At 38.0% G+C, this 144,179-nt stretch overlaps 4 protein-coding genes and 1 pseudogene across 5 annotated transcripts; 2 read left to right on the top strand and 3 right to left on the bottom strand.

Moving 5' to 3' along the window:
• The first annotated feature begins 3,539 nt into the window (after positions 1–3,539).
• On the top strand, positions 3,540–40,537 carry NPHP3 (nephrocystin 3). Its single transcript, XM_054595260.1, has 27 exons — positions 3,540–3,948; positions 5,618–5,743; positions 6,303–6,453; positions 8,310–8,462; positions 9,506–9,639; positions 11,058–11,218; positions 11,612–11,768; positions 13,726–13,800; positions 15,111–15,284; positions 17,831–17,934; positions 18,896–19,010; positions 19,257–19,400; positions 19,876–19,973; positions 21,028–21,130; positions 21,549–21,631; positions 22,986–23,124; positions 26,151–26,315; positions 27,366–27,460; positions 28,021–28,143; positions 32,000–32,189; positions 32,342–32,583; positions 33,847–33,922; positions 35,079–35,206; positions 36,352–36,592; positions 37,947–38,072; positions 38,645–38,760; positions 39,379–40,537. Exons 1-27 carry the CDS (start codon positions 3,553–3,555, stop codon positions 39,557–39,559), a joined length of 3,996 nt encoding a protein of 1,331 aa, XP_054451235.1. The 5' UTR covers positions 3,540–3,552; the 3' UTR covers positions 39,560–40,537.
• A 1,565-nt stretch (positions 40,538–42,102) lies between these two features.
• UBA5 (ubiquitin like modifier activating enzyme 5) lies at positions 42,103–55,582 on the bottom strand. 2 transcript variants are annotated; one of them, XM_054595262.1, is made up of 12 exons: positions 55,255–55,582; positions 53,611–53,656; positions 53,420–53,509; positions 50,825–50,934; positions 49,681–49,767; positions 48,954–49,038; positions 48,063–48,167; positions 47,763–47,890; positions 44,992–45,127; positions 44,653–44,728; positions 44,396–44,502; positions 42,103–43,885 (listed from the first exon to the last, which is right to left on the bottom strand). In XM_054595262.1, the coding sequence occupies exons 1-12, from the start codon at positions 55,413–55,415 to the stop codon at positions 43,802–43,804; spliced, it is 1,215 nt and encodes a 404-aa protein (XP_054451237.1). In that variant the 5' UTR covers positions 55,416–55,582; the 3' UTR covers positions 42,103–43,801. The 2 variants fall into 2 exon arrangements, with proteins under 2 accessions (XP_054451237.1, XP_054451238.1); XM_054595263.1 differs by lacking the exons at positions 53,611–53,656; positions 55,255–55,582 and having other exon boundaries at positions 53,425–53,501.
• Positions 55,583–56,122: 540 nt separating this feature from the next.
• Positions 56,123–132,442, top strand: ACAD11 (acyl-CoA dehydrogenase family member 11). Its single transcript, XM_054595261.1, has 20 exons — positions 56,123–56,363; positions 63,599–63,698; positions 66,256–66,381; positions 66,904–67,065; positions 68,643–68,807; positions 77,335–77,476; positions 77,838–77,959; positions 80,993–81,099; positions 82,221–82,347; positions 95,299–95,376; positions 96,035–96,173; positions 102,361–102,468; positions 104,087–104,185; positions 123,093–123,159; positions 123,769–123,854; positions 125,654–125,725; positions 126,590–126,744; positions 129,514–129,630; positions 130,485–130,594; positions 131,497–132,442. The coding sequence occupies exons 1-20, from the start codon at positions 56,209–56,211 to the stop codon at positions 131,609–131,611; spliced, it is 2,352 nt and encodes a 783-aa protein (XP_054451236.1). The 5' UTR covers positions 56,123–56,208; the 3' UTR covers positions 131,612–132,442.
• Positions 105,314–108,808, bottom strand: ACKR4 (atypical chemokine receptor 4). The gene is made up of 2 exons (XM_054595264.1): positions 108,760–108,808; positions 105,314–106,372 (listed from the first exon to the last, which is right to left on the bottom strand). Exon 2 carries the CDS (start codon positions 106,361–106,363, stop codon positions 105,314–105,316), a length of 1,050 nt encoding a protein of 349 aa, XP_054451239.1. The 5' UTR covers positions 106,364–106,372; positions 108,760–108,808.
• A 1,847-nt stretch (positions 132,443–134,289) lies between the features above and the next one.
• LOC129088016 (eukaryotic translation initiation factor 2 subunit 1-like) lies at positions 134,290–135,235 on the bottom strand (annotated as a pseudogene).
• Between the last annotated feature and the right edge of the window lie 8,944 nt (positions 135,236–144,179).

The following is a 144,179-nucleotide window of genomic DNA, read 5'->3' as shown; positions in this document are numbered from 1 at the left end:
TAGACCACAAAGAGTAAAATATTTACGATCTGCTCCTTTATAGAAAAAAGTTTGCAGGCTCCTGCTCTTCTCTGTTTCATGACTAATTTCAGATCCATGTTATTACTCAAAATGAGAACTAAGTAAGGCAATGTAGATCGTCACCACTAAAAACACCTGACCTGAATTCTTTACAGATTGTCTTCATCTTCATATGAGAAATATGATTCTTTTATATGCAAGGGTGGGCAAAAGTAGATTTAAAGTTGTAATACAAGTGAATAAATAAGTAATAGAAGTAATAGAAGAATAAATTGTGTTCCGCATACTCACAACTGTACACCTACTTTTGCCCACTCTGTGTATAGACATAGTATCAGCCAAATTAATTTTTTCCTGAGCTATACTGCCACCTAGTGGTATAAATGCTAAATCACAGATGTTTGATCAGATTAGATGTTACCCATCGTTAATTACATAACTCCTGAAATCAGTCATACTTATAGACTTTGTAGCAAGGGACTTTTGGAATGAGAGTTCACTTGGTAGAACTGAGCAGGACTAAACAGCCTAGGAGAAGGTTGGCAACATTAATGAGCATTAGAACCCCTTCCTTTTATAAAATTCCTTTCTCTACAAAGACTATTTCCCCATATAGCATTACCAATTAGATAGGTCATTTATCACAAGGTGATAAATTTTCTCAGGGATATTTTGCCTATTTGTGATGCTATGTCTGTTTCTAAAATTTAAGCACAAACTACCAAAGTGGTCAAAATCACTGGTGCATTCTCTATGATGAAATGTGATGAAAGGAACGGATTTTTAAATAGGAATCTGCGTGCATGCAAACATATGTTAAGATTACGTTAACAAAGGGGATTGAACACGTGTTGGCATTAATGGGACAGTAGTGGATTTTCCCCCTCAACTATCAATTAAAATCCTCTGAGGAGCTTTTAAAAACGATAGCCCAATCTCCACCACTAGAGATTCTGGTCTAATTGGTCTGAGGAAAAGCTTTGACAACAGTATTTCTTTTAAGTTCTCCAAGTGATTGTGACATGCAACCAAGGTGATTCAGTAGATCTGTGATGGCACCTGAGAATCTGATTCCTAACAAGCTTCTCAGTGATGCTGACGCTGCTATCTGAGGGTCAGATTTTGAGTAGCAACAAATTAGATCATCCCTAGCCACAGTCTTTATGCAAGTTCAATGGTTCTGAGATCTTAAGTTACGTAAGTACCATATGGGAGTTAACTAAACATGCAAATTTGCAAGCTCCTGTCTCAGAAATAAAAATGCAGTGGATCTCAGTTTTTAACAACTGTCCCAAGTGATTCGAAGATTCATAGTCTGAGAACCACACACACGCTAACCTACACAAGTAAAATTTGTTTTACAACTTACATTTTTTTAAAAGGTGGCAACAGTATTTATTAATTTTACAAGCTACTTTGACCAAATGTGGAAAATGTCTCTCTTGTTTCAGCTGTGAGAAAAAATTACCCCCAAAGTCAGTGGCTTAAACCAACAACAATTTTATTATATCTCATGATTTCATGTGTCAGTAGGTGTTGGCTGGGTGATTCTTCTGCTCTGAAGTCACTTAGTTGAAAAGAACTAGCAAATAGGCTGGTCTGAAGAGTCCAAGATAACTTCACTTCATGTACCTGATTCCCTCCTGAAGAAAAAGCTAAAGGGTAAGAGAAAGGGAGACTAGCTCCTTTGATGGAGGGAGTTAGAACTGGCCTGCATCCCCAGAGTTCTTTGGGGAGAAGACTGTTTCCTGTTGTGGTAGATGTCATGATATCTAAAAGGCTTTCTCTAGATACTGAAAGTGATACCTGCAGACAACCCTCAACAGTCCATCCCCGCAGGAATCGTTTTGGTCAAAGAAAGCTGATAACTGACTGGTGTGGGGATATAAAGTCCCCCCCCCCACACACACACACACCCAATTTAGGACAACTCTACAGGGGATTCTCAGCTTCTGAACTCCCAGATTGGCTGAGGTCTCCATTAAGAATGCAGCAAAGCTCAACTTCTCCTGCTACCCAGTTTTGCTTCTTTCCCCTTCTTTTCATCGTGCCTGGTTATGTCCATCTTAGTGTCTGCTTCCAGGGAAATCTGACCTGTAACACTTGTAGATCAGACGCGGACCCCTGGGGAAATGAACCAAGTTGGATGATCTTGGGTCTGTCCAATGTACACCCTGGAGGGATGAACAAACATCAGCACAGAGGATGCTTAAAGCTCACTCCTTCCCGGTGACAGCCAGGGAAGCAGTGAGCGACAGCTGGAATAGAGCTACACTACTCTGGGTCAAGAGAATTGAAGATTAAAGGATTCCAGTTATGAGGAGGAGAGAGGTCTTTGAAGACTTACAAAACCATCTAATAGAAAAAGGGCCAGCTTTAACCATTTACCTAGAGTCCGAAAAGCACCGACGTGCATCCCACAGCAGTGTCAATCAAAAAGGAGCATTTCCTGCCCTCTCTTCCGTCCTCTCTCCCAGGACTCCAAACCTGGGGAAGTTACAAGACGGAGTTGGTAGGTGGAGGGGCAAGAACAGGAGACACGGTGAGAGGGAACATGCCACTCCTACCCTTTCTCCGACTTTAAAGTCTAAAACAGTTCCCCTCTCTTTTTTTAATTACCTAAACCCTATCCTCCCCCCCGCAATATTGTCAATACTCTATCTTTCCCTTTATTTGGTGAGATGCACCGGTTTCTCTGAAGTGCAATCTCCATCAAGTACCAGTTGTTGCAAAACGTCAAAAACTTTCACCTCGTGTAAGGGCTGTTCTGTTGGTCTCAGGCTGTAAAGCCTAAAAGCTTTTCCTTGGCTGGTACTCTTGTCTTTCTGGTCATTCCAACTGCTTGATACCGAGAGACACTTAGTGAGAGGCACAGAGCCGGCGCTCAATGAATTCCTCAGATTTCCCAATTGCCTTCAGAGCGCTTTTAACAGGGGCGGCCGCGGGACAGAAACAGCAGCCCCGGAGGGGGAGAGCTGGAACCCCAAGGCCATTACTCACTGTGGGGTACGCGCCAGTCAGGGAGCCTCGAGCCGGGAGAAGCAGCTCAGAAAAACAGTGCGTGTGCGTTCGCCCGCAAACCGCGACCAACGACAGCGCAGGTTCCCGCGGGCGCCGCTCGTCCCGCCCTGCCCCTTTCAGTACTACAACTGTGCCCGCCCCGTCCTGATGCCCCGCCCCATCCCGCCTGTTTCACCTTCCTAGCCCCGCCCCGTCCCTTCCTGAGGCCCCGCCCGTTCCCATTCCCCTGTCCCTCCCCGCTCGCCCCGTCCCGTTCCTTTCCATACTTCTGCTGTGCCCCCGGCAAGCGTCCTGATGCCCCGCCCCGTCCTGCTGCCTCTCCCTGTACTACTGCTCCGCCCATCCCTAAGCCCCGCCCCGTCGCGAAGCCCCGCCCCATCCCGCTCGTCCCGCCCCTCTCCCCACCCTGTACCTTCCAGCAGCCCAGCCGCCTTGCGGTCGCTGGGTCCCGCCCCGCTTGCTCTGTCCCGCCCCCTCCTGGTACCCTAGGTAGAGGCGGCCGTGGGCGCCATGGGGACTGCTTCGTCGCTCGTGAGCCCCGCGGGCGGGGAAGTGATCGAGGACACGTACGGTGCGGGCGGCGGAGAGGCCTGCGAGATCCCAGTGGAGGTGAAACCCAAGGCCCGCCTGCTGCGCAGCTCGTTCCGCCGGGGCGCGGGAGCGGCGACAGCGGGGGCCGGGCCCGGGTCGCTGAACCGCGGGGCGGGCGGAGGCGGGCTGCTGGGGGCCAGCTTCAAGTCCACTGGCTCGTCGGTGCCCGAGCTAGAGTACGCGGTAGCTGAGTACGAGCGGCTGAAGAAGGAGTACGAGATCTTCCGGGTCAGCAAGAACCAGGAGTTGTTGTCCATGGGCCGCCGTGAGGCCAAGCTGGACACCGAAAACAAGCGGCTGCGGGCCGAGCTCCAGGTAACGCCGGGCCTGGGCTCTCAAAGAGGGAGGCCGCGACACCCGAGGAAATGAAGTCCGGGCGGCTTGCCCATGGCCGCGTAGCCGTCTGGGGACCTGGCCAGGCTGGACTCTGGACGCCTGACCCCGTTCCTTGTCCATCCTGCCTCCTTTCCAAACCAGCTAGTTTGAAAGTTGAGCAGAAACTGCTGTGCATTTTAATTTGAAAGGACGTATTCTCTTGGGGTCCAAACTGATTCCTTAACTAACACCACCCCTTTTCTATTTCTGGTTCATTCATTTCAGTCGCCTTAAAGCAATTAGTCTGGAAGTGTTCCGAAGCAGCAAATGCCAGTCTCCATGGGGCTCTAGAGAAGTGAGTTCACCCAGGGCACACACTCAAAAAATACTTGATAACATCTGTTGAAACAGCTCATCAAAAGCTTCCCAGGAGTTTTTAACTCCCCATCCCTCCCTAAAATTTTACATACCTGCAAGGTGGGATGTATATCTCGGTTTCTTTGTGTAGTTCCATTGTTCTTGGGTTTAATGACCCTGAAGTGAATTTTCCTGGAAGCCCTTGATTTTCACCATCATAACTGCTGTGGTCGACGTATAGTCAAATTCCCTTAATCCATTTAATTTACTAAAAAAAGAACAAAATAAAATTGACCTCCCTGTAGCAGATCTATTTTAACTCATTAAAATAGTATATAAAGCAAAAGATTGCTTTTATGTGATCAGAGTTGTGAGACTTTGTGCCATTGGTTTGGGGGCCCTTTGAGAGCTGTGTTTTGTTTACAGTCCAAGTGTTCTTGGGTGCATCACAGTGAAATTGAATAAATACCTCAGACTGAGTTTTCTAAAAGGAAAAAGCCTCCTTTCTTATACTCTAGGCATGCCAGTCGCCCCACCCACCCCACATTAGCTGTTGTATCATCAACACTGTTATTTGGGAAGACATACTTATGAGCAGTCTATCTGTTGTCTTACCAGTTTTCCTACTGGGCAGTCTTAATGCGCTCGCCTGTATAAAATGGATGTATGCATTTCAGATATCTGATTTCATGGGTCCAAACCACTGTCCAATAAACACTGCACATTGGAAGTAACTGTGAGATGGAGGCAGAAAAGAAGTCTGGACCAACCGGGGTCAAGTGCAGTAAGGGTGGGCAAATGCCACAGTCTCAGGTTCCTCCTGTTACCAGTCCTGATTCCTTATGTAATCTTTTTTATTACTTTCTCACATATCTAGGCATAAAAAAATTCTTCTGTATTTATTTAATACGTTTAATCAGATATTAAGTGGAGGAGCTCTGTGGATAAGATAGCACATGGAGGCAAAGAACACATGTTCTCACAGAATTATCTTTCAAGTTAAGCTTAGAAATTATACTCTTTGTTCTCATAAAGATGGGGAAAGTGAGGTGTAAGATTAAGAACTTGTACAGTAAAGAAAAAGTATTTTCCATTTTGAAAGCTTAATGTTGAAGTATCTTCATTTACTATATAGTTCAAGCACGTTTCCATTTTTTTATTATGCATTTGAATAAAATGGCAACATATAATTCTTGATGACTGGTAAAATAATAATTGTTAAAATTCTAAGTTATGTAGTATGTATGTACAATAATGTAAAATTTGGGAGAAATACCACTTTTGTTAGAAATAACAAAGTAAATTATTTCAGGCACTTCAAAAAACTTACCAGAAGATACTTCGGGAAAAGGAGAGTGCTTTAGAAGCCAAATACCAAGCAATGGAGAGGGCGGCTACATTTGAACATGACAGAGATAAAGTTAAAAGGCAATTTAAGGTACTCCTTACATTTTTACTCTCAAAGTGATGTGGAATAAATAACTATATATTTCCAAAATTCATATAATGCTATGATAAAAATAATAGTGAGTCATGTAGGCGTCATGATCATTGTAAGAACTGAAGTAGAACACTTTACAGTTTTAAGTGGAACGCAGTAAACGTGAGATAGTTTCAAAGAAAAGGTATGAAAGTAAACATTTCGCTAAAGGCATTTTTAAAAAATGGAGTGTTTCTCTGTGGGTGAAGGCATTTGGAAATGTTTGGAGATGTTTTCTATGGAATGGCATTACTGACATTTCGTGGAAGGGGGGCAACAAATTTGCTGAGCGTTATGCAGGTCGCAGGGCAGCCCCACGCCACAGACAAGCACCCTGCCGTCATTCCAGAGGGTCCAGTGACGACACAGTGAGGCCGAGGTACTCAGATGATTCCTCCTCTTTTATTCATCCTAAAAGAAGAGATCGTGAACCAAATGAATGAAAGATTTTTCCCTTAAAAGTGGAAGACACTTTTTATTATGGAAGATTTTCCATATCTAAATTCTTCTTTCAAAGATTTTCAGAGAGACCAAGGAAAATGAAATTCAGGACTTACTGAGGGCCAAGCGAGAGTTGGAGAGCAAACTTCAGAGGCTGCAAGCTCAGGGGATCCAGGTATTTGATCCTGGGGAGTCCGACTCAGATGACAACTGTACAGATGTTACTGGTAAATATACTTCCTATTTATAATATCTTGAGCTTTCAGTATAGGTGTGATGCTATTGTAGAGCCAACTTTGAATCATTTTAATTATCAGTGATTGCTGTTATAAGTAGAGTTGCATTTTTCCCTCTGGTTCTCAGCTGTTACGGAAGCTCTTTTCCATGAAGTCCATGATGTTGTCAGGGGCTGAGGTTTCTTCTGTCTTGTTGCTCTGCCAAATCTTAACCTGCAGCTTTTCTCTCTCTAGTCTAAGTTAGCTCCTCCAGGCTCCACCACCACATCTATATTTTAGCCAGGGGAAGAGGGAAGGGAATACATTCCCTTCCTTAAAAGCACAGTCTGAAAGCTGTATAGGCTACTCCTACTCAAATTGCATTGACTAGAACTACACCTGGGATAATTGGAAAGTGTAATCATGAATAGGAGAGCCCTGTATCCACCTAAAATTTGGGGTTCTTATAAAAGGAAGAAGGGGAAAGTGGATATTGGCAGGCAGTTAGTAGTCTCACATTGTCTTTCCACATAATGATGTATTCTTTGCAATTATCAGTTAGAATGTCTGCATAGTATTTCATTGAATAGTTTCCAGTGCAGTTTTGTGAACTATTCAAGAAGTTTTTATTTTATAATTAAACATATAAAATATGTTTTTTCTAGCAATAAAGAAAAGCCTGGAATCATACAATGAAAGGATCTACCGTGTTCCGAGAAAATATTAATAGTGTGATTGATATTGAAAAAAAGAAAAAAGATTCTTTTAAATGTGATAGGAAAATGCAGCCACTCTCCCATTTAGTAAAAAAAAAAATTATATTCTTACAAACTGATACATTTTGGAATGAAGTATGTCAACAGACAATTCCCTTTTAATTTGTAGTTTAGTAGGATTGGAATCTGACCAGCATTCTAGGATTTTTATTAATTAGCGTTTTGGGGGGAGAGGGGAATGAAGTAATTCTTATTGGCTTAGATGACTAAGAAGATGCTTTTATGCCCCACAGGAATCCTAGTGGTTATTTCAGTATTGACACATGTTAAAATGTACAGTGTTTTAAAACTATTGTATTGTTATTGTCTTGGCAAGTTAATAAAAACCAGTTAATATTTCCTCCTAGGGCTTTCTTCATATTTTGATTTAAACATGAAGAAAGAATGTCCAAGTTTCAAAAGACCTACAAATAATCATCTCAATTTTGCCAGAAATTTAACCTAACCTCCAGTTCACTTATGCTTAGTTAAGGATGCCATATAGATATTTTGGCAAATATAATTTACACAAGTACCTATCGATACAAACAATTTTTGTTGCTCTAGGCGTTTAAAGTGGATGTATTGTTTACATCTTTAGTGTACAGCCTAATGAATTACCAACATTAATTATGGATGTGCTAGTAATAGTGTTCCTTTGAAATTCTTTCCTTCAAATTTTACATTGATACTTAAACCATATAGTTAGAAATGTTTTTAGCATCTTTATGTGGGGGTGTTTTGAATGTCTGTTATAATTCCTTTGGTTATTTTATTTTTTTAACTAAATTTATTGGGGTGACATTGGTTAATAAAATTATATAGGTTTCAAGTGTATAGTTCTATGAAACATCATCTGTATATTATACTGTATTCTTAATTTTTTTCATCTTTCCTTTTTTAATTCCCTCTTTGAATCTGAGATGATATCCAGAATTACGTTAACCTGCACCTTAGAACTTGACAGAAGTAGGTGGCAAAGTACTTTCAAAATCATTAAAGTTTGAATATATGTTGTATTTATAATATTGTAGTATTTTTTAAAATTAGAAATCCTGTTCAGTATACCTGGTAAGTTTTTGAACATTCAGGTGAAATCTCTTGCTTTAACAGCTACAGGAACCCAGTGTGAATACTGGACTGGAGGAGCCTTGGGAAGTGAACCTTCCATAGGGAGTATGATCCAACTCCAGCAGTCCTTCAGGGGTCCTGAGTTTGCCCACAGTTCTATAGATGTGGAAGGACCCTTCGCAAATGTCAACAGAGGTAACGCACACCATCTGCCAATTGCCGTGGCTAATGGTAGGGACTGTTCATGTGCTATAATCTTGTGCTGGGACGACTACCATGAGCAGGACCGGAGATTTGTATACTGGGTGTCCTCCATTGTCAAACCGTCATGTACTGGTGCTGTCACTGACCCGGGCTGATGAAATGACCTTACTCACATCAGCATCAGATGGTGCTCCACAGCCAGGCTGTCCATTCACCTTCTAATAACTGAACTTATGGTCTGCATTCTCAGGTGTTTCAGATGAGCAGCGAGAGTCTAATGAAGATTAATTGAGAAATAGTAGTTTTTAGTCTTTCCCTCTGCATCTTTGATGATGTTGGAGGTTAGAGCAGGTTGCAGAGTAGAATATAAAACCTCAGTTATGTAACACAGTTTCCTTAGTCAAAAGTAAATTTCATCATTTTTATATAATTTGGTATCTAAAATAGCTCTAAGATCTGCTTAGAATTTCAGTACCAATGCACATCTGAGATGTTATAAGTAGCTCTGCTCTTTTTTCTTAAAACTGTAAAATTATTTATTAGTAAAATAAAAATCATTTTTTAAATTGTGCCTTTTGAATTAGCTAAATATTTCTTAAAATGTCTTTTCACACTAAATAGCATAGGGTTACCTTCATTTTATACCATTCTTGAACTATCTTTTTGACTTAATATAATTCAAGAATACTAAGTAGGTAAAGCCATAGGTCAGCCTGGTAATGTAGACTCTCCTCAAGGAGTAAACTAATTGAATAGCCCGTGTGGCATAGTTCCATGACATTTGACTGGAACCATCAGTACCCCAGCAAAGACCACTGGTGACATTGATTGCTTTAAGTCCCAGAATAGAATTTGACATTAGAGAACTGATTGCCTTCTAATATGTTATTCTAAAAGTTATGCCAGTATTAACAAGTCAGATCAGATTCCATTCTAAGATGCCTGTTGTGCTTTTTCTGACTTTCTAAAAATCATCTTGTCATTTGCTTTCTGGTAATTTTTTTTCGTGAACTTATGAGAAATTTTATTTTCAGATGACTGGGATATTGCTGTAGCTAGTTTGTTACAAGTTACTCCCTTGTTTTCACATTCTCTATGGAGTAACACTGTCAGATGTTACCTCATTTATACAGATGAAACCCAACCTGAAATGGATCTTTTCCTTAAGGTAAAGACATTTATAAATTCTGTATTCACTGATTTAAAATACAAAGTAATATTGTTTCCTATTTCTGATTCTACTACATTTAAACCAAGTAGTTTACTACCTACTTGATTATATGTCTTAAAGAGTAGAAAGTGTTTTGGGCTTTTCTTAAATCTTGCTCAGTATTACCAGTATTTTTCAGTTAAGGTCTTAGAACCTTATGCTTTTGAATGCTTCATTACACAGTCTCTACAATGTGTAAGACCCTTGTCGATAGTGCCTGCTTTAGTTATTATCCGTCTGCTCTATCCTTAAATCTGTATCAGGTTATAACAAAATTTAATCCTTGTTACGGTTTTTAATTTTTCAAAGCAGCCATTGGGGTTAATATAAGGCAGGGGATGGCAGACCGGGCCTGCTGTCTATTTTTGTATGACCCAGAGGAAAAATTGTTTTTTACACTTTTAAATGGTTGAAAAAAATCAAATGAAGACTAATATTTTGTGACATGACATTTATATGAAATTGAAATTTTAGTATCTATAAAGTTTTATCAGAACACAGCCATGCTCATTCATTTATATTTTGTCTGTGGCCACTTCTCACTAGCACTGCAAGATAGCTTGCGACAGAGACTGAACGGACCACAAAGACCTTTGCCAAAACAACCAGTTGTTAAGCTATTATTAATTTGTGAAAATACTTGCTATCTGGCTTTTTACAAAAAACATTTGCAGACTACTGTCTGTTTGTTCTAACTGAATTTTACGTAAATCTGCATGTCGCATGCTATTCCTGCTATATTAACGTCTTCCAGATTGTTTAATAAGTTCATTTAGCTCTTTTTTTTTAATGTTACTCAATGTTGGCAAAAAGATAAGTATTTTGGAAACCAAAGCTTTCACTTGTAACTGAATATAGGTTATTCCCAAACACATGTTGAAAGAATTACTAATATATTGTCGAATATTAATAATCATTACTTAGTAATTTAATTTGTTATGACCAACATATTTTATATATGTTTGTTTAGTGTTCTAATATTTCATGGTGGGTAGCTTTTTCTTATATAGATCTATGGATTTATATTTTTCATTCTTTATAACAATAAAACATAAATCATTTGTAATAATAGTAATAATAAAAATAAATACCAAAGCAAAATAACCTAACAGTTTTCTTCTATTGTTTTAGGCTTTATCATTTTCTGAGCTAGGAAATAGCCAAGCTATTAAGCTACTATTATTTTCATTTTATAGAGACACTTCCCTTTTCTCTTAAAGATTTCCTAAAAAATATGATTGTATATTTTTTTAAATTTTTAATCAGAAAATATCCAACATAACCTGTTCAAAACATGCTTTTTTATTTTAAATAGTATGAAACCGGCTATGTCTTTAGTTAAATACACTGTGCTTTTATGTTTTAACTTGTTTTAGGACTATTCACCTAAACTTAAAAGAATGTGTGAGACAATGGGATATTTTTTCCATGCTGTACATTTTCCAATAGATACTGAAAATCAATACCTCACTGTAAGAAAATGGGAAATTGAGAAGAGTTCATTAGTTATCTTATTCATTCATTTAACTTTACCGAGGTAAGCTGGAAATTTTGTAATTTATTACAGGAGTTAAGCTTGTAACTTTTCCATTCATTTGCAAAGTCCCATGAGTCTGATCCATTATTGTGAGCCATGTTTAACATATGTTTGAGAGTTTTTTTATATTAGATTTTAAAAATTAAAGTTATATATGCTTTAAAATTTAATTTAATGCACACTTATTGTCTAATCATAAACATATTCTGTTTTAACACTGAGCTGGGACAGAGCTATAAAAACATCCATTTTTGAAAAGCTTTGCTGGTTCTGCAGCTGAGCCTTTTCTGGCCACTTGCTATTGCAGTAAACCCCCATTTTTGACACTTAGGCTGATTGACTGTTTGTTGCCACAGTGCCGTGTAGTAAAAGAAATACTGATTTCCAATCTAGCTTTTTATTAGAAGACTGTGAAGAAGCTTTCCTGAAAAATCCTGAAGGCAAACCACGATTAATTTATCATCGTTTGGAGGACGGGAAAGTCCGTTCTAACTCCATCCAGCAATTGATTGATCAAGTTTCTACCCTGAACAAGACCAACAAAGTCAAGGTAAAATTCATAGGGTTGTTTTTGAAGAACATGCCTGACAGAGGCAAGTTCTAGAGCAAAGACCATGACGTGGAAGTGATCTGGCATGTTTGGAGAGTGGAAGGACACAGAGTGCGTGGAAGGCAGAGTACGGGGGGAAGGGTAGAAAAGTTAAGAGGAGGCTGATCGTGAAGAACCTTGGAGACCATATTAAGGACTTTGTTGTTTTTCTTTAACTTGGAGTGAGATGGGAAATCATTGAAGGACTTTAGCAACAACAGCAGAAGAAATTTAATTCTGAGAAGGATCTCTTAGGCTGCTCTGTTGAGAACTAACTGCGGTTTAGGGGTTGTAGGAGAGGTCAGAGTTGGAGACATGTTGCAGTCATCCAGGTGAGGGATGCTGGTGGCTTGGACCAGGGTGATGAACAGGAGGTGATTAGAAATGGTAGGACTCTGGATAAATTTTGACAGTAGAGTCAATAGATTTCCTAACAGATTAATTGTGGACAATAAGAGGAAGAGAGGAATAGCAGTATGTGGCTAAAAAATATGACCTGTGAGTAGACAACTCAGATTCTTTTCTGTGCTTTTTTCCCCAAGCCTCTTTTCTTTTCTTCCTTTTCCTTTTCTTTTCTATCTACCACAGACCAAGGATTAGTGCAAGGAGGAGCCTTTTTATAGTTACGTTTCCTAAGAGCACAGGGGAAAAGCAAAGCACTGATGGGTGGAGAAAGAGATTTGATCATCCCTGGATTCATGGTGAGATATACTTTAGAATGGAGGTGACAGGCTTTGCATGACTGCACACTGAGTTAGTTTGGTAAATGTTTATAATGTTGAGAATACAATAGAAAACAACTCTAGGATTTTTAGGTTTTAGTTCTCTTTATCTCAGCCAGAAAATAAGATCAAATGTGAATACCAGCATTTTTTTTTGTTCTATTTTTTTTAAGATTTTGTTTATCTATTTTCAGAGAGAAGGGAAGTGAGGAAAAGAAACATCCATTGATTGGCTCTTGCACACCCCCAACTGGGACCTGGCCTGCAACCCAGGCATGTGTCCTGACCTTCGGTCTGCAGGCCGGTGCTCAATCCACTGAGCTACACCAGCCAGGGCACAAGCATTTTTTCCACATCATTTAGTATTAAAAAGATAGCTTGAGACAAGCATAACATTAAACCAAAGAGCCTAAGCCAAAAAAGTTCTTTTTTGTTATAGTTAATCTCTAGAACCATTTCTGTAATAGTTTTTATTTTTTTATCATCAGCTTACTCTACCAGGTCTCATGAGAAAAGATATTAATCCATCTTTCTTATCTTTATTCTATTCTATAAATCTTGCTTTTACAAATTAGTGTACTGGAAAGAGGAATTTATTTTATGAAAATAAGATTCTCTCTACTATATTATAAAAGTAAATATAGAATAAACTTCCATGCCAGTTCACTTGATATGCTTTCTAAAACCATTGTCTTATTCTAATTGATCAAATATCAATCATTTTAGTAATAGACATGTTCTTTACAGATAGGGCATTCTTTCAGAAAATTCGAAAGACTATTTTACAAAGCCTAATATTTAGCTTTTTTGTTTTGTAGAATTAGTTTACTGGCATAAAAACTGATTTTGATGTATTTTGAAGGTTAAGTATGTTAAATGGTATGGAAATCAGTAGAGAAAATTTGGACACATAAGCAAAAAACATACACTCTTTGTTTTATTACAGCATTGTTCACACTAAATCCCTTGTTTGACCTTGGACAAGTTACTTAACTTGCCTCAATTTCCTCTCCCATAAAATGGGAACAATCATAAGGTTTCCCTCAGAGGGTCATTGTCACGATAAGTGAGCCAATACGTGGAAAGTACTAAGAGCAGCTTCTGGCACATAAGCACCATAAAAGTGTTTACCACCCCTACATCCCCTGTTAGCATTGTTTCTTCTTGTTGTTGTTAAACTTCTTTTTTTCCCCCAGATCATTAATCACTCAGGAGATCCTGCAGAAGGTGTATATAAAACTTATATTTATGTGGAAAAGATTATTAAACAGGTAAATATGCATTCTCTGCAAGATTTCATCTAAAATATTTAAGATTGTTGGGAAATTGGATTTTCCAGAGAAAATCACTTGTCTGTTTTCTGAAAACAATACTCAGGGAGAGTGCCATTGTTTCTGTTGGGTGTTCATCCTGTGGTATCATTGAGGTGTTACTAGTGCCATGTATCTATTTCTCATCTGTCTCACAATGCTATTTGATACCTCAGTACCATTAAGTATAAAATGTATTACAAAAGTACTAGTTAAAAACTAAGAGGAATTGTTCACTCCTTGAGTTTTTGTTTATTAGAAAAACCCTTCTCAAAATTTTCCACCATATTATTTCTAACAACACACCCCTGTAAGGGTCATAGAGGTGTCTGGAGCTGAAAGTTTCTGTGATGTCTCAAGTAATTCTTGAAAATGTATGAGTGTTATATATTCTGCTTGATAGTATATATGTGTTTATTTTTAACATCGAATATTTAAAAATCATGTATCAGCAAAAATGGTAATAATGACGAAAAGAAAAATAAGCCTTCCCCTTTACGTAAAATGGGCACAAGAAGAAGGCGTACCATGTTTAACCTGTGGTTGCTCTTACCTGCTGAAACCTCCCCCCAGGGAGTGCGAACCCAACTTGAGAAGTGTGGAGATAAGTTACCAGAGTACAAGAGTGAGCCCCAAAAGATAATGATAAGACTTCTGGCAATACATTTGGCGTAGTATTCTTTAGTATAAATTTTGACATTATCAATTTTGATTTTCTCAACAACCATTTGAACTTTACGACCAATTAAATAAAATGATTTAAGCATAATAAGTGACAGGAAATGAGATGGACACACTTACCACCTTTACCACTAGAAGGATAACAAATGTTCAGTGACATAAAGACGACAGATCACAACAGAGATACCTGATATCAGGAAGCTCATCTACGTAATTATATTCTTATAAAAATGTAAAGTAGCATGTTTCTTAGTATTTGTACAATCTTTAAAATTATTCACCAGCCACATAGAACCAAAGATATTGCATAATATTTTTCAGAAAACAGATCCCATGGGAGTCAAATACATTTCTAGCTCTATTTATAATACGAGAAAGAGGTCTTTGTCTTTATTATGTGGATGTTTCACTTCTTTATTTTAAAACTAGTTTTTTAATAGTCATAATTTATTCTTGTACATACTATACAAAAACCATGGTTTTGGGCTTGTTCTCCCTAGTAGGAGAAATCCACCTTACCTTTCTGCTAATGCTGCTACACGGTTTTGTTGTGTTTCATTAGTTTTCATGTGCTTGCTCTTGGTGTTCAGGACATCCTTGGCTTTGAGAACACAGACCTGGAAGCGAAGGATTTGGGGAGTGAAGATTCTATTCCAGAAGAAGACGATTTTGGTGATGTTTTGTGGGACATACATGATGAACAAGAGCAAATGGAAACTTTTCAACAGGCTTCAAATTCAGCCCATGAATTGGGATTTGAGAAAGTAAGCATTTAGAGTATTGTTCCAACCAAGATCAGTCTCCATTTAAAGGCTGTGTGATGACTGTGTTTTCACCTAAATATAGTCAAGGTTAATGTTTGTGTTAGTGTCTGCCCTCATGGCTTGATTGTCTATTGGGAGATGTGCTTGCATACGTATCATATGAAAGATATGTGAGATTAAATATACTTATGAACATCAAACATTTTTAGTTACAGATTAGGACTTATCAACCTCATGTTAATTATGCTACCATCTTCAATTCACCAAATCAAAATTAGGATATCTAGGAAATTTGATAAAAATAATGAAGCTATCTCTTCTTCTAGTTCTTGGAGAAGTCAAAATATCAAGCATTCAGAAAACAGAGCGCAGTAGTTAATGTGATAAGCAGATCACTCCTTCAGCATCCTTAAATTTATCTTAAAAAAAACCAACAGAATTTGAAGTGCTCAAAATATCTATGTCCAAGTTCAAAATATTTTGAATGCTTTTTAAATTAATGTAAAAACTAATATTTAAAAAATATTGTATAGTAGCTGTCACAAACAGCTATATTTTTATAGAACTTTCATAATTTGAACTGTCTACATCCTAATTCTACCATTTCATAACCATGGATTTTGGTCAAGTTACTTAGCTCTAAACTTTGACTTTCTTATCTATAAAATGAGAATAATTAATAGTACCTACCACAGGGTTCTTGGGTGAATTAAACCAGATTATACATGCGAAGCACTTGGCGTAGTACCTGGCACATGATAAATGTTAAATTGGTGTTATTTTATATGAGGGGGGACCCAAAAAACTGGAATTTATTTATGAAAAAATTGTGTATTCATACATGTTCAAACTTTAGTCCCTTCAAAGTGCTCTCCATCTGATGCACCGCACCTATATCAAGATTTTTTTTTCCACTGTTCAAAACAGTTTGTGAAGTTGTAGATTTTGATGCCTTTTAGTGCTTATGCCATTTTTTTTTTCATCTCTTCCACATCAACAAAGTGTTTCCCTTTGAGGACTTTTTCCATCCAGGGAAACAAAAAGAAAGTCCCTCAGAGCAAGATCTGGTGAATAGGGAGGGTGGGACATGGGGCTCATGCTGTTTTTTGGTCAAAAACTGCTGAACACTCAGCATGGAGTGGGCAGATACGCTCATAAACCAACCATCATGAAATGGGCAAATGCACTGAAAGAGTTCAAAAAAAATTCACTGAAGCTGAACGCTGCCTCTCATACCACCAGCAGCTGGCACACTGATACAGATGGGTTCCTAGAACACTCATCTAGCGGGAGAAGCCTGTACTACAAGGGACCTGCCCTCCAGAAGTTAATTCTGAGGGCTGGGCTTGGGTTCCCCCTTGTAAGAGAGGTATTAGCATCATTACTTTATAAATGAAGAACCTAAGATACAGATTATGGTTTGGCCAAGAACATACAGTGAGTAGACTGCAGATCTGGGATTTGAACCAAAATCTTCTGGCTCCAGATCTTACTCTTTTTCTTCTATAGCAAGAGGTTTTAATTTGGGAACCTTGGGTCTATAAGTGGGCTTTATGTGGGACAATGAATTAAATTGTTAGCAATTAATTAAATTGTTGGGATATGGAAGGTCATAAATCAATAAACCTTTTGCTTCTTCAAAAACTCATTGCTATCAGAATTGAGTTCCTGGAGAATGTATTCTGTATTTAGGTTTGACAAACAGAAAAACTGATTGAGAAACTATACCGTATAATCATTTATTGTTAATTGCTGGAAATTTCTGCTACCCTAAAGCTGGCCACAAACTACTTATTACAGATTCTTTTAAATCCTTACCAGCTGTCATTTAGACCACTGGTGCAATTAATCAACATTCCAGCCCTCGAGTTAACTTTGAAAATCTCCTTAATAAGTACTGAGATATTTTGGTTTTCTGAACATTTCCTTTTCAGCTCTGAACCAGTTTTTATAAGTGTCTGGGGAAAGCCTGGAAAATATGGTTCTTGGACTTTGCCCAGAGCTCAGAAAGATCTCAGGTGGCCTGTCCTACCCTGATTCTCAGTAGCAGGTTGGGAGACTTCAAGTCCTCAGATGAAACTTGCTCTTGTTTGGACCTATCCTCAGGAATCCCTGGACACTGAGGTGGTCTCCAGGATAGGTGTTTTGACCAGGAGATCAAGGATGCCTGTGGGTAGCCCACTCTAGGCCTTCTGTGGTATTCTCTGTAGTTTAGGGGCCAACGGGTACTACGGCGGCCTCCCTGCAGCGTGGTGCAAAGCACCTGAGTCTTGTAAAACCCCATGGGGATCTTAAGTGTTGTCCCTCCTTTGTTATTTATAGCAATATTATGTGTAGAAGAAATTGAGGCCCATTTGTAGTTTACTACTTCAGGTATATTTTAACCAATCATAAAAGTAAGCAATGATGAGGGTGCTATTGACTAAAAACAGATTTCATTTTCTCATGCAGCTTTTCTCCAGTGATTTCAGAGGATAATCAGAACTTGACTGTACAACTCTAAGGGAATGTGCTTTCTCACAATTTAAATTCACTTTTGTTTCTAGTATTACCAGCGCCTTAATGACCTCGTGGCAGCACCAGCCCCAATCCCACCCCTTCTTGTGTCTGGAGGACCGGGCTCTGGAAAATCCCTTCTTTTATCAAAGTGGTATGATGCAGTGCAATAAAGTTGTTATCAATGTATAATTTGAATTATTGAATTCATTCAATAAAATGTAGTGTTGCATGTCTGCTTTCCTAAGTAGCCTGTACTAAACATTAAAAGAGCAAAAAGGGTGAAATAGTAGATTTGTGCCCTTTAGTGTACACAATTTAGATACAAGAAGATACAGAATGTGAAATGAGTACTAAATTTGTGATTGTGTAGATAAATGAAGTAGGTCAGAGCTAAAAGAGTGCTTTGTAAGGGAGTAGTCGGTGTGACAGAATTAGGTGAATTCTAGAAGGGCTGTGCCTTCTTTTTTTCCAATTATTGACTTCATCTTAAAAGTTTCATTGGGATTCTAAACATGTGAAACAAAGCAAAGACTATTTAGAGTGAAATAAGTCATAAAGAATATAAAAATAAAGGATAACTTTTACTATGAATGTAAACTAGTTTTTCAAATTATGGACCAAGGTTCATATAAGCTAATAAAATATTTTAGTTTCATTTCAGTTCATCATATTAAGATAAGTAGTAAGAATATTTTCTTTCTTTAATAACTATTGACATTGAAGAGTTAGCATATGTTGTTTTTTTAATTGCCTTTTTATTTAAGGTTATGTTTGGAAAATACTATTTTTATACTTAACGAAGAAGCTTCCTTTTTTGTCTAATACCATATTTGTAATTAGAGGTTACTACTCATTTTACTAACACTTTAAATTCAAATGTACACTATTATGGCTTATATTCATTTATGTGAATTTGTAATTTAAATGAGTCTATAATTTTTTAACAGTTAATTTAAAAGGATCTGAAAGTGGAGTAAAATGGAAATTTCCCATATTTATTAAAAGACCTGTGATTGCTAATAAGTGACATTTGATAATGAATGCACTGTGAATCCTTTTTTGTGGCAATAAAGTGAGCTTCATCATTCCTCTAAAAGGTCATTTTCTTTCAGGATTCAATTACAACAGAAGAATTCCCCTAATACACTAATTCTTTCTCATTTTGTGGGGAGGCCCATGTCAACCAGCTCAGAGTCTTCCTTGATTATTAAACGACTTACTCTAAAGGTATAGTATGCCATCTTTTAGAATTATCACAGTTTTTATTTAGATTCAGATGTCATTGGGGCTGAGTACTTTACAATAAATTAGTTTTCCATATTACCCATCTGTTTTGGTATTGGATAAGGTTAAAAATACTACTCAATGCAGTTTGTGGCTGAATTTTGGTTTAAAATGCAGAGACAGAAATATTTGTCACCAGCCGTGATAAAGTATTAACTCCCTCAATTTGTATGTGTTCCCACCTGGTAGTTGATGCAGCACTCTTGGTCAGTTTCTGCCCTGACCTTGGATCCTGCTAAGCTTCTTGAAGAATTTCCACGTTGGCTAGAAAAACTCTCTGCGCGTCATCAAGGCAGCATCATCATCATCATTGATTCTATAGATCAAGTTCAGGTACTGTTTTTACTTTGTAACCTATTGATGTATTCAGAATGATACAAAAATATCAGTAATGACTATAGCAGGCATTTAATTTACATGTTTGTGAGAAGAAAATCTTGATGTTTCTTTTATTTCTGCTTAATTTCTAGAGAGAAAGTATGTGGATTAAAAAATACTATTTGCAAGTAGATGCTAATATCTTGTTGGGGAAAACCAACTGAATTTTCACAAGTAGCAAAAATTGTTCATTTTGACATATTTTTAGGGCCTGAATGTTTCCTTAAGTGTCCAGAATTCAGATCAGCAGCAATAGTCTTTTGCCATTTGTTCCTCTAGTATTATGACATAAATCATCCAAAAATAACATTTTATATCTAACAGTAGTGAGAAACTTAAAGAGAACTTTTGTTTTACTTGGGGAGTTATTATTGGGTTGTTTTGAAATATTTTGAATTAATAGATTGAATTCTGTTTTTATATTTTTAAGCAAGTTGAAAAACACATGAAATGGCTGATAGACCCACTGCCAGTGAATGTAAGAGTAATTGTTTCTGTGAATGTAGAAACATGCCCTCCAGCATGGAGGTACGAAGCTAACTTTAGTTCTTTCAGATTACGTGAAATGTTTTAAGTACACACAAGGCAAGGCTTTCGATATGTGTTTGGGTTTTTCATATTTTTTATGAAAGTGGCAGTGAGGATGGGGAGAAGTGGACCGTATCAGGAAAAAGATGCAAACTGAAGGATTTGGTGGGGGGTTAAACCTGGGACGGGAGAGAGGAGAAAGCTGGGATGACTCCCAAGTTTCTGACTTGAGAAACTCAGTAAATTGTGGTCCTGTGAACTGAATGGGAAGCCCAGAGGACGGGAAGGTTTGTTTTCCACCATGGCTAGTTTGCGTTGCCAGTCATAATTTGACGTCTAGTAGGCCATTAATTTATGCATGGGGAAGACAGGGAGAGGGCTGGGCTAAGACACCTGTTACCCTGAAATGCGAGCTCACTTTGACGGTCCTCACAGAAGGGATGCAGTGGTGGAATTCTGTGGGGCAGTATTTCTCCACCTATTTTTGTTCCCACAAGGAGCCTTTTTAGTAATGTCCTTCCTTATCACCTCCCCGCCAAGAAATTTAAAACCATGTACTCTATATATTAGTTTATGCATATAAACAGATATGTGTGTGTATTTGTGCTTTATACATAAAAAGAATAAGATTTTGCACCCCTCCCCCAATTTTCACCATTCCGTTGAGAATACGTTTTGTAGAGTGATTAAATATCAATTTGACTACAGGTAACTTGTGGGCAAAGACTGTGTCTCGCACTGTTCCTCATGGGTACTGATACCTATGTTCAGTTTTACTGATAGTATAGTACATAGAACTGAAAATGTTATACTACTTCACTATCTCATGTACATGTTATTTATTTTGTAACAGTCTTTGTTGTGATTAATGGCTGAAAATAAGGATACTCTTTAGAATAAATGAAATAATATTAATAGGATTAACAGATTAGTTTTGCCTATTTTATAAGAGCAGTATAAAAAGTTAATTCTTGTAGTGGATTTTGACTTGTGGGTAGAGTACAGCTTTTGTGGTATTATTAGAAATTTCATTTTTCTTTTCTTTAAATAAAAGGTTGTGGCCTACACTTCATCTTGATCCTTTAAATCCGAAAGATGCAAGATCTGTTATAATTGCAGAATGCCACTCTGTAGACATTAAATTGAGTCAAGAGCAGGTAAATATTTTGAGTTATGCTGCTGTCTGTTACTCTCTATCAGCTTTCCTATAAAACACCTTCTGTGAGACTTAAAATTCAGTATTCTCTCTTGTTCACAAGAAAAATTGAGGTTAGTAATTACTTTATCAAATGCATTTGCTCTTAAATTTTTAACAGATATAGAAGCAGCAATAAAAAAGATTTTGGCCCTAGGTTTACTTGCCTATATTATATTAAGCGGGCATTTTAAAAGCAACAGCAGCCGTTGCATGCTGACGTCCCCTGCGGCCCACGCCGCGCGGCAGCGATGCTCCCGACGAGGCGGCAGGGCCCGAGTCCTTCCTGCGGGGATGCTTGTTGATGGCTCGGTAGTAAAGACCACTTAACCCCAGGGTGGTTTTGTATTTTTGTTTTGTTTTTTGGTAAACTGGTGCAGGAGAAGAAGCTAGAACGACACTGTCGTTCCGCTACAACCTGCAATGCTCTTTATGTCACCCTTTTCGGCAGAATGATTGCATGGTAAGTGGTGATTCTTTTGCATGATCTTCCACACGTCTGGTGTGTGCCGCAGACTGCTTCCTCCCCACGTGACATGGAGAACTGATCACTATGACAATCTCTTGGGCCACTCAGATTCTATGTCTTCTAACAGTCATACTAACATCCTGCGAGAATGTGGCTTATAACTGAAGATCAATAACCCATGAATTACCATAACTTGTCAAATATGTTTGTGTAATTTTCACCACACTAACCTTTTCCCTACTGGGGGTTACAAAAGAAGGCCGTGTCCGCCCTCATTTGGGCCCACTCAAGTGCTCATTGTCACCTGCTTGAGACCCCTAGGTTTTGGGAAAGTGAGGAGTCATCTGCAGCGTGAAAAGGTTATGTCTGGTGCACTTGAATATTAGTAGATAGGTGGGTAGGTAGGAATTTCTAGTTGTCTTTGTGGTCAAATCCTAATAAACCTTTCATCTTAAAATAGATTATTCCGTTTTAGGTAATTCATTAGTAATTTGCTTTTAGATAAGCATTAGAAAGTGTCACTATTGTTTTTTCTTCTTTAGTCAGAATGACTAATTTTATTTGGTATTCATTAAAAATGATAGTAATGCCAGCACAACTCATATTCTAGACACCCAGTCTAGTACTCTTGTCTCTTAATTCCACATTCTCATCTTAAGCACCAAATTTGAAATGAAAAAAACTACTGAAACTTTGACTTGCCCATGATATTTGCACTGTTCTTTCCCACTCTACCTAGGTTGTGCAGTGAATCTGGCTTCTGTGAACATCAGTAGCTTGAATAAGTACAATTGAAGAGTGCAAGTCACTTTCTATACATTTCACAATGTTTATTGAAATAATCTATTTGAGAGGGACTGTGGACCAATTTTTTTGTTTTGATTTTTTCTCTTCTTTAGATATCTTTCTAGTTTAAAAAAAGAAGCTGAACATCATGAAATAATTTAAAACAAACCCTATGTTTACTAATTTTCTTTAGCCTGATGTTTTCCAAATTCTAGCTCTAAAAATTTATTTTGCATGGCTAACTAATAATATTCATTTAGATGGCATGCTTCTAGATAGTAAGAACCATGTCTTCCTCATTTTTATGTTCTATAATACATAGTAATTGTTTGAATTTAATAAGAACCGGCATTTGTTTATTTAATTGAATTCAATAGTACACTAAAATAAACTTGACTCTAGCAGCCCCATAAAACCTCTACTTTACTATATCATGTTTTATTGAATTCCTCTTATCAGTTGCTGTATAAAAAATAGAGACCTCATTGTTTTTAATACACCCCAAATTTTTCACAGATGTTGGCAGTCTGTAAGAAATTAAACCTATTCTTGATTCCAACAGCGCTGGGAGAGCAGGCAACTTAGATAAAATCCTTCATCAATGTTTCCAGTGTCAAGACACTGTGTCATTATATAGGCTTGTTCTGCGATCTCTCCAGGAGTCCATGGCAAATGATATGGATAAAGAACTAATGAAACAGGTAAAGGGTAATAAACTAATAAAAGGAAGATTATTTTTCTTTGTTTATATTTGTGTGAATTGAAATAAATAGCAAATTTCGGTAAATTTGTGCTTTAATACATTTCAAGCATCTACAGAAATGTGTGCTGTGTTCAGAACTGGTATCTCAGGAAATTGGGCTTTTCCTTATTATCAATGAGATTTTTAATCTTTTCATGTTTATTGGCTATTTCTGTTTCCTCTTATGTGAATTCTTTGTTCAAGTCCTTTAAACATTTTTTAATTGAGTTGTCTTTTTCATATAGATCTGTAGGCATTCTTAAATGTTCTACATACTGAGTACAAATCCTTTCTTACCGAGTTTGCAAATAAATGCCTTTTGCCTGTTTGTTTCTTATCTTTTAACTTTATGGTGTTGTTCATTATACAGAGTTTTATTTTGAAGTCAGATTTACCAGCAGTTGCTCTTTTGGTTTATGCCTGTGTATCTTCTTTTTAAAATCCTTTGCTATCATGGAAGTTTTCTCATATATATTTTTCCCCTTCAAAATAGTTGACGGTTTTGTCCTTCAGGTGTAAGTCCTTAACTCATGTTGATTTATTTTTGTTTATTGTGTGAGGAGGGAACCTACTATTTAATCTTTTGTTATTGGGGTGTTTTACCAAATAGTACAACTTTTCTACTGATTTGGAATACCATCTGTTGCGTATCAAATATATAGGTACATGAGTTCACATCTAGGCTTCTCTGTTCCAATTTTGCCTATTCCTTGGCAATACCACAGTGTCTTAAATATTAGGACTTTAAGTGAACTTTAATATTTGATTGGATAAGCCCCTTCTTAATAATATTCTTCACAATTGCATTGGCTGATTTCCCATGTGTATTTTTAGAACTGGCTCAGCAAGTGACATGGAAACTCATTATGAATTTTTGGAATTGTATTGAATTTAGAGATTAATTTGAGAAAATTATAAGTCTTCTTTTTCATGGAAAGCTAAATAGCTCTCCATTTAGTCATCTTCTTTTATGATTTTCAATAACATCTTATCTTCTTCCCCATAAAGGTCTTAAATGTCTTTTGTTTAGATTTGTTTCTAAGGACGCTATAGTTAGAGTAACATTTTATCGACTTTAATTTTTATTAAAGTTTAGTTGGCATATAATAGAATACTTGTTTCAGGTATACAGCATAGTGATTTGGCATTTATATGCCTTATGATGTGATCACCACACTAAGTCTAGTAACCATTTGTCGCCATGCCAAGTTATTACAATATTATTGACTATAGCCCCTGCGCTGTATGCTACATTCCCATGGTTTACTTATTTTATAACTGGAAGTTTATGCCTCTTATTTCTCTTCACCTTTTTTACCCATCAAGGATGTGGGAAAAAGAAAAACCTAATACACTGTTGATGGGATTGTAAGTTGGTGCAGCCACTATGGAAAACAGTATGGAAATTCTTGGGCATGTATCAGAAGAAAACAAAAACACTAATTCAAAAAGATATATGCACCCCTATGTTCTTTGCAGCATTATTTACAATAGCCAAGATCTGAAAGCAGCCTAGATGGTCACTGACAGGTGAATGGATAAAGAAAGTGTGGTATATGTACGCAAGGGAATATTACTCAGCAATTAAAAAAGGAATGAAATCTTGCCATTGCAACACCATGGATGGACCCAGGGGGTATTACGCAAAGTGAAATAAGTCAGAGAAAGACAAATAAAATAATATTTCAAAATTTGATATCAGTTATATTCAATTTTGATTTCTGAAAACTTAACTTTGTATTTAGCAACATTGCTGAACTCTTACAGTTTGAACCTTGATCCATTTTTATATCAGTTTCTCAGCTTGTTGGTTCCTGGGGTTTTGACTTTTCATCTTACCTCCTAGCCCAAAAGTGTCCTTGTCGTTCCTCCTTGTCTGGGGGCTGATATTTTCGGCATGTACCCCTACCCTAAGGGGCCAGCCCTTGGGAGGCCCTGGTGTTGGCAAGCGTTGCAGTGCCTGCCTCACGGGCGCGCGGGCTCACCTTCCATCCCCACTCTGTGTATGAAAACCCAGGCTCCGGAGAACCTGTCCTCCAGGGACAGCACCCTGGCACTTAGCCCCCTGACTCTCACCTTCCTATCATTTTTGGCGCCTGGAGGATTTCCCTTGCTTTTCCCCAGGCTCCACTGTGCTTTTAGAAATGTTTTGTTATATGTTGTCTGATGGTAACAGGCATTTGTAGCAAAAGGGCTATTTTTTTCCACCATCTTCCCAGAATTGGAACTTTGTCATTCGTTTTAATAATACATTTCCTGCAGTTTTAGTTTTCACTAAACTTTTTCTATGTATGTGTTATCTTCGGCCAGCTGTATTTTATACACATGGCGTTATCAACCTTAAAAATAAAACTGCCAGTTATTTTGTTAGTAAAATGGATTTATTTGGGAATAGCAGAAAATTGCAATTGGGGACAAGTAGGCCATGGCAAAACCATAGGCAAGTCTAGATAACAAAGAAGAGGGGCTTGCTTTTAGGAAGTTTTAGGAGGAAATTGGGGAGAGTTGTTTTGAACAGAAGTTCACTGGAGAAAAACAAGAGTTCTAGGTTGTGACAGTTTCTCATTGGCTTCAAGCAGTGGTTAATGTGTTGCTGCTGGGGCAGAAAGGGGTCTCCCTTTTTCTTAAAAGTGGGAGATGAAATTCCCATGTGATTTTTATCCTCTGGTTAAAATAACGGTCTTCCTTCCCCTGCGAGTTCTGCAGGCTGCGGGAGTGATGGGTCCATGGAGTGTTCTCCCTCCAGGGCTCTCCAGCTCCCTTGTCAATGAGGGTTCCTTTATTTTCACTCAGTCTTATTCTTGATTACTGTCTTTTGGGAAGTGTGTTTCATTCTAAAATCCCTCTTTATTGCTTTATTAAATCATTGGAATTAACCATTTGAATGAGAAATCAATGAGCTTAAAAGAATTATGGAAATTTTAATGACTGATAGTTGTGGATAGAAGTACTTTACGATCACTGTTAACTTGTTTTTCTACCTAGATTCTCTGCCTCATAAATGTTAGTCATAATGGTGTGAGTGAATCAGAATTGATGGAACTCTATCCAGAGATGTCCGGGGCTGTCTTGACCTCCCTTATTCACAGTTTGTATAAAATGTGTTTATTGACTTATGGTTGTGGCTTGCTCAAGTTTAAACATCTACAGGTAAGTGTTGTTTTAAGGAGGTTTGTTTTGTTTTGTTTTTACTCATAAATGTCAGTATATTCCATGCTATATCATACCATATTATACAATATTATTTTGTTTCAGTTGTAAGGCAAAATTGAAATCTGAAATTTGGTATTACAAATTCTTTTGCAATGATTTTAGGTTAGATATAAAATTTGGCTTATGTTTAATATTATATGTAGTTCCTTTATGAGATGGTTATTACTTTAAAAGGTAGTTTCTTTCTCAAGAAGAAAATTTTTTTTTCCCATTTTATAATTCATTGAATTGCAAGTGTCGTTATGTGTGTGGTATAGTTATATATGTATTAAGAGCTTGAACTCTGTAAGTCAGTCAGCCTCTGTGTACAACCAGACTCTTAGGAGCTTAACAGCTATGTAACCTTGGGCAAGTTCTTTAAGCCTTGGGCAGACTTCCCCAGCTTACCACAGGGGTGGTGAAGAGAATCAGCTGCGATGATCCTTGGTCCTTGTGAAGTACGAGATAGGATGTTTAGCACATAGTAGTAAATTTTTAGGAAATATTGACAATTATAATTTTTATCTACAATGCCGTGATTGACATATATGTATAAAAATGGAAACAAAGTCTTTCATTTGAGTATGCTGCATTATATTTGCAGGTATGAAATGTTTATAATTTTACAGGCTTATCTTTCTCCTTTATTGTTATACTTCTATTCTTTTTAATACTTTTTAAATCCACATCTTTAGTTTTTTTTATTGAAGTATAGTTGGCATATAACATTATGTTTCAGGTATATAATATAATTATTTGACATTTACATTTCTGAGGTATTTAATATATTGACTAAAAGTTTGAAGTAAATTATGTTTTGAGTTCTTAAAATATTAGTACAGGAATTTTTATTCTTATATCAGTTTACCACATAAATGCATCCTGAATTTTAAAATATTCTAATGCCATTTCTAATATAGACAATAAGAATGAAATAATTGTAAATTCCATTTTATGAATTCATAATACAAAAAATAGACTGCAGTATTTTCTCTTTTTTCTCCCTAGGCTTGGGAAACAGTTAGACTGGAGTACATGGAAGATGCCACCGTTACTTCCTCTTACAGGCAGAAGCTGATCAATTACTTCACCATGCAGCTGAGGTATCGTAAATGCCCACAGTGTTCTCTGTAACTTCTGCTACCCACTTTACCTCTGTGTCCTTAGTTCTCTTTCTTAACTTGAAATGTAATGTATAAATATTTAATTACTACAAAAAGATTAAATTATCTCCCTATTCTGTTAATGTCAAAAGGACCAAAGTTAATTCCGAAAGTCTTTTAATACTATGCTAAAGATTTAAACATAAGTAAAACCAACGCAGGATCATTTTATTTCTTTCATCATATTCCAATTAAATAGTTTAAAAGTATGTGTGTCTGTGTATATCTGTGTATGTATATTTGGGTCTATTGAGGTTTGTTTTTGTTTTTTTTTTCATAATTCAATTTTAGGACAATACCTTTAGAGTTTGGTTGGTGTCCCTGAATATAACTTTCTTTTTATTTCCCTAGTTAGATTGGTAAAGTTTCTGATGTTGATAATTAAAGAGTCAGAGATGAATATTGAAGATACTTTTCTTCCTTCAACATTGGTCTGAAGGCTTGTGAAGTGTTCTCACTGTAGGAAGCTGCTGTTGAGTGCTGTCACTTCTCTTCTGCAGTCAGGACCCAGTGACTTGGAGACGTGCGGATGAGCTCCCGTGGCTTTTTCAGCAGCAGGGAAGTAAACAGCAGTTGCACGATTGCCTTCTCAATCTCTTTGTGTCTCAAAACCTCTATAAAAGGTAAGAAACTTTGTAGAACACATTTTCCCGAAAAACATATTACAGTTCTACAGTTTAACAGAGAAAAATAGCATTTTTAACTTAAAAATTAGTCCAATTTCAGTGCTACCTGAAATATAAGACAGTGTGGGAGAAGTTTAAGACAGTTTGTAAATTATAGTTAGATCTAGTTTTTCCAGGAAGAAAAGTAAAAAGAGAGAATGGCTGCTTCATAAAATCAGAGCTAGGATGATTTTTTTTTTTTTAATTATAGTTCATTGATTATGCTATTACAGTTGTCCCAGTTTTTCCCCCTTAGCCCACCTCCACCCAGCACCCCACACCCCCTCAGGCCATCTCCACACCATTGTTCATGGCCATGGGTCTTGCGTATCTGTGCTTTGGCTACTCCCCTTCCTATGCTGTACTTTACATCCCCAGGCTATTCTGTAACTACCAATTTGTACTTAATCCCCTCATCTCTTCGCCCATCCCTGCCCATCCCCCCACACCCACCTCCCATCTGGCAACCATCAAAATGATCTCTGTATCCATGATTCTGTCTCTGTTCCTCTTGTTTGCTTAGTTTTTTAGATTCAATTGTTGATTGATATGAATTTATTGACATTTTATTGTTCATAGTTTTGATCTTCTTTTTCTTAAGTAAGTCCCTTTAACATTTCTTATAAGAATGGTTTGCTGATGATGAACTCATTTAGTTTTTTCTTGTCTGGAAAGCTCTTTATCTACCCTTCAATTCTAAATGATAGCTTTGCTGGGTAGAACAATCTTGGCTATAGGTCCCTACTTTTCATGACTTTGAACATTTCTTGCCAATCCCTTCTAGCCTGCAAAGTTACTTTTGAGAAATCAGCTGACAGTCTTAGGGGAACTCCCCGATAGGCAACTAACTACTTTCTCATGCTACTTTTAAGACTCTTTCTTTATCTTTAAGCTTTGGCATTTTAATTATGATGTATCTTAGTGTGGGCCTCTTTGCGTCCATCTTGTTTGGGACTCTGTGCTTCCTGGACTTGTATGTCTATTTCCTTACCCATATTAGGGAATTTTTCATTATTTTTCCAAATAGCTTTCCAATTTCTTGTCCTTTCTCTCCTCCTTCTGGAACCCTATGATGCAACTGTTGAACCTCTTAAAGTTGTCTCAGAGGCTGCTTACACCATCCTCATTATTTTGGGTTTTTTCCTTCCTGTTGTTCTAATTGGTTGTTTCTTGCCTCCTTATGTTCCAAATCATTGATTTGACTCTCAGCTTCACCCATTCTACAGTTGTTTCCCTGTAAATTGTTCTTTATTTCAGTTAAAGTATTGTTCATTTCTGACTGGATCTTTTTTATGTTGTTGAGGTCCTCACTAAGTTCCTTGAGCATCCTTATAACCAGTGTTTTAAATGCTTCATCTGATAGATTGCTTATCTCCAGTTCATTTAGCTCTTTTTCTGGAGTTTTGAACTGTTCTTTCATTTGGTCCATGTTTCTTTGTCATTTTGGCAGCCTCCCTGTGTTTGTTTCTCTGTATTAGGTAGAGCTACTATGACTCTCTTGTCTTGGTAGCATGGCCTAATGTAGTAGGTGCCTTGTAGAGTCCAGTGGCACAGCCTCCTCTATATCCCAAGCTGGGTACTCAAGGTGGGCCCTTCGTGTGGGCTGAGTACCCCCTCCTCTTGTAGTTGAGCCTTGATTGCTGTTGGCAAGTTGATGGGAAGTATTTACCAAGGCCAGTCAGCTGCAAGGACTGTCTGTGACCACTGACCACCAACCTCTGCCCTCCGTGGAGGATCAGCTGTGCAGTGCAGGGTAGTGATGCTCCACTGTGGTCTGTAGCTGTCCACTGGGTTCACAGGCTCTGAGGTTTCCCAGGTAGTACAGGCCAAGGTCAGCAACACTCCTCTGCCGTGTCCTGCCCAAGGCCATTATGCGAGAGCTGTAAGGCAATCTCAGATGGCTGCTACTTGTGCTGGGCTTGGAGATTCCCAGGCAAAGCCACGCTGTGAATCTAGGCTGACTGCTGCATGTGCCAGGCCTGGGGCCACTTAGCAAGAGGTGCCGGTTCTGGGGTCTCAGTGAGGCTGACTGTTGCTAGTTCGAGAGGATTTAGGAAGCTGTGAAGCATGAGATAAAAGCAGCCATTCACCTGGAAAAGTCACTTGGATGGGACTGTAAGTGGGTAGGACAGAGTCTCAGGGGGTCTCCAGGTGGAGCAAACAGTGTTAACCAGGTTGACAAGTTTCAGGTATGGCGCCTGCCTGCCAGCTCTGTGGTCCTGTTGAGGGAGGGTTCAGAAAAGAAACAATGGCCTCTGCCCTCCTTTCTGTCTGGGAGAAAGCTGTCACCCAGCTCTCGCCTTGATGCCAGACGCTTCCGTTTCCTTCTTGTATGCCATTAGTGCCTTTCAGGCTGCTACCCCAGTGCTGGAGCTCAGAGGGATTGAATCTGAATAAGTCCAAGTTTGGGTTCTTGAAGAAGAACCATTTGGGACTCCAAAAGTTTCTTCCACTGACTCAGTCCCCTCTGGTTTTTGCAGCCAGAAATTATGGGGACTTGTTTTCCTGGCATTGCAACCCTGAGCTGGGGGGGATTGGTATGGGGCTGGGACTCCTTACCCTGAGATATCCCTCCTAAATTTTTACCCACCACACATGAGGATGTGGGACCAGCCTCTCTGTTCTGCATCTCCACCCTTCCTACCAGTCTGGATGGATGTGGTTTCTTTAATTCCATAGTTGTCAGACTTCCATTCAATTCGATTTCTGACAGTTCTAAGTGATGGTTATATTTTATTTTAGCTATGATTTTGATGTGATTGTATAAGGAGGCAAGCCCCATGTACCTATGCTGCCATCTTGTCCGGAAGTCTAGAATGATATTGAGACAGCTCTGTATCTTAATATTGCCTTTAGCAGGTTTGACTCTAAATCACCTGGAGAGGTGGTTCATGATATCTAACTCTCAAGGCTGTCAGATACCTCAGAGCGTATCTGGGCTCTACAGAGAATCTGACTGGTGTTGAGTTTAAAGAAATAATTATCCTTTTTAAATAAGTTTGTCTTTTCTGGTATATTTGAATTTGTCAGTATTAGAACCACACATTCTTATGAGCCAAGCTTCTGACCTGCTCAGCCTCACAAGGAGTTTTTCTCTCTCACTTAGGAATTTTGACATTTCTCATAACAGCTGCATACTATGCTTTTCCTCCTAAGTGTACTCTCAAATTTCTTTGTTGTACCTTGTATCTTGTTCCTTATCTTCATTCCAGTTTTTCGTGATTCTTTTGAAATCAAATTCATACTTTAGTTCACCAGCTCTCCCGTCCTACTTAATATCGTCGACAGATGATGATTAAGCTTACTTTTATCATTCGATTCCTTGATGAAAATACAAAGTAAATATCCTGTGACAGGTTGCCTGTGTTTCATTAGTTTCTTCTGTTTTAATTTCCATCACTTAAAATACTTTTTGGGGGGTGAACTCAGCAGTTGACTACATATCATGAAGTACCTAAAAAGAATTCTGATAAATTTCCGTTGGTGAGTAACCACAATGATGTTGATGGCAACGACCCATACTACAGAGTATTTTCTATGTGCCACAGTCTCCGCACAGTAACACCTGAGGCCGGTAGTGTCAGTGTCGCCCTTTCTGCAGAATTTGAGGTGTAAGAGGCCACATATCCTGCTCCTGATCACACACAGCTAGGAGGCCGTGGCCTCAGGCGACAGTCTGAGCCTACAGTCTTACCTCACTACACTGTACTTGCCTACTAATAAACTGTCAATAACGATATGAATTCTGGCGTTTTCACTTGATAATGGCTTTTAAAGTTTGTTTTTCATTCATTACTGTTATGTGTTGAAACAGAGGACACTTTGCCGAGTTGCTGAGCTACTGGCAGTTTGTTGGCAAAGACAAAAGTGCGATGGCAGCAGAGTACTTTGATTCACTGAAGCAGTATGAGAAAAACTGTGAAGGCGAGGAGAACATGATTTGCTTAGCAGATCTCTATGAAACCCTGGGGCGATTTCTCAAGGACCTGGGCCTGCTCAGCCAGGTAATGTTAGCTGGAGTCAGAGCCAGTGTAGGTTTTTCCCCTTGGCTCCCTTTCCTGGAGTTAACGAAGGTTTCATTTGTTGTGCTAATCAGATGGTGGGTCTTACAGCCTTTCATGCACTTTAGTTGGCCTTTAATCTTTTCTCCCCCCAGGCTGTGGTGCCTTTGCAGAGGTCTCTAGAAATTCGAGAAACAGCTTTAGATCCAGATCACCCAAGAGTAGCTCAGTCCCTCCACCAATTGGCAAGTGTGTACGTGCAGTGGAAGAAGTTTGGCAATGCAGAACAGCTGTATAAACAGGCATTGGAAATCTCTGAAAATGCCTATGGCACGGACCATCCACATATTGCTCGTGAACTTGAGGCACTTGCAACTTTGTACCAGAAACAAAATAAGTAAGATTTAGATCACTAATACCTGGTTTTGTGACAGGGAGTTACAGTTCTAAATGTAGTCATGTGGGAGGCTTGTTTTGTGGCTGTGTACCTTTCCTTATCCTATTTTTTCAGAATGAATCATGTTCAAATACTATTCGCCAGTCTGCGTCTTCATGGGATAAACAGAAAATGAGAATTGTAAGATGCATCGCATTGAGTTGGGAGTCACACAGTTGGGTCTGAACCGGGGTTCCTTCCCTGACTACTATCTTTGTAACACTGAGTGGGTTACTAACACAGGCGGCAGCATGCTACTGCCTTTGGCCAAGTCCATATGGCCTCCTGCTTTGTAAACAAGGTTTTACTGGAACACGGCTGCCTTTTTTCATTTACATACTGTCTGTGGTTGCTTGCTTGATTCAGCCATAGAGTTCATTCAGTAGTTTTGACAGAGACCACATGGCCCACAAAGCCTAAAATACTTACTGTCTAGCTCTTTATAGAATAAGTTGGCTGCTCCCTGGTATAGCAAAAAGTATCTATTAGGCACCCACCGGATGGCATCCTTTCCTCTATCCGAAATCGTTTCTTTCACTCCATTGAAACTAATACGTATTGGATTTTTTTTTTTCCTTTTAATTTTTAGAAATGTTGTTCATGCAAATTTTGTATGAGTTTCACATTTATATTTGACCAAAAATTAGCCTTTACAGAAGAAGGTGATATATATAGCAAACTAAAACTTTAGATTTTCAGTGAGGCTGTCCATTAGAGACTCAAGGGGAGTTAAATCAGTTAAAAATCTGTTAAATGCTACTTGGAGAACTAGATTTGTTTTGTTCGATTTTGTTTTATGAAGGGTTGTGTTAAAGATTTTTAATTCCACTCTGGCCAGGTGGCTCAGTTTTTTGGAGCATCATCCTGTACACCAAAGTTTGCAGGTTTGATTCCAGGTCAGGGCACATACACCTAGGTTGTGGGTTCGATCCCCAGCTGGGGTGTATACGACAGGCAACAAATTGATGTTTCTCTCTCGTATCGATGTTTTTCTCTCTTTCTCTCCCCTCCTCTCCCTCTAAAAATCAGTAAACATAGCCTCAGGTGAGAATTTTTTTTTTTAAAAAAGATTTTTAATTCCATATGACTTTCACTTCTAGAAATAACACTTTTAATAGCCATATAAGCTTTACACTAGGTAAGGAGTGCTTTCATTTCACTGAAGGATGATACTTTGGACATGTTTCTTTTGTTTGACTCACTTTACTTTTTTCTTTTTTTAAGATATGAACAAGCTGAACATTTTAGGAAAAAATCCTTTAAAATTCGTCAGAAAGCTACGAGGAGAAAAGGCAACTTGGTAATGAGAGATTTCTTCTGTATTGTGTTGAACCAAAGAGGAAAAGAGCATCTCTAACTATCATAACATAGATGCATTAACCTCACCTATTTTAAGAACTTTAGATTTTGAAGCGACTTCTAGAAAAATACTGATTGATATTTTCTTATTTATAATGTGTTTAAATACTGGTGTTACAGAGAGGTACAACTTAGCAGACTCCTAAAAAGTAGAACTATATATTGTGGTAATTATTTTACAATATATATGTATATCAAAGCATCACGTTGTACACCTTAAGCTTATACAGTGTTGTATGTCAGTATTTTTTAAGTGAAATTATAAAATTCATTTGTAGGTTAGACTTTGGAAGATAGACTTGAAAGCTGCTTCAGTTCTTTAAAAGGTTGGAAAAAGGAGTAAAAGAAATTTAGTTAACGTTTTATGTTAGATTCAAATGCAAAGAAATTATTACCCTTGAGAACAAAAAAAACTATTTTCACATATCTAAGCTGCTGATAAAATCTGGATAGAACATGTTTGTTTTAACTTGAAATGGTATGTACAATTTTTTAATTGAAATATATTTGATATATAAGTATAAATATAAGGAGTACAACATATTGATCTGATGTGTTTATATATTGTAATATGATTGCCATTGAAGTGACAATTAGCACCTCTATTCACATCACACAATTATCATTTCTTTTTTGTGGGAATAATTATGATTTAGTCTCTTAGCAGGGTTGATGATTATAATACAGTATGGTTATCTGTGTTCATTATACTGTGCATTCACTATCCAAGACTTACTTGTCTACTAGTTGCAAGTGATATGTACAGTCTGTGTATACTAGTGGGGCCGGTAAATATCTGCAAGTAAACTCTGCTTCCTAATCTTTTTTGAAGCTCTTTGGGATTCAGTTCACTTTGCTAAAATATCTCATAGTTATTTTCACAATGGTTTTTAATGAATTTTGGAATGTGATGCCATGTAGAGATATGTATATTTTCAGTAACCATTAGATTAATTTAGTGTGATACTTAAAATAATTGTCATCTTCCCTAAAGGGAACAAAAGGAGAAAGGATTATTTAGAGCCCCAGTATATTGTTTCAGAACCAAAGATGGCACGCACTTAGTGATTGCTGTGAATTTTTTGTGTTTGCTCCAGTATGGATTTGCCCTTTTGCGTAGACGGGCCCTACAGTTAGAAGAGCTTACGTTAGGTAAGGACACACCTGACAATGCCCGGACCCTCAATGAACTGGGTGTTCTCTACTACCTTCAGAATAACTTAGAGTGAGTACCATGGCCTTCATAATGTAAACAAGTATCTATTGTTTTCTCTTAAATGCAAAGCTGTTTTACATTTTGATCAAGTCAAGCTAGAGAAATAGATAGAAACCATGCCAGATTTCATGCATGGTATGTTATGAACATAGCCACACCTAACAAAAACCATGACATTTTCTCTACTGCTTTCTTTCACATTGTTCTCTTAGTAACTAAAAAGTTACTCTGTGGCTTCCCTAGTATTTTGTATATGTTTATGAAAAGTGGGTTTATTTAAGTATCCTACATGAGCCTCACAGAAGAAACTTGAGACTATAGGAGAATAAAGGAAAGAATGTAGATGGATGCTAGTTTTATTCTCCAGTTTAATTGGGCATAAAAGACAAAAAGACAATATTTATACTTTCTGACAAAGAAGTTTATTGGGGCTTTCTTGGATGTCAGAAAAATATAACAAATTTGATACCTTGGACATCAAAAAATATAACACATTTTTAGTCTACTTCACAAAAAGGTTTTTTAATTAAAAATTACTAAGTCCTAACCCCAAAGGGAGAAGGAGCGAATATCAAAATCTTTTGTTTGAGTTAGGTCTAATTATTTTAAAGGTATAAAAAGCTTATTTTGTTTTGGGTTTGGTTTTTTTTTTTTAAGATTTTATTTATTTATTTTTAGACAGGCGAAGGGAGGGAGAAAGGGGAAGAGAAACATCAATGTGTGGTTGCCTCTCACACTCCCCCTACTGGGGACTTGGCCTGTAACCCAGCATGTGCCCTGACTGGGAATCAAACCAGTGGCCCATTGGTTCTCAGGATGGCACTCAATCCACTGAGCCACACCAGCCAGGGCTAAAAAGCTTATTTTGGAAAATATTTATGAGTTTGTCTTTTAGGAGAAATGAAGTGGAGAACTGCGGCAATCATCCAGATATTTATGCCCTCACACTAGCAGGAAAGCACTTGTCATTTTTGGAAAAGAGCAGGAAGGAAAGAGGGCTGGGAAAGAGGGAGAAAGGATTTTGAGCTGAGTCCTTCATTTTAGTTCCCTTGGATTTAAGAATAAAAATGTTTCAGTTCTCCACCTAACTCAGACTAGGGATTCTGCTTTCTAGAGAATAAGCTGTTGAAACCATCTTGGGGTTTTGTTCATAGAACAGCTGACCAGTTTCTGAAGCGTTCCTTAGAAATGAGGGAGCGCGTTCTAGGACCAGATCACCCTGACTGTGCCCAGTCTTTGAATAACCTGGCGGCTCTGTGCAATGAAATGAAACAGTACGAGAAAGCGGAAGAACTCTACGAGAGAGCGTTAGACATTCGGAGACGAGCCTTAGCTCCTGATCACCCTTCTCTGGCTTACACAGTGAAGCATCTCGCGATCTTATATAAGAAGATGGTAAGTAAATCCTTGGTGTGCTTACATGTGTTTTATAATATACCAATCAAACCATCATTGCTATCAGCAAAATCATTTGTCTTCTGATGGGGAGATAATTTTCTGTGAGTGTTTAAGTCATAATTTCGTATTTTAACAAATAGCTGAGTAGAACATTTAAAAATATTTCAGTTAAAAATACTTAACTAAATTAAGGTACTGGTTTGGTTTCATTAAAATGCATTCATCAGTATTTTTTTTTTTAACCCTCACCTGAGGACATGCTTTTTGATTTTAGAGAGGAAGGGAGGGAGAGAGGGATAGAAACATTGATTAGTTGCTTCTTGCATGAACCCTGAACCCACAACCAGGTATGTGCCCAATTGGGAATCAAATCCATGACTTTTTGGCTTTCGGGATGATGCTAGAACCACGTGAGCCACACCAGCCAGAGCTCATCAGTGTTCTAATTAAACTCAAGTCTTACATTACATTTCACAAGTTCTAAAATTCAACCAGTGTTAAGTTTGCTGTGTTAGGCTACCATAAACATAAATCATCCAGTTGTCATACCTGAAGGAAGTTTTTGTAGTTGATTAAATGAGCATTTTAATTTCACTCTCTTTTTTGTCTACAATTATATATAATGAACTCAACACCATTCTTTGCCAGAGGATTCTAGTCAGAGGGATGTTTGGAACTTTTATAATTTCTCTCCCAAAAAAATTGCCACAAAAGCTTGCTTTCATGTAGTGCAGTTATGGAGCATTCATTGTTAGACCATCTCTAGATTTAGTGGGACCTTCTGCTGGTCATCCCGTCACTGAAGTTTTTTTGGTAAAAAAGCTGCATTGTTATTAGTTCTAACAATTAAAAAATAAGTAAGTGGAAAATCTGGAAAGGATTTGGTGGGAAATTATTTTTATTTTGATGTCATCTCTAAATTATATATAATAGCAAACATACAGGGTGGGGCAAAAGTAGGTTTACTGTTGCTAATATGGAAAATAATATAATAATTAATAAATAATAAGATAATAAACTGTGATTCATGTACTCACAACTGTAAACCTACTTTTGCCCCACGCCCTGTACTTTGTCATGTTTTTACTTTACCAGAAAAGGTGAGTAATAATGGGTAATCCTAAAGGGCTTTCTGAATTATCAAAGAAAATGTTTTTATATTTAATATAGTTTTACTTACATATTCTATTAGGTTTCAGTTATCCATAAACCTAATCATTGAACTGGGAGGTAATGCTTCTGAATTTTTTTTCTCAAAAATTACTTTTTAATTCAAAATTTTATTTATGGAAAAGCTGTGATAGTATTTAATGCGTTAATATTTTTGTTAGATTTCACTTTCATGTTTCAGGGGAAACTGGACAAAGCTGTACCTCTGTATGAGTTGGCTGTGGAAATCCGACAGAAATCCTTTGGCCCGAAGCACCCTAGTGTAGCTACCGCCTTGGTGAACTTAGCTGTTCTCTATAGCCAGATGGTAAGTTCCTACACTTCCACTTTGTAAGTGAATGGTTTTAAGGTACGAAATATAGGTAAACATGAATTAGATGTGACACAGTAAAAATAATTAAAGGAAATTGAGTTTATCTCCTAATGCTACCTTTAGTACTTGAGAAATTATTGAAGTCACATTCCTCTTAGTATAAAGCACTGACTGAGTGCTTAGTTCATTGCATAGGCTTAGTTTTTTTAAAGTCTGGAGACTCCCTACATCTCTGTGATATTATCTTCAAGCTGTGGTATTTTGCCTGTGATAGGTGAGAAACAGGTTTTGTACCCACTAATCAATAAAGAAACAACTCTACGTTTATATCATTGGATTAAGGTCAGTGGTTACCAAGCCAGATCTAAAACTGGTTTCTGATTTTCCATTATACTACGTCTCCCATTATGATTATTCATAAATTAATCTGTTTATCCACATATTTTAGGAGGATATTAACATTTTAAAAGTGCTTACCCAACTTGGTCAGCTTAATCTAGAGTATATTAATAGTGGTTTCATAAACCCAGTGTGTTAAAGTGAGTGGTGTTTCTTTTTTTAATAAGAAAAAACACATTGAAGCATTGCCACTATATGAAAAAGCATTAAAGATTTATGAAGACAGCCTGGGACGGATGCATCCTCGAGTTGGAGAAACGTTAAAAAATTTAGCTGTGCTTAGGTAAGAATTTTTTCACTTTCCACATACACCCTGACTCCCTTTTAGAAGACCTTTTAATTTGATCCGTAAGACAAGAGACAACAAAAAATACTTATTGCTGAATGGTTTTTTTTGGAGGTGGAAGGGTTGTTTTTGGTTGATTTCCATCGAGATACAGTAGTATTTGGAAACAAAATGAAGGCTGTGCAATGTATTTTGCAGAGGAACTTACCATGGCAAATAATAAAGAATGGTTTACACTTGCAAAACTGGCTCTGAAGTAATATGAGCAATTTGCTCTCCTCAGAGCTAATTTACCATTAAGTGGGTGTTGACTTCTGCTTTGTGTTTAACTCAGGATACAGAGAATACCTAGCTTAGCTTAGCAATTTCACTGCATCCGTCACAACATGGTTTTAATGGTGTCCATGAGACACTGAAATGTTCCTTAGCAGTACAAAAAGAAGGGAAAAGAGTTTGGGTATTTTACTTTTTTGATCTGAGTAAATAAATGTATGGGGGGGGGGGAATGAGCAATTATTCACTTTTGTGGGATCTTTTTTAATCCTATGAGGTCATTTAAAATTGTTAAAAGGTCATATTCTGATTTTAAGAGGGTTTTTTTTCCCCCTCTCATAGTTATGAAGAAGGGGATTTTGAAAAAGCTGCTGAACTATACAAAAGGGCAATGGAAATAAAAGAAGCAGAAACGTCACTTTTGGGTGGAAAAGCTCCTTCCCGACACTCATCAAGTGGAGATACATTTAGTGTAAAAACAACCCATTCTCCTAATGTTTTCCTTCATCAAGGACAAAGGTAGAAGCGGCCATTACAACTTATTGCAAATGCACCTCAGAATAAAATAATGAAAAACACTTAGAACATTAGAACTTCAAACTTACTCAAATATTTTTAAGAAAGTTTATTTTTACTTCATATGACTTAAGTGGTGTTTGTATAAAATTCTATTGGACTTCAGTGACATGAGAGTCATGATTATGTCTGTTTTAGTTAAAAGAATTAACTTCCCTGTTGTATGGGATCCAAGCAACAGATACACTAGAATCCTAAGATGACAGGAAGAATAGATTGGTCTCTGTTCAACAAGAGCTGGCAGAGTAGTTGAGACATGGAGTTCAAGAATCCCATGTTGTTTTCATCTCTCAAACGCTGTTTACCTCACCACTCCTTATCTTGCTTTTCAGCAGTGGTCTGGCCCAATTCTCTACCTCAAAGAAAAGGTCCAAGGAATAAAGAGATAATGTTTATGAAAAGTATGACTTGTCTTCTGTAAAATGAACTAGTAACAGGAATCTCTGACTGACACATTTTTCTTACTGTACTTTTTCCTTGAGCAGATTGGGCTGAGGCCTCTGCTCGCTGTGCTCTCTACATTGTATGCTATTTTACTATGCAGTATGCATCTGCAGAATCTGAAGTCATTAATGCAGTAACAAATCAAGCTTGTTGGCATTCTTTGACCTTACCTAAAATATGGACATGACATTCTACTTCCTTCCTTCCTTCCTTCCATAAACGGCCTAAATCTGTTTCCTCGTTTATCTCAAAACTCAAATTAGTCTGCCATTTTATACTGAAAATTACATACTTTTATAGATTTTTATAAATATTGTCACATTTTGGATATTGTTTTGTACCATTTATGTATTTATATATAATAAAATCTTCAATTTTAATACTTGTAAGATTCCAATATGTAGTAATTGCAAAGGTGAAAGGATATAATAACCATACTTGACTGTTTTAAAGTGCAATTTGAAGTTCCCTTTTTTCCCCACTCATTTATACAAGAGGGTTATATTTACATAATTAAGAAATACATTGAACATTATAAAAAGGACTTGAATGTTGTCACTACTTGCTGAGTAGTTTGCTCAACTTGAGCTTCGGTGACAATAGGATTTTAGTGATAAGGGTGGTCCATGAACTACCACCTAGAAGCTTATTAAAAATTCAGACTCTTGAGCCTCTCCCCGTACCTACTGAATCAGAATCTGCAATTTAGCTAGAGCCCTGGGTGATTAAGATGCACATAAGTTTGAGAAGCAATGGTTTAACTTTAAGGCACTACAGTGGTGACTTAAAAAGAAAGTATGGAGGAGCTTATAAAATGAACATCCTTCTTCCCCCTTTCGAGAGGAGTTCAAGAGGAAAAAAAATATCAAATATGACCATAATACATCTTTGTGGATTTGCCAGCTATGAAACGCACAAATTTAATTTACAAATATAGTGGACATTGATTTTTTAATTAAGCTATTAGAGTTTAAAATTTGATTATTTAGTGATAATACATTATAAGTAATGTTTAAATGCCTTAAGAAAAACTACTTTAGGAAATAATCTGAGATCAATATATTAAGAGAACATTGAAAAAAGGCAAAACTAGCAAAAGAATAATATCCATTTATTCCTACAAAATTTGGACTTGAAAAACATATAAAAAGTGGAAACATAATATTCTTCAAGTTATTAATAATATTCAAGTGACTTTATGGTAAAAATTCATTAATTACATTTGGGGGATGATCACTATTTCAAAAGATTTAGCTTTAAATATAATTTTTAAAACTATATTTCGATCATGTTTTCATATACCTACTTTTAGCTGGGACAGATACTTCTTCATATATATTTGAGGTTCTCAACTAGGGGTGTTATGTTCACATTAATATACTCCTTCCCAATGAAAAAGGTAACTTTCAACAGTTGAGTTATAAAACTGAATTGGTAGAATCCAAATTATGGTAGTAATTTTTTAATACTCTGTAGAAAGAAAAAAATTTTAAATGCTATTTGGTGGGGCTCAAATCTTCCTTAATAAGTACTCTTAAATGGTTATTACCTTTTTGTGTTGGTGAGGGTGTTTGTAGGTATTTAGGGAATACTTTTATATGAAGAAACTCATAGTACATATTTTCTTTATTACATAAATAATTTGAGTAGTACCACAAATTAATTTCCCATTAACAATGGGGGAAGGGATTAAAGTTGAACATACTGTTTGTTTTACTAGAATTTAGAGCCTTTGTGCTAAGACAGTCTTGGGAGCATGTTTGCATCTTTCACATTAGAAACAATAGTATTAATAAATCTTGTCAAGCCCTATGAGTTTATTTAGTAGTATAAATTTCAGCAAGGATTAGTGTCTCATAATTAGTTGCCTACATTTGTAAGTTTTCATGGCAATCAGACTCTCAAGAGAACACTCTAGGTTGCAAAAGATACCTGTTACCAAATTTTTTTCTGGTAAAATAAACCAGTACTATTTTTAATGGAAGATATAACAGAAAGAAACTAGACAACTTAGACAAGATTTGTTGATATAAGACATCAGGAGTGTGCAGTGCCAAGAGCAGGGGAAAAAAGGTCTTTAAAAGATGGCAAGTTCTAGCTATTATACTTTATCAAACTATGAAAATTTTAAATTGTAAGTGAAGCCTTACCAAATTAGTGCACCACAGGTTATGAAGAAATGGGAGTTGGGACAACTGAATTTTCTTTTTTGAAATTCAAAACATCTCTAGTAACTAGAAAAGTTATTTTATAGATGAATAAATTTTTAAAATGTCTAATGACCTAACAAGGCAACGTAAGTTTCAAAGCCAGAAAAACTATCCCTCTACTTCCCTGACTTTACTCTAAACGTAAGAATCACAATATGGTCCTAGAATCTCAAAACTAGTATATTGAACACATCCGATACTTGGGTCTTTCTAAAATAAGTTTTTGGAACTTTATTTTACAAATGGAGAATGCACTTTTTAATTTTTTACTAACATTTTCCCTTGAGCGATACAATTTAGAGGTATCTTCAAAGGAAAAAAATCATCAAAATAGTAGATAAGCATAATACCAGCCTCCAGATCTTCTCTTTGGTTACAGATCTCCCTCTGACACTGGGAAAACCAGTGATACGGGCACTCACCTGGATAATCGTTACACATGCATGATCTTTTATTGGTCTCCAAACCAATGGGAATTTGTTACAGCCAAGGCTCTCTAAGCTTTCATTATTAGTATGCAACTTCAGAGAAAACCAGTATTATCAATTTATGATTGGATAGGTCATGATCAGAGACAATGATACCCTTCCAGTGACTAAGTATGTGTCAGTCACTGCAGAGGCACGTTGGGCCTCTTTAATGCCCATTATCCAGGACAAACCCTTGTCAATACTAGGGAAGCAAATTTAAATGAGATAAAGTATTCAGAAGGTAACCCATATGAAGGTTCTAATCTAGACGATTTTAGTCTAAATGTATCCCTTGCTCCTCAGTAAAGTACATTAATTCCAGATATATGTCCCACAGGTGCCATGATTTCTTTTCCTTGGTCCGTGGAGAAAAATAACTTGTACTTCCTCAAAGTACCTTTATCTGCTATCCATGAAAAAACTTCATTTAGGTTGCCTGACTGACTGAATATATAATGCACAAGTTTACAAACTTTCCCAATGACTTCATTTCAGTTTGTAATCAGGAAACATTGGAGGGAATGTTTTCATTTCATAGGTTAACCATCTTAAATTCATGGTCAATCAAGTTAGTAGTAGTGAGCAGCTTCCTTGTAGAGAGCAATTCCAAAACAATGAGTACATGCCTGCCAGCTCAAATCCACAGGTTGTACTTCTTGTTCTTCTCTCTATATTTCAGGACCAGGTACTGTTGTACTGCCCACGGCCACAAAACACAAAGGATTACCGGAAATAAAAGGAATATGCATAACATCAAATTGGTCCTTTCTTCCATTCCTCACAAAGGCCAAAACACTTCAATGGCTACGTTTTCAATAAGATTTTAATAACGGCCTAAAATAATCCTTTGAAATTTTCTTACTAGAATGAAGAGTTACTGACTTAGTTGAGGATGTGGTAACAACATGCTACAGTTAAAGTATTTTCAAAACCTGTAACAATTTAGTGAAGATAACACATCAATTGTTGTTGCCCTAAATTCTGTCAGTTTTTAAAATGACCTTTTTTTTAATTGCAAAGGAATAGGCTTAAAGACAGGAAATAAAATGTAGTCCAGTCCATTATCTACATATTCTTCATCTTGGCCATGAGATCTTCCAAGGTTTCACCAGAATCTTCCAGTGTTACCTCAGGTACTGAATCTTCTTGCTATCAACAAATGAGGAAAACATAGTGAAAAAATAATCATATACAGTTTTTGATGGTTAGATATATATAATCAACAAGCGTTAACCATGCTCAACAAGTTTACGAAGAAATTTTCTTCAGTAAATATGCCTTCTAATTTTTAGGAAAGATGAAGTCCTTTACTTTCCACATCAATCTTGATTAACAAGACAATAATTTCAATATTCCTGAGGTATCTACTGAAGTGATACTTTCAAATGGTATTGTGGCTGAAACTACCAGTTTACAAAAATATTTTCGTTTTATCAAAATCTATTTTACTTGATCCATTAATGAGTGAACACAGTTTAAATGTGCTGTGCCTATGTCCATATTAGCACTGAATATCTCTCTCACAAATCTTAATGCCCACAGTGCAAAATATCTAATACAGGAAATACTGCACTGGCATTATAAAGTAGGGAGAAGATGAAAGATAAACATTGTCTCTTATATGATATTTACTTATGGTAAATCAGATTTTAGATGTACCTTTTTGGGAATTGTGTAAGCCACTGTAATTCCTTCAGGTAAGTTGGGAACTGGACCTGAAGAACTTCTCAGTTCCTCTTCTGAAACCTCGGACACCAACTCAATACCTGCAGAGTTAAATTTGACCTTTTAACAGTTTTAAAGGAACTTAATAAGCAATAATAACTCAAAACTTGTATAACCTTAATTATAATTAGATTCTCTCCCATAATAGATAGGTTCTGTGCTGCCCTTTCAATTTATGAAAGGATTCCTACCCCATTCATTGTCTTCATGGATTATCTCTTCCTCTTCTTGAACAACCTCTTGTTTGGGCAGTGCTGCTACTTTTTTCTGTAGAAATCAAACAGTATCAAAGTGTTTTTACTCATTCTCAGTTCTCTGAAGCATTAATCAAGAATTCAGGCAGGCTTTTTATCCTACCAAAAGCTAAAAAGACTTTGAACGGAATTTTTATTTTTTGAGTATGGTGAATAAATTAAAAGTTTAAGATCCCAGAATCGAATTATCATTCCAAATCTAAATATTTTTTTCTTTTCAAAGTTATTATCCTATGCAATATGATGTCTCATACATTCTGACAGATTGACATATACCTTATATTCTTCCTGCTGTTTCCTGCAATTTCTGTCATCACACTGAGGATTTGGCTTCATGGACATAGTAGGAAAAAAATCCTGCATTGCATTGTATCCAAGGTAAAAACTAACAGTACCAAAATTTAACAGAAACCTAGAAAAACAAATCAAAGTAGACTTAAATAAAAGGATGAAAGTATTAAAAGAAAGTAATCAGATTTTTAAAAAACAATTTTGAAATAGGTAATGATTTTTGTAACAAGAAACCAAGAAAACAAATTTATAATCTTGTTTACAGGGCGTGGCTCAGAAAATATTTGCTGAATGAAAACAGGAAAGAAAACATTACTCTTTCATTAACCATAGAACTGTTATTTTTTGATCTTCTAATAAAAATAAAATGCTGCCTATTAAACGACGGGATGTTAACAACTTTAAGAAGCATACTGATTTCAGAGAGATTAAAATGTTGAAGAAGTCTATCTTAAAAATTCCTGAGATGATATTAAGTGTAACTAATTTTTTTAATTTTATATATAACTTACTATAAAGTTTACAATTTTAAAAGTACAACTCAATAAAATTTTACAGAAGTCTTCACCCATGTAATTATTACCAGATCAAAACAGAACATTTCCAGCATGCATTAAGCTTCCTCCCAGTCTAATCTGATTCTTTTTAGAAGCTTACATATAGAGGGAAAATCATGTATATAAGATAAACAACAAAAGGAAAAATACTTGCAAATGTATGTTCTTAACATACAACAAGGAAAAACAAAAAAAACTAAGCAAAGAATATGTGCAAATAAGTCACAGAAAAAGTGTTCAAATTCTCACAAATAAAATTAAAAGATACCCATTTTTCACTATCATATGGACCAAAATTAAAGAGTTTTATGACGTCAAATGATACCAAAGGTGTGAGCAAACCAAGTACTCTACACTGTAATGGAAATGTACAATCCCTTTGAAAGAGAAATTTTGTAGTTATCTTGTCAAAATAAATTTTACATAAACCCAGAAATTCTACTCCTAAAAGTTAAAACTGTACAAAAATCTACTATACAAAAATATATGACAAGATGTTATTTGCAGCATTATTAATAATAGCAAAAAATCTGTAAGTAGCCTATGTGTCTCTCAATAGAGGGCTTACTAAATATGACATCCATAAGAGAATACTTTACAGGCATAATATTTTCCCTCTTTTCGTATCATCCTGTGAAATGTTTTGTTTAGATAGGGCCTACTGACATTTGACAAGCTATCTGCTCTGATATAAAATAGCTCTAGACAGTTTCCTTGAGAGTTCTTATGTATGCTTTTTACAATATTTTTGCTGGCAATGGACACTTCCAATATCAGAGCGCCTTCCCATATCATGTTGCTGTTTGTTCTTATTGTATTGAAGGTTTAGGAAATATAACTGAGGACAAAAAAAAAAAAAGGCCTGTGAGAGGGAACACCTAAAGGAGTTCTACTTTTAATTAAGTGTGAGTTGATTCACAAACTCTTTGACATTAATTTTAACTGTGAAGAAACCTTTGTCCTATTTAATTACAGCTTAGATCAGAAATTTTCAACCAGTGTGCCCCATGAATTTTTAAAACATGCAGTGCCTCCCTATTTAGCCAAGGTCACTGACCTCTTTTCCCTGAGATTAAAAAATGACAACAGTCAGCATAACAATAGCCATCCTATGTGAATGAGTCAAAATTATACCCATTTTTTTGTCAGACTGGCAAAAAATATATTTTTTTGGTGTGCCACAGAATTTTAGTAATTAGTTTATGTGTGCCATGAGATGAAAAATTTGAAACTCAGACTTAGATGATATGGTTGCTGGATATTTGTTTTGGGATAACAGAGATATTACCCTGGTTTATGTTTACTCACATTCGTATTATTTTTAGTAAGAGTTAAATCAAGATAGTGGAAACAAATGAGTTTATGCCTAAGTCTCCAATCTTTGGTCAAACCTGTAGAGATTTATATTATTTGGTTAATGAGTTGTATATAAATACAGCAGTACCATTATACTCCAGATGCAGACAGCGACACAAACATGTATGTGTATTAATATATTACCCATATTAATTAATATACAGTTGAGCCTTGAACCACACAGGTTTGAACTGCACAGGATTCATATATATGTGTTTTTTGTTTTTTTCAGTAACTATATAGTCGACCCTCTGTATCCCTAGGAAACTGCAGGTGCAGAGGGCCGACTATACGCATTGTTCTACACCACTTTACATAGGGACTTGAGCATCCTCAGATTTTGGTATCTGTGTGGGTCCTAGAGCCAATCCCCAGTGGATACCAAGGGACAACTAGTTAAATTTTGGGGGGAATCAAAAGTTATACATGGATTTTTGACTTCACAAGGGTAAGTGCCCCTATACCCTGCATTGTTCAAGGGTCAACTGTCCATTTAAATTATGTCTATTAATGTATATTATATACAAATAAAAAGTATACTTTTATACATAATATATAAATATGTAAATATACATAATATGTAATATATATACATAATATATAAAATTAAAAATATATATTTAAAATATACATAATATAAAAAATAAAAAGTATATGTGTAATACATATCATACATAATATACATATTGTACTTAATATATAAAATATATGTATATTTAAAACAAAATTTAAAAAATTGAATTAAATACTTAGTTGTAATTCCAATACTTAAAATACTTCATGAAATATATTTATTTTTGTCAAAAGCTACAAGACTATTCAGAAAAATTAGTCTTCACTCACTTTAACACATTTTGTACCAAGATCCCAGCAACCACTCCCATAGTGGTGGGAAGACTGGCTGCACACACACCTTCTCGTTTCAGAGTCTTTTCATCAATATTTGCAGCAACTACAAGTGGTGGGGCACACTACAGGAAAAAAGAATTTAAAAATATAATTCAAAAAATGGAAAATGTAGGTGTTCCAAATAAAATTCCACCATATTCAGTTTTTCTTTCTTTGAACTGTAATGTATTTTCAATGCCCGTAAGAACTGTAGTACTTAACAGTGAAAAATAACCCAAAATGAATTATGCATACCGCAAAACAAGCAGATTCTCCAGGAATTATGAGTTGTATGTGCCCCGAAACTGCATTTTCACTGACCCCAGACTCCATCCAAGTTTGTCCAAGTTCATTACAAGCCTTGGTAGAAATAGGTAAAAATAAAAGAAAAGAACATAAAGAGCAAGAAGTAATTTACCATAACTTCTTTTCATGAAAAACTGGGGTTGAACTGAGTGGATTACTGTGAGGATTTTTTTGTTTGTTTGTTTTAGTTAATCTTCAGAATAAAAGAGGTAAGCTGGAAATAATGTAATTCCTTGGCTATCACCACTCTGTTTAAAATAAACTGACAGGTAAGCAGTCAATAAACCGCTATTTAATTAAATTTAAGCATAGTTTATTGAATTTCTTATTAATGTAAAACTTAATTTTTCTAAAACTATTTCAGCAACAAAAAATGTCAAATGTCATCTGAAAAGCTGAAAACAATAATTTAAAGGAAAAAGAATTTAGTTTTATTTTTGAGAAACCATGTTTAAAGGCAATTTATATATATTTCTACATTTACTTAAGAATAAAGTAATTACAAATAAAACAAAGTTAACCAAGAATAACAGTATTATAAGATATTCCTTTATTTTAAAAATTGTACAGCACAAGTATCCAATATTTTATAGTCTCCTTTGCTGGCATACAAGAGATTAGGATGTCAAAACATGTGCCCCTAGAGTAAGGCCAGAAAGGTCCCACAGCCATTAGAATACATTTCAAAAGTTGGCTAAGGGAACATTAAAAATAAATAAAACACATTTAAAAAGGGTATAAATGCAGAACTATTTTTAGGATGAGGAATATATACTGATCAAATACACAGGGAAATAATAAATTCCTAAATATAACATTTTACACAACAGGAATACTCACTGTATTTATTGCCATTCGAGCTTCAAAATTGTCCACACAGCTAAGAACTAGGTCAACAGGTTTTCCCTCTTCTAACCCACCATTACTAAGCAAAGAAAATAAATTTTATTTGAAAAAAAATCAGGACACAAAATACATTTTAATTTGTATGTTCAGTCACATATTTATTGTTTCAGTAAATGTTTAAGTATAATTATGATATAGTATTTAATATTAAAGATCCAGTATAAAGTATTAAATAACTATTAATATAATATCAACAATAATACAGTACTTCTTACACAAGACATACAAAGATGCAAGTATAAAGTCTATTTACAAAAGTTACCATTTACCTATCAACTTTCAGAATTTTATTCAAATGTAATAAAAAGTTTATTGGATACAATTCATTATTTCAGTGGTGATACAAGACTGTAGAAAACCACTTTCAGATAGAAATATATTCTAGAACACAATGTATAGTTGAAGATTTCTTGTTATACTATTATAATAATAGGGTTTTTTTAATTTGTTTTTTATTTTGTTGTTACCATTGTATTTTGGACAATATATGTACTTTTAACTGAGCTCCCACTCTATAAAAACTACACAAAAATTAACTATTTTAAAAGCAGAAATATATTTCACTCTACCAACTCATTGCATTAATCATCAGTACCTTTTCTAATAATACTTGTTTAACTGAGCTGGACATTGTGCAAAATATTCATAAATAAAATTTTACCTTATTCTATCCATGAAATGTTGAAAGTTTTCTACTGTGGTTATATTATAGTTGTGTACTTCAAAAAGAACATCAGGATTAATGTTCCTAAGAGGGGGGAAAAAGGAATGATAAAAACTACTAATAGGAATAGCAAGAGAAAGCAGGGAAAAAAGTTGAAAATCACTTAACAGAGATCAGAGAAATGGAATTCAAGCTATTTAAAGGAAATCCTAAGTACTCTTCTACCTCTTAATGTATAGATTATCAGAAAGTTTACAAAAATGTTTCAACAATCTACGTGCCGGAAATTAAGCCTTATCACCTCTGTTAGCTATATCTCAGCCTGACAAAAGAGCTTCTTTGTTCCTTTATTCAATTCAGTGCAAGTACGTTTGGGCCCACAGAGAAATTTACTAGAATAAGTGTTGGCCTGCTATGGCCTTTAGGGCAAAACTGACCTGCCACCTGTTTTTGTAAGGTCTGAAAGTTAAGAATGGCTTTCACACTTTTAAATGGCTGCAGCAGGGGGCGGGGTGGGGGGGCGGGGGGAGGGTCAAAGAAACCAACAGTAATAAGGGGGACGGAGGGAGGTGGGTAACAGGAAAAGAAGGGGAAGGGTCAAGTCAAGGAACATGTATAAAGGGCCCCTGGACAAAGCCAAAGTGGGGAAGGATTGAGGGTGGGAGGTAGGGGTGGGTCAGGCAGGGGAAAGTGGTGGCGGGAAAATGGAGACAAATGTATTTGAACAATTTTTAAAAAATTAATAATAATAATAAAAGAAAGTAAAAAACATCAGAAGAACAATTATTTCGCGACATGTAAAATACATAAAATTTTAATTTCAGAGCCCATAAATAAAGTTTTATTGGGTTAGAGCCATGCTCATTCACTTTTATATTGCCTACAGGTGCTATTACATTATAGAACTGCACAGTAGACAGTTTTGGCAGAGATCATAGGGTCCTCAAAGACTAAAATATTTAGCCTTATACAAGAAAATGTTGCCTACCCAGATCCAAGGGATAAGAGAATCCTTTGTATAAGTGAAACCTGTCTTTTAATAGAGGAAAAATTCAGGTCTATTTATACTTTAGGTTAACTCATTCCAAATACACAAAGTAAGATTTCACTAACTATGGTCTTTAATTGCTATTCCACTTACCTCAAAGTATGTTCTGCTGCTTGAACTTTACTTAATCCTGCTTGATGAGGTTGGAAGAAAAGTCGATTCATATTGGCTAGTTCCACCTTGTCATAGTCAAAGAGTAGCAACTAAAATGAAAACAGTGGTATTCTGATGAAAAACGTAACAAAGAATTAAATAGTGGACTTTACAGTTGATGGGTCTAACAGTTTGACAGTAATGATAAACTCTGAAAAATAAGATGGCATATATTAACTCATTTAATGCTCAAATGCAGTAAGTATTCAATACATAGATACTATTATCCTCACTTTAGAAATGAGATAACTAGGGCACTTGCTCAAAAGCCACTCAGCTAATTTGTAGTGGAAAAGGGATTCAAATTCAGACATTCTCAATCCATCATCTACAGCCTAACCATAATGCTGTGCTGCCTCTCTAAATGATTTATGTAATTTAATTATCAAATCCAATTTGATAATTAAATTACATAAAAATTTAAAGCAATTTTCAGTAAGATAAAAACAAATGCCATAACTTAAAACTATAGTATAGCATGACTCATTTTGTGAATATGACACTATATACACTCATGCCATGACTAAAGCATTATTTCAGAAAGAATTACTAACTAATCACTTACTGCTTGCTGCTGTATATTTAGGCATGACAGTGTTACACACACACACAATTTTAACATGGCCCAAAGATCCCATTTCTTATCAGTAAAAACAGGTTGGACCCAAGATTGTCCAAAGCCCTTTCCTTGATATAAAATTCTGTGACTTTGTAATATAATTCTCAGCATCCTAAATTTAACAATGAAATCAAAAATGAAATTTTCTTCTTCTCAATATGGAAACTAAAAAAAATTAACCCAGCCCATTAAAAATACCTATATAACCCTTAAAATCTTACTGGAAAAAGATATCAATTACGCCCGCTATGATAATTTTCCAACACTAGTATCTCCAAAATATGATTTATGTAAGCTCATTCAACAATATTTATTAGATCAGGCCAAGCATTAAGTTTGAGTTTTGGCCTCATAGCTGGTTTATGAATAAGCTGCAGGAAACCCTAAATTTGGAGACAGGAGGTGTGAGTTCTAACTCTGCCACTAATTAGTTCTGATCATAGGTTTTCACTTTTTAGGCCTGTATCCTCGTATGTGAAATAAAGCAGCTGATCTGGATCTGGTGATCTAGGGTGTGCAGGGGATTCCAGAAACTTTCAGGGATAAAAAGTGGGCTCTGGGTCTCTAATCCTCCACTTCCCTTTTTTTACATATTGGAGAAAGAGTTCTGAAACTTAACCTATGTAGATCCTTAGTGTATAGCCTTAAGTGCACATTGGAATCATTTGGGGAATTTTTAAAAAATACAGATGTCTGAGCCCCATTCCCAGAGATTCTGATTAACTTCTTATGGGTGCAGCCCGGGTATCAGAATTTTTAAAAACTTCCCAGGGAAATTCTAATTACAGCAGTATTTAATAATCGCTGTTCTAGACACTTGATACCCAAAATGTGTCCTAGGCTAGCATCAGCATCACCTGGAGCTCGTTAAAATACAGGAGGACATACCCAAGTTTACTATGCATATGAATCATCTAGAGATCTTGTTAAAATACAGATTTAGATTTAGCATGTCTGGAGCAGGGCCTAGGAATCTGTAGTTCTAACAGGCTCCCAGGTGATGCTGATGCTACTACTTCAGGGACCATACTGTGAGTAGCAAGGATCAGGAGGTTCTTAAAGTGCCATCCCTGGAACATCAGAATCACCTGGGAACTTGTTAAAAATTCAAATTCTTAGATCCACCTGAAACTTTCAGTATCAAAACCACTAGGGTAGGATCTGGTAATCTGTGGTTTAATAAGCCTTCCAAGAGATTCCGATGCACACTCAAATCTGAAAACCATCGATCTCCAGAGATCATAAAGTCTTCACAGACTTTAAAATGTTAGTGAACACTTTTAGCATTTTGGTGTTGTCATATCTATATGAGTACCAACTTTGAAATTACTTTCTTTTAAAAATCTGGTGCATGGAGTGAGCCAACATATTAAAAAACATTGATAAACTTTCTGGGAAAATGTGTGCTCTATCAAAATGACAAATTAAAGGGTACGTATTTGTGGAAAGCTTTGGTATTCAACCACTATGTATCTAACATCATGGACTCAAACTCTGTAAGTCTAAGACTGGTAGATTGATACCTGGAAAAAAGTTACTTCTTCTTTTCTACAATCTAAACCAATTTTTGAAAAAATATATAAAATATATATGGTTTTAAAAAGATCTGGAGCATTCTCCAGTTCAATTTCAAACACTTAAGTCCAAATTGTTTATACATTATCCCAAACAAAAAAATTCCTGAACACAATTAGGCGGTCCCTGTTTAATCAGCATTAATATCAACTTTCATTTTGGCTGGGTTATGTCTTAACTCCCTTCAGTAGAAAGAGCAATCTGAATAAATATACCACAAATCAATAAACCATTAGTAATAACGGGGGGAGGGGCCTGAGAAGGAGGGATCCTACTTTGTACCTGATTTACTCCAGAAATGAGTAGTTCTCTACCTAATAGGCAAAGAGAAATGTTTTTACCTTACCAATACCACATCTTGTCAGCATTTCAGCAGTCACACTACCAACTCCACCAACACCTACTACTGCTACAGCAAAGGTACGGATTTTCTGTAAAGTGCAAAATTATATGTCTTGGTTAATAAGTCTTCATCAAAAATTATTTTCATTTATTGAAATCATCTTCAAAAACATGGAAAGATTTATCATACCTCATAGTCGTTTACAATCCCCATTCGTTTCAATGCCATCAGGCGGCTTAAAACAAAGAAAAAAATGTTTTAAAGGTTACAATCTTAGTGACATAGGTAAATATACGTCACAGAAAATAGACACCAAAAGTCAATCATTACTAATCCACTAAAAGAGAAGAAATCTTTCAGCTGGGTTTTACTAGATGAAACTAGATCACCAGGGCTGCTTTAAAAACACTAATGCCTACCTGGCTGGTATGGCTCAGTGGCTTGAGCACACAGGCCTACAAATCAAAGGGTTGTCAGTTTGATTCCGTCAGGGCACATGCCTGTTGCAGGTCAGGTCCCCAGTAGGGGGCGTAGGAGAGGCAACCACACACATTGGTGTTTCCTTCTCTTTCTCCCTCCATTCCCATAAATAAATAAATAAATAAATAAATAAATAAATAAATAAATATTCACTCCAAAACTTCCTCTGAGGCTTTATATGTCATAAGTAAATAAAAACTTTTAAAAAAAATTCACACTCTCCTACTCTTCAGAGGAAAAGAGCAACATTACATCGTTCTTGTGTCACCTACTTTAAAACTTTTCACTACTTTGAAAACTATCCGAGTGTTAGCCGCTAGCCACATTACTTAGTGGCTTATTTATTTTTACTGGGTAAACAGTTCCATATGAATTTTGAAATAAAATAAATCAAACACTGGTCCAGGCCTCAATATGTCCTACTAGCTCCCTGATCTGAGGCAAGTCACAACAGTTTTCTAAGCCTCAATTTTCCCCTCTATAAAATGGGGTAAAATAGCAGTGGTCAACTTCTGTCGTGGTGAGGAGGAAATGCATGGCTGACAATGCATGAAAATGCTTAGCAGATAGTGATATTATATGCAACTGAGCAATAAAGTCTTACGCAAAGCTTAGCGTGTACAAGCTATTCTAAGAATTTTACATATACTGACGTTTCCAATCCTCACAACTCTGACAGAGACAGATATTACCATTATCCCCAGTTTACAAGTGGGAGGCTGAAACAGACAGGTTCATAACTCAAAGTTACTCCGCTAATAAGAGCTGGGGTTTGAATTCAATTAATCTAACTCTAGAGTCGTTAATCTTAACCACTGCGTAATATTCAGCCTGGTGAATTAACAGACTTCAGGCAACGGAGAAGGGAGGGGACGGAACTGGTAAAATCGAATGGCTTTAGAACTAATCAAGCTATCCCCGCCACGCCCCCAATTTAAGAAACATTGAGAAGCCTTTACGAAACTCAAAAGGTTATGTTTAGCGGTTTTCCATTTGATGTCATCTTCTGAAAGTTGTTACTATCAATTTGATGAGGCTGACTGACGGAGTCAGGAGCGGTAGAAAATTGCATACGTGTCCTGGGCAGGCACAGGAGCAGTGCCATATGGCTGTTTGGGCTGTTCATTTGTTTGGGTTTTTGGTTTTTGTATTGTTTTGTTTAGTTTTTTAAAAGAAAGAACATCGTTTGACCAGCACTAAGGCTTGGCATTTGCCTGTTTGGGGCCCCAGAACAAGAAAAGGGAGGTGGGATGCCGTGCGAGCTGGACGAAAGAGGAGCGCTTCACTCAAGAGTACATGGAGACCGTGACCTCTCCGACCTCGCCTCCCTCGCCCCCTCTGACCCGCGGGCACCTGTAGGGGTTGGAGTCCACCACTTCAGGGCTCATCTTCTCGATGCGCGTCCGGCCGCCTCCGCCGTCGCTGCCCCCCAAGACCCGCCGACTTCTTTCTTGGGCCAGTTCTTGCTCCAGCTCCTCAATCCGCTGCTGCAGCCGCTCCACAGACTCAGTCATGGCTGGGTCTCCGGTCGCTAACGCTCTCAGCCCCGGCCGTCGCCGTCGCCGTCGCCGCCGCCCCACGTTGATAGGTCTGCTGGGCTCCTAAGGAGTATGTAAGGCGGCACCTAGGTGCCTCCCTGGCCCAGAAACGGGGAAGTGCTGCCAGCGCCTCACGGATGGACACTTTTTCGCCACTTCCGCAAGCCTTCGCGATACTGGTTCCGGTTGCAAGTCGTCCCTCCCCCTCATGAAAAAAACCAAACAGACAAAAGCGGCTTTTAGCTCGTTTCTTTGCGGGGTCCTAAGAGACCAGGCAGCAGCAGAGCCAGGGTCCTAAGTGTCCAGAGCGGGCGGCCGGGGATGTTGCCTTTTAAATTGCGCGACTAGAGGAAACACCAGGATCTTTTATTCCTGGCCTGGAGGGTCCGTCGGGTGCTTTTCTGAACCGGACCCCATAGGCCTTCAGCTGCGGGTGCAATAAAATTAGAAGTGAAAGACGCCTCTGCGTTTTTATTTGCCGGTAACGATTAGTGAGCTTTGCGGTCTTTAAAATTGAGGTCTCCAGTTCTGACGCTGACTGATAATTTAAAATCCTCACACACAAGAGTCCTACAGGCTTTGCCCAACTACCGCCGAAGTCACCGTATTCTGCCAGTCAGTGTTGCTCAGCAACGGTGCCTAACGTCTGTGATTGGCTGGAGACCTGGGCGTTTGCGGGCCTCGCCCCCGACCTTGCCAGCTCTCTATAAAACAGCACTTCCCCGCGCCGGAACTATCTGTGGATTCAACGCCCCTGCGTTCCGTGACAATGGTCTTGGAACCCCGTGCCTCCGGCGATCCAGACGCGGCCGAAGTGCTGCTCCAGCACAAGTTCGACTGCAGGTCCCTGGAGGCCTACCTCAACCAGCACTTGCCTGGCTTCGGGGCCGAGCCCGAGGCTGAGCTGACCGTTGCCCAGTACAGGTATCGACGCCAGCCTTCTCCAATAGAAACACATCCGTGCATTGTGCTTTTCTTCCTCTGGCCCTGGGTGGCTTTCCCAATTCCCCGCACCCCAGTTTCTTTTCCGGTAATGATGCACTCTGCAGGCCGGAGTATTCCCTGTATTCCACTGGGGTATTTCCAATTCGCGGACAATATGGAAGCGATCATAGTCACGATTCCAGCCACGAGAAGGAATCCTTGTTAAGAGATACAGTTATGTACCTCGAAGATTCACTGAGGCTTGGAAGCTCTGTGGGATGTGCAGAGGCCTTCTCTCAACTTTTGTTCTATAACCATTAGATCTTCTCCCCCTCCCCCACCGAGAAATAGGTGAAATTCCTTTATAATTGATTATATTCTCAGGTTGAGTTAATGACACCAGTGGGGGATGCAGAGGCACCGAATTCTAATGCTAGATCTTGCACTTGGCAGATGACAGCACCACTTTGGACTTAAGTTCTTTGGAAGTGAGGGAATGGAACTGAAAGACGATCCTGAAAATACTGTTCTCTGTTAGGTAGAGAGTGCCATGGGGTGTGAAAGAATTCACAAAGAAAAGAAAAGGCAACGATCAAAGTTTATTTACTTCCCAAGAGAAGGGAGGGGCTGGTGTGAAGAGATACACCCACTGTGAACTGCAGGGGCATTAAGTTTTTATTGGGTGATAAAGGCGGAGAGGGATGGAGCTGGGTCAGGGCAGTCATGGCAATTAGTTGTAAATCAGGTTTCAGGCTGTTTGTGCAGGCTTTAATTTGTTTTACTGTTACCTTTGGGTTCACGGTCCAGGCCTCTGGTCTGGTTTGTCTTGTTTGTATTAAGTTTTCTAACAACTGTGTAGGAATGTTTTCAGTAATCTCCTCCTGAGAATAGAGGCTCAGAGAAACAAGTTAATTATGCCTGACAGGCTCAAGGGAACAGAGGTAGCCTGCCGAAAGGGGCTTTTTGTCCTCCTTTCTTTTTTAAAAAAATGTTTTATTGATTATTCTCTCCCAGTTGTCCCCATTTTTTTTCCTCCTTTGCCCCCCTCCACCCAGTACCTCCCTTCCCTCCAGCAGTCCCCCTTCTTAGTTCATGTCAATAGGTGGTGCATACAAGTTCTTTAGCTTCTCCGTTTCCTATACTATTCTTCATATACCCCTGTCTATTTTGTACCTAGCAATTTTGCTTTTTAATCACTGCACCTTTCCTCCCATTTTCCCACTTGCTCTTTGCTACTGAAAACCCTCCAAATGACCTCTGTATGATTCTGTTCTCTTCTGTTTGTTTGCTTGGTTTGTTTTTTTTAGATTCAGTTTTTTGATAGTTGTGAATTTGTTGTCCTCTTAATGTTCATAGTTTTGATCTTTTTCTTCTTCTTAAATAAGACCCTTTAACAATTTCATGTAATAATGGCTTGGTGATGATGAACTCCTTTAGCTCTACCTTGTCTGGGAAGCACTTTATCTGCCTTTCCATTCTAAATGATACGTTTGCTGGATAGAGTAATCTAGGTTGTAGGTCCTTGCTTTTCATCACTTTGAGTACGTATTGCCAGTTCCTTCTTGCTTGCAAGGTTTCTTTTGAGAAATCAGCAGACAGTCTTATTGGAACTCCCCTGTAGTCAACTCTCTGCTGTTGCTGCATTTAAGATTCTCTCTTTATCTTTAACCTTTGGCATTTTAATTATGACGTGTTTTGGTGTGGTCCTCTTTGGGTCCAACTTATTTGGGATTCTCTGTGCTTCCTGGACTTGTATGTCTATTCCCCTTGCCTAATTAACAAAGTTTTCTTTCATTATTTTTTCAAATAAATTTTCAATTTCCTGCTCCTCCTCTTCTCCTTCTGGCACCCCTATGACTTGGATGTTGGTATGTTTAAAGTTGTCCCAGAGGTTCCTAAGCCTATACTCATTTTTTTTAAATACTTTTTTCTTCTTGCTCTTCTGATTGAATGCTTTTTCCTTCCGTGTGGTCGAAATTGTTGATTTGATTCTCGGGTTCATTCTCTTCACTGTTAGTTCCCTGTAGATTTCCTTTATTTCACTTAGTGTAACTTTCATTTCTTCCCTTATTTTTTTTGCCATACTCAATGAGTTATTTGAGCATGCTGATCACCAGTGTTTTGAACTCTGCATCTGTGATAGGTTGGTATTTTCCATTTCATTCAGTTATTTTTTGGGGGGGGTTTGTTCTGTTCTTTCATGTGGGCCATATTTCTTTGTCTCCTCAATTCAGCAATCTCCCTGTGTTTGTTTCTATGTATTAGGCAGAGCTACTTTGACTCCTTGTCTTGGAAAAGGCACCTGTAAATTGTGTGGGGCAGAGCCTTAGGTAATCTCTAGGGCAGGACAACCCACACACTGCTTTGTGGTTCTATATGAGGGGAAGACTAGTAGAAGGGACAGTGCACTGCCTGGCTTCTGGAGATTTGCCCCGCACTCACCCCATCTCTAGTCACTTCACCCACTTTCTGTATGCAACTGGTACCCTTCCAGCTGCTGCCCTGGTGGTATGAATCCTAGAGTGGGAGGGTTTATATATGTCCTTGGTCCTTGTGGGCCCTTTAAATGGACTCTTCTGAAAATCTGGCAGTACCTTCCACCACCCTAAGGGCCACTGGTTTTTACAGCCAGAAGTTATGGGGACTTATCTTCCAGCGCTGGAACCCTGGGCTGTGTGGTCAGGAGCGGGGCTGGGATCACTCACACCCAAGTTATCCCTTCCATTTTTTATCTACCGCATGTGATTGCGGGAACTGCCCATTCCGCCACCGCAGCCACCGCCTCCCTGTGCCACACCGCGTCTACTGTCCTCTCTCTCTGTGTCCGCAATTCTGTCCCTCCTACTCATCTGGATGAATGTGGCTTCTTTGAATCCTTGGTTGTTGGACTCCCCTACAGTTCAATTTTCTGACAGTTCTGGTTGTTATTTGTGTTGCGATATAGTTGTAATTCTCTCTGTGGTTGCACTGAGGCAAAACATGTCTACCTACACCTCCATCTTGACCAGAGGTTCAGTTTTTTTGTCCTTTCATACCACACTTTGAATCTAGCTCTAGTCTGATGTTTTATAATAGGAAATAAATTTTATTCTAAAAATAGAGTTTTGATAAACAGAGGTAGAGAAACAGTCTTGGCTTTTAGAAAATTATTATAGATCTACTGCTTGCTGAATAGAATTTAAATGTATTACATAAACTCTCTGAAAACGTTTCCTATTCTGTAATAAATAAATGCCTGTTCTGAGTAATCCTGAAATTAAATGAAATATTGTATTGTAGGTAAAAGGACTTAAATATTGCAACAGACTCATATACCAGTGTCATTTATCACTAGGATTTATATTCCTGATCAATGAAAATAAAAATAATGTCAAAGGAGATGGATCAAAGGGAGTTCTGAGTGATAGAATTAAAAGGCCCCAACAGATAATATAGGATGAAATAAGTGGAATAAAAAAGTAGCCAAGGCTTCCAGCGTAGAGGTCTTGTGTGGTAACAAACTAAAACAGGTTAAAGTTCAAATTTCAGCTATTCCACTTGCTTGGGAATCCGGACAAATTATTTAACTCTTTTGATCATTGAGTCCTTCTTTGGCAAAATGGAGATAGTCATATTTATCTCTTAGAGTTGTTGGAGAATTATCTAACTGAAAGATACTTAATTCCAAATTAGGTTCAATGTTACATAAGTCAGGTTGTGCTTGATAAATGGAATTGGTTGTGGCATAAATAGTATAGGTATACCTCAGTTGTGTTTAGCTTTATTTCACTTCACAGATGTGTTTTCTTCAAATTGAAGGCAAAATCGTCCACCAGCAAAAAAAAATTTAAGACTCGCTTTATTGCTCTACTCACTTTTATTGCAGTGGTTCGTAACTGAACCCGCAAGTATATAGCATATGGATGGAACTATCCCAGAGAAAATACACATTTATTTCCAAGACACATGAAAAAGTTTATGAAAATTGAAGACATGTTAGGCCACAAAGGAAGTTTTAAAAATTCTGAAATGTCAATTTTTAAAAAATTCAGAATATAAATGCCAAAAGTTTAGAATTCAGCTGAAGAAAGACAGTTATCCAATGCATGTTTAGCAACTAAATGATTCATGGACTTAAAAGGCAATAATCTACAGATAATAAGAGAGTTTATTACAGTTCAGGGTGCAAAAACCAATTGCATTTCTGTACTTTAGCAACAGTTAAAATGTAATCTTTAAAAATATACAATTAATGAGCTCATCAAAAAATATAAATTATCTCAATATTAATCTAATATATGGGAGATGTTTGCAGAGAAAATTATAAAACTTTATTAGGATCTTAGAAAGAATTGAGAGATGCCAATGTTTATGAATAGAAAGTTCCATTAGTAAATTTCTTTTTTCCCAACTGAAGTATAGAGTACAATAGCAATCAAAACCTTAATTTTTTCTCTAATTTGAGAAATTTCTCCTTAATTTTATGTGCAAGAGCAAAGGACTAAGAATAGCAAAAAAAAAAAAAAAAAAACACTTCCAAAGAGGAACTAAATAAGAAATTTGAATTAAGAGGGCATGATATTAACACAGACATAGACCAATAAAATCATAATGTCCACAAAAACATCCACATATACATAGAATTTTTATATATGACAATGCTGACATCAAGAGTCAGTATGTGTGGGGGAGGACTTTTTAATAAATTATACAGGTATAATTATTACTTGCATGAAAACATTAAAATTAGACCCTTTCATCATTCTATCTCACAAAGTTCCAGGTGAATTAGAGTTAAAGCAAAACTCAAACCACTTGGAAGACATGTAGGATATGATCTTTGACTTTGGAGTAGAAAAGAAAATATTTAAAAGATGAAAGCACAACCATTAAGGGAATGACTGATATATTTTCAGTGAAAGACACCTTAAAGCAAGTGAAATTAAAAAAGAAATGTTTGCACTGTATAGAAATAATGGATAAAAGATTAACAACCAGAATGTATAAACTCCAATAGCCCAACAGAAAAATGGTTAAAAGACTCGAAGATGCCCAAGGGTATTTGCACTGTAGGGAAAGGCAGATAGAAGCAATAAGATACCATTTCACACCTCCATCTTGACTTTTTTTTTTAATCTGACAATTTCAAACATTGGTCAGGATATGGAGCAATAGGGACTCATATCCACAGTTGGTGGGAACATGATTAATATGACTACTTTGGAGAACAATTTGTCATGATCTTGTAAAGATGAAGATGGGAAGATACACATACCCCATGACACAGCAATTCAGTTCTTAGGTATATACTCTTATGAAATTGTTGTACTAGGGTATCAGGAGATAATCTACAAATATATTCATTGCACTGTTTATAATAGCAAAGATATAGGAAATGATACAATGTTCATCAGTAACAGAATGAACAAATTGTATATTTATATGATGGAATAACATACAGCAGTGAAAATGATTCAGCTGCAGCTATATACAACACAGAATCAAAAAATGGACAAATAAGCGGTATACTGTTTAAGGATCTAGACTTCAAGGGAAAGATAAATTTAAAAATCAGGACAGTAGGTATTCTGAGAGGAGGGGCACACAGAGGGCCTCAGATATAGTAATTTTCTTAAACTGGGTAGTAAAAACACTGGTGTTTCTCATTATTCTTTATCCTTTACAAACTTTGTAAATACTCTTGTTTAATCTATGCAAAATTTATTTTTTGAATTTGCAAAAATTAAATCATATTGGAAATACAAAATATTTAGAGTTAAATACTGAAAGCATTTTACAGCTTAATGCAACAAAACCTACGTTTTGTGGCTAACCATCTAACATGTACCTAGCACCACTCCAATCACTGGGGATATAACAAACAAAAAATCTTGCCTTCTTAGAATTTTCCTTCTATCTGGAGAATGCAGACAATAAATAAAATCACTTTCTAAGTATTACAGCATAGGAGAAGGTGATACGTATTATGGAGAGAAAAGAGAATAAGCAATGTTTGGGGGTTGGGAGCAGGAAGATCTTACTGAGAAGGTGACATTCAGCAAAGACCAGAAGGAGATGAGGATATAAGCCGTGCAGTTATCTGGGGGAGAACATTCCAGACAGAGGAAACAGCAACAGTAAAGGCTCTGAAGGGGAGCACACCCACTGTGTTGAGGGAATGTAAGCCAGTGTGTCCAGAGTAGTTTGGCTCTTACTTTGAGTTGAGATGGGAGAGATTAGGATTTGGGGGGCAGAGGAGGGACGGAGTTGTCTTTTAAAACAAAATCTCTTTGCCTGTTGTGTTTGGCTGAAAAGACCAACTCGAGGAGACCAACTTTGAATATAGTGCAGTGATACAATAGGGAAATACTAGCAGCATGGATCAGAATGGTAGTGTTGAATAGGTGCAAGATGATCATATTTTGGATTTATTTTGTAGGACTGATCAGATGTGGGGGTATGAAAGAAAAAGAGAAGAGACAACTAGTATTCCATTTTTGTCTTGGTAACTGGAAGGATGGAGTTACCATAAAATAAAGTAGAGGTGACTATAGAGAGGCAGATTTGAGGGGAAATATCAGAACTCACTTTTGGAATGTTAAGTTTTGAGATGCCTTTTAGACATCCAAGTGGATCTGTACAGTCAACAGATATGTGAGTCTGGAATTCAGGGCAGAGGTCTGGACCAGACATGCGCATTTAGGAGGCATTGATATAGAGACAGTATTTAAAGCCATGAGATCATAGAGCTTCCTTAGACAATGAGTCTTCATAAAGAAAGAGGTCTAGAAACTTAGTCCCAGCACCCCAATATTAAGAAGTTGAAAAATTGAGGGGAAGGCTGCAAAGGAGTATATGAAGGGATGGCTGGAAAAGCAGGGGGAAAATCATGGTTTGGTACCATAAAAGTATTGGCGGAGGGAGTGTAAACAGCTCTCAAGTTTTTCCACAAAAGGGAATAAAAATGTTTTACATATAGGGAGAAGTGGGGTTAAGAGAAGGCTTTTTTAAAAAATGGCAAGCGATAAGTTACTCTCCTCTACCTGTGTTAGTTATCATTCTCCAGCTGCCACTATGTTGCCATCTGCCTTTTATCATCCAAAAACTCATGGTCTGAACCTCTGGTAGCTCCACTCTTGGCTTTCCAACATTGAAATGGATGTATTTTCATTTTGTGTTTCTTCTGACATTTCAGTAGGATTTGGGGAAGATGGAAAATATATCTTTGTAATTGACCTTTCTTTCCCCGTATCTAGATCAGGACAGTCCAATCCAACCTTTTATCTCCGAAAGGGCTTTCAGGAATATGTCCTCAGAAAAAAGCCACCTGGTTCACTTCTTCCTAAAGCACATAAGGTATGGTATACAGAAACAATACCAAATTCTTTGTTGACAAATAAATGCATTTTATACACACAAAACCAATTTAAATTGCTTTTAAAAGTTATCACATGATTATTAAATAATAGAAAATGCATTTTATTTCTTAGATGAAAAATTTTACTTGAGCTGTACTGCCCATTTTTGTTTTGAAAAAAGATTTGAAGCCGAAATTAAGTCTGCCTTTAGGCCATTAATCTTGGACAACACCCAACCCTCTTATGGATCTTATTCCTTCTCGTACAATTGGACAGAAATATAGTCATCCAGTGAATACTTTTTTAAAGATTTTATTTATTTACTTTTAGAAAGAGGAGAAGGGAGGGAGAAAGAGACAGAAAGAAACATTGCTGTGAGAGAGAAACATTGATTGGTTGTTTCTCCTACATGCCCCAACTAGGGACCAAACATGCAACCCAGGCATGTGCCCTGACTGGGAATCAAACCAGCGACCCTTTGCTTTGCGGAGTGATGCCCAACCAACAGCCATTGAGGCCAGGGCTCCAGTGAATATTCTCAGTGCTACTCATTTATAGATGTTTTGTATTTTGGTTATGTATTTAAATTATGTTTTTAAAAGCACATTATATCTTAGAATGATATCTATTCACTGAGTTATTTTAAAATATTTTCTATGATGATTTCCTGATCTTTTAGTGGTAAAAAGAAATATTTGAATACTTATTTTATAGTATTCTTTAAATATTAGACTTAGAATTATAAAAGATTATTTTTTTAAATCAGGTCCTTCTGTTTTCAGAAAACATTATCTATGAATTTTTCGAGAAGAAAACATAAATACAGAAGTCAAAGTCCTGGAGAACATTAATATTTATAATTAGAGTATTATTATAATCACATGTAATAGGTGCTTCCCAGCTGATTTCTCAGGCTGTTAAGGAGTGGGCTTTATGTCACAGTAATGGAAAATGCTGACTGTGATTTTCTCAATCTCATATCATACTCCCAGAAACATGAAGTAACTTAGATGCTTAGGATCAAAAAAGTTGGGTAGCTTTTATTAAGCCTCAACATGGCACAGCTGAAGGAGAATCCCTGCCTATCCAGAGATTATTGCCCCCTGAAAACAGCTCTATTTGTCTCTCTTTTTGATAACGTCCTACCAGAAGACATTAGAACATTACAAAATGCTCTCAGCTTAAGGATCTGGGGTACTTTGTTTCAACTGCCTTTATTTTCCCCAGGTCTACATTGAAAAAAAGCAAGGCTCCCACACTGTCATCCACTTCGTGACTCCCTAACCGTTTCATCCCCACCCCCACCTCAGCCTTCCCCCATTTCCAAGCAACAAGGTGGTAATAAACACTTCTTTTCTACAGCCTTTGGCACCACTGGCTTCACTCACCTTGGGCATGGATTTAAGCGCTTCCCTGCTGTAGTTATTGCAGCAGCACGTGCTTATCCCTGCTATCAAAATGACTGCATGGTTGCTTCTCCTCAAGAGTCATCAGTTGCCACTGCCTGAGCCTGGGGCAAGGCGACTTTGCATGCAGATGAGCTGGCCTCACAGTTCTTGTGCAGGCTCTGTCCTCAGGTCCTGCGTGATAGGCCCATCCATCTGTCCTGGTCGAGGAGGCCCATTTCTCCTGATCTTATTGGGCTCCTGCTTCTTTACAAGCTTGCTCCTCATTGCTTCCTTTCCCAATACTTGTCTTGAGGTCTATAGCAGCCTCAGTTACTAGGAAAGATCTCCAAATCCCTGGTACCTCCACTGATCTCCAGAATGAGCAGTTGCTTTTTCCTTCTATCAGTACCTACTGGCCTCCCCCAGCCTCCTACGGCTGACCATGCCCAGAGCCTTAGAATAGAGTCTTGCCTGAGTCCCCATGAGAGACATGAGAGAGACAGAGTGAGCCAGTGATCAGGAGACTGCTGAGAACAAAGAGATGTTTTATTATAATATCTGTGGAATATTGTGGTCAGGATCTGTTGTCTTAACATTACCAGAGCTAAGATTAAGCCCCATGAATATGCCTATTCTTTGTAGCCTAATTAAATTATGTTTTACAATAATACTAAGTTTAAACTTTCCACTGTTATGTGTCAATTATACCAAAAAAAAAAAAAAATTCCTGCAGAAAAAAATAAATTATTGTGTTTTAATGCTGGTCTAATTTATAATTATAGTAATTGAACTGACTACATTTGAAGAAAATGATAAGGAAACTATTATCCTCTGGGTTATTTTATTTTTTAAACATACAGGGTTTTGTTTTGGTTTTTAATATTTTATTTATTTATTTATTTTTAAAGAAAGGGAAAGAAACATCGATGTGTAGTTGCCTCTCGCATGCCCCCTACTGGGGACCTGGCCTGCAACCCAGGCATGTGCCCTGACTGGGAATCGAACTGGTGACTCTTTCGTTCAGGGGCTGGCGTTCAACCCACTGAGCCACACCAGCCAGGACTCCTCTGAGTTATTTTAAAATTGAATTCTAGCCTTAATGTTAACTCCCAAGTAGTTATTACATTTCTGTGTTTCTGATTTTTAATATTGTACCATCCTATTTAGATTGATAGAGAATTTAAAGTCCAGAAAGCTTTGTTTTCAATTGGATTCCCTGTTCCCAAGCCTTTATTGTACTGCAGTGATGCTTCTGTCATTGGAACAGAATTTTACGTGATGGAACATGTGCAGGTAAATTAACAGTTCATCTTCCTTTGTTGTTGCTTTTATTAATAATTAAGAAATTAGATGTTGATAACGGTAGTTTATTGGTCAGCATTTTAGGTGATTAGTTTGCTTTTTCAGAACTTAAAGCTTGGTTTTAATTTGAGCACAATGTTTTCCCCCAGGGGTCAGTAAAGAGCTATATATAATGGTAACAACCAAACTGTCCAGATGGTAGGGGAGGAAAAAAATTCCAAATTGAAACTCAATCCAGTAAGAACAATATTTTAAATTGTTTAAAAGATTTTTTTATTGTAAAATATAACTTGAGAGTAGTTTTCATTCTTTAAGTTCATCTTGGTATATCTTTGTATTTTCCTTTGTGCATATATACTCATGAGACATAGTTCACAAATGAATGTTTTTCTAGTGTATTCTACAAAGAAGTGGTTTTGGTTGCAAAGCTGTTATCCTGTAGGGGATGGTAACAAAAGTTGGTTAGGAAAGATTTACTTTGTTTTAAATTATCTATTGTAATTGCTTCCATAGGGCCGAATTTTTCGTGATTTCACAATTCCTGAAGTTAGCCCAGCAGAACGCACAGCCTTGTATGTGGCCATGATAGAAACCTTGGCTCGGTTACATTCTTTAAATATACACTCACTACAGCTGGGAGGATATGGTATAGGTGCTGGGTACTGCAAAAGACAGGTAATAAATCCACATAGCTCTTTTTCTAAAGCTCTCAGAAGTAATATACACTGTTAATCAAAATAAAAAATATGTTTCTGAAACTTGGCTCTAACATTTAATATCATTTGGACTTATTTTAAGTGTAAAATAATTTTATATTTTTAGATCATATTTTATTTAGCAAGCTTCTGTAACTGACAGAATGTAACTGAATGCAAATTTAAAGCTATTTCAGGCTTTTCACTTACCGGTATTTTACTAATATACTTTTATACAATTTTTCCTTTTATCTTGGTTTAACAGTTATTTATTAAGCATGACTGTGTTTAATATATGCTGAATACTGTGTTAGATAGCAATAAAACAAATATAAATTCTTCCCCCAAAGGAACAATGGTCATTTTAAGAGACCAATATGTGAATCTCACTTATAGGAAACAAGAAATGGTATAAAAAAGTATGTAATCTAGTAGTAAGTGTTTTTGTACTCATCATGAGAGCTGTTCTATTCAAATGGTACATATCAGTGTGCCCTTGCTTAAGTGAGGAAAGCTTCCTGGAAGAGAGATATCTTGCACTGAGTATTTAAGGAAGTATAAAATCGAGAGTGATAGGGGACAGGTGGCGAGCGTTTAAAATCAAAGGATCAGCAGAACCAGATATTTATGGGGCTGTTTTCTCTTGTATATATGTCTTTTTGAGGAGGTTGAGGGGAGAAAAAAGAGAACTAAGGTTTAGAGAGTACTCACTGTGTGCCAGGTCTTATTACTTTTTGTAAACAGCCCTAAACCATAGGTATTGTTACTTCTGTTTTGCAGGTAAGGAAACACGTTTGCAGGTATCAAGTAACACAAATAAGTGACTTAGACGTAATTTAAATCCAGGTGTATATGATTTGAAACATACAGATCTTTACTGCATTAAATTGAATAGAGATAACCTTGAGGAGTGAAGACATAGATATAAGCAGATAAATAATATGGTCTCAGTTGATGGAGAACTTTGAGAATAGGTTGACTTCTTTACATTCAAGTCTAAGAAAAATAAAAAGTCTTTACACTACTCATACTAATAATATATTTAGAAGATTCTGTGGGTAATAGGAAAGGGTATTTAAATGAAAAGTAAAAATTTCCCTTCATCTAGCCCCCATATTCCTTTTTTGGGGATTGTTTCTTGTGACACTTCCAGAATTTTTCTGTGCCTATTTATTTGTGTGTGTCTATGTGTACTTCTTTTTCTACCACAAAATAGTTGTCAAATAAAAACAAGAACCCATGTCTCTTGCTTCCTAGGCCAGTATTGTGTGTGTGTGTGTGTGTGTGTGTGTGTGTGAGAGAGAGAGAGAGAGAGAGAGAGAGAGAGAAATCTATGTAAGTAAAATGGAACTAGATAGAAGAAAGACTTAAATGTTTAAGTTTTTAGGCTGATATTACTGTTTTAGGCTGATATGACTATCACTTAACAGGCATTTGTCTTGAGCATTTAAAAATAAAACCAAATATGATATGATTAAATTTTGCTTTAATTTTAGAAGTGCTGGATCTTACATTCTTCTTTTAGCTCTAGTACTTTTCTTATGTATATACCCTCAGGTATCAACCTGGACAAAGCAGTATCAAGCTGCAGCTCACCAGAACATCCTTGCCATGAACCAGCTCTCTGACTGGCTAATGAAAAACTTGCCAGAAAATGACAATGAAGAAAATTTGATTCACGGAGATTTCAAATTGGATAACATAGTTTTCCACCCTAAAGAGGTACTGTAAGCCATGTTTATAGTAAATGAGGTGGTCTGACATGGGACACGAGTACTAAGGAGACGTTCCCTCCACAGAGTCCTGGAGGAGGCCAGCCCATCCCCGCTTCCCCCTCCATGCAGGGCTATCTTCACCACTCAAACTTTTCGGAATGAGTCCTGCAGATTTCCTGGCATGGGTAGTTGCCTACTTTTAAGGATGGGTCTAATTCTGAGTGATACCTGATTTATTGTTTAAATAGGATTTAGGAATTTACAAGTATGTTACTGTTTTCTTCAAAGACATTTTTCATCTACTAAAAATATTTAGCTCATCTGTGTTCATGTTTTTTTCTTCTGTTCATTTTTATTTCTTTTTCCTGTTTCATGAAGACTTTTTAATTTGATTATTATAAGCTCAAAAAAGACAGAATTACAAAAGCCTCTTTTGAGACCTGGAGAGAATTGCATAAGATTAACATATTCTTGCCGTGTTTAATGTACACAGTGAAACCTTTATAAAGAGTACAAATAAAAACTAACTCTCCTCCTAGGCCTAGGATTTGAAGAATATGGTGGGAATAAGGAAATTACTTTAGTTCTCTTCTCATTATCTATGTGCCTTTGGGCAAGACATTCGGCCTTCAGTATTTGGCATCTGACATTAATGTGAAAGATTTACAGTTCCCTGAATCCTGACTCTGGAGGAAGGTTTTTCTGGGTTCATTAGTTTTCTCAAGATGCTAACATGTTTTAGGGCTCTAAATTCATATTCTAAATTTTTGGGGTTTTACATTCTTTCCCTATAGGAAAAGGACAGGAGAAAAAAGAGCATTATAAATTGCATTGTTGTCATAATTCAAAGTAGTACTATATCAATTGAAAATTCAAATACAGGTGGTACCCCATGGTGGTTTTGATCTGCATTTCTCTGATGGCTAGTGATGCTGAGCATCCTTTCAAATGCCTCTGGGCCCTCTGTATCTCCTCCTTGGAAAAGCGTCTGCCCAGGTCCTTTGCCCATTTTTTGATTGGATCGTTTGTCTTCTTGGAGTGGAGTCGAGTGAGTTCTTTACATATCTTGGAGATCAAACCTCTATCTGATGTATCATTAGCAAATATATTTTCCCATATGGTTGGCTCCCTTTTCATTTTGCTGATGTTTTCTTTCACTGTGCAGAAGCTTCTTATTTTGATGAGGTCCCACTTGTTTATTCTTTCCTTTATGTCCCTTGCTTTAGGAGACATATCAGTGAAAAAATTGCTGCGTGGGATATCTGAGAGTTTCCTGCCAATGTTCTCCTCTAGGACTTTGATGGTGTTGCGACTTCTATTTAAGTCTTTTATCCATCTTGAGTTTATTTTTGTGTATGGTGTCAGCTGATGATCCAATTTCAATTTTTTGCATGTAACCGTCCAGCTCTCCCAACACCATTTGTTGAAGAGGCTATTATGGCTCCATTTTATGGTTCTGCCCCCTTTGTCAAATATTAGATGTCCGTAGAGACCTGGGCTTATTTCTGGGCTTTCTATTCTGTTCCACTGGTCTATGGGTCTGTTCTTGTGCCAGTACCAGATTGTTTTGAGTATAGTGGATTTATAGTAGAGTTTGATGTCCGGTATTGTGATCCCCCCTACTTTGTGTTTCTTTCTCAAAATTGTTGCGGCTATTCGGGGTCGTTTATGGTTCCATATAAATTTTTGAAATGTCTGTTCTATTTCTGTGAAATACGTCATTGGTATCTTAATAGGGATTGCGTTGAATCTATAAATTGCTTTGGGTAGTATGGACATTTTGATGCAGCAGAAAGAAAAAAAGAACTACTAAACTTCGCGACAGCATGGATGGAACTGGAGAGCATCATGCTAAGCGAAATAAGCCAGGGGGCGAAAGACAAATACCATATGATCTCACCTATAAGCGGAACCTAACCAACAATGCAAAGAAGCAAGGAAAATATGACCAGCAACACTGAAAGGAAAAGAAATCAACAGAGACAAGAGGGAAGGCGGGGGGCAGGGAAAGGGAAGGGAAGGGGAAAGTCAAGGAACATATAGCAAGGACTCATGGACAAAACCAAAGGGAAGAGCTGAGGGAGGGAAGGAGGGAGGGGGCAAGAGGAAAGTGGTGGGGGGGAGGCAGAAACAAATGTATTTGAAAAATAAATAAATAAATAAATAAAATTATAAAAAAAAAAGAAAGAAAATTCAAATACAGTATAAACACATGAGAGCACATTGACTAGAAGACAAAAGTTTTCCTAGAAAAGTCAACTTAGATATTAAAATTATATTGATATATATGTAGGTGTGTATGTGTGTGCATGCAACCTTTTGTTAATAGCACTGATGAATTCTACATTCTAACTTTGTTAAAAATAGAGTAGGAAAATTAAAAATGCTAATATATAATCTGGAAAAATTATAAAAGCTTATAACGTAAAACATAGGATCTGGCCTATCCTTGATCTATAGCAAGTATATATTTGATTTCATTAATATTTTAGGAACCTCTATTTGAATAATTAGTGTCCTCTATGTGTTCTGTAACTATAGTTCTATTCTATTCATTACTTAAGCAAGGAAGGAAAAATTCAGACCTACATCTCCTGAATTAATGTGTTGTTTACCAAGATGTTTAAATTTTAGAATTAGCACAATATGCTGAAAGTAATGACATACTACAGCAATTACCAAAAAGGTATTCCTTCTTTATATTTAATCTCGTATTAGAAAATCATTGCTTATAGGATTAAAGTTGACAAATAGATTTTTTTAGACAAGTAGAATATTCAATGGTAGGGGAGAGAAATTTTTTTAAAAAAGAAACAACTGGTAATGGCATAATTTTAAGCTATTTAGCTGCACTACTGATTTGTTACCTATATCATTATATTTTAATGCTTTAGGATTATGTAGTAGCTAGTGAGATTTTTTCTCTTTTATACACAGTAATCCCATAATTATTGGTTAAATTAAGTTTAATCAATTTCTTCCTCCTATTACAGCTAATTTTTTATAGAAGTAATATATAGTTTGCAGAATACAAATAAACTAACATTTACTCATTACCAATTTTGTGCTCTGACACATGGTTTTGGAAAGAAAATACAGCTCTTAATAAACTGACAATACCAATAGAGATAAAAGGTACTCAGCTAACAGCAGAGAACAATATGCACCCAAGTACTAAAAAGTATATTACACAGTGAAACTAAAAATGGGGACATCTGTAATAATGTCAACAATAAAAATAAAATTTAAAAAATAGTCAAAGAGGGAAAGAATACCCACTATGGACCGGCATTAATAAAATTATAAATACTTTTAGAATTTAGTTTTAGTCAATAGTTTATCTTTTCCACTTCATTTTTAAAATTTCATAGTAGAAAATTAGACTATGTCTCTTTTTTATGAAGGCGCTCCACAAATTGGAGTTGAATATGTGCTCACCAGTATATATTTACAGGGATATGATCGTAAGCTTTTTATTTTTCCTTTGAGGGTAAGGATTATGTCTTTTTTATTTTTCACCTTTGCTTATAGAGTCTGCATGATAGATCCTCAATAAATGAGGATCTCCTAGCCTGAGAGCTCCTTTAAAGCAGTGATTGTATCTTATTTATGTAGCAGGTGGTTATTTCTGTATGAATCCATGTTGAAGCAACAAGTTTCAGTCACTAAGTAACTATTTCCATCTCAAATATTTATGCTTAAATTTTATTCTCTAACAGAGTGACCCTAAAGCAAATTATTTAACCCCTCTCTGTTCCTCAATTTTTAACTTTTTATTTTGAAGTAATTATAGGCTCAAAAGTAGTTGTAAAAATAGTACAGAGGGGTTCTATATTCCCATCATGCAGATTCCCCAACTGATTTCACACAACTCTAGTATATTATCAAAGCCAAGAAATTCACATTGTGTGCCTTTTAAATTAGGGGAGGGACATTTCAGGGTTGCTAATTGTTCATTCTTTTCTAAGACTGACTAGCGACCTCTATTCTTCAGAAAAATATTAAGGTAAAAGGGAATACTTCATAATATTTACTAAAATTTAAACAATGGTTGTAGGGGATGGAATTATAGGAGACGTATAAGCTGTACATTTCTGTAATGTTTAAGGTTTGAGGTTTTATTGTTTTGCAAAAGAGCATGTTTTATTTTTATCATCAGAGAACTAAACAATCAATTAAAAAAACAAGAACAATTTTCAGTAATAAGCCATCCAGGAATGTGTGTGGTTAGCTGGTAAAAGGTTACAAAGTGTATGGCAAAACAAAAGCATATTACTCAGTTTCATGACCCCTAGCTATTTTCCGTTTACTTACATGTAAAGTATTTGAAGCATGTTCAACAGTGTATTTCAGCAGTGCAAGATGTTCACTGCAGTGTTTTCCAGTTTTCCAGGGAAGTATTGTTAATTTTCTAAGTATAAATTTTACCCATCTGGCAGAGAAGTGTTTAAGATTTTGTGGTTTTATGTGCATATTGCCATTGCAATTTCAAAAACAAATGTACTTTATTAGAAACAGATAAACCCATAGATACATCATTGTATTCATTAATTAATAGTCATATGTATTAAAAATAACAAATATATATGAGGTCTGTCCAGAAAAAGTCCAGCCATTGTTAATATAACAAGAACAGTTTGCACAACTTCAATGTAGCCTGGCAGCCAAGGAGAGAGGGCTGGAATGCACATGTGTAAACAATGAAGACTTCACTGTACTAGTCAGTGATGGAGGTCGACACCATTCAGCATGTGTACTGTGTGCCTGTCACATTTAAAATGACTGAGAAGGAGAGCAACAAATCTGCATCAAATTTTATATTAGTCTTGAACATTCCTCCAGCAGAAACTATTCAGGTGATTCAGAAAGCCGCAGCTATGGGCAAATAGTGATTGGCAGCTTCATTATGACAACACACCCATGCATGAATCATGTCTTGTGCAGAGTCTTTTGGCGAAACATCAAATCACCCAGATGACTCAGCACCCCTACAGCCCAGATTTGGTGCCCTGACACTTCTGGCTTTTCCCGAAACTAAAATTACCTTTGAAAGGAAAGAAATTTCAGACCCTCCGTGAGATTCAGGAAAATATGACAGGGCAGCTGATGGTGACTGAGAGAACTGTGTGAGGTCCTGAGGTGCCTCCTACAAAGGGGACTGAGGCGACCATTGTCCTATGTACAATATTTCTTGTATATTATATCTTCTTCAATAAATATCTCTTTTTCATATTACATGGCTGTATACCTTCTGGACAGACCTTGTATACACTGGTTCTTCAGAAGTTATCTGCCTTGCAGCCTCTATATATTAACTTCTGAAGAAAAATATGATTTGATATGAAAAAGAAAATTTGCATTTTAATGGCTTTTTTTTGTAATTGTATCTAAAATGTTAGTGTAGTTGGATAAAAACATAATTGTAAATATTAATTTTATTTCTAGTAAAGACATGAGGATTAGGGTTTTTTTCAACGTTTTTACTTTACAGGGTATTTTTAAAACACTCTTTAGTAAATGCTCTTTGGTAGTAAAGCCAGGTTTTGAACTCAGTCCTTTAGACTTGCAATGCAATTCCTTCTACATTGTACTGCTTCTCATCTCTGTTGGACCTTGTCAAGTTCAGTGATCTAGAAATTGAAACCCCTTGTCTTTGACCATGCCCTCTTCACTTCCTACTTCTTTTATTTCTTTGTACTTCGCCCCTTACTCTAGAATCCATGAACCCCCTTCTTCTTTTGACTTCATTTGACTTCTTTTATTGGCTGGCCCACATGGGCATGATCAGTCATTTTAAAAACTACCTTCTTTATTATCAATTGAATTAATAATTTCTTGACTGTGGACATAGGCAAGCAATATAAGCTATAAAGTTTCCTGTCCTTAGATAACTTACTATTCCATGATCTTCTCATTTCTCCACTTTATACAATCTCCAACTCTGATCTTGAGTCATCATATTTTTGCTGCAGAATAGTCTTGAAGTCATGAAGGTTAACTGGGTCTGGGACTTATTTATGCTGCATAATTTCATCTAAGCTCTAAATTCACCTCTTTGTAAAATCTGTACCTTATAAAAATGGCTTTTTCGCATCTTTCCATTCCTCCTTTGTTCTCAAGTTGCTTTTCTTACCTAGACTCCCACTCGAAGCATATAGTCTTGCCTCATACTTGACCCATTTTTGTCCTTTTAGTCACTTTCCAGCACAAGCTGCTTCCTGGGGATTATATGCACCTTGAAGCTCTCGATATTTTTAAAGACATTTCAGCCCTCTGCATAATATTTCTTTTGTGCAGATTAATAGGTGACATTTTTCTTAATCCTTATTATCAAGAAAAATTGTCACTCGAGCAGCTTGTTTGTTTTTACTGTATTGTACATACACTATAAACATTGTGACTAGTTGTGCTTCACACTTTATCTTGGCCATAGAAAACTTGGAAAATCTTACCGTCTCCTCCAACAACCATATATCACTTATAACATTTAATTTTATGTAATAACCTTATTCCTATTTTAATCTTTTTATTAAAAATTCTATTATCTTCTTCTTTGCCTTCTTTACTACTGTTTGTCCTATAGGCTTCCATGTGCTTCTTTGTTTTGAAAAGGCAAGATAACATACATTTTAATAAAACTCAGTAGTACAAAAAGCATAGGTAGAAAAATTTTAAAATGTAGAACATAATCAACAAAAAGACAAACATTCATTTGTGCTGAGGTTTCAGGAAAACTGTCAAATCATTTTATGAATAGGTTAGCAAGATGAACTTGTAAATGTCAACCTCTGGGAGTTATGCCGAGCTTATTATAGCTCTGTACACAAACAGGCACAGACAGGGTGCTAATATGCTGTTACTCACTATTTACACTAATCTAACTGGCCATTGTTTTACAGCTTTGTGTAATTACCTAAAAAATATTTCAGGTATCTCGAAATGTAACTATAGAAGAGACTCTCAGTTTTCACTGAGAAAAAGTAAACGTTTATAACATCCAGTAAGTAAGTATCTCATTTTTGGGTTTTAAGAGCACCGAAACAAATAGAATGATAGAGAAAAATGCACCCAATGTTTTTCTGTAGTTATCAAATCTAGCTAGTGTAGTAGTTTATAATAACAGTATAACCACAACAGTGAAAGGTCTTAGAAAGTCAAATCATGGTAGAAGGAAGTGATCAATTTATCCCATAGTCCTAATGGCAAATTTTAATTGCTTGTTATATGCTAGACTCTGAACTTACTCATTGAATAAATACATATTGGCTACCTACTATGTGCCAGGTACTTTGCTAGGAACTGGTAAAAAAACAAAAACAAAAACAAAAAAAAAAAACAGACATACTCCTTGCCCTCCAATAATTGTCCTATGCAAGGAGGTATATGTTGTGGCTGAGAAAATTAAGGATCTGAGAGGATAACCATCTTGTCCAGAATTACACAGCTAATCAATGGTGGAGCTAGGATTTGACTATAGGTCTGTCTAATTCCCAAGTCCACATTTTTCTACAAAGCTACAATAATATGTACAAATGTTCCAGAGGAGCAAGGGAGTTCAGGCATACACGAAGTTACATAAAGACCTAAAACCCAGCAGTTCACACTGCCCAGATGACCTCTGCTGTTTTATCTGGCTTGGATAATTTTAACTAGATTATCACTGTAGCCTCCTCGCTGGCCCTCCTGCAGTCCATTCAAATGCCAGGGAGCCCCTCAGAAGGCAAATCCTGTCATGCCAATCCTCTGTGCCAAAGGCTCCGAGGGAGGTCCCTGTCTGTATACCCCCAGACTCCTCAACCCCTTGAAGTAATTCATTTATAACCTTTTTATTTTAAACAAAAATACTGTACATGCTATCTGCAAATTGCTCTTCCCCCTTGTATTTACTGGTGAATGTCCTGTGTTCTTAACATAACAATATATATTTGCTTGATATATATTGTTATACAAAGTAGAATGAGGAAAACTTTGTTTTATGGATTCCAAATTACATGACTATTATGTTGCTATATAATGGTTGACTTTATATTCATAAAACATCTTTTATAACAATTACATTTTTGTCCTTACATCATGAAATAACTTATTTAACAAATTATAATTGCCGTAAGATTGTAATATTTGTTATGTATTAAGATTCATCACCAAAGCAAACTCTTAATTACATAAGGCATAAATTCTTAAATTAAAAGAAAGTATTAGAACTTCTTTATCACAGTTATTCCCATCCAGGAAGTTTCAATCTTTCTCTACTCATTAAGAGAGAGATTAAGGCTATGTAAACGGAAAGCTGGAGAACTGATGGCTAAACATGGACTCAGAGGACATGGGTCTACACAATCAAAGCTAATTAATTGATAAATGAGATGCACCACCGTGGGTAAAGCTACCAACCATGGCCTCAGCTTTGCTTTTGATCGAGAATACAATTTTGAATATATTCTATTTCAGCTATTTCCTCATTTTAGTTCTTTTCTTTTTCTTTTAGTAGTTTTCTACCTAATATGTTCAACCCTTTTTCTTTTTAATTACAGTCTCGAGTTATAGCTGTACTGGACTGGGAGCTTTCTACCATTGGTCATCCTTTGTCAGACTTAGCTTTTCTCTCCCTGTTCTACTTTTGGCCCAGGAGAGTTCCAATGATAAATCGAAGGCTTTATTTTGAAGAAAACAGAGGTATGAAAATGTAATGATGCCTAAATTCCTATTAATATAAAATTATCTTTATTTTTCCCCATAACTTAAAAATAGAATTATATTACAATTTTAGATAAATACCTTTTATTTGTTTTTGAAATGTGTCCAAATCATTTTTTTATTGATTTTTTTAATATTGCATTCCACTTTTAGTAATTTATGACAAAATGTAATCCTTTGTATATAGTTTTCTTTTGGAAGTCAGCATTTAGAACATATTTTGTTATGTGGACTAATGGTTATTATATTTTCTTTTATAAACAAATGTAATATTAGGACATTTAGAAATATTCACCATGAGATTTTTATGCAGATTTACAGTATGTGCTGTTTTTTTTAGGAATGCCATCAATGGAAGAACTAATTTCAATATACTGCCGCTGCAGGGGAATTAATTCTATTCTACCTAACTGGAATTTCTTTCTTGCTCTTTCATACTTTAAAATGGCTGGGATAGCGCAGGTAATTAATTTTTTAACATGTGCTTCACCCTTATTTATTAAAGTACTATTGACAATGTTTTCTGGTATTCAGGAGTTTTATATTTTTTATTTTATCCTTAGATCATTTGGCTTTTCATAATGACAAATACCAGACATGGTTGAATATATATTAAGAATTTACAGAATAGGAATTTGGCAAGGAAAAAAGTTAGTAGCAAAATGTGTTATCACTTTTTGGTATAGTAAACTTAAAAGATGGAGGAAGGGAGAGAGACATAATGACAAAAAGAAAAAAGCTTGTGAGAATTGGTTATTTCCTGGATATCCAACGTAAGACACAGCTAAAACCTTTTAATGATGTTTGCTTCAGACTATAAAAACATTTATTGGACTGCCAGTCAAAATGTCAGCATAGGCAGACATGGCTCACCTCTTCACATGATCGCATCAAAATTACAACTGAAATATAGAACATCATCACTCAGAACCATTAGAAGTCGAGTTGAATGGAAGTTTGATAACTTCAGAATTAAAGAAACCACATTCATTCAGACTGGTAGGAGGAGTGCAGATGCGAAACTGGCTGGTCCCACACCCACGTGCCATAGATAAAAATCTGGGAGGGATATCTTGGAAGCAAGAAGTCCCAGCCCCATACCAGGCCCCCCAGCCCAGGGTTCCAATGCCAGGAAGGTGAGTCCCCACAACATCTGGCTGCAAAACCAGCAAGGACTGGGTTGGTGGAAGAAACTAGTGGAGCTCCAAGCACTTCCGCTTATAGGACACACGCAGACTCCTGTACTCAGACTCATTCCCTCTGAGCTCCAGCGCGGGGGCAGCAGCTTGAAAGGCACCACCAGTAAACAGGAACTGAAGTGCCTGGCATCAAGGTGAGCAGATGCCATTGTCCCTTTTCCAAACCTTCATCCCCCAATAGAGCCAGCAAGCTCGTGCCATATCTGAGACTCCGTCAACCTGACTAACACTGTTTGACCCACCTTAGAGATCCCCAGAAACTCTGACCCACCCAACTTACAGGCACACCCAAGATGCTTTTCCGTATAAATGGCTGGCCTTGGCTCGTGCGTCACAACTCCCTAAATCCTCTCAAACAAGCAACAGCTGGCCTCAGTGAGTCTCAGGCCCAGCACTAGCAGCAGCCATCTCAGGTTGCTTTACAGCTCAGGCAGGGTGGCCCTAGGGCAAAATACAGGTGGGGGCAGACCTTGGCCTGCACCACCCAGGAAATCCCAGGGCCAGCACACCCAGCAGACAGCTACAGGCCACATTGGAGCTACCACCCTGCCCCTACACAGCTGATCCTCCACAGAGGGCAGAGGTTGGTGGCCAGTGGTCACAGCCAGTCCTTGCAGTTGACTGGCTTGGGTAAGTCCTTCCTATGAACCTGATAACAGTAATCAAGGCTCAACTACAAGAGGAGGGGGTATGCAGTGCACACGAAGGGCACACTTCTGGGAGAAACTTTGAAACCTAGAAGGTATTAAATATTCAAATTCATGGAAAGCAGGGACCTACAGATAAGATTGCTGTACCCAGCAAAGAGATCATTTAGAACTGAAGGGCAGATAAAGAGCTTTCCAGACAAGGAAAAACTAATGGAGTTCATCATCACCAAACTATTATTATATGGAATTTTAAAGGGGCTTATTTAAGAAAAAGAAGATCAAAACTATCAATAATAACATGGCAAAAAATACAAACCTATCAACAATTGAATCTAAAAAACAAACTAAGCAAACAAGAACAGAGACAGAATCATGGCTACAGAGAGCATTTTGATGGTTGCCAGAGGGGAGGGGTGTGGGGAATGGGTAAAGAGGTGAGGGGATTAAGAAGCACAGATAGACAGTTATAGAACAGCCATGGGGATATAAAGTACAGTATAAGAAACGGAGTAGCCAAAACACTTACATGCATGACCCATGGACATGAATAATGGTGTGGGGACTGCCTGAGGGAGTGAGGAGGTACTGGGTGGAGGGGGGCAAAGGGGGAAAACGTCAGGACAACTGTAATAGCATAATCCATAAACTATAATTAAAAAAAAAACATTTATCAACCTGGTCTGATGATGAGGAAAGAATTATCTTTGAACTCCCCAAAATCTCTCATAGCACCTACATAGAGCAGCCTCTTATGCTTTTCAGTGAGTAGATGAGCAAATTTTTCCATTTTCTAGCATATTTATGTGATTGATTGAACATAAACTCAGTTTTTTTAAATTACAGCTCAATCTAAACAAATGCATTCTTTATTCTTGTAGTTCAATTTCTGTGTACTTTGAATATTGGAGGTTTATTTAAGAAATTGAAATAGTTCATCAGTAGCAAGGGGCTAGGGCTTGGAGGAAGAAAAGGTAAATCAGAAATTTTAGAAACAAAAAAGAATAGGAAAAGAGGTATAAGGAAAATTACGGGTTTTTTCCTCTATCAGATGAGATTGGGCGCACACAGGGTGGTATGGCCGTAGACTTTCCTCTATCCTCAGAATTCATATCATGCACAAACAACAAAAATGTCTTCTAGGAAATAGTTTGTCCTGCATTTTTCCAATCATATTAATCATATTAGTAATCGAACTGATTGAATGTGTTTCTCAAAACACAGTTTATGCTATGTTTCTATATCTCAGTTTCTACAAATCAGATATCAAATAGGCTTTGAATTTTTTTTTCAATCCTCACCTGAGGATATGGTTTTATTGATTTGAGAGAGAGAGAGGAGCATCAGTATGAGAGAGAAACATTGATCCATTGCCTTCGTTACATGGCCCAACCAGGGATGGAACTACCAACCTCAGCATGTGCCCTGACCTGGAATCAAACCCACAACCTTTTGAAGTCCACGCTGACGCTGCAACCAACAAAGCCATTCAGTCAGGGCTAGGCTTTGAATTTAAAGTGGATTTTCACTTCAAATAAAAGCTTGACATGAGTTATTAGTAACTCACAGGGCTGGGAAACCACAAAGACTGGATAGTTGACGAACAGTTTTCAATAAATTTTCCTCATTCTGTGTTAATTTACTTATAGGGAATATATAGTAGGTATCTTCTGGGGAATAATGCATCTGAGGATAGCTTTCAGTTTGCCAATGTTGTGCAACCTCTGGCAGAAACTGGATTGCAACTTTCCAAAAGGTAAGCAAAACAAATTCCTTGGCTAACTCAAATTAGAGCCTCTATTGGGTATGTGAAGCTTGTAAACTTTAGGGGGATGGGGATCGCTTTTACTTCTTATGCCAGGATTGCTGCTGCCAGTCAAAACAGATTGCTTGGTAAATGTCTTATCTACCTGAAAATAAACTGACTTCAAATATAAAGAGGATATTCATATTTGTAATTAAAAGTATTTTTGACAACTTGAGTATATAAACTTTTAAGGATATAGCTAAAACTCTCAAATGTTTCCTTCTAATATTTGTTACTTAGACCTATTTAAAAATATAAATTACATAAGGTAATTTAATAAACTTAGAAATATTGTTCTCTCCCACCATCACATGCCATCAAATGTTATTCATATGTTTTGTAAGCGTCGTTCAAATCCATGTCTCCATCAGTAAGAACACTTTTGAGGCATATAATACACTTTGCCAGCCACACTCCTGTCTAAGTGGTGTGATATATGGTGCTTACTGAATTTGTGGATGACACTGTCCCTGGAAATTCTGCCCAAGACAGAAGCACTAAGAGCATAATGTTAGCACAGTTTTGTTTCTAAAACTGTGTTGGGAAGTGCCAGGCCGGGCATTTCCCAACACTTTCAAATTAGTGTTTTGGGTTCCTTCGGATATATTCCCAGAAGTAGGATCACTGGGTCAAAAGGCAGATCCATTTTTAAGTTCACTTTATAAACAAATATTTGTAATCTCCGCAACATAGTGGCCAACTGTGTTGCTAGTCATAATGATTTTTAGAGGTGGTGTTTATAATGATATATTTGTGAGGCATACACTAAGAGTAACTATTAAATTTATGTTCAATTTCTTAACGTTTTTAGATTCTAACAGGTGACTTCAATAAAAATTCAGAACTATCATTGATTAAGGTCATGCCAGGCTTATGTTTTCCCCAAATAATGTTTAAGTGTTAAAGTTTATGTTCAAAATAAAGTGATTCTACATTCACCCCATAATATGAAAGACATGCACAATATGGCAACTCCTTCTGAGTGCCATTTTTGGGGAGTTGGGGAAGGCGTCACATTATATTCAGAAAGATAATAAGTTTGGCTATCTTCATAACTTTTTTTTACAAAGGTCTTTCAAAACTACACAGCCACAGATTGAGAATACCCAAGGGCTGTTTTTACAGAGTCGGAAGGGCCAGGAAGTTCTTACTAGGGTGAAGCATTTCATGAAACACCACATCCTTCCAGCTGAAAAGGTAAATATTATGTGAACAGAATGTATTTGTGCACAAGGACTACTGAATTACTTCTGTTATCTCTGCTTCTCAGAGTACCATGGTATCATGTCTTCGCAGTCACTCCTTAACTAGGTGTCCCTCCTAACCTTAGCACTCAGCTGCTACAGACCCTGATCCTGAAAAATCCCAAGGGAATGATACAGATATATCTGTGGAGTTAAAAAGTCAAAAGGAATTAACTTTTTTTGTAAAGTTGAGATCCTTATTAGAGTAAAACTACTTTGGGGGCCTTTGCCCAAGGCGGTGACTTTAAGGGTGTTTTTTGTTTGTTTATTTGTTTGTTTTGACCCTTTTGAGAATTAAGAGAACTGTAGAGGAAACAAGGTAGGCATACCCAGTTCTGAATATCATTTCAAGTGGTTCACAAATACTACCACCACTTTCCTCACATGCTATTGCTTTAAGGTATTAAGTCTCAGCCAGTTTACTGAAGGTGAAGAAACAACATGATGCATTCATTTGTTCAGTTAACAAATAATTATCGGGAATCAAATAATAGGTCAGGCATCTGGAAAGCCGTTGAAAGTAAAAGAAAGAACAAGACAGACAGGGCTTATACTCCTTTGGGGCTTAGACTCCTATGGGGCTTATACCTTATCAAGAAAGAAAGACATTAAATAAGAGATGATAAAGGCTATTTATGAAAAGAGAAAAGCTGTTATGAAAATATGTAAGGTGGGATGGGGTATGTGTGTGGGTAGAACACTTGTATAGATTGTAAGACTTTGATTCTAGTGCATTTCTGCTACGATTTAGGTGGTTTTGGGCACATAACAGTATCTCTTAGAGCCCGAAGTTCTTCATTTACAATGTGAATAGGTATGACTCAGAATACAGTAAATTCCCATTTTAATCTTTTATGATTCTGAGATCTAGAGCTAGACTGGCAAAATCAAAAAGGAAACTGAAAAAGACAAATTCTTTCAACAAAAATGTTCAACCAATATGTGTTTATAGGGTGGTTAATGTTATTGCTTGAATTATATGAATAATTATATTTTTAATAAAGATCTGGGATGAGATTAGCTTTGCTTACAGAACAGGGTATAGCTTTTTCTATAGTTTATATATATATATATTTTTTTTTTTTTTGCTGTATTTTTTTCCATTACCATTGAGTCCCCTTGTCCCCTCTCCCTCCAGCCATCACCAGACTGCTGTCCACGTCCATGAGTCCTTTTTCATTTTTGCTCAATCCCTCCACCCCTCACCCCCCACCACTAGCTGTCATCCTGCTCTCTATGTCTGTTCCCATTTTCCTTGTTAGTTTATTTTGTTCCTTAAATTCCACATATGAGTGAAATAATATGTTATTTGTCTTTCTCTGACTGGCTTATTTCACTTAGCATAATGTTCTCCAGGTCCATCCATACTTTTGCAAAGAGTAAAATATTTTTCTTTTTTACAGCCAAGTTGTATTCTATTGTGTAAATGTCCCATAGTTGTTTTATCCACTTATCTATTGATGGACACTTGGGTTGCTTCCATATCTTGGTGATTTTAAATAACACTGCAATGAACATAGGGTTGTTTATGTTCTTTCATGTTGCACTGCACCGCGGCTATAGGGGAGGGCCACCGCGGAGGAGCGCAGCAGAGAGCGTAGCGCTCCCTGACACCTGAGGGAATCTGGCTGGGGACAGCCGAGGGGGAAGCAGGGCTCTGAAACCCGCAGAGCCCGCCCCGGGGTTGTCACAGATGAGGGGGAATAAACGAAAAACGTCCCAAACACTTCTCTGTTTGCCAGGAGAGCAGACGGGGCACTTCCCTCCTCTTGGAGAAGGCCCTGGCACATCCCCCTAAAGAGGAAGGCCCCATCACCCTTCGTTCCAAGGCTTTTATGGAAAAACTTACCAGCGGGCTAGGTAACAGGAATGCATACATATACTCATTACATTAGCATGTTAAGGTTCACAGAGAATAGATACCTTTAAGAAAACAAGTGACAGGAATTCACTGATTTACATGGATCCGAGAGGAGACCAGTCTAAACAGAAGAGAATGAAGACAAGGGCAAGCACCTTAATGATAAAGGGTAAGGGGTGTAAATAATGTGAAGGTCCTTTGCAGCAAGAGCTGACCAGAGATATGATGGAGGAACAGAGCACACTCTAAAGAACTTACTTTTAGGTCTGATTACCCTGGCAACCACCAGATCTGATTTAGGGCTGTTTTTCCTGCACTGTTTCAAGCCTGAGCCAGGTGGGAGGAGGGAACCAGCAAGAGATAAGGAGACTGCTTCTCGGCTGCAATGAGGACTCCGGCCGTGTCCAGGCCAAGCCGAGAGGTGTGGGGGCCTTTTTGCCCCTTCTCCGGGTCCCCCAATTTCTTTATTTTTTTTTTTATTTATTTTTTTCAAATACATTTATCTCTGTCTACCCCCCACCACTTTCCCTTGCCCCCTCCCTCCTTCCCTCCCTCAGCTCTTCCCCTTTGGTTTCGTCCATGAGTCCTTGCTATATGTTCCTTGACTTTCCCCTTTCCTTCCTTTTCCCTGCCTCCACTCCCTCCTCCCTCCCCTTCTCCGTGTTCCCCAATTTCTTATCTGCTGCCTTTACAGGCCAATACCTGTCTTAGGTTGCCCCTCCCCTGAGGGGGTCTTACCCATCATTGACAAGGACCATCCCAAGACAAAGCAAGAGGGGCAGGGACTATGCCCCTGCCCAGGGGAACAGGTCAAGTTGTCTCAGGAGCCTGTTTCTCCAAGGCCTCCTGATTATTTCCAGCCTTGGGGCCCTCCAACCTGTTGGCAGGGTTACAGCTGCTGAAACCAGGCCGGGCATTTCCCAACACTTTCAAATTAGTGTTTAGGGTTCCTTCGGATATATTCCCAGAAGTAGGATCACTGGGTCAAAAGGCAGATCCATTTTTAATTTTTTGAGGTATCTCCTTACTGCTTTCCTCAGTGGCTGCACCAGTCTGCATCCCCACCAACAGTGCAAAAGGGTTCCCCTCTCTCCACATCCTTGCCAGCACTTGTTATGTGGAGGTATAGTTTTTTTTTTTAAGAAAATACCTCTTAAATATGAGGAAATTCCTTCTAAAATACTCATCTCTTATATGTGTTCAGTGCTTAAGTTATCACTTTGGAAACTTTCTGCTCTACTTTCTAACATGTATACAATTTTGAGTTTTAAAATTCTGAACTTCTGGGTATTAACAAGAAAATGCAACATGTTTGGTTCAAGATGGCAGGATTTACCTCTCCTCCCACAAATGGAATAAATTGGTTAAAGCATAAAAACAGGAGGGTGACACATCAGAGGACTAAGGTTTTGAAAAGAGAACGGAGAAAGCCATTCTGTGAACTTGTCACAAAACGCAGTAATGATACTACTGCATAGGAAAAGGTAGCAGGGCCCCTGAAAGAACATGACATTTAGAGACAGTTGTCTCTGGGTTGCAGTATAAATTCTGCCAGTTAGTAATACTGAGTGACCCTGAGCAAGACTTCTTTGGGGAAGGCAGGGTAGTAACATGGTTAGGAATGAACACTCTGGGACCAGATTATTTGGATCTGAATTCCTTTTGTGTCACTTTCCAGATGTGGGACCTTGGGAGTTTCAAACGTATACTTCAACCATCTTAAGTGTGAATTCATGCTACTCATTAAAATATAATATTAATATTTTAGCCCTGGCTGGTATGGCTCAGTAGATTGAATGCCAGCCTGCAAACTGAAAGGTTGACTGTTCAGTTCCCAGTCAGGGCACATGCCTGGGTTGTGGGCCAGGTCCCCAGCTGGGGACGTGCAAGAGGCAACCAATCAATGTATCTCACACATTGATGTTTCTCTCCCTGTCCTTCTCCTTTCCTTCCCCTCTCTCTAAAAATAAATAAATAAAATCTTTAAAAAAATAATAAAATATAATATAATAATATGTTTTAAAAATTAAATAAAGAGGAACTTTAAAGTCCTATAAAACAGGATTTGGGGCACTTTTGTGTTATCAGAAAACCCATCACATTTTGTATTTCTAAACCAAATATTTGATTGTAGGCAACTGTGTTAGGAAGTTGCACTGACATGTGGGGGCCAGTGTTTCTTCTGGTGTGATCAAAGTTTTAAAAAATTATTTGTAAGGCAAAAAACTCATTAATTAAAGTTTTTTAAAAAATATATTCTCGAGGGCTGGCATTTTGGAGGCCAGCCATGATCTTTATCTTTTTCCCTGCTTTTTTGAGATGTAATAGACACATAACTTTGTGAAAGTTTAAATGTGTACCACCTGTTGATTTGATACATTTATAAATTGCAAAGTGACCATCACCATAGTATTAGCAACGACCTCTATCCATCCCATCATTTAGGAACCATGTCTTTTTTGTGTGGTGAGAAAATTTTAAAAAATCTACTTTCTAGCAACATTCAAGTCCACCATCTTTATTTTAATCTTAAGCCTTCTTATTTTGATTTTCTCCTCCCAAATTGAACATTTGTTTAACTTTAATGAAATAGGAAATATATGTTTAAAAATTTTTTTTATTTCTATGGGTCTTTTTTGAGATTAGTTTCTCTTAATAGTTAATAACATTTCTTTCTACTCTTGTCTTTGAAGATATGCATTACCATTTCTATTACTGGTTACTTATATTCAGTGTCTCTAGATAATTATTTTTGTTTCTTTTGAATTTTTGCTAATAATTCAGGATTGAAGATTTTTCTCTGCATATAGATTTCTAACTGGATCTCATGGCTTGTTTATATAACAATGCCTTTGGAAATAACTTCTCACATTTTCTTGATGCAATTTAGCTGCAAACATTGTTCACCAGTTTTGTTTCTGGTTGTGTTTGGAAAGCTCATTTCTTTATGAATTAAAGAATAGACTAATTTGTCAGTTGCAATATAGTTTGTTTTCTGGCTCTTCGTATCACCAAAATATTATTTTATTATTGGTAAATTATATTTAAATATACTAAACTCTCAGTGTCTAGACTCCAAATAGCTAGAAAGGTAATTTATTAAAAAATAAGATTCTTTTAGTGATAGTTAATATTAAAATATGATCCTGAAATATTATAATATTTCTTATTGCTTTGAGAAATGTATTACAAGAAAATGTTATTCAAGATGGGTTCAGGATTATGGATTATTGTTTTCTAACATGGTATGTAAACTATGAATAAAATGTTTTGAACCTGAAAAAATAAAGAGAATGGAAATTGGATTTGGAAAGCAGGATGTATCATACCAAAGAATAAACCACAACACAGGAAACCACATCTCAAAAGAATTTTGAATTAAGAGAAGGCTATAGCACAGCTGGTAACTTTTTTTCCTTTTTTTTTTCTTTTTTTTGTTTTGATTGAAGAATTAACCTGTAGGTGGGCTGCTTGGGCTGGTCACTAATACTCTAGGGTACCAGTGGTGTCCACCCTAGACCGGAAGCTGCAAGAGTACTCTATACAGGCAAACAATCTGTTTCAAAGAAGCCAGGGTTTTCACCGTAAGAGTTAGTGCTCTAGAATAGAACCTTCCATTTTTGGGCTTTTTTTATTCTGATGGGGGTTTGGTGTAGACTCGCGCTGGCCTTTCAGCTTGTCACATTCCTACCTGCTCACTCTAAAATGAAGCTGCTTGTTGACATGCTAGTGCTTGCAACCAGAAGCCAAGGAGCCTTGCTCTTTCCTTCATAAATGTGAACAGGCAGTCAAGGGAGCACAGAACAGAAGTATCACAAGCTGGGTTGTGATACATCTGCTTAACTTAATATCATGCAGCTGTTAAAATATTTATAAAGTATTTGTAGTAAAAAAAGGTTTATAGGTTAAAAAAAAAAAGACTATAGCTTTACAGAGAATATTGTCAATATTTTGTGTGGCAAGGAAAGCCACAATCATTCTGTGTTGTAGAACTTTCAAATCTGGAATATATGCACATCTAATAATGTGCGCTCTTCTTTTAAAAAGCTTTACCAACATCTGTAGAAATGGTTTATCCTGTAGAATGATTCTGAACAATAAAAATCCTGTCTGTGAACACACATTTTTGAAATGATATAGGAGAAAACAAATTTGCTTTTTCAAAATGGAAGAGGGAACACCTATAAAATTCTATCAAATAAAAGTTTACAAAAACTAAGTTATGTTTAGAAAACAAGGTTGTATCACATAATACACAAACATTTTAATAGTACGTAACTTTAGCTAGTAAGACTATAGTCACTTTTCCTTAGTTCTTTTACAGATTTTCCCAGTTTTCTATAACAAGAAAAAATAAACTATTCTAATGACCTTTGGAAACTCCTTGGATATCATAAAGGTAGAACATAATTTCATTACCTATGAAAATGTTAAAAACAATTCTTATTTAAAATGGATAAGGATAAGGAGTCCTGAAAATAGCATATAAAACAGGAACTAGCAATATGACATGTTACTGAGAGCACACTTCTTTTCCTAATGAAAACTTTTCCTTTATTCATTTATTTATTTATTTATTCTTATTTTGAAATCATGTTCATTCTATTACAGTTGTCGTAATTTTTTCCCCCTTTGGTCTCCTCCACCCATCCCACCCTGCTGCCTGTTCCCACAGTCAATTTCCACTCTGTTGTCCATGACCATGGGTCATTCAATACATGTTCTTTGTCTAGTCCCTTCTCCTTCTTTCCACCATTGTCCTCCTTCCCCATCCCCTCTGGTCACTTTCAGACTGCTCCATGTTTCCATGCCTGTGGTTTATTTTGTCCATTAGTTTATTTTGTTGAATAGGTGAGATAACATGGTATTTGTCTTTCACCAACTGGCTTCTTTCAGTTAGCATAATATTCTACAGTTCCATCCATGTTGTTGCAAAAGGTAGGAGTTTATTCCTTCCTTCTTTCTTTCTTTCTTTCTTTCTTTCTTTCTTTCTTTCTTTCTTTCTTTCTTTCTTTCTTTCTTTCTTTCTTTCTTTCTTCCTATGCAGATTGATTTATTTTTTTAAATGTCAAGATCCATTATAAAATATTAAAAAATTTTAATCCATTATAAAGTCTCAGCAATTAAAACATGACACCAGCACAGAAATAATCAAGTAGATCAATGAAATAAAATGAGCATTCTAGAAAAATGTACATATCTGTTCAACATTGTAATATATGATTAAATTGATATTTCAAATCAATGGGGAAAATAAGGCTTATTCAACAAATAAGGTGCATGAACCACTGTTACTTGAAATAAAACAAATATAGAGCCCTATTTCACACATAATACAACAAATATGCAGGTGAGTTAAAAATCAATATGTAAAATGTAAGGAGTTTTAGGAGAAAATACAAAATAATATTTTTCTTACCCTGAAGTAAAATATTCAAACCCAGAAGCTATAAAGTAAAATATAGACAATATGACTATCTTAAAAGTTAAAAGACAAGTGATAGAATAGGAGAGTATTTGCAACACATCTAAAAAAGGGTTAATAGGGTTTTTTTGGTGGGGGGAATCTATAAACGTTTAATCAAAAAATGGATAAAGAATACCAAAAGTCATTTAAAGCTTTTTAAAAATAATAAAGGCAAGAAATACACAAAAACAGGTTGAGTTTCAACAAATAATAAAGTAACAAAATAACACATCATTGTCACAATCAGAGTAATACGTATTAAAAATCTTGGTAATATCAAGTATTGGTGACTGAGAAAGGAACTGGGTATTCATAGACTCTTCTTCTTCATCTTCTTCAAGCAGTCCCTTTAGCATATTTTGCAATGCTGGTTTGGTGAAGGTATATTCTTTTATCCTTCTTTTGTCTGGGAAACTCCTTATTTCGCCTTCCATTTTAATTGAGAGCCTTGCTGGATACAGCAATCTTGGTCACAGGCCTTTGCTTTTCATTACTTTTCATTACTTTTCATTACTTGCCATTCCTTTCTGGTTTGCAGTGTTTCTGTTGAGAAGTCAGCTGCTCCCTACCAGGGCCCCCTTATATGCTACTACCTCTCTCTCCCTTGTTTCTTTTAGGGTTCTCTGTTTGTCTTTGCTATTTGCCCCTTGGAGTGGGCCTCACTGGGTTCCTCTTGAATGGGACCCTATGTGCTTCCTGGACTTGGGTGACTTTTTCTCTCCTCCAATTAGGGAAGTCTTCCATCATTACTTTTTCGAAAAAATTCTCTGTCCCTTCTCTTCATCTCTGTCTGGTATCCCTATTATACTGATATTATCACGTTTCAGGTTGTCCTGCATTTCCCTCAACGCCTCTTCATTCTTTTTGAGTCTTTTTTCATTTTCTTGCTCTTACTGGGAGCTATTTTCTACCTTATCCTCCAGCTCACTGATTCATTCCTCTGCTTCATCTAGCCTACTTTTGATTCTTTCTACTGTGTTGGTCAGTTCAGAAATTGTATTCTTCATTTCCTCTTGTCTCTTATTGATCGTTTCTATGTCCTTTTTCATGCTGATACAGTTTGCAGTAAGTTTCTCCTTGTTTCCCTGTAGTTTTTTGTAATTCTCTCTGAGCTCACTGAGCTCATTGAGCTTCCTTAGAACCGTTGTTTTGAACTCAATATCTGATAGTTTACTTGCCTCTATTTCATTTAGTTCTCTTTCTCTTTCTGGGGATTCCTCCTTTCCCTTCAACTGGGGGGGTGTTTCTTTGTCTTCCCATTATTTGTGACACTTTCCTTTTTTGCTTCTGCTTCTTAAATTGATCTATCTTGATTTCCTGACTTTGTGGTGCAAAATTCTCTGGTAGGAGACTGCTGCTTTTTCTTTCTGGATCTGCCCCTGATGATGTCACATGTTGACCCTGTCTGACCTTAGGCAGTCTTTTCTAGAATCCCAGGAATCGACTGCCTGTGGCTGTCTCCTTCAGCTGTTAATCTAGTCACTCTGCACTCAGCAGGCTGGCTTAGACACCACAAGGCAGGGCCGAATCCCTCCTGAGGGCAGGGTTATTGGGTCCTCTCACGCTGCTGCCACTCAGGGGAGTGGTCTGCCTGAGCCAGATGGCTGCTGCTGTATGGGGAAGGAGTAAGCACCAGGATCCTGCTGGCTACTCTCTCCGTTCTCTACCAAAGCCTTCTTCCCCAGTCCCTCCTCTCATGTCCATAGCCCACTCTGCCATCACCTTTGCCAGAGCCCAGGGTAAATGGCTGCAAATGAAAATGTATGTCTTGGCCCTATAAAAGGCTCTTTGCATCTCCAGCCGCCTGTGTCTGGCAGAGAGCAACCATGCTGCTTTTCGCAGCTGGCTGTTATCTGTGTACTTTTTGGGCGCTGGTGCTGTAGGCTGGAGATCCCAGCTTATTATTTAGACCCCGCTCTTCTCAGGGGGATCCAACTAGCTGTCTCAATATCTTTCTGGTGCTGCCACCCATGGGCAACCTGCCCACCTTCTCTAGTCTCTCTCACACTCCTTACCAGTTAGGTTGTGCTAAGGCTGATTCTTCTGTCTGCCCGAGGTTATAAGGCTCTTCTCTCGCTATTGTTCAGTTTATTCCAGGTGATTTCTGCACAATTTAATTGTAATTCCAGATTGGTCCTGGGAAAAGGTCAGTGTGACTTCCATTCAGTCCTCTGCTATCTTGATTTTTTGAGAACACACTTTTAACATGATAATGTTAGTCATTTATTCTTACTAAGCCTACTAGGCTTATTCCTAATAACATACTAGGAAAGAACTGTTGTTTCTTTCTAAGGGACTCAAGTTTAAAGTGAAAAACATTATATTGCCAATTATTTGTAGGCTCAGATTTAAGATTCCAAAACAACAGACTCCATCACAGTATCTCAATCAATGAATGAGTAAGTTAGATGCTAAAGGTGATATTTTGGGAAAATTTATCAGGCATCAAACATATTTTCTGCTTTCTTCTTTCACCAGTAAACTTTTATTTATACTTTAAGAACTAAAGAAAGCTCTTTGTAATGAGATATTTTATTTTAATTCTGACTCTTACTGTACCACAAATAAATTTTGCAGATCTCTAAACATAGATTTTATAACAGGAAGTATTAAATAATACACATTTTCAAAAAATTATATAAACACTGGCATAATTTCTAAGAACTGCAGTATCCATAGGTAGTCAGAGATGAGGAATTTGTAAATGTATTGCATAATATTTCTTATCAAGCACAACAGCAAACAGCATTGACTATTTCTGTGGCAATATGTGGCATGGAAACAATAAACAACCCTAAACAGGAAATTTCAGTGACTTCCTGACAGAAATAGCAAGTGCTATTCATCCTGGTACTTTTGAAAGAAACACCCTGTGTCGTCTTGAAGTTTTTACTAAGTATAGCCCTACTCTAAACCAGCAATTTTCAATCTTTGTCATCTCATGGCACACATAAACTATTAAAATGCTGCAGCACACCATAAAATATATTTTTTGCCATTCTGACCAAAAAAAAAACAAAACAGGTATACTTTTTATTCATTCACACTGGATGACTATTGTTGACTATTGTCATTTTTTTAAATTTGATGTTCTAAGGGAGAAGAGGTCAGTGGCCCTGGCTAAACAGTCAAGTACTGCATGTTTTAAAAATTCTTGCAGCATAGCAGTTGAAAATCACTGCTCTCGATTAACCATGCTTCAATAAAGGGAGCATTTAGTACATTACGTATAAGATCAAATCAGTGGAACAGTTTTAGAAAATAATTTGTAATATGGAGTTTTCACAATGTTCATGGCTTTTAATCCAGTAAGGTAATTCTACTAGCCCAAGTGTAGGGGAAGAAAATAGGTAGAGATGCTATGCTAGCAAAATATTGGAGAATGTCATTACAGTCCAAGATTTTAGTTTGTCTTGATTCTTTTAGTTGCACAAATTAGACATTATTGTTACTGTTTTGTGTGACTATTATCCACTGTATTTACTTTATTTACTGTTTCACTTTATTTACTGTTTATTCCTTCCTGCAGCGTAGATGTTTCTTCAACTCCCCTTAGAATATTCTAATAAGCTTATATCTTTCTCTTTTCCTTCTTTCCCGGGGGGAGAGAGGTAATGATTTATATTCATCTCTTCTCTGTATATCTATCTCTATGTCTGTACCCCTATGTCTCTCTGTTTCTGTCTTTCTAATGCCTTTATGTTGCCCTAAATCTTGAAAGATCATTTTATTAGATATAGTATTCTAGATTAACAGTTATTTTCTCTCAGCAATTAGAGATATTATCCCACTGATACCTGTCCTCATTTGTTGCTCTGAGAAGTCAGCTCTCAATCTTGTTTAATTATCCTTAACCTTCCTCCTTTAAGAGCTTTTCTTTCTCTTTGATGTTCTGCAGTTTGTGCTGTGGCTTCATTGTGCTTTCTGAATTTGAGAATTGGTGTCTTTTATTCTGAAAACTTCTTAGATATATATTTTTTCCAACATTCCATCTCTCCTCGTTCTTTTCATCTATGGCTCCAGTTAGGCTTATTGAGAACTTCTCTCTGTGTTCATCATATCCCTTAACCACTCATATTTTCCTTGTACTGAAATCTGTGCTTCATTCAAGAAAGGAGGAATTTCTTCAGATCCTTCTTTTGATTTTTTTTTTCCAGCTGAATCTAATCTTACCAACCATACCAACCATACTGCTTATTCAACCAACTGTAGAGCAGTAGTTTTCAAAATGTGGATTGTGTCACAATTGCCTGGAGAGCTAGTAAAGAATACAGCAGCCCCAGGCTCATTGAAGTAAGAGAGGGCCTGGGCCCTGGTATTTTTACCAAGTTCCCCTAGTGATTCTGAAACCCACCACAGTTTGAGAGCCACTGACATTGAGTTTTTAATTACTGATTTTTCTTCTCCTCAAGTTGCACTTAATTCTTTTTCAAATTTGTCCAGTTTGGTAATCCTTGGTCATATTTTTAATTCCTTCCTTTATTTTTGAAATTTCTTAGACACAAATATTTATATTTTGTATCAGATCATTATTCCATCTATAGTCTTTGGGGAGTGTGTTTCTGTTTTGTTGAACAATTGTTTCTGCTAATTTTTGTGAATGGTGGCCTGCTTCCTTGAGTATTCAGTAATTTTTCATGTAGAACTCATGTCCTTTGAAATGGAATTTAATTTTATCTGCTAGGATTATTTAAGACTTTGTTTAATGCTCTTTCCTCCAGAGAGGATTTGCTGTTGACTCTGCCCGCTCCTTTTAGGCACTGTCACCAGGAACAATGTTTTGGCTCAAATTTTGGCTTTGGTGAAGGCAGGCTTCAGGCTAGGAAGGTCTGTTTGTTTGTCTGTTTGTCTATTTGATTGTTTCTGTTCCTTCCTATGGTATATACGGTTTATTCCCCATGGTCGGCCTCTGAGGGGTGAGTTTTTGTTTTTGTTTTTTCCCCCACTTAGTTTTTGCCCAGTAGGTGCCCTGGCTTTTGTAAAGGGACAGTTGATCTCTGATCTTCCCCCCTTGTCCTGTTTGGGGCATTTGTCTTTGTCTCCTGACTGCTGCCCATGTGGCCCATTAAAAACTAAGGCCCAGGCTAACATGGGTCAGACTGCGTCCCTCAGACAAACTCGGCCCCAGTGCTTGCCCACACCTGAAGAGTCGGGCATTTTTTATTCCTGGCCTCTGAGGATTTTTCTTAATTTCCTCCCAGCACAGCTATGCATTACTAAATGTATTTCTTAAATTATTTTATATATTTCACCTGATATTTTTAGTTGTACTACACTGGGAGGGGTTTGTGTGACCATCTAGTGTGTCATATTGCTGAAAATGAAACATTCAAACCTTGGTGTAGATTTTGGGACTCGATTATCTAATATTGAGGGAGCATAATTTTATGAGCAGCAGGCCTCCAGAATATTTTATACATCCATGTCTGCTTTTAGAAAGCAATAGGATTGATTTGATAGTAGCTGAAAAATGCTCCTTTGCCTAAATATGTTTTGTTTGGGTATTAACAGTTTATGGCATTATTTACTTTGTACTAACTTCAGCTAATGAGCTTTCTTCTTTTTATTACTTTAAGGAGGTAACTGAGTTCTATGTTCAAAATGAAAATTCAGTAGACAAGTGGAAAAAGCCTCCAATAGTTGATAAACTCAAGGTAAGAAAATTAAGAAAACCTTTAACATTGGAAAATTTATATGCAGGTGTTTTTTAAGACCTTAGTTTGTTGTTGGTGCTGTTATATATGTAGAGGATAATTATATTAATAGTAACTTTTTTAAATTAAAAATAGAATCTGTAATATACAAATTAGGTTGCATAGTGTTTTATATATAGTGATGAACATAACCTCTTAAAGCTGTTCAGAGGAAAAAAATACAATGAACACTACTCACCACCATCTGTCACTTAACTGAGACTAAAGTCAAGGCAGTGCATTTGTCCTACATGGGCTTAATCCAAATGTCATGTTTGCAAATCACAATGCAAAAAATTATTCAGCATAATTATACTCAAGTGTGGGAGCTTTTTTAACAGCTCTGCTCAATAAGAAGTACAAAGAAGTTCAAACAAATTTAGTTTTTCAGCCAAATCCAAGGAATCTTGAAGGAAAAGTCATTTCTTTATCAGTTAAGAAAGTGTTGATACATGTGAATTAATAGCTACTCGTTTTTGCACAATAGGATACAGTGAAATAAATAGGTTCATAAATGTTTTTAAATTTTCAAAAAACGTAAGTATCGATACCTTTAAAAAAAAACTGTTTTAGGTCATAGCAAATTATGATCACTCTGGTATATTCATTATCTTGACAGGAAATGGCCAAAGCTGAGGGCCTCTGGAACTTGTTTTTGCCGGCTGTAAGCGGACTCAGCCAGGTGGACTATGCCTTAATTGCTGAAGAAACAGGAAAATGCATCTTTGCTCCAGAAATCTTTAACTGCCAAGCACCAGGTTACTACATTATTAAAAACAGATGTTCTCAGATATTTTGAGAGATGTTTAAATTTTCTCTATTTTATGACAAGGAAGTTTTCCTACATAAAGTTGTAGATTTATAAATTTGTCTATAATTTTACTTCTTAGTTACTTTGACTTAAACATTAAAACCGGATTTAATGTTCTCAGTGGATTACTCTTTTGTTAAACATCATCACATTAAGAGTAGTAGTGATTAGAATCTGCCACCCAAGCAATTGGTAGTATAATTATGGATTGCAGTTTCCTGATTGGGTATTTGATATTTCTATGGCTAGTTGGCATGAATAGAGAGTTCCAAATCTTTTGGTTAGCCTCACTGTCTTTCCATGTATTCATTCATTACTTATTGATTATCTAATAAGTGCCAAGCCCTATTCTAGATCCTTGAGATATATCAAGGAATAAAGTAAACAAAGATTCCTGCCCCCATGGAGCTGACATTCTAATGGAGGAGACAAAAATAAGTAATAAATATAGTCAATAAATAGTGTGCTAAGTTTGAAGATGAAAAGTGCTTTGGGAAAAAAGAACTCAGCAGGGAAGGGGGGTTCTAGAATGCTGAGGGACAAGGCATATGGATGAACAGTTGGGCTAGGCCTTATTTAGAAGATAACATTTGATAAAGACTTAAGGTGAGAGAGTTAGCCATGCTGATGTCTGGGGGAAGAGTTTCATAGTGGATGGAACAGAAAATGCACAGACCCAAAGGCAATAATGTGGAAGCTGTGTTCCGAGAATAGTCAAGGATGACAGTGTGGCTGGGAGAAGACTAGCAGGAGACATTAGAGAGAAAAGGACCTTATATGTTGGGCCTTCTAGAACAGATAAGGGCTTAGCACAGTGAAATGGGAAGCCATTGAACATTTGAGCAAAGCAGTGACAAGATGTAACTTCGGTTTTGAAAGTATCACTTTGGCTGCTATGTTGAGAATTAACAAAAGGAGAAAAGGAGGAAAGCAGGGAGTTTATTGGAGTAATTCTAGTGAGATGATGGTGATTTGTTCTAGGGGACCAGCAGTGGAAGGGGTGAGAAATGGAAAGATTCTAAATATATTTTGAAGGCAGAGCCAAGAGGATTTCCTGATTGGATATGAGGAACAAGTGGAGAAGTGAAGGACGCTGCCAAGGAGTTTCCATGAAAATTGAAAGGATGAGGGAAGGAGGCTAACTTTTCTTTAAAAAGATAATATGGAATAGAATCTATAGAAGGTGTTTTCAAACTTGGATTTGCAAAAGAACCACCTAAGGAATTTTTACAAACCCAGATGCACAGGCTGCATCCCTGGAGATTCTGATTCAGGAGGCTGAGGGTAGACTCTGGGAGTACCCGGATGCTGCTGGTCAAGAACTAGTCGTTGATGTGTAGTAGAAGGGTGATGGTATGATATCCTATAGTGTTCCTGCGCAAGTCAGGCCTTCGTATTGCCTTTTGTGCTTCTTGGATGGCCGTGGTGCTAAAGCCCTCCCTAAAAGAGTTAATTAAGGGTAGAATTGCCAAAAAGAGGTGTATTGGATATATGAGAGAAAACACAGTCTGGTGTTTTAGTAGTGTTTTTGGCCTCTCTGGTCTTTGACTCTTCATTTCTTTGGAACATTTGAGATAGTTCATAGACTTTTGTTGATGGTTGAACTTGACCTTTGTGTGGTTTTTTCCTCTTCCAAACCCCCATTTATCAAGTCACTGTTATAGTACATTTTAATCTAATAATGAGGCTATTGTAAAAGTAAAGAGACGTATTCACAAAGTTTCTAAAGATTCATCTCATTTGTTCGAAGCTATTACATCATACTGCATAGATGGCTTAGTTTTGTGGGAATAGAACTGCTCACCTTTTGCTTAAAACTTTTTTATTGTTATTTAATAGTAAGAAATACATTTTATAATGTGACCCAGTATATAGTGTATGTAGTTGTACGGGTCTTCATTGATGGATAAATGGGGGTGGCGTGGGGGGAGATTAAGTGGGGGGGAGATACTTATATATTATTGAAAAAAAGTCTTCATGAAACAAGTTTCTCTTACTATATTCACATATTTTCCACCGAGTCCAATCTAATGTAGTCTGTTTTGATCTATTTTAGTTTTTATAGATTGCTAGCCATATTCCACTAAATTTATTTCACGGCACACTTATGGGTCATAATATGAAAAATAATGCTATACCGGACATCCTTTGCAGATGCAGCTCTGCCACTATTTCTCCATTTGACCTGTGAACCTACTTTTTCACTAGATGGGTATGGGCTTTTTTAGTTTTAAAATTTCATGGGTCTATCAGTTGTACCGTCTAAGTGATATCACCAAACTGCTGAAATTTTAAAATTGGCCAGGGAAATGCATTTTCTTTTATTAAAGTATGATCAACAACTCTCCTCAGCAAACAAGATGTGTAAAATCTTAAGTAGAAAACTAGGCATTTTTCTCTTTGTAGTGGAGATATCTTCATGAAGAGCTTTGGGCATTGTGTTCTGGAGCATTTCCAAAGCAGATAAAAAAGAGTATGTAATGGATGCCAATTAAATACTTTGGCAGGTTTCTTAAGTATGAAAGATGAATTTCCATAGGCTTCCAGTTAAGATAGCGATGTAGGCAGGCATGACTCACCTCTTCACACAACCACATCAAAATTACAACTAAAATATAGAACCATCACTCAGGAACGTCAGAAATCAGGTTGCATGGAAGCCTGACGCCTACAGAGTTGAAGAAACCACATCTATCCAGTCTGGTAGGAGGGGCGCAATGCAGAATGGGCTGGCCCCACACCAATGTGGATAAAAATTCGGGAGGGATATCTAGGGAATGAGGAGTCCCAGACCCACACCGGGCCTCCCAGCCCAGAGCTCCAGTGCCAGGAAGATAAGTCCCCACAACTTCAGGGATTCAGTCAGTGGAGGAGGCTAAGAGAGCCCTAGGCAGCTCCTCTTGGGGAATCCACATACAGCCTCACCTACTCAGACTTGCTCCCTCTAAGCTCCAGCACTGGGGTGACAGTTTGAAGGGCACCAGTGCCATACAGGGAGAAACTGAAGTATCTGGCGTCAAGGTGAGCAGAGGCCATTGTCCCTTTTCTAAACCTTCCCCCCACAGAACGAGTAGGCTGGTGCCATATCTGAGACTCCATCAACCTGACTAATACAGTGTGACCCACCCAATTTATGGGCCCACCCAAGCTGCTTTTCCAAAAGAACGGCTGGTATTGGCTCCTAAATCCTATCAAACAAGGCACAGTGGTCTCATTGAGCCCCAGGGGCAGCCAAATTAGAGTCACAACTGGTTTTCACCTGGTAATCTCCAAACCCAGCACAAGTAGCAGCCATCTCAGACTGCATTACAGCTTGTGCAGGGTGCCCTGGGCAAAACACAGGTAAGGGCTGACCTTGGCCTGCACCACCCAGGAAACCCCAGGGCCAGCACACCCAGGGGACGGCTACAGACCACATTGGAGCACCACCACCCTGCCCCACACAGCTGATCCTCCACAGACGGTGGAGGTTGGTGGCCAGTGGTCACAGCCAGTTTATGCAGCTGATTGGCCTAGATAAATCCCTCTCACTGATCTGCCAACAGCAAACAAGCCTCAGCTACAAGAGGAAGGTGTACTCAACCCACACAAAAGGTGCACCTTGAATACCCAGCTTTGGTGATAAGGGAGGCTATGCCACTGGACCCTACAGGGCATCTACTACATTAGGCCACACTACCAAGGCACAGAGTCAAAGCAGCTCTACCTCATACATAGAAACAAACACAGGGAGGTTGCCAAAATCAGGAGACAAAATGACATGGCCCAAATGAAAGAACAGATCAAAACTCCAGAAAAAGAGCTAAATGAAATGGAGATAAACAGATGCAGAGTTTAAAACAATGGTTACAAGGATGCTCAAGGAACTTAGTGAGGACCTCAGCAGCATAGAAAAGATCCAGCCAGGATACACTAATTGAAATAAAGGACAATTTACAGGGAAACAACAATAGAGTGGATGAATCCAAAATCAAATCAATGATTTGGAACATAAAGAACCGAAATCAACCATGCAGAACAAGAAGAAAAAAGAATCCATAAAATGAGGTTACTATAAACAGCCTCTGGGACAACTTTATGAGGTCCAACATTTGCCTCATAGGGGTGCCGGAAGAAGAGAAAGAGCAAGAAACTGTAAATCTGTCTGAAAAAAATAGTGAAAAATAACTTACCTTATTTGTGAAGGAAATAGACATGCAAGTCCAAGAAGCACAGAGTCCCAATTAATGATGGATGCAAAGAGGCCCACCCAAGGCACATCATTATTAAAAGGCCAAAGGTTAAAAAATAAAGAGAGACTATTAAAAGCAAGAGAAAAGAAGTTAGTTACCAGTAGGTTGCCAGATGGGGGAGAGGTAAGGGAGAATGGGTGAAGAAGTGAGAGGATTAAGAAGTACAAATAGATGGTTACAGAATAGCCATGGGGATGTAAAGTACAGTATAGGAAACCGAGTAACCAAAGAACTTATTATGCACGACCCATGGCCGTGAACAGTGGTGGCAAGACTGCCCGAGGGAGTGAGGGGTGCTGGGTGGAGGGGGACAAAGGTGGAAAAATCAGGACAACTGTAATAGCTTAATCAATAAAATATGATTTTTTAAAAAAGATGAATTTCTACTCAAGCTACCTAAATTATTTCCCAAGTAGTTATAAAAGTTTATGGGAAACATGTGTCATCTTCCAATTTTTTTTTTTTGGTTTTTGCCCTCTAATAAATCATACAATATTATATATTGGAATGCTGAAAAGAGCTATTTTAACTCTAATGCTAATAGTGGGAAATTTGGTGTCCCTTCAGCTGATTAGGGGAGAAAAATTTGTAGATGTAATTTACCTAGGCTCTTTTCCCAAACCATAGATGACAGGTTCGTTGTGCCAGCTTCTTGGAATAAACTGGTAAACCCTTTTGGAGAGTTTATATTCAACATTTACCTCACTTGAACTACAACAAGAAACACTGAATTTAAAACAAGCAAAGAAAACAATGAGCTTCATTAATTCCAACTCAGGACTCAGTTTCTTCTTTGGTCAAAACTGATTTTAAGCTTGTGTTAATCTACTGAGAATTTGGCATTTTAATATGACTTTGACTCCATTATGAGTGCCTGAACAGAGTACAAACATATTTTGAGAGACTTTACTTAGACTTAATTCAATTTTCACAGACATTTTAGTGACTGTCCTAAAGTCATTATAAGAGGTGATGTTGACAAATGCTTTCTCAAAATCTTGTAAGTAATCAGTATTCAAGGGAAAGGTTTTAGATATTATTTTTAGAAACTGGATAGGAATGAAAATCAGAGAAAGGCATCTAGAGCATTTAGCTCTATGGAAGACATGAAGCTCTTTTTTTTTAACCTGAGAGTGGTACTATAATGTTTTCATATGCTGCACAATGCCTGCTGAGGGTCGGAGAGGGTCTTTGAAGGTATCAACTATCATTTTCTCCCCAGGGCAGGGGTTCTGTGTTTAGCATCCTTGAACTATGAGCTAGCACTTTTTAAGACAGTGTTGGGTGCACAGTAGTAAGACCAATTTTAGAGATAAAGAGACAATAATTACTATGTGAGTTCAGAATAAGGAGGTATTTCTGACTGGATAATCAAAGATTCTTCACAATGAAGGTGGCTCAGAAGCAGGAATTTAGTTAGGAAGGACGGGTAGAATTTCAGTTGAGAGAAGGCCTGGCCAGAGCAAACAGGGAAGTTAGAAAGCAAAGAGTGTGTTTGAGGAATTCGAGTCTCAGTAGAATAATATTCATTGTATTTCAGGAGTGTTTCAATCGTGCCAGAGCATATTTGCAAGATGACCAACAAAGTTTAGGCCAGTAAATTATTTTCATCAGTCCTAGCTGAGCCAGACCTCATTAGAGCCATGCTGCATTGAGATGACGTGGACAAGAGCCTGTGATTCAGAACAAGTTGAATAAATATGCACTGAATGCCGTGTACTTGTTAATTATTGTTATTTATGGCACACCTTCATTGGAAATTATATTTACTATTATGCTTCAAAATATTTTTAGCAAACATTTGCTTTAAAAAGATGAACATCTGTATTATCTACATCAAGTTTGGACTTCGTATTAGTACCTTTTAAAATTCAAAACAAATGCTTTTCTCATTACGTATAGACACAGGGAACATGGAGTTGCTCCACCTATATGGAAGTGAAAAGCAGAAGCAGCAGTGGCTTGAGCCTCTTCTTGAAGGGAGCATTGCCTCCTGCTTCTGTATGACGGGTAAGAGCCAGTCGCTGTTCTCTCCTTGTGCAGTCCGTCGCGCCAGAGTTTTTATGGATGAGCCGAGGACATGTGGGATGTGGCTCTGTGTTGCAGGCAAATTTGCTCATGATCAGAATCTGAATAGCTTTGTTTTGAGCCCAGTTTTAAGTTTGGGGCCTTTTTTAAAATTTGTATTTGCTTTAGAGAAAGGGGAGAGATTGGGGGAGAGAGGGAGGGAGACATCGATCGGTTTCCTCTCACACGTGCCCTGTTTGGGGACTGAACCTGCAACCCAGGTATGTACCCTGAACAGGAATCAAATCAGCAACGCTTTGTTTTGCAGACCAAGGTACAACTAACTGAACCACACCAGATAGGGCTAAATGTTGGAATTTTTAAATGTGCAGAATAAAATTTGCCCTCCTCTTAGGAAAGACACGAGATGTTGTTTTCTGGTAGGCATTAGCAGTAGAGTAAATCTAGTTTCATAATATCTTGTCTTCTAAAATTGCCACCTATGGATATTTAAGATCATTTTTGCCTATATGTATGAAATAATCATCTTTGTGATAATTTTGTATTGATAGTTACAAAATACTTAACTGCATAAGCCCAGAAAAGTAGAACTTTCCCCAATGCTGGTCATATCGCTCAAGTTATCTTATGGGGAAATACAGCTAGGAACATGTTAGTAAACATGGTTTGGTACCATTTGTACATAGGAAACAGTAATTAAGAACTCTTGAAGAGATAAACATATTATTTCATAATTGAAAAAGAATTAAACTAAATTTCATCTGACCATAATTTTGGCCAGATTTCATTGTCTTCTATAACATTATGTACATTTTAATAGCAAGACTGATCTCCATTTAAATCAGTAAGGGGCATTTATTGAACACCTGCAGTATGATGTGTTACCTATAAAGCAGTAATTTGAAGTTACAAAATAGAGTACACAGCCCCCTATCTAAAGAAACCGAGTCTCTAATTTTAGAAACTGAGCACATGAAATATCTGAAGGACCCATTTAAAAGAGCATTATATTACCAAGTGCAGATTACTATGATTGAGAGCTAGCCTGTGAATTCTGAAATTCCATACAGGAAAGCAGTTGTGTAAGAGTTCTACAAAAAACTTTCTGAAGAGATTAAGTGTTGAGCAGGCTTTATAGAATGCAAAATAAGTAAGTCGGTGAAAGCATTCTTGATGGAATTTGCAAGGCATAGTTAGAAGTTGTGTAAGATAGTAAACTGTATGGTAAGGAATTCTGGCTTTTAAATATTTACTACAGACTTCCACTGTGGGAAGAACAATGTTCTTAATCTACTCTTGATGACTGGAAAAAGGACTGAGTTTTATCCCGAGTCATATATCAGTGAGGAAGCCAAGAACACAATTCAGATTGCTCATCTCCACTGTTTTAACTACTTCATTCATTTATTCTTCCAGTGGACAGTTATTGAATACCTACTATTTGTAGGTCATGGGAGAACCAGGGTGGAATGGGGGAAGGATAGGAAGATGGAAAAAAATAAAGATGTTCTCTCTGTCCTCAGTTCACATTTCCTTATGTTAGTCTCTTTTGTAAACCGGTGTCTGTCTTCCTGCAAATTCAGCCTTTGTTTATTTGTAGAGCCCGATGTTGCATCCAGTGATGCCACAAATATTGAATGTAGCATCCAACGAGATGGAGATAGCTATGTAGTTAATGGCAAGAAATGGTGGAGCACTGGTGAGTACTCAGATTGATCCTTTGTGCTAGATGCTGTACTACAATAATACGGTAATAGTTATTAGTTTTACAATCACAGTTCTTTAAATTCTGCCTTAGCACTTTCAAATTTAGAAATAGTTGATAAAGAGAAAAGTAATTTTATAACATGTATTGATTAGGTGATGTTTATTTTAAGAGCAGAAAACATCTTCTACAGTTTGTGAAAGATAAAATTCATGTTAGTGCACAATATTTTTGACCATTTTAATTTCTATCAAAATTAAATTTTAATAGGGACACATCACCTACACTATAATAATTTCTATATAGTTATTTTTGAGAGAAACTGTACATGTTATCTAAAATAATTTAGTGTGCTACATATTTCCACATCTTAAAAATACAAGTTTCTTAATGAAAAATAAGAATCTTTATACATAAAAAAATACATTGTTTGGTCAACTCTTCTACTGACTCACATAAATGAATGAACCCTTTAGAAAGTTATAAAAATAACTGATTACAATAATAATCAGATGTGGTTGTCTGAGGATTGCTTATAGAGTATGAATGATAAATCTAATGGGATAACCAGTTCATTACTAAATAAAGGTGACATATGTAAGCAAATTATGTGTTTAGAAACTTGCCAGCAATGTATTAAAAAGGCCAGAAAAGCTTTTTATGTACTTTTTTTTATTGTTGATTGTTATTTTTGGAGTTTTATGAAATGACTTACAAATTAAGAAACAAGAAAAGAAGGATAGATTAAATTTTGCTGTATAGTTATTCAAGTATTAAAATTATGCAGGAAAATCATTTTTATATAATGTAAAATAATAATAAATGCTCCTTAATATAAGATTCTTTATTAATGTTAGATGGCCTAACTTATAGCATAATGTTCTTATCACTTATGCCTGTTACTACTATTTTCCAATATTTTAATTTTCATGTTTTATGCATTGCTTATTTTGTTTCCTCTTCTTGGCTTCTACCCTCCCCCATTCCTCACCCCAACTCTTTTTTTGTTGTAAGTTGCGACTGTAGAGTTTGAGATTTGAATTTCAGAATAATGCAGATGTTTTATCTAAGGGCGAAGCTTCATTCATGTGTATCGAAGCAGGACATAAAGCAGTTTTACATCTAAATGCTGAATGTGCTGGTTGGCTCTGTAGGGACCTCAGAATCCAAAGGAATCTCCACATTTTGTCTTTGTCTTCTCCAAGACCCATATTTCTTGGCAATTTTCATAATGTAGTTTTTAAAGGAGGATCCCATAAAAACATACAGGATCGGGTTGAGGCAGCTGTGAAAGAGCGCCATGCTCTCTGTGATTTGGATGGCAACATCCATGCGCTTGCTCAGGTCGCAGTCGGTGATCAGGGAGTAGATGATGTCTATGGCTAGGCAGAACTTGACAATGTTATAAGGCAGCTGAGTGACAATGAAAACTATAACCACTGTGAACAGAACTTTGAGGGGTCCAGATTTTTTAATGTTTGGCATCTTGATGAGTGTCCTTGCCGTGATAAAGTAGCACACACCCATAATGAGAAAGGGTATAACAAATCCGATGCAGATTTCCAGCATTTGAATTGCTGCTTTCAGTGATGTTTGCAGGTGGTATGGAAAGATGGGAATGCACCTAGCCTTGTGACTCACTGTATAGAAAACCAGCTGAGGTATACTCAGCAATATGGCAACCATCCAGACACAGAAACAGATAAGCCAGCATGGTTTTCCCACTCCAGAATGGCTCGGGGCTTTTGTTACTGCCCAGTATCTGTCTATGCTGATACAAGCCAAAAACTGCATTCCGGAGACAAAGTTGACTGTGTACAAGGCTGAAGTGACCTTGCACATGGTTTTCCCTAAAACCCACCCATGAACTGCATTAACTGCCCAAAAGGGCAGAGTGAATAGGAGGAGTAAATCCGCCACCGCCAAATTCAGGATGTACACGTCTGTTTTGGTTCTCTGCTTCTTGTAATAGGCGTAAATCGCCACTACTATGGAGTTTCCTGCAAGTCCAATGATAAAAGCAATTGTGAAGAAAGCAGGCAGGAAAACTTTCGCAAATTTTCTGACCTCTTCTTTTACACAGATCACTTCATACTGACTATAGTCATGAGTGCTGTTTATTTCATTTTCCTCATAATAGTAATCTGTTGATTGGTTGTCTTCCAAAGCCATGGCTGCAATCTAAATGGCAAAAAGAATACAGGATGCTCATTTTAATGTGCTTAAAAGGAAACACTTTTTATCTAGCATATGTTTTGTGTTCTTACTAGAGAATAGTTTGTTGCCATAACAACCATGAGCCTGAATCTGCCGTTTTTTTAAATCCTTAATGGAAGCCACATGGGAGTATATCCCCAAGAACGGTTTTCCATCCTTTGTTTTTACAGGTCTGTGTGCGGGAGCTGGGGTTTACACAAGAAAGCTAAAAATAATACCCTGAGGAATTTTCTTAGTCCCTAAACCCTAAAGAAAAGTCATGACTTCTTTTGTGAAAATAGTTTTTAAAATATGAAAATTTAGTCAGATTTCAACTACAAGAATCAAAAATGTTATAATTTTTACATATACAAGTTTGTCATCTGTATGCAGTATATCGACAAATTAAATACAAATGATTATTTTAATTAAAGTTTTTATTTATTTATAAACTTATTTTTAAATGCGATCTGAGCATTTATACTCAGTTTCATCAGTTGGCATTTATAAAACAGTCTCTTCTGCTCAGCATCCCCCCCAATGCTGTCGCACGCGTACTGTCCACTACCATTTGGTAGCACCTTCATTCCACTAGTCACCTAAGAGACTACCTTCATCTTGCCTTCATCTGTGATTTCCAATCAGCCCTTATATTCTGATTTTTACCTTCCAAATACATCTCGAACCTGCCTCCTTTTAATCAGTACTCTTGGACACATCCATATGATCAGACCATCACTGTTCCCTACCTGGTCTACTACAATATCTTCCTAACTGGTGTCCTGCTCTTCTCATTCTTCCTCACCACCTCCTTGTCAAACACATTTTTCTTCCTGCCACCAGAGGGCTGTGTGTCTAAAACGCCAATCTGTTACTCCCCTGCTTAGCTCCTCACCCGAAAGACACATCTCTTCGCCTGAAAGGTACAGTCCAAGCTCCTTGGCATGATATCCAAGGCTCCCTCTGTCATTTGGTCCTGCCCCTGGTTCCTGCCACATCTCTCTGCTGTGGGCCTCGACACCACAGGCAGTAACAGCATGGAGTAGCCCACGCTGCACCCCCTGTGTCCCCATCACTGCTTCTGTTCCTTTACCTCATAAACTAGTCCGTGTCCTTCCCTGGAGGGGCCAATCTGACTCAGTTAACTTGGATATCACCCCTCCCCACCCCAGGAAGACTTTCCTGGTCCAAAAGCTATATATACATACCTCCCAGAGAACCGACCCTATCCTACGGAAAAGATGTGTTTCCTAGACTACATTTTCCCTCTGTGGTCTCAGTTCCCAAAGATTGCAATTAATACCTGACAGAGTGCCTGGCACACACTGGTCACTCAGTAAATATCTACTAAAGACAGCTTTTACCACCAGATGTGAAGCTCTTATTCTCCTGTCTCATCATTGTTATTTTACTAGGTTGGCTATTAATACCCAGAATTCACATCAGTTTTAAAAGGTATTTAGTAATAACTGTCAATGGTTTTATTAGAGTGCTTGGTTTTGTTTTGCTTTTTCCTTAGCCTTTCTGTCTCCACTTGGTTACTTTTGTCCTTGGAAGAATCACAAATATTCTTACAGAATCATTAATGAAAATATTATTTTCAGAACAGTGTGACAACTTACTGTACATTTTCAAAAGAATATTTTTATACTTGCTAGCCTTCTAGGGATGAGTAAAGCAAAATAAAGAAGCTCCCCTGCAACCAATTCTTTTGGGTGCACATAAAAGAATTATTTTAATTATGTAAAAACCAGGTGCTGACAATTTAAAATGACTACTTTTATCCTTGATACTACTTGAAAGTTCCAAACTGGGAGATTATTCTGATTTCCATTAATTATTAACAAAATATGAACTTTGTTCTTTCTCTTTCATCTCCTACATCTTGAACCTGATGATAAGGAACAATATGGCCAAATAATATACACTATTAAGGAAAGATATTTTAAAATAAGAATTAATCTTACTAAAAATGTGCATCATAAATAAGAGTAGGAATGGAAATTATTTCCAGCAATGATCCTTTGGCGTTTGCACAGAAACACATTTAGTTGTCTTTGTAATTACTAAGAGAACAAAAAAAAATTAGTGTTTGTAAAACAAAGCAACAAAATGATATAGCAAAAACTTTTTCATTAACAACATTTCATAGGCAAGTAATGGTATTAAAATAATATATTTTTCTTCTCGCTATATTCAGATATTTGTTTTAAGGTTACAGTGTATAGCTGTTTTCGAATAGTTCTTTTTTGCACATAAACATTTAGATTTTTATACATCAAGACTCCATCTACATAGGTAAGTACACAAAGTCTTCAGGCTTAAAAAAAAAAAAGTCTTATCTAGGTCAAAATGAGAGAAGAAAAACCAACCTGTTTCAGTGGGCAGAGAGGAGCAGCCTTGAGTGCGGCGTGACTGAAACCCAGTGACCTCCTCTTAACTCGGGCTACTTTTGTTTTCGTTTTATACCCCGCCTTTGTCTTGCATCCAAGAGGGCTTTCCTGAAATTTAACCTTGTGGCTGCTTGATCTTTATTTTCTGTATAACCATCTTGTGAAATCAAATCCAAGTTCTTAAGTGCCCTAGGATACAAACCTGAAAGAATTTCATCTTGTTTCAACAACTACAGACCTTTCAAAGTTTCCATTTAGCCAAAAGCAGCCAGAAAGTACCTGCAGTTCAGGAACTAGCTGACTGCCTAGCCAAAAGGACTCACCTAAGCCCCTCAAGGCAGCTAACAAACACGTGGGGGTTGCATCAGAGAAATGCTCTCTAAAGTTACATTGTCTAAGAAAGAAAACAAAATGATTTTTTTCACCCAGAAAGTTATCTTTTTGAAGACTAAATTTTCAAAGACTAAATTCTAAGTAATCACTGGGCATATCTAGAGTTTAAGTCTTTGTGCCACGTGAATATTTTCCTTAAGCTATTAGACTCCTTTTTTGTTGCACCACACTCCTCTCTCCTTACCCTCAGAGAGTGCCTTTCCTGTGTCTGAGTGAGTTATTTATTTTTCCCACGTTTTCAGACAAATGAAAATTAGAGAAAGATGAGAAATGTATGCAGATTTGGCCTTTGTGGTTTATTTGAACTTGACTCCCCTCATATTTGCATAACAGTTCCCTCATTTATTATATATTCACGCAAGGCTGGGCTCAGTCTCCACCTGCAGAAGTTATTTCAGACCCGTGCCATTTTTTTCTCCAAGCAGTGGTATAACTCGACTCACAGGAAAGAGGCACCGAGTCCCTGGGGCCTCTACCTTCCTGCACCTTCCCACAGTACCTATCTGAGGAGGGAGCCAGATTCTCCCGCTTGCCATCTCCCGGTTTTGGAGGAAGAGTCATTTTCATGCAGCTAAACCAGTGCACCGGTAGAAAAAGTGCCTGGATTGGTGGTGGTTGTCATTTTCCATCATGTAAATACCCCTACCATGGCCAATTTTAAGCTACCAATGTGAAGTCGCCAAAAGCAAAATGGCTCAGAGGAGCGCAGAATCAGCTCCCCTGAGCAGGCCCTGGCACGCTTCCCCCACAGGAGGCCCCGCTTACGCTTTCCAACACTGATCATTCATCTCTGAACGCCTTCCGAAGGACACTGCTCTCAATGTTACCCCTGTCCCTGCCCTCTCTAGACTTTCTGATCCTTCCCCTCGCTCACCTCTTGTTCCTCTTGATTTGCTATATATTGGGGCAGGAGGAAATGAATGAGCAACCTTCCACGGAATTCTGAGCGTGGCCTCCAAAATGCCCCCATCTCTCACTGCCTCTCTGACCTTCTTTCATAGTACTCGCCCCTTTTCTTGCTTGTTCTGCCACACCAGCCTCCTAGCTGCTTTGGGGTTGTACCGGGCGTGTTTCCTACTTAGAGCCTCTGTACTGGCTCTCCTATCTTATGGAATGTGCTTCCTCTTAATATTCGCAAGGCGCACTCCCTCATCTGTTTGAAGTCTTTGTCCAGTCCCCACCTTCTCACTCAGGAAGTGCCCCCGACTTCACCTATACTTCCAGCTCACTTCACCCATAGCGCTAACCTTGTGCTCATATACCGTATTTATCCATTGCATCTCGCCCTGTTGTAAAATATAAACTTCATCAGAGCAGGTACTTTTGTTGGTTTCTTCACTGATACATTCCAAGTGCTTAGAATAGTGTCTGGCACATAGTATCTCTACCATCAATATTTTGATTTAATAAATAACCCTACCTTTCCTCCTGATTATTACCCCATTTCGCTTGTCCTTGATGCTGTACTTTTTTTAAATTTTTTAAAATTTTTCAATCACAGTTGACATGCAATGTTGTATTAGTTACAGGTGTAGAGAACAGTGGTTAGACATGTATATAACTTAGAGGCGATCCCCCTGATAAGTCTAGTACCCACCTGACACCATACATAGTTATTACACTATTATTTTCTATATTTCCTATGCTGCACTTTACATCCCTGTGTCTATTAATCTTTTCCTATAATATCTTTTGGACATGTCATTCGTGGAGATAAGTGGGTGATGCACTGCATGTATTGGTTCTGTAGACTCTTGCGGGGGCTGACGGGGATTGACTGCTGTCTGTACCCTGTCCAGGGCCACCTGGTAATAGCTACAAAGTGATCTGTGTTTGGCAGTTGCTGTTTGGAGGTGCCTGCAAGAGGCTGTGGTGCAAACCAAGCACCAGTCGCCACTAGTGCTGGGCTTGGGGCCCTTTAGCAAGCAGTACAGGGCAACACCGAGGCCAGTCGCTGCTTGTTTGGGGTCTGTGGACCTTTGAGAGACTTTTTAAAAGTCCACAGTGTAGGTCAAGACCAGACACTTGTGTGGAACAGCCACAGCAAGAGGTTCAAGATGGGCGTATAAGTCGCATGGGACAGAGTCTCAGGGAATCACCTGGATGGGGCAAGAGTAGTATTTGCCAGGTTAATGGGAATTCAGATGCCTGCCTGTGCCTGCCCTCTGTGTGCGGGGTGGGCTTAAAAAAGGAACAGCAGCACATGCCAGCATTTCTGCCAGCACCTGCTAGCTGTGTCGGAGGAGGGCGCGACAAAGAACAGTGCCTGCCAGGACCAATCCCATCGGTCCTGGATAGTGTCGTCCCCTCCTGCCCTCGTCCTAGTACCAGACAATTCAGTTCCTCCCAGTATGTCCCTGGTACTTTCTGAACTGCTGTCCGTGTGCTGGAACTTAGGGCGAGTGTTTGTGAGTAAGCGAGTCGGGCCCTTTAAGAAGCCAAAAGCAGCCCTCTGTCTCATGTCCATGGAGGTCCATGCTGATTTGCACAGCCAGGTATTGAGGAGACGCCTCTTCTTGGCACCAGGGTTCCAGGTGTGGTAGCCCAGTGTGGGGCCCGAGATCCCTTGCTCCTCAGGGGTCACCCCAGCTGTAGACAGCCTTCCTGATTCTCAACCTCCACTCGTGAGCGCCAGGCCAGCCCGTTTTGTGTCTCCACCGCTACTATCAGTCTTGACGTGACTTCTTCATATCCTTAGTTATGTGAATTCTGTTCTGTTAGTCTTCAGGTGAGTCTCAAAGGTGACTGTTGCATAATTTAGTTATAATTTTCATGTTGTTGGAGGAGGTGGGCACAGTGTTTACCGACCCTGCCGTCCTGACTGGCAAGCAATGCTGTACTTCTTTAATGACTAGTCAATAATTGCAGCCTCCATAATAGAATCACATCATCTCTCTCCAATTATGATATGTGCGTACAATACTGATTTGCAAACTTTTGCTTTTGCCATTTCCCCTACCTAGAATACTCGTCCCGTTTCACCATCGCTCCCTAACTCCTGTTTAGGATTCAGATTCAGGTCTGACCTTAACATTGCTTAATCCAGGAAACCTTTTTTCACTATTCTGGATTAGTTCGGATATGCATACTCTTTTTTCCAATACTAGAGATTGTTAGTACTTATTAAAATATTCTATCTTCCATAGCAATTTTGTATCCTGCTATATCCTCAATACTGAGCTTTGTGCCTTATGAAAAGTACCAGTTTACTGAATAATTACTAAATACATGAATGAATCAATGAATCAGTTTTTAAGTAACTTATCCTCCACAATTTACAAGTTTAGCAATGGAGTTGGAATTTGAGATCTAGATCTTCGATCTAAAACTACTTCTGCTTTATCATACTGTCTCTTATACATCTTAGTTATTATTTGTGGATCATCATAACTTGCCTTACCACTCAACTCTTATAGGACTTCTAGAATGTTTCCAATATTTTGCTATTACAAATGGCGTTGCAGAGAGCACAAATTTGTAGATGTTGTAAGAAACTGAACTTAATCTTACTGAGAAGTGTTGAAGAATGTGACTAACCATGCATAGCTAGCCTTTTCTTTTTTTTTAAACAAAAGATAGCATTCTTACTATTATTCACATCGTAGAATAATTCTAGAGTTCTTTCAAATAAGTGCATAGAAAGCTTCTTTATTCTTTTTGGAAGGGTTCCATGATATGGACATCCCACAGTATATTTAAATAGTCTCCTAAGGTGGATTTTTATTCATGCCCAATTCTTTGCAAATACAAACAATACTACTGCAATGAATAATCTTAGGCATCTGACATTTTGTTCAGGAACAGCTATAGGTTGTTCCTATGGGGGGTTGTAGGCTAACCCCCAAAATTGGAGTTGATGTATCAAAGAGTAAATGAACCTGTAATTTTGGTGGATGTTGCCAAATTATATTCTGTAGCGATGGTATCACCTTGTACTCCCACCAATAATGTATGGAAATGTCTTTTCCCTGGAACCTTGCCTAGAGAATGTGTTATTCAACTACCGCTTTGCTTTCTAAATGGCTTCTAACAGATTCAGTACACCTCCCTCCTCGCTCTTACCAGCCATGTGTGAAATATTTCCCCAAATTGGTTTTTCTTGCTTTTTAATTTTGTTTTTTAATATATGATAGGTTTATATAGACATACCAACTTATATTTTTCTTTGGGTTTACCGACCCTGCCATCCTGACTGGCAATCAATGCTGTACTTCTTTAATGACTTTGATTTCATTTATCATTTTTAAGGTTTAAAATTTCTTTTCCATCCAAAGATTTCTTTAAAAATTGTTTTTTCTTCCAGTTTCTTATGGCTTATTTAATTTTTTTTAATATTTCAATTCTGATTATTTGAAATTGATTTTGATCCAACTGTATACTGTAACTACAACAGTAACAGTAGCAGCAGCATGTGACATTCATTTATTGAACCCTAGATATTAAACCTTCCTAGAGGTAGAGTAAGTGAATTTCAAAGTGTTCCCCCACTAAAAATCACACGTATTAATACTTTTAGAGAATACATGAGATTGGTTTTTTAAAAACTGTGTATAATAGTGTATGATAAACATTATTGTTAACAAGTGGAAATTACATTGTAAAGTGGTACTTAATTCATAATGGTTTTTCATTCCAATTTGGATTAAAGCTAAGTATTAGTTTTAAACCTAAGACCAAATGAAGTTTAAGTAATTCACCTCAGAAATTCAATGTTGGTAGAAGAAATAGCTTTGAGAATTTGTGGACGGCTAACTGTGCTTTGTATTACATAATTGTTCACATCACTTTCTTCATTGTAACAGACCCCATCCATACCCAACAGTCATGCTCCTTCCCCCGCTCTCATCTTCCCTTGTGTTAGAGAATGGTTTTGTTTCATAACCATGTGATTTATAAGATTCTAAGAAACTAAAATCCATCAGCAAATATGAGGGAGATTTCGTTTTCAGCCTGACTTAATCCTGGCACTTGAATAGTCTTGAATTGCCAGAGTTTGGATTAAAAACAAAATTATTTTATCTATGCCATCTGTTGTCATTTATGAGGGCCTGTGACACAGCTGGTATGTTTAAATGTTTTCTGGTCTATTCAGATTTCCTCTAATATATTTCATCTATGACATTTGGTATCCTGTTCATTAACTAAAATAATAAAAAGAGCAAAACTCTCTTTATAAGAAGGACATTTTAGCTGCTGTACCTGCCAAAATCTGCTTGTAGCTGAGATGATATATTTGTGGTGTTTTTTTTTCTATTTTATGAAACATCAAGGTTAAATCAAAATACTTCAAACTTTACAACCTATGCACTCACCGTTACTTCCTCTACTTAATGACCCCCAAAGGGGAGCCAATTTAGAGGGGTTTTTTTTAATCTGAATTGTTTTACATTAGATTGAGCACCAGAAAATCAAAGAATTGTTTACATTTTCTCCCTCCTTCCCTTCCTTCCTTTCTTTCTCTTTCTTTCTTTCTTTCTCTTTCTTTCTTTCTCTTTCTTTCTTTCTTTCTTTCTTTCTTTCTTTCTTTCTTTCTTTCTTTCTTTCTTTCTTTCTTTCTTTCTTTCTTTCTTTCTTTCTTTCTTTCTTTCTTTCTTTCTTTCTTTCTTTCTTCTTTCCCTCCCTCCCTCCCTCCATCCCTTCCTTCCTTCCTTCCTTCTTTTCTTTCTTTTCTTCAAAATGTACCAGATATATGAAATTTATTGGGTACTTACCCAAAGCTGTGGCAACAATTTTTCATGACAGAAAGAGCAAGGCAAGAAATGCTATTGAGAAATATTAGAGAAAAATATACATATTCTGAATATTAGGAAATGGGACTTTTGACTAGGGTTTAAGGAAATTGGAGGGATTTTATTCTGAAGGATTTAGCTTTTGGTTATCTAGGATTAAGATCCATGAGATCTTAAAAGATGTATGCAAAATGTTCTTGATTACCAGGATAGAAATTGAGAAAGAAAAGTTCTGTAATGAAAATGAATCCAAGTCTTACCATTATGTCCTAATCTGGTTTTCAGAAACATGCTCACTGGGAAGGCAAAGAGGTACGTGGGGCAAGTGGCCTACCCTTCAGCCTGTGGGCCTCAAGGTTTCCTATGACTAAAACCTCATAAGCCCCCAGGAGAAAAATATCCAGTTGAAAAATTAAAAGTGAGCCTCTCTAGAAGAAGATTCTTTATAATTTCTAACTAAGAATCAAAGCATGTTTTGCATATTATTGCACATCCAGGTCCAATCACGGGGAGAAAAAAGACCCCCCGCCCCCCACCCCGGCCAGGCCAGCATTTTCAGATAAGAAATTTCAGTTAAGAGCCACAGTGAAATCTCAGTACTATCATTTGCCACTTGAATCATCCTAGTGTTCTTTGGTTTGATCCTCAGATTTTATGGAATTCATTTTTTTATCTACTAGCACCTAAAAGTCAAAAGGACAAACTCTTATAAAAATAAAGCAATGATAATTTGGGAATTCAGACATCGTTCAATAGAGGAGGAGAGTCAGGTGGAATCACTGTCAAGAGTATAACATCTGAGATTTTTAAAACTTAATTTTGAAATCTGTGAATGGGAGATCCTTTCCCATTAAAATTTGACAGGTGCAACAGCTGAAACATCCTTCTCTAAAGAGAGTCTTTTCAGAACTAATTGGAAAGTAGATTTCATTAAATTTGAAGGAAACAAAATTACAACATCAGTTTTTAAAACAATTGCATTTTTTAAATAAAGTTGTTTTTTTTTATTTTCAAGGCACAAGTCCTGAATACATTTCATTTTTATAATCTTTTTTAATTTTTAAAAGTATAGTTTACATTCAGTATTATTTTGTATTAGTTTCAGGTGTACAGCATAGTGGTTAGATAGTCATATACTTTACAAAGTGCTGCCCCCCGTATTCCCAGTACTCTCCTCGCAACATACATAGTTATCGCTACATTATTGAGTATGTTCTCTATGCTGTACTTTACATCAACATGACTATTCTGTAACTACCGATCTGTACGTCTCAGTCCCCTCAGCCTTTTCACCTAGTCCCCAACACACCCTGGCAACCATCAGTCTGTTCTCTGTATCTATGAGTCTGTTTCTGTTTTAAAACAATTGCATTTTAATCTTAACTATATTTTACATGTATAATTCACCATATAGAATAATTGAGGGGATTAAAATTTTAAGATCTTGGTTTTACTGGTTTTAAAATTTTAGAGCTTCTAAGATTTCTAATTTTTCTTACATGATCATATTTTGAAGCGATCATTGCGTATCTGTAACTTCAGGGAACACTAATGATAGGTGCATCAGTGTGCAAAACAATGGTTTTAGCAAAGTTTAAAGGAAAGAATCTAAGGGAGTTTCACTTACAGTGTGGTGGAGTTAGCACCTAAAATTGACCTTCTCACAGATTAACAACTAAAAAGCTACCCCCAAAAACTACCTAAAAACTCAAGAGTGACCAAAAGCAGGCTGATTTTGTAGCAGAGTCAAAGCTGGAAGATGAGATAAGCAGAAGGTGAGTTTTTTCTGTTTATGCTTTGGCCTGAGGACCCATGTGGTGTGAGAAAACTGATGCTTCTGTGGAAAGCTCAGGTCTTTTGTCAGAGGAAACCAGAAGCCAGTGTCTGGTGGTGCCACTGCTACTAGGAAAAGAGGGAGCAGTGTGGGTGTTCCAGGACAGGAGCCAGCCACAAAACGGGAGCTCCAGGTCTCACAGGCAGACTTTGCCCGGCTCTCTGGCTGACCCCTGAATCAAAGTCCTGCACAGGGCAGACTCAAGGCACCTTAGAGCTAAGCAAAATCCGAAATCGAAATTTGATCTCCCACCCACCTATATTTGAGAGAGACTCTACAGTTTGCTTCTGCCTAAGTTAACTGCCTGATAAAATAAAAACATCAGTGCTCTTTAGATATAACAGATCCAGATTCTTCAAAACAAAATACAATCCAAAATATCAGAATACAATAAAAAACTACTCACCAAATGAAGAACCAGTTTTCAAGGGGAAAACCCAACTCCCAAAGGAGAGAGATAATGGAATAATCAGACAAGGGCTTAAGGCAGCAATTATAAATTAGCTCAATGAGGTTAAAAAATAAAAAGTTAGAAAATATCAGAAGAGAAATATTACACTAGAAACCAATTGGAATATATTAGAACTGAAAAGTTAAGTATATGAAAAAAATCACTAAATGGGCTTAACAGTATAATGGAGATGAGAGAAGGAAGAATTAATGAACTCAAAGATAAACCAGTAGGAATTACCCCATTTGAAGAAAAGATGGAAAGTAAGAGTCTTAGACAGCTGTGAACAATATCAAAAAGTCTAAAATATGTGTGGCTGGAATTTCAGAAAAGGAAAGAGGGAGAGATTGCCATTTAAAAGAATAACATCCAGATAATGGAATATTATTTAGCGCTATAAAGAAATGAACTACCAAACCATGAAAAGACATAAAGGAAACTTAAACATATTAAGTGAAAAGGCCAGGACTCCAACCACGGGACATTCTGGAAAAGGCAAAACTAAGAAGAGCAGTGGTTGCTGGGAGTTGAGGGGTGGGGAGGGAAATAGGTAGAGCACCGAGGATTTTTAGGGAAGTGGAAATACTCTGGATGATGGAAGTGTGTCAGTATACATTTGTCCAGACCCACAGAACACACATCTAGTGAACTGTAATGCAAACTCGGAGCTTTGGGTGACTGTGGTGTGTCCGTGTAAGTACAGCAGACGGAGCCGTGCTGAGGGACGTGGATAATCGCGGCGGCTGTGCATGGGTGGGGGCAAGCGGCGTACAGGAGGTTCCTGTACCTTCCCCTAAATTTTGCTGTGAGCCTAAAACTGCTCTAAAAATAAAATACACACACACACACACACACATTCTACAAATTCTAATACTGTTACTTATTATTGGTTGTTTAAATAAGTGTGCTTGAACTGAATTGAGGGTCCTTACACTCTAATGTTAATACACATACTGCTGACTTTTCAGGGCTTTGTAAAGTGTTCTATTTGATCATTACATGTCTCTTGTATTTATGAAAATGATTGCATTTTTCTTTTAATGAAAAACATTCATTTATTTTTAATATCATAACTTTTTAATTTTACTTGAAATAATTGGACTTAGTAATGATTACATTGCAAAAGCCCAGAAGGTGGGAAAAAATGGTTTTGCTCTTTACCTCATGTGTAATATAGACAATAAGTCAGACATTTGGAGAAAAAAATAGGAGAGAAAGTTTTGCCTAACATATCTGTTATCTGATTACTGTGTGGTATCTAATAGCCAACTTAACGTTGATTTTTTAAAATGTCCTGTTCTAAGTTAGTTAAAAGGCTTCTCGTTTACTTTCTAGTCACGAATAGAATCATATATTAATATGCACAGATATGATCGCATGTTCTGACAGGGCTGGAAAGCAGTCGTATGATTTGAGGCCTAAATCTGTTTAAGGTGTCTCCTTATTTCACTGCCAGTCCGGGGATGAATTGAGTCATCAGTTTAGACACACTGCCTTCTTCCCCGCTTCTCCTTTTCCCGGATGAAAGTTATTTTTAGTGTTTTTTTAAATCAGTGTGTTTTATAAGGCAGAGTGTGCATGTAGGATTTCTGGAGTTTTGTATTATCACATAGACGAAGTGGGGAAAACGCCTCACCCTATGCAGGAAATGGCTTCTTCACAGCCACGCTGAACGTTCAAATTAAAAAGAGATTAGGGAAGAGGAAAAAAAGACAACAATTGCAGTTTACTCAGCAAGTCTCTGTCTCCTCCTAAGTGTGAACTAAATATTTGTTTACAAGATGGTAGACTACTTTTTAAAATGCTTTTAAAATTACTATTATTATTAAATTAGAGATGGCAACAAATTAGAATATATCTAAGAGCATACTTTTTCCCATTTATCCACACCCCAATACCATACCATAGAGAAAACTCTTCTAACATTTTCTGTTTTTAGTTCTCTGGTTTGTGCTATAATTTTAAGTAAAACATTTTTTTCTCTCTCCAAGTTTATTCATTTTAGGCACTATCCATTGACTCTCCAATTTGAATATAACAATTTCACTCATTTGTATTATAACTCTGCCATTTCCATATATGTTGTTGTTGTTGTTTCAAATATTTTGATTACTTCTAAACTTTGAATGACCACCAGTCTTTCCTCTGCATCCTCAGAGACAGAATCTTTTCGAGCTTAACTTTATAACATGAGGATATGAGTGCACTTACTGCTTTCTTTACCTTTTTATCCCTTCTTTCCATATTGTACCTTATGTCAGCCACAGCTTCTACTTTTACGTTATCGGGAGAACTGATACATATGTTGTGTCTCTATGGTATGGTTGACCACAGGGTGACTCAACTTTGAAAACCAACACATAGTACACTTGCCCTGTAGAACTCTGTTAACAATGTTCAATGCCGGACTAAGTATGTTAGACTGCGTGCCCTTCTCTCACTGAGGCAATATAATATCCCCCTGGCCATTCTAAGGAGCATCGACGTCAATTAGAATAGCTTATCTTACACTCTATGCATTACTTCAGTTCATGCCATACTGTAGTTGGTTTTATATTTGGACCATGGTTCACTTGTACATGTAGAAAGTATTTTCCTGGAGTTTCTAATTGCCGTTTTTCTCGCATTGCCTTATTTGCTTTTGCCATACCTCCTCTTACACAGCAGCACACAGTTATAAACTGTACCTGTAATTCATTCTTTTCTGGAGGCCTCTCTCCTAGTCTTCAGTCTGATGCAAGTCTAATCCTTACTACTTTGTAGGGGACTTGTTTTTTTTTCCTCTCTGAAACCATCTAGGATTTCCCTTTTGTTGTTGATGTTTTGAAGCGTCCCAAGCACACATCTGAAGATTCATCTTGCCTGCTAGTGGTCCTTTTCATCTGAAGACTTATTTTTCAGTTTTAGAAAATTTTCTTTTACAAGTTTCTTTGATGAGTTCTTCCCTTTATTTTTCTCCTTATTGGACCCCTTTTATTCTGATGTTGGACTTTATTTTTTGCTCTAAGTATCTCTATCTTTGCTGCCCTGTTTTTAATCTGACTTTTTCCTTTGCTTATGGAAATTTTCCTGATTTGATTTTTAGCGATTCTATTAAACTTTATGTTTTAGCAATCATAGGTTAATCTTTAAGAGTTTTTATTTTCTTGTTTTCTGGCTGTTCCTGCTTCATAGCATCCTTTTCTGGTTTTATGGCTGCAGTACATTTGGGTCTCTCAGGTTACATTAACTAGAGGTTATGTTGTTTGGTTTAGGTCAGTTTTGTTTTGTTTAAGTTCTCTCTGTTGCTTTATTTTGTTCCTCTAGGGTCTCTTTTAGTTTATTTTGAACAGTTGCTCTCTTTAACACTGTGAGCCCTCTTCACATACCGCAGATCCTTGGTTTTCTGTTCCTACTTAAGCGAAAAGGAAGAGCAGTTGGTCAAGGTCTCGTTTGTTAGTAACTGGGAGCCCTTTTCCAGCCCTGGGCCTCTCCTGAGCAGGAGTTCCGTCAGGAGGCTTGGTGGGGCAGGGCTGGGACTCGCTTCAGAGTCAGCTGATGGGAAGCTCGCTTTCAAGTCTCAGAATGACTTTGTTCAGGTTTTCAGTCACACACGGCAGACCTTCCTCCTCAGGCCATCAGGCACTGACCTGGGAGGGAGCCACCTGATACACTTGCCCACTTACAAATCTGGGATTGACCTCCCTTTTGTAGCCTCACTTCTCAGTTTTCCCTTCTGACTCCGGGGCCAGAACCCTCTCCCTTTGCACTTCCTTACATCATTGTCTAGCCTCTGACTTCTCTGTCCATTTCATGGTCAGCTTGCCTCTACCTGCGTCCCAGACATTTATGGAACTCTCATCTGTTGGTGACTACCAACACCACCAATCCTATGCCTCACCTTGCGTATTTTTTTTCTGTTATGGTTATACCTTCATCGTACTTCTATATTTTTACATCAATGGGAGACAATTTTGGCCATCTTGTATCTTTACAAGTTGGTTTTAGAAAAAGCTATCAATTCAGTTTTCCTTTCTGAACTCTAGCAAATTGTAGACTCTTTCCATGGTATGGTTTTCTCTGTTTATCCCCTTGAATAGATGGAAAATATGACAAGAGCTATAGTTTTGCAGTCGATTTCATTTGTTTTTTCTATAGCGCAAGAGACTCAACTGTACAGTTTCAAAATTTCAAATGCAAGTGCTAGGGATTAAAGTAGACTCGTTCTCTCTAACTTGACTCTTCAATTCTTTTTAACCCCTGCTTGCCTTGCTTTCTATTTCTTGCCTAATCATCTTTTCCTCTAGCACTGATTCTTTTCTGCGTCCTCTCCTCAGTCCCCGGTCAGGCTACAGTTAAGGCACCTCGCTTCCTCTGGGCCCTGTCATCTTCTGCTCTTCATGTCCACTGTTACGGGACTGGCCCCAGACATTTCACCATGCCAGCATATTTCTCCTTCATATCTCCGCTACACATTTAAGTCTCCTAGGAATACTCTGAATAGTTTTGAGACACAGCAATATTCAACTCATATTCAATCCTGCTTCATCCCTATTCCCATTCCTTCCTCTCCCCATATTATTTGAAATAAATCCCAGATATCACATCATTTCCTTCAGGTATTTTGTTATGTTTCTCAATAAACAATAAAGGCTCTTTTAAAAATGTAACCAGAGTACCCTTAGCACACCTAAAATTATTGCAGTATCATTACATACCCAGTAAGTATTCACATTTCTCATCGTTTCATAATTATTATTAATACTTTTTAGTTTGTGTGATTGAATTAGGATCCAAATAAGGTGTAAAAATTGCTGTTGGTTGATATGCTTTTAAAGTCATTTTTAATCTGTAAACCCCAACCCGCACTTTTTCCTTTTATTGCAATTTAATAGTTTAAGAAACGGGATTATTTGTCTCACAGATTTCCCAGTCTGGATTTTACTGAGTACAGCCCTGCATTGGCCTTTAACTTGTCCCATGCAGTTTATCCTTTTAAACTCCTGGGATTTTATAGCATTCAGCTATGTGACATCATTCCTAACATTTCTCTTGGAATCATCATATCACTTCAGATCTTTGGAAACCACTTTTTATAGGAAATTAGAAGAAGTATGATAATTTAAGAGTTTGTACAGGTGTGTTTAACTTAGTCTGGCTCAGTTGTTTATTGCCTTGTAATTAGAAAGCCACTTAAGCGGTAGTTTCCTTGTGGGACCAGGTTTTTAGATTTACTGGTAAAAATGAAATATACTTTTTTGCAATAAGGCCATAGACCTCTGAACTGTAATAAAAGGTTCCTTAAAATGAGAAAAACTATATTTTCAAATTTCTACCCCTAAACAAGTGAGAACCGAGGTTTGCTGTAGCCAGAAGGAGAGCCTCATATCTGTGGAGCGCACCGTTGCCACCTGTCCCACACCAGGGCGAACGGTGTGGTCCGGGCTGGGGACTGAGATACGCCAGCAGGCTGACCTTGCCCAGCTCCACTGCTGGGGAAGTTAGTTCTGTTTCTCAGCCACTGTTTGGGGAGTAAATATCATATAAGTTCTAATGCCTTCTTGTCCCCGTGTCAAACAGCATGAACTCTGAATAGGAGGAAGTGCGTATGCGGTCTGACATGGCAAGAATAGCAGAGCTGTCCTTTGGTCTGAAGGGTTATGGCTGCTTCATGGCTTGACTCCTGCTCATTGTTGTGCAGCCTTTTTCATTGATGGAGTCCATTCTTGGCCTTGCCGGGCCATTTTTCTTCAGTCGACATACAGTTTTGTACATAAGTGTTATTTTTTTAAAATAAATCAAGGGTTTTTCTTATTTGTTTTTTTGCCAGAGGTAATCTTGGAACGATTAGAATTTTTAGGGCATTATGTCAGACTAAAAATTTCCTATTATGATTTTTTTTTTCACATTTTCCCCTTGGTTTTAGGAGCTGGTAATCCAAAGTGCAAAATTGCGATTGTTTTGGGAAGAACTAAAGATACCTCTGCAGCCAGGTAATAACACAGTTGTGACTGAAAATCTGCATAGGATTACCAGTCAGTCTTTTTCTCTGCCCACTTAATTTACTTAAAATGTACCATTTGGGCTCACAAATCATAATAATATAAGATATATTGCGATATTAAATGTCATATATTTGTATTTCACAGTTATTTTGCTTAAAGCTATATTTAGGCAACATTTTAGGGAGTGTTGCTGTACATTCATCACTGTGGAATTTCCTGTATTAAAGTGTTGCTGTGTATCCTCAAGTTTTTTTGGTCAGATTATAGGACAAAATTTTTCAGAACTGTCTGTAATTAAATGATGTTTAAGGCAAAGGCAATAATCTTGAAATGTTTAACACTGGATATCAGTTCCCATTGTTGAGCAATGAGAAACCTCAGTTAGATAACTTTTACATATTTTCCAATCCTTGTTACTGTTTCGGATCCCAGCCTGCATGCCACTTTGTTTGATGTGTGTTTTTCACACCCCATCCCAGATAGCATTGCTTACGTGATCACATGATAACAACAACAAAAATAACTGCAATTCTGCCTAATATGTTTTATTTTTCCACTTAGCAGACTTCTCCTAACATCTCTTTTTCTTTTGACCAGACACAAACAACACAGTATGATTCTTGTTCCTCTCAACACACCTGGAGTAGAAGTCATAAGGCCTTTGTCAGTTTTTGGCTACGTAGGTAAGTGCTCAGTCACCTTGACTGTGCAGGAAGACTAGAGTATGCAGTTTTACTGAAGGGAATAGGTAGTATTTTAATGTATGAGATGTGTTCTTAGAAATCTTTTGGCCCTAACAACTGCCTTAATATAAATGCCAACAAATAAAAATAGAGGTGGTGCAGCATCCTATCCTCATTTTGTTTACTTTTGGGAAAGGGCAGATTGTATTCAAGGAACAGCAACTCTGATGGCCAGTCTTCTCTCTGTCATCCAGGAGAATGGATTAATGAAATATACACAGAAAAATTAAATCTAATCAATCCACAATAAAATTCACATTTAGCTTGCTTCATCGGTCAACCCATAAGGGCTCTTAATAAGCAAGGAGTTCTGACTGATTTGAATGCAAAACGTTTCTTACCCTCTGTCTGTGCATGGAATTTCTAAGAAGCAAGGGCACTTCTATTTCCTGCCACCCACGTCAGCTTCGTGCCCATGGTTTCCCTGCAGCTCCGCCATTCGCTCAGCAAGAATCTGAGTGCTGAACACTGTTCTCAGTGCTTAGTATACGTTAGTGAAAACAGTAGACTAAGATCCCTGCTCTTGTAGAGCTTACATGGGGGTCAAGGGGAGGAAATAACTACAAACATGTCAATAAGTATATTTGATAACATGGTGATTAAACAGCAGGTGATGATGCTGCAGAAGTTTATTGACCTTCTGGTTCTGTGGTGACCTGGTCTTCTCGTTATTGTTGAATATGGCTAGTGAAAATGTCTGAGTAACAGATGTAAGGCTTGCAGTTTTATAGGCCATTTGACATGATCACCCTCTGTAGGATGCTGCAGCGAATATACCCACAGGTTAAACGTTGACAAAAGGGAGATGAACAAGCTCACCGAAGCAGATTGCACACGGGAAGTGGGGTTGCAGGCCAACAGCCTGAACGACCCCTGAGACGGGTTTATAACAGAGATTGGCTGCAAATACCCTCCATTGCAGAGCCTGTGTTAGAATTTTCATTATGACCAATTCACCAGCATCTCTCCATGTCCCTGTGCCCAAGGCCAAAAGAAATAGTGTGGAGAAAATTGATTACTAATGTCTATTCTGACAGGAAAAGGGTGTGGAGAGAGCATGAGATTACCTCCAGAACTTGGCGGAGACAGGGGTGCCACGAGGACAGAAATGTGAATGTGTTCCCCGCTCCAGTGAAATGCCAGCGTTTTCAGGATTGGGCATGTAGTGAACAAATCTAGGCTGGGAGCACACATTCCTGAAGGGCCACCGTGTGATTCATCTCTGATCCCAAGCCTGCTTTGTACTTCCAAGAGGCCCCTTCACATCCTCAGGCATTGGTTTCTACAATGAAAAAATAAGAAATTTACATCACATTACTCACTTTCAACTTTTGAACTATAGAAACGTTTCTCCCCCCCCACCCCAAGCAAAGTTTTCTTTGGAAGCCCCTTTTTTATAAAAAAACTTCAAAGAAGCAGCAATAATAAAACAGTAATAAAATCGTCTGAGCGGAGCTGTGGAGCTATCTTCCATTTTAAAGGCTCTACAGCTTCAGAGAATGTGGTCGAAATGGGTGATATGATTTCTAAAATCTCTTCTGACTTGAATATTTGATGTGTTTACTGGGCTATGCGATGCTGGGGGTTCAGGGCTCAGATCTACCCGGGAAGGTCTGTGATATACCAGGCATTTAACCCCTACTTTCTTTGAGTGATTATACTTCAGTAGGTTAATTATATGAGACTCTCTTTTTGGTGAACTCCTTCTGCTCTTTAAAATTTTATTTTCTATTTGATAGATTATTTGCATGGAGGACATTTTGAGATCCATTTTAATCAAGTGCGAGTTCCTGCCACCAACTTAATACTAGGTGAGATAAATTTGCAAAAATGATTCTACAGTATTGTGTATTAAAATATTTTCAAGCCTAAATATGGAAAAGATAGGAAGTTTGCCTTAATTTCATTTTCCCTCTTATTCCATTTACAAGGGAACATTTTTTTTTCCATTTTGTGGGTCTTCTTGCAGAGAATAATGTTTTTTTTCATTGCTTGTGGTTTTCTAGCATATCAACTGAACACATAGCTAACAAATTATATACTTCAGAGCAACACACTTTTTCCTAGAGCATGATCTTCAGGCCTCTCTTTGTTTTCAGAGAACCTCAGCCCTCTCTGAATTCAAGTCTCGCACATGTTAGAAGCATAATAACTTTGAACACTCTCTCTGGAATGACCCCACCCTCTTGCTTACTGGAATCCTACCAGCCTTCGGGGAACCTCAAATGGCACCTGTTTCAGGTGTTCCTCATGCCGTGCACTCAACAAGCCCAGGTGCCTTCCCCGCCCTAAGGTCGCAGCCTCATCCTCCTGTGCTGTCTTTGTCCTTCTCCATATCCCTTATCCTTGGCATTCTTGTCCCTCGTCCCTAGTGTAGGGACGGTGTCTCACCTGCCTTTGTAACCATTGCAGTGTTAGTAAAGAGCTTATGCATAGTCAGTGTTCAAGGGACAGTTCTTAAATTTCATCACAGTGTTTACTGATGGTGGTTTAAAAACTTAGAAATCAAAAGTTCTGTAAAGCTGTAATGAACCTGATGATAGAATTGACTTTTTTTCCTATCAGAATACAGAATGCCATTTGTATTGAGGCAGCTCATCATTTTCTCAAGATTTGTGTGACTAACACAATACATGGGCTGCAGTCACTGTCGTGTTGCCTTTTCTTTCTCACAGGTGAAGGGAGGGGATTGGAAATTGCCCAGGGCCGCCTCGGACCTGGCAGGATCCATCACTGCATGAGAGCAGTAGGTGTGGCGGAACGTGCTTTGCAGATCATGTGTGAACGGGCAACACAAAGGGTGGCCTTTAAGAAGAAACTGTATTCACATGTAAGCATAATTATTTATTTCAGCTTATCATAGTGCAACACATTACACTAGCCCTGAATCAAAACAGCATTCCTTGGTCAGAGAGAGATTTCCTCTACATAAACAAGGCGATTCTTTTCCCCAAAGTATATGTACATCTGTATTTAAATAGAGTCTGATGAGAGATAGCTACTTGTGAAATATTAAATAACTCCTAACGTGCTTCAGCACCTCGGCACACGGAATGTGAACAGTTCCTTGACTTTCTCAGACTCATTCTCTGGAGAGCCTGGTACACTGGGATGTGGACATGTGAGGGCTGTCATACAGGAGCAGGGTTGCTTTGTCTCTGGGCTTTCTGGAAGGAATTAGGACGGATAAGGATAAAGGTAGAGGGAAATGGCCTAACACTCGCTGAACGGAGAGAGACCTAAAAACAGAGTGGACTGCTTCCCTGCAGAAACGTGAGCAGAAATGAAACCAGCATTGGGTGGGATGTTCATGATTTTTTTAATTTCACCTATAGATTACATACTGAGTCTGTTGTTCAGAGCACAATGAACAACATTACATGTAGGCAATATAATCAAAATTAGAAAACATTTATCAAGAGAGAAGCAGCTATCATTTGAGACTTCCTTGGAAAACTTTTTAAGAAGTGGGATATCCAAATCATCCCCCCAAAAGCCCTTCTAAATTTTAAGAAAACAAGAAAAATTATCATTAAATATTTAATACTTACAATTGCTAATACATTAGTGCCAAACATGTCATGATGAAATTGTATTTGTGTTTGCTGGACATGTATATTTTAGTACATTGATCCCCTTGTAAGGTACACTTGTGACCATCTTACAAAATTTTGCAGTGTATTTTTTTTTTTTTACTTTACCTTTCTAAGGCTATGTTTACTTTTTGTAAACTATTATTCAGCATATCTATGATTTGGTTATAACAGTGTTCTTGTGGAAAAATGCAGCCTGCTGCCGGGCACACACGGAGGGATCACTAGCCCTTCGGTAGACCGAGGGCGGGGCCCCTTCTGGGTGGGCTCTGTGGGAGGCAGTCAGCAGGTGTGAGTTTGGGGGCTGTGGCTACAGCTCCCCACAGCTACTGGGGGAGGAGAGAAAATGTTGCTCAAGGCATCGACTCTCACCCCTTGCTCCTCGTTTCAAGGGCTCATCCAGCCCCTGGCGCAGGGTGAGGGGAGGGAACACAGCCTGGCAGATGGGCAGGCATCTTGAACATGCACAAGCACTCTGCTCCGTCGCTGCTTTCATGAGAGAGCCTTTAATCCTTCATTAAAGGGAAATTTCCCTCCTGCTTTTTCATACTCATGTATCAAGCAGAACAAGCCTGGGCTTTTCAAAAATATGACTCCCTTCACTGGAAACGTCTTGCATTTGGCACAAAGAAAAGGATCTGGCAGAAGTAAAAAAAGATGTGTACGCACATCATAAACAAAAATCTGGGCCAGCTTTTTTTTTCCCCCCACCAATTTGTGAAAGTAACATTCCTTTTCCCTGAATTTGGAGACTCCTTCCAGCTGCCTTGCAATTTTTCCAGGCAATAAGACTAACAGCTATATATCAAGGTTCTGTCTTAATAAATAATCTGCTAGCTCCTTAGAGCGCTCAGTTTCTACCCACTTCATACTTTGCAGCAAACCTAGGATCTGTAGAGACCCAGCTGAAAACACCTTCCTTTATTCTGAAGCTAAGAAGTAAATGCATTTGGGGTCTGTTCATGAAATTGCAATCACCCAGTTTTACAGCCATCGAAAGGAAATCCACAACTGGTGGCTTGTTTGAAGGGGGCGAGGTGGAAGTCCAGGGACACCGCAGGGAGAATGGAGCTTGTTGCTGCCCAGCTCCTTACTGGGCATTCAGATACGACCCTGGCACGGGCGCTGAGGCACCTCACTGTAGCGCTGATGCGGGTGGAAGTCTGTGCTGGCATGAGTAGGGGCAGGGCTGAAGGTTTTCCTGTGGCGTTTGCTTGGGTAGAGTGATTATTCTGTATAAGTTTTCTTTCTTGCTAGGCTGCCCCTACCCAATCCTTCATCTGAAGAGGGTATGCTTTTCTTGGGCTGTTTTTTTTTTTTTTCCCCATAATTCTTTGTGTTCATTGGCAATTCTAGGTTGCCGGCTCCTTCAGCTCCAAGTCCAAGATATGTGAGGCAAAAAGAAAACCCAGGGAAGTCACCATCAAATTGTTCCTGTAGTCTGGAAGTCCCTAGTAAGACTGCCACCTTCTCTCCACCTTTTGGAGTCCTCTTAGGTTTGTTTTATAGATGACGCCAAGGTTTTTAGTTGCACTTAGCAAGAAAAATAGGGTAAAGTACCTCTTTTCTACTTTCCTGGTGTATAAGTCGCTGGAAGTACCATTTTCTTAGCCTGTGTCAGTGCTCGTGAACCACAATGCAGAGCTGTCGGGCAAAGGGGAGAACGGGCTTGGAGCTGAGGCCAGAGTAGAGTCTCCGTCACTCCCGAGCTGGGCATGTGTGCAGAGCACATAAATTTGACAAGTTAGGTGCAATAGACTTAATTCCTCAAAAGCCACAACCACCAAAGTCACACTAAAGGTGATATAGGTAACCTGATGGTCCTACAGCTAGTGAAGTATCAAATGAAAAACACTCTTCCACTTAAAAACATATAGAGTAAGGCTTGGGAACAGTCCTTGGACTAGAGTGTTTCCACCAAACTACAAGGCCACGTTACAGGTGACGTAAGACATCTCCCCCTTTCAGCTCACCTCCGCCTTTTGGCTGTCCTTTGACCCCTGCAGGAGGCTGTGGCCCACTGGATTGCTGAAAGTCGCATTGCCATTGAAGAGGTCCGCTTGCTGACCCTGAAAGCCGCCCACAGCTTTGACACTCTGGGCAGCACTCGCGCTAGGAAGGAGGTGAGGCCCCTTGTACCGCCACCTCTCGAGCCTTCTCCAGAGTCCCTTCCAAAGGGCACATCAGATTTATGGCACTTTGATGGCGTTGAGAACATTGGAAGCCTCCATGTGGTTTTTGGTTTAAAGATTACAAATGTATGTTGCTTGCTAGCTTTCCTTTCACTGAGCTGCTTTAGAAAATGATTTTCAAGATGCAAAATATCTTCAGCATTCTTTGGGTGCCGCAACAGGGAATAGGGAAATCCTCAACTTTATACAGACTTGGAATTGTACCCAGTATGTCACTTTCTGTCAGTTTTGTGGCCTTGGGCAAAGTATCTAACCCTTCCACCCAAAGCCTAGGGTTCTAGTGAAGAATGACCCAGATGATATAGACTGTACAGCGCTGTGTTGCCGCACAGTAAATGTTTCATAAAATTTCTTGTCCTCTGCCACCTTATGTTTCTGGCTTATATGGAAAAAACATGATCGCTTAATTATAAAAGCAAATATAATTGCTGGGAGAAAATTGATTATTGAAAATTCTTGAACACTTTTTATGATCCCTAAGGTAATAAATGTAACTTATCAGCTGCCTGAAATTCTTTCGGAAACAAGGCAAGTCATAAATCTATAAAATGTGACTTGGAAGAGATATCTCTTTCCAGAAGGTCTGTATTGACTGAAATATGGCCACTGGCTGCCTTACAGCGGATCTCTTTGTTGGCTTTCATCAGAAATCCTGTTTTAGTGGTGAATGCATGTGGAAAAGTTCCCTTGTTAGAGTTCACAGAGAAAATACAGATTATATCAAATTCTGCCACGTGGTGTATTGTGGAAGAAAGGAACATTCTTTTCCTATCTTGCTTTTGTAGATTGCAATGGTTAAAGTGGCTGCCCCTCGGGCCATCTGCACAATTATTGACCGGGCCATCCAAGTGTGCGGAGGGGCAGGCGTTTCCCAGGATTACCCTCTGGCTAACATGTGAGTAGATGTTATTTAATAGCCATCTACATTTGATTGCCTTGGAGTTATAAATCTACAGGTGCCTTGCCCCTAATTGTTTAAGAAAATAGAGGTACTAATTTACTTTAAAGTGTAATTGAAGGCTAAATCAAGTACTAGTTGTAGACAGATTTTCAGCTGTGCAGGAGGTCAGCGCCCCAACCCCCGCATTGCTCAAGGTTCAACGATAATATTGGTGCTTTGATATAAAGCTCTTGTGACTGCAATGGCCACTTCACTCAAATATGTTACCTTTCACATTGGGGTTTCTGGGTAGAAGAAACAGCAAGGGGGTTCACCCTGAATCAGGAAGGGAAGGAGAGGGCAGAGGCAGCCAAAGGGAGCCCAGGGCCAGGCTGAGGCATATTCTTAGGATGCTTCAGCCTCCACAGTGAAACCGCAGCCCAGTGTGCAGCAGTGCAGGCCGGTGACCCTCCCGTGCCCAGATCCGGGGCACGGGGGTCAGGAAGGAATACTCGCCTCCACTGCCACCCCCTCTCCCCCAGGGAGGCGCCCCATCAGTTCGCCCATTAATTTTTAACCGTAAGAAAGAGCTAAATACATAGTACTATGTGTGTTTAGTATGTAAGTATTATATATTTATACTTCACTGCTTGCAGTTTACCTATGAGATCTTAGTGCTATAGCAACTTCCAGTAACTTCCAGCAACCCAAGCCTGAGATAAGCCCATCGCACTGCACCACTTGGACACGGCATTTCAGAAGTCCTTGGGCTTCTTGACTTAACCCTGTGCTCTTTTTTTTTAAATCATTTCCAGATTTCAGAAATGAATAGTTTGACTTAGAATCAAAGTGACCGACGTTAAGGTCCCAGGCTCCTGTGGTAACTCCTGCCCTCCCTGTCCCTCGTGTTTTCCCAGGTATGCCTTCATGCGGACTTTGCGCTTAGCAGACGGACCGGACGAAGTCCACCTCTTGGCAGTCGCCAAGCTAGAGCTTGAGGACCAGGCCAGGGGCGTGAGGGCCAGGATGTGAGGAGGCGACACCCTCTCCCCTGCAGACAAATGGCATGGGCTGCAGCACTGGCCTCTCATTCGGCTTTTGTAGCAGTTTGAGCGCAGGATTAATTACTCACTTTTGGCAAAGATTTGGGCATCTCTGTGGTGGGTTTTATAATCTCAAGGTTTATAAAGTCACACAAGTTTAATTAAGTTACAAAATCAAAGGGGAAGGATTGAGGGAGGGAGGGGGGAAGGGGCAGGGGAAGGTGGTAGGGGGAAGGCAGAGACAAATGTATTTGAAAAAATAAAGAAAATAAATTCAATGAAAAAAATAAAATAAAAAAATCTTTTAAAAATCTAAAGGAAAAAAAAAAGAAATTCTATAGCTATTGTCATTCACTGTAATACCTAAGTGTTTAGCATTTACTTTTTAAACACTCAACTAGTAAAGAGATAACAAGGTAAACTGGAGAGCTAAAGCATAGGCATAAAAATATTTTTACTTTTTGAATGTCGTGGATTGTTCCTTAAATATTAAAGGAATGTTTAACCATTACTCTGTAAAAAATAGAGGACGATCTACTTAACACTTGCTTCAGGGCTCGTTTAACACTTTGTAGTAATGTCTGCATTGGAGAAAGAAGCATGGCTGACTGGGTCATTTTCCAGTTCATGCCATTATAAGCTTCTTCATAATTCAAGGGGAAGCATTTATATATAAAACCTGCAGTTTAAATATAAAAATGCAGTTTAAAGTTCACTAGAAAATGTGGCATATCATGAGAAAGCGTAATTAAGAAAAGTTTAATTATAATATGTTGATGAGACAGTGGATAATTTAAGCTACAGGAAAGTTATTTAATTCGGAGAGAGATGGAACAATGTCTGCCCCAAGTGCTGTCCTGTTAAGAGTGACACCGCTGTGCGAAGAGCAAACTCCCAAGGCTCTCAGACAGCTCGGTTCAGCGCAGCAGCCGCTGGCCCCCTGTCACTCTTGAGCACTTGGACTGGCTAGTGCAACTGAGGAAGTGATTTTTTATTTAAAAAAAAAAAGTTTATTTAAATTAATTCTTAACTCAGTTACTGGAAAATTTTAAGTATGCTTGGAATAACTTGGGTGTATGAATTGGCCTCTCCAAATGTCAACCTTATGAAATCTAAATACAGAGCAAGGATTTTGAATGAAAATTTAGCATCTGAACTAAGAATTAGAGTGTAAAAGACACATCAGATTTTGAAGGCTTAATATTAAAAAAAGAATATTTTTATTAATATTAATACTTTTAAATATTGATTACATGTTGAAATGATAAAATTTGGATATACTGAATTAAATAAAGTATATTTAAATTAATTTTACATCTTGTTACCTTTTTAATGTGGAAGCCATTGGAATAGTAACTGGTAAATTTTTAAATTTTCAAATAAAGTAATTTTATTCTAAAAACTATAAAACTGTTTTATTAGAAAGCTTACATATCACATGAATTTATTGATGTCCGGAGATTATTTCAATCATTATTTAAACATCTTGGAGGGGTTATGGGGAGCAGACATGGGACAGAGACTTGGGTTCCGATTTCTCATGTGTCGGGTGGGCTTCTGAAACATTTGTCTTTGAGCCCTAACCTCTGGGCACCTTGTTTTTATTTCTACACGTTGGAATGAACTTTTAAACCCAGAGACCCCTACCTGTTGAGGGTTTGTTGTGACAATCACGAAAGCCATGTAGACACACCTTGATATTTGTGAACCACAATTAAGTACTTTAAAAGGTAGCCTTATTTAACATGGACAAAATCTTAACCCAAGCTATTTAACCCTATTACTAGTTTTAAAAGTTGTGACTTAGAAGGTATCAGGATTGTTTCTGAACAATTAGAATTAAAGATTATATCTGCTACTTACAGTTTTGTGATAATTATTTCCTCTGTCTTTGAGGAAAACTGGCTAAATTGGTGGTTAACTTGTTTCAAATTAATCTATTTTTATCTATGCCATGTACACACCTGTCCCTAAGGCAAGTTGCTCCATGTGATCCACACTCACTTCTCTCCCCTACTCTTTAATTTATTCAGATAAAATGTTATAAAGAACAGTAAGGTTTGGTTTGAAAGGGAAAATTCCAGTCTGCAAAGCATAAAATAAGATCAAGGGACCCTGCGCCTCCATCACAGTGACTGAGTGTAAATGTGGGAGCTTCAGAGCCATTTCTAGGGGCTCCTCAGGCTGTCACTGGGTGTCACTATGCAGCAGTCCTCCAGGGACAGTCGGCAAGTTTGCCAGACATTGGAAACCACATAGTTTTAAAATAATAAGTTGCTCCTTTTTTTTTAATATCCCAGAAATTTATTTAATGTTTGCTTGATACATTTATATAGAAAGGTTGGGACTATTTGCTTTGAGTGCCCCTGGTAAGTTAGACGGAGCCACTGAGCTACAAAGGGGCGTCAATCTGGACACATCAGAAATGGAAAACCCAATTTTATGACTGTTTGCTTAAAAGTGTTCAATGTGTTGGAGCTACTGTGTGAAAACAACTGACATTTCAGGAGGGCATTTCACATTTTGGTCTGTTAGAACATTTAAATACTTGGAAATAAAAAATATTCAACTTTGAAGTTTTCAATACTGGAAAACTTTTAAGTCTAGGGTTTATAGCCAGAGGGGCTGTTTTGTGTTCCTTAAACTGGACTCTTGTTTCCCACAACATTAATCTTCAGCTTTGGCTTCCATTTCTTCTGCACCATCATCTCCATTCACTTCTGCATTTTCTCTCTCAAGCCTTTCCCACTGCCTTGCAAGTTTGGTATATCTGAATTTGTGACCACTTTGGGCTCCATCTGAATATTAAAGACACTCCTCTTTTCTTCAATGTTTTCTTTAATAACAGCCATAGTTTGAGGTCGAAGAGACCTTCTGTCCTCTCCTCCTCTCCAGGGTTTGTAGTCTTCACATACTGGGGAGGAGCTGGGAGATTAAGCTTGATGGGCACAGTTTCTGTGAAACAATTCAAACCTGCTCTCAGGGCCTCTTTTACAGCATCCATGCCTTCGTAACTATAACAAGCCACTTCAATATCTGCTTGAATTTTGACAGCCTGTGGGGTCAAACGCCTGTTAATAGTGTTAACAAGTACTGTTCATCTTCATTCAAATCTAAACTATCCTAAATAGATGGGTCTGAGCCTGCATACTTAAATGCATCATAGGCACCATATCCGGGTCGCTTGTACTTGTCGTCAAGGTCCCAAGCAGCCCTCTGGAGCAGGCTTTCCCGCGGCTCATCCTTGGCGTTCTCCAACACCTCAGCAACGTGACGAATGCTGCAAGCAGTTTTGGATTTGGTGAAATTATCTTCATATTTTATTGCTTCTTCTGCAGAAACTCTTCTTTTTGGCAAATCAGTGTATCCTTTTTCTGTGTCCACTCTAATGACAACCACACATTCATTCCTGCCAATTCGGAGGAGTTTGTTTACGGAACGAGTACGCCTTCCAGACAACTCACGAAGAAGAATCGTGCCTCTTTGGCATTGTTGCACTGCAGCAGGCTCACGGGTACGCCCGCATTTCAGCAACGGCTCTTACATTCACCATCACTGCATCTTCCACCTCAGGAAATTTGTGTCGATAAAATCTACAACTTAGACCCGGCATTCTGAGGTATGTGTGTGAATCCCGTAGCAGGGTCCCGGCCGCGCTCTTTGATCGGAGAAACCAGCAGCGATTCACTCCCAACAGCCGTGGATTCCCTCAGAGTGCGCTTCGCTCCACCCCACCGCGCATGCCTGAAATAGGAGTTGCTCTTTGTGGTGGCCACGCGGAGGGAAGGGGAGGACTCGGCTGCCCGCGCTTCACGTCCAGGACCTGCGGGTGGGCAGCCGCAGGGGGAGCGGCCGTGTGAGGGCCCCCAGGGGAGTTACCACAGGGCTCTGTACGAAGCGGTCACAGAAGGCCTGGCAGTGCTTGTCCAGGGGGACCTGTTTGGTATTTGAGGTGGCTGACATTTTAACACACAACCGGAAGTCCAGCTGATCAAGAAGGAGCTGATTTCCTCATCACTCTGGTTATTTACAAACGTTTCCCAAGGTCCATATCACCCCAGCGCTTCCCACAGTTGTGGCCTGTTTACATGTCACAGGCTGCTCATATTTCGTCCAAGAGAACTGAAGTGGGTGAAAAGCAGCGAAATCCAAGAGCAGCATTTACATCCTTTAATTGGTTGCATAAAGCTTGCAAAAAAAAACCCACTTTTCTCATTCTTCTTTAATTAAGCTTTTGGGAAGTTCAGAAGGAGTATACTTTTTACCCAGGCTTCTGAAGGAATTTAAATCAGAGATCTTAAATAAAGGATTTTATAAAGTGAAATGTATTTAAGAAAATGTCTCCTGTGAACAAATGCCTGGCTTCAATCAAGCCAGGTAGCACTGTCCCTGCTTCACTCTTTTCACTGACACTTGAATATCCCTCCCCCAAGAAAGAAAGGGGGCCAGGCCAATCAGAAACGGTCTACCCTGAGATTTCCAGAAGTCTGATCGAAACTCATCTGACCAAAGGGTCCTCGAGTCCTTGCTCTAAAAGAGCACAGCATGCTTTGCCATGTTCCATCTGTGTACCTGCCATTCTTTTTTCATAGCACTAATCACTTGACATCTCTTACCTACTTAGTTACAGCCTGTCTGCTTGCTAGAGTAAAACCTCTCTTTTCCCTTCCTATAGTCACTTATTTCACATGTGTTGTGTATTCGGGTCTCCACAGTCCCTGGAACCATACCTGACCTCCATTAGGCATCCAATAAAAGTATGAATGAATGGCAACTTGCAGCCCCATCCAAGCCTTTCCAATGGCTTTTCCAAGCAAACAGACTGTCTTTGCTCATGCTGGGGACTTTTCTAAAACCTCTTAAAGAGCCATAAACCCCAAACAAGCAGCATCTGGGCTGAGCATGCCCATACCCTTGCTAAGTGGCCCAAGTCTGGCACTAGCAGAAGCCGGCCTTGGTTTGCAGCTGGGCCTCTTCTGGGCACCTCCAAGCCCAGCACAAGTAGCAGCTATCTGCAGATTGCTTTGTAGCTCATGCTGGGTGGCCTGTGCAAGGCACAGGCAAGTGGCTACCGTGGCCTGCACCTCCCAAGACAACCAAGAGCGAGTGCACCAGTGGACAGCTTCAGACAATGCCAGAACACCGCCCAATTACCTCCACAGACAAAACACTCAAGGCGGGGATTCACTGGGCATCAGAGCCCTGCTGAAGTGAGTCCTCTCTGTGGAGTCAGCCCCTACATAGCAGCTGCTCCAGTGTGGTGCAACTAATCCTCTCAGCTGATTGGCCTGGGGGTAAATCCTTCCCATTGACAAGCGAACAATAATCAAGGCTCAACTACAACTGGAAGGTGCATACCAGGAGCATGCCGCTCAGGTGACCAGGAAGGCTGTGCCACGTCAGGCCATTCTACCAAGACTGGGAGATACAGCAGCTCTATCTAATACACAGAAACAAACACAGAGGCTGCCAAAATGAGGGAACAAAGGAGTGTGTCCCAAAGGAAAGAACAGTACTCCAGAAAAAGAACTAAATAAAACAAAGACAAGATGCAGAGTTCGAAACACTGGTTATAAGGATGCTCAATGAACTTAGGGGAAGAGTAGATGAACTTAGTAGGAACATCAAAAAAGAGATAGGAAACATTAAAATGCTGATAGAAAACATAAAGAACCAGTCAGAAATTATGAATAAAATAAGTGAAATGAAAAATATATTACAGGAAATCAACAGTAGAGTAGACAAAGCAGAGGATCAAAGCAGCTATTTGGAAGATAAGGAGGCAGAAAAACACCCAATCAGAACATCAGGAAGAAAAAAAATGCAAAAATGTGAGGATAGTTTAAGGGACAACATCAAGCATATCATGGAGGTGCCAAAAGGAGAAGAGAGACTGCAAGAAATTAAAAACCTAATTTAAAAAATGACAATAGAAAACTTCCCTAACCTGATGGGGAAAAAAATAGAAATACAAGTCCAGAAAAATAGAGAGTCCCAAACAAAATAAACCCAAAGAGGCCCACACCAAGACACATCATAATTAAAATGCCAAAGATGAAAGACAAAGAGAGAATCTTAAAAGCAGCAAAACAACTCAGTTAGTTACCTAAGAAGGAGCTCCCATAAGACTGTCAGCTGATTCCTCAACAGAAGCTTTGCAGGTTAGACGGACTGGCATGAAATACTCAAAGTGATGAAAAGCAAGGACCTACAACCTAGATTACCCAGCAAAGCTATCATTTAGAATCAAAGGACAGATGAGCTTCCCAGACAAGAAAAAGCTAAAGAGTTCATCACCATCAAACCAGTATTATAAGAAATGTTAAAGGGTCTTCTTTAAGAAGAACAGAGAAGATAAAAAATATAAGTAATAAAATGGCAATAAGTACATATCTATCAATAATTACTTTAAATGCAAATGGATTAAATGCTCCCATCAAAAGGCATAGGGTAGCTGAATGGAAAACAAAACAAGAAGCTTACATAGGCTGTCAAAAAGAGACTGCAGATGTAAGACACACAGACTGAAAGTAAAGGGATGAAAAAAGATATTTCATGAAAATGGAAATGAAAACCAAAGCTGGGGTAACAGTACTTATACCAGACAAAATAGACTTTAAAACGAAGGCTGTATACAATGAGACAAACAAAGTCATAGCAAATCTACTTCTGGGTATTTATCTGAAGACACCCAAAACACTAAATCAAAAAAAAAAAAAAAGCATGCATACTTTCATTGCACGATTATTTACAATAGCCCAGATATGGAAGCAACCCAAGTGTCTATCAATGGATGAATGGATAAAGAAGTGCTGCATACCTAGAATATGGCATAGTCATTAAAAAAAAAAAAAGTAAAATCTTGCCATCTGCAACAACATGGATGGACCTGGAGTGTATTGTGCTGAGTGAAATAAGTCAGAAAAAGACAAATGCCATAGGATTTCATTTATACAAAGTTGGGCAAAAGTAAGTTTCCACTTGTGAGAATGTGAAACACAGAATTTATTCTTGTATTATTCATTATTATTTTCCAAACAGCTAACTGTAAACTTACGTTTGCCCAACCCTGTATGTGGAATCTAAAGAACAAAATAAATTAACAAGCAGACTAGAAACAGACTCATAGTCACAGAGAACATTTTGATGGTTGCCAGATGGGAGGAGAGTGGGTGAGTGGGTGAAAAAGGTGAAGGGATTAAGAAATACAAGTCGGCAGTTACAGAATAGTCACAGGGAATCCAATCAACAATATTGTATAATCAGTAATATTGTATCAGAGTGATCCCTTTGTAAGTTATATAAATGATTAATCAGGGATTGTACACCTGAAACATAATACTGTATGTCCACTGTAATTGAAAAGTGAAAAAAAATTTTTTTAAGTATGAATAAACAAATGATGAACATGGACGCTCTCCTGATCTTGTAGTCGGTGAGAGGAGAAAACATTTATTTCCACGTCTGCAAAGAGAACAGAGCAGACGGCCAGCGCCCCAGTCCCTGAACACAGACCCAGAATGGGGGACAAGTAGCTGGAGAAAAAGGGGCTGATACAGGACTTTGGTCCCCTAGCCATGTCAGGGCACACAGCAGTTTGCACAATTCAGTTGATGAAACAAGATCTTTAATGAGTATTTAACAATCCAGGGGAATGCACATCTACTTATTAAAATTTTCCTGGTGCTGTGATCAGCTTTAGGTACAGAGGGAAGCCAGGATGGCTAAGAAAAACAAAACCATTCTTGGTGATCATTAGAATCTTCCAATTTCCCAAATAAACAGGATTCTGGGAAGTGTTCTCACTTAATTTAAGGCAGCCAAAGAACATTTAGGTTTTCTGCTCCTGCCAAAATATTTTTCTCTTTCTTTCAGTAACTCTTTCTGATTGTGATGATTATATGTTTATCATGAAAATCCACACACATTCTAATGTCATATTGTGGTTATTCCAAGCCCTGTGAAATAAGGGCTTTTCTCTGCCTAATGTTCACCCAAAAGTATGTGAACAAACAAAGTGTGATTATCTTGGAGCAGAGCTGCTCTCTCGGGACAGCCATGGTAAGTATTGGTCCGATGGGGAATGGGCATGTGGACAGGGCCACCAGAAGGCACTTTACTGGCACTGCTGTGCTGCTGGGTGATGGCTCACATCCTTTTAAAATGGGTGAGAGTGGAGACGCCACCTGCCTCCTCTCCTCACCCCCCTTCCCTCTTTGACTTCAATTTCTACATTCTTGTTCCCTACTTTCTCCACACCAGCCACATGGGCCTTCTGCTGTTCCTCCAATAACCCAGATCTTTTTAAAAATTAGAAAGAATTTTATTGTTTCCTGGTAAAATAGAACACTCTTATGGGAAAAGTCTGTGCAAAAATAGCCTCCCTGGATTTCCTCACTTACCTCGGCAGGCTGGGACTCTCGATTCAAACTTTCCTCACTGTGTTGACCGGAAAGCTCTCCCCTGACTCCTGGGAAATGAGGCTACTCTTGTTTTACTTTTCTTTTCTCATGCACGCAAGTATTCAAATCAAAACCCAACTGTTAACAGGCTACCTGTCTGAAGGCACGTAAGCCCAGTCCACTGGGACAGAGAGATGGAAGTGGGCCTCCAGTCCACATCCTGGACATCAGGTGGAGATTCCTAGCTGGTGCTGGAAGAAGTCCAAGCTCGTGGTCAGTGAGCAGAAAACACGCAGCGTCTCAGTGAGAGGTGTTATAGAGTCCCTCTATAACAAGGAGGGTTGGGGTATAAAGCGCAGCTCTTTGACCACAGGTGGCCAAATCTGGTCTAGAAGCTACTTAACTTCATCTCCCAATCTGCTTGAGATCCCTTAAACCGACAAGAACAAACCCTGTCAAAATGTTTTTCAATGGCACACCAAATTGTACAAGATAGAAGCTGTCATAAAGGCAACAGTCCTGCTAAGTCCACACAGAACCCTGACCCCAACATCCTCCTCCGCCCACCCTGCACCCACAGTGAGGGTCCCGCCCACTGCTCCTCAGTGGCCACCTCCAGCACCCAGAAGCCTTGAGCAGCCCTCAGCTTCACAAGTTGGAAGTGGCCTAATTAACGAACTTCCTAACGACTCTAAGTCCAATGTCCTACTTCAGGGTCTTTGCATTGGCTTTTCTGTTTGCCTAGAGAGCTCTCTCCCCTCCCCATATTCCCCAGGCTTGCTCCTTTCCTCAACATAGAACATTCTAAGTGTTCCTTCTGGGATCATCCCATCTAAATTTCACACATATACACACACAGAGCCCTTGTTCCCTTCCCTGGTTTGGTCTTAGAACTCTCACCACGTAACATACTTTTCCTTTTTATCTGTCTGATTTAACTCCCTCCACTAAAAAGTACCTTTAGCCTGGAAAGGTTTTTTTCTCTGTTCGCTCACTCCTATATCCTTAGTATCTAGGACAATACCTAGAACATGGATAATAAAGGTCCTCACAAAGTATTTGTTGGCTGCATGAATGGAACTCCTCCAGCTGGAGGACAAGGGTCCAGGGAAGTTTGCTTAACGTCCAGCTTAGTAGTACGGTGGGGGTCAAATATATGGTGACGGAAGAAGATTTGACTTTGAGTGGTGGGCATACAATGCAATATACAGAAGACATATTATAGAAATGCACACTTGGAACCTTTATAATCTTACTAACCAGGGTCACCCCAATAAATTAAATAAAAAAAAAGAAGTATGGTGGCACAGGCTCATGTTTACTCACTGGCCATGCAGATGCTTCAAGTAAGACCTAAAGCCATGCTTCTCAGCCCTGGCTGAGCATCAGAATCCCAGGGAGCTTGACACAGACCCAGCAGCCGCAGCCCCAGCCCCAGCGTTGTGTCGTCAGTTGTATTAAGGTGCACCAGAGATTCTGGTGAAATGAGAATCGAGGGTATAGACTTGCTTCCTGCCAAATCCTAATCAGGTCTGTTAGGATGTTTGACTACAAACACGAGGAAGAGACTGGCTAATATGAGCCAAAGGGACTCTGTTAGGTGGGTGTGGAGGTGGAAGGCTAAGGTAGTCTAAAGGGTTTCACCAAGACACAGGTGGGCAGAGCGACCCCCAACCTTCCTCTGACCTGCCCACCGGTTCTCTGTCCTTGCCTTGTTTGCCCTGGCTCTGAGGAGCTTCTGGTTGGCCAGACTCAGGTTGCTGATGTGCTCTGGCCTGTCCTGGAACAGGATGAGAGGGGGAATATAATGCAAGCCACATGGGGGATTTAGAATTTTCTCATGCCGCATTTTAAAAAGTAAGAAGAAACATATGGAATTACTTTTAATGTATTTTATTTAACCTAATATATCCAAATATTATTATAATTTCAACATGTAATCAATATAAAATTATCACTAATATATTTTTGTACTTTCCCCTCCAAATCCAGAGAATATTTTACATTTATAACACATCTTAATTTGGAAGTGGAATTTTCAATGGAAATACGTAAAGTGTAAAAAGTTAACTTACGTAGAGTTCATAAAATTTAATGAGAAAGTCGATTAACTTATTCAGATTGTTCCCAACATTCTTAAAAGTTTTCAAAAACTGCCTGGCTGGTGTGGCTCAGTTGATTGAGCACCAACCTGCCAACCAAATGGTCACCAGTTCAATTCCCAGTCAGGGCACATCCCTGGGTTGTGAGCCAGGCCCCCACTAGGGGACATGTGAGAGACAACCACACATTGCTGTTTCAATCCCTCTCTTTCTCTCTCCCTTCCCCTCTCTCTAAATAAATAAAATATTTTTAAAAAAAGTTTTCAAAAACTGCATTGAACATGATTTTAAATTTAAATAAGTTAACTAAAACTAAAACTTGAGTTCCTTAGATACATTTCAAGTACTCAGCAGTCACCATGTGGCCAGTGGCTACTGTATTGGACAGCACATCTCTGTCCCTTCAGCTTCCACAGTTTGAGAAGTCACCAGGATACCTTCCCACCAACTCACACTTAGAGGGGAAAGGACTTAAGACATTAGCAGAAATGGAGAACGGATGCTGAGCAGCCAAAAACAATTGTCCCTTTAGCACCTAAGGACGATAGTGATTTTATTATCTTTCATGTTTTGGGGGAAGAAAAAAAAATTAACTCCAGTGCATTTCCTGTATTTAAGATTTAAAAAAACAGAAACAAACAAAAAAAAAAAAAACACAAAAAACCCACCTCAGCACGACAAGGAATTAATTGCTAAGCATTTCTAGTTGACCAAGGATCCTGTGCTCTATTCCTAAAAATTACTTGAGGGGAAAAGTGGTGTTTGTTCAGGATGGTTAGGGTTTTCAAATAGAAACAAAAAGTTGGCTCCAATATATAGGAATAGACGAGTTTACACTCAGTCTCTTAAGGTTAAGGTTGATTTATGAGCCAGAGTCCTCTTAGATGGGTGGGAATTAGTAATGATCTTGTCGTGGATAAAGGAGACATTTTTTTATAAAATTCAAAACTGGGACCATCAATTATTCTCTCCCATCCATTCTCTGCCAAATTGTTTGTGATGAAGTTTTTGGCTTAAGGGGAAATTGTCCCCAAATGACTTACTTGCTGCATTTTATTCCATTTAGTTCTTCAGAACTCCCCTCTTTCTCTCCAAGATGCTAAAGGAACTTCCTACTATACGGGACTAAGCTCTGAATCAGCCTGGAGGGATGGCCCCCTCAGACATCGTCCGTCCAGTTCCACACCGAGAAGGGTAAGCACCCCGTCTCTGGAGCTCCGAGGAGCGCGTGGGCTTCCTTTCGCGACCTGCGCTCACAGGTGACCGTGGCTGCCGCTCTTCAGGCAACACAGACCTGCTGGCCAGGGAAGCCTACCCTGCCCCTGTGGCTGAGGTTAGTTTTAAATAATAAATCCCGTTAAAACCCTTGTGCAAGAAGTCTCTTTCCAACCTTTCAAGACGGCTGGGTGGAGTAAATAATTTGACAGGCAAATCCATAATATATTGTGATCTTCACATACTATGTTAATGATTTTCTTTGTTCTATTTCTAACCTTTCCTTTGCTGACAAAGTTTGAGACAAGAACCATCCAGCAGAGGCAGAAACAGCCACTCGCAGAAGCACTACCATTTTGCCAGAAGTGGATCATGAATGATGAAGGACTTAACATACTTCCTTCCTATTCAGTGCTAGCTTCGCTGCCTCATGAGTCTTTAAAAGTGTATTAAAATCAAAAGGATTTCTTACTGGTATCTCTAGTTGAAGCAACGCAACACTAGACCAAAGGAACTGAACGACCACCAGGTGCACTGCAGAGCTGAGACGGGGGAGCCTGCAATCCCGGGCAACAGGCCCGCCCAGACGTGAGATGGGCCAGCTTGTCCTTGTCCGTGTCCTTGCCCTCAGGGCCCTTGCATCCAGCTGTCAACGCCGCCTAAAAGCCCCACCTGTTTGTACTGGACTGAGCCAAACTTTTATCAACCTCACAGCCTTGAGATAACAACTGGCACTTACACAGGAAAATGATGGAAAATATTTTCAAAATATCCCTGTTAAGATCCCATTTCCACAGTAGAAACCTGAGGATGGGGTGCAGGATGAGTCTGAAACAAC

The sequence above is a fragment of the Pteronotus mesoamericanus genome, unplaced genomic scaffold (genome assembly GCF_021234165.1).
Source record: "Pteronotus mesoamericanus isolate MK-2021 breed Mesoamerican mustached bat unplaced genomic scaffold, CSHL_Meso_final scaffold_54, whole genome shotgun sequence".
In the NCBI taxonomy this organism is placed as follows: domain Eukaryota; kingdom Metazoa; phylum Chordata; class Mammalia; order Chiroptera; family Mormoopidae; genus Pteronotus; species Pteronotus mesoamericanus.
The sequence above is the reverse complement of the archived record's forward strand: the minus strand, read 5'-3'. Positions and strand labels throughout refer to the sequence as shown.

What these genes read in the sequence shown, in the direction of transcription:
- ACKR4 (XM_054595264.1), bottom strand. Translation starts at nt 106,363, where the DNA reads ATGGCTTTGGAAGACAACCAATCAACAGATTACTATTATGAGGAAAAT.
- ACAD11 (XM_054595261.1), top strand. Translation starts at nt 56,209, where the DNA reads ATGGTCTTGGAACCCCGTGCCTCCGGCGATCCAGACGCGGCCGAAGTG. An exon ending in TTATTTTGAAGAAAACAGAG is followed by an intron (nt 77,477 to 77,837) that starts GTATGAAAATGT and finishes TGTTTTTTTTAG; the next exon opens with GAATGCCATCAATGGAAGAA. An exon ending in GGATTGCAACTTTCCAAAAG is followed by an intron (nt 81,100 to 82,220) that starts GTAAGCAAAACA and finishes TTTTTTACAAAG; the next exon opens with GTCTTTCAAAACTACACAGC.
- NPHP3 (XM_054595260.1), top strand. Translation starts at nt 3,553, where the DNA reads ATGGGGACTGCTTCGTCGCTCGTGAGCCCCGCGGGCGGGGAAGTGATC. An exon ending in TCAAGTTTAAACATCTACAG is followed by an intron (nt 26,316 to 27,365) that starts GTAAGTGTTGTT and finishes TTTTCTCCCTAG; the next exon opens with GCTTGGGAAACAGTTAGACT. An exon ending in TACCTTCAGAATAACTTAGA is followed by an intron (nt 35,207 to 36,351) that starts GTGAGTACCATG and finishes TTTTGTTCATAG; the next exon opens with AACAGCTGACCAGTTTCTGA.
- UBA5 (XM_054595262.1), bottom strand. Translation starts at nt 55,415, where the DNA reads ATGACTGAGTCTGTGGAGCGGCTGCAGCAGCGGATTGAGGAGCTGGAG. An exon ending in TTGGTACAAAATGTGTTAAA is followed by an intron (nt 45,128 to 47,762) that starts GTGAGTGAAGAC and finishes TTGTTTTTCTAG; the next exon opens with GTTTCTGTTAAATTTTGGTA. An exon ending in CCATGAAGACAATGAATGGG is followed by an intron (nt 44,503 to 44,652) that starts GTAGGAATCCTT and finishes TTAACTCTGCAG; the next exon opens with GTATTGAGTTGGTGTCCGAG.